The 110,144-nt window shown below is 40.4% G+C and overlaps 5 protein-coding genes across 5 annotated transcripts; 2 read left to right on the top strand and 3 right to left on the bottom strand.

The window, feature by feature from the left end:
* The first annotated feature begins 1,067 nt into the window (after positions 1–1,067).
* sash3 (SAM and SH3 domain containing 3) lies at positions 1,068–23,106 on the top strand. Its single transcript, XM_062999844.1, has 8 exons — positions 1,068–1,175; positions 9,409–9,501; positions 14,943–15,077; positions 15,258–15,402; positions 16,880–17,022; positions 17,102–17,314; positions 19,186–19,330; positions 22,892–23,106. Exons 1-8 carry the CDS (start codon positions 1,113–1,115, stop codon positions 23,104–23,106), a joined length of 1,152 nt encoding a protein of 383 aa, XP_062855914.1. The 5' UTR covers positions 1,068–1,112.
* Positions 23,107–27,497: 4,391 nt separating this feature from the next.
* Positions 27,498–66,856, bottom strand: zdhhc9 (zinc finger DHHC-type palmitoyltransferase 9). Its single transcript, XM_063000509.1, has 9 exons — positions 66,690–66,856; positions 51,381–51,541; positions 48,508–48,666; positions 42,716–42,853; positions 41,009–41,057; positions 38,577–38,679; positions 34,802–34,905; positions 34,558–34,645; positions 27,498–32,545 (listed from the first exon to the last, which is right to left on the bottom strand). The coding sequence occupies exons 1-9, from the start codon at positions 66,854–66,856 to the stop codon at positions 32,372–32,374; spliced, it is 1,143 nt and encodes a 380-aa protein (XP_062856579.1). The 3' UTR covers positions 27,498–32,371.
* A 5,378-nt stretch (positions 66,857–72,234) lies between these two features.
* Positions 72,235–74,666, top strand: c1galt1c1 (C1GALT1-specific chaperone 1). Its single transcript, XM_062999843.1, has one exon. The coding sequence runs from the start codon at positions 72,250–72,252 to the stop codon at positions 73,198–73,200; it is 951 nt and encodes a 316-aa protein (XP_062855913.1). The 5' UTR covers positions 72,235–72,249; the 3' UTR covers positions 73,201–74,666.
* Positions 74,667–74,915: 249 nt separating this feature from the next.
* On the bottom strand, positions 74,916–82,639 carry mcts1 (MCTS1 re-initiation and release factor). Its single transcript, XM_062999842.1, has 6 exons — positions 82,467–82,639; positions 79,626–79,778; positions 79,436–79,533; positions 78,520–78,653; positions 76,847–76,914; positions 74,916–75,126 (listed from the first exon to the last, which is right to left on the bottom strand). The coding sequence occupies exons 1-6, from the start codon at positions 82,475–82,477 to the stop codon at positions 75,045–75,047; spliced, it is 546 nt and encodes a 181-aa protein (XP_062855912.1). The 5' UTR covers positions 82,478–82,639; the 3' UTR covers positions 74,916–75,044.
* A 2,398-nt stretch (positions 82,640–85,037) lies between these two features.
* cul4b (cullin 4B) lies at positions 85,038–106,305 on the bottom strand. Its single transcript, XM_063000507.1, has 20 exons — positions 105,442–106,305; positions 102,702–102,817; positions 102,443–102,546; positions 101,396–101,465; positions 100,021–100,094; positions 99,752–99,914; positions 98,393–98,482; positions 97,229–97,311; positions 97,064–97,131; positions 94,366–94,484; positions 92,889–93,081; positions 92,477–92,581; positions 92,273–92,383; positions 91,020–91,105; positions 90,601–90,708; positions 90,397–90,510; positions 89,670–89,775; positions 88,190–88,362; positions 87,944–88,096; positions 85,038–86,320 (listed from the first exon to the last, which is right to left on the bottom strand). The coding sequence occupies exons 1-20, from the start codon at positions 105,872–105,874 to the stop codon at positions 86,225–86,227; spliced, it is 2,565 nt and encodes an 854-aa protein (XP_062856577.1). The 5' UTR covers positions 105,875–106,305; the 3' UTR covers positions 85,038–86,224.
* Between the last annotated feature and the right edge of the window lie 3,839 nt (positions 106,306–110,144).

Here is a 110,144-nt window from a genome sequence, read left to right as displayed (position 1 = left end):
GCAGAATTAATAATAATACATTAATGCAGAAAAGTACATTTAGATCTTAGAGCAAGTGTGTACATTCTGACCAGAATAAACCTATGCAACAAGTTTTTTGTCAGTCAGTCACACACAAGGCTGTTGCCATGAACTGAACATTGGAGGAGACCAAATCTTACTTGTGAAGGGGGGTTCCTGTCAATCGAAAATATTCCTGTCATATCAACAACTAATGGGAACACTGGGGGATCCTAATGTTGATTTATAATCTTTACATCAGTATATAAGGGGACAAGCTGAGCATTTCTAATTTTTTGGGGTGGGATGTCAATTTTTAGTAGCTTCAATTGGCCTGACTGTATGTCTTTTGACTTGTTTGGTGGAAACTGGAGCACCTGGAGGAAGAACATGTCCAATCAGGGTGTTGAACCCAGGCCCTATTTGCTGTGTGAATAATGGGAACACTGAGGGATCCTAATATTACACAAAGCTAGTGAGTGGAGTACGTTGATTTATAATTGTTACATCAGTATATAGGGGGTCAAATTAAGCATTTCTGAATTGTTGGGGTGGGATGTCAATTTTTAGTAGCTTCAATTGGCCTGACTGAAGCACCTGGAGGAAGAACATGTCCAATCAGGGTGTTGAACCCAGGCCCTTCTTGCTGTTAGATGACAGTGCTACCCACTGTGCTGCATGCCACCCCTGAATTTAGTATAAAATGTCTAAATCTACCCTTATGGTCAAGTTAACAAAAAAAGAGACTCTAGAATATCACTAGAAGATTCAAATTTTTGTTAAATGGACTTGATAGGTTCAGCCCAAACACTGTGTTGGACGTTTTGGTGTTCAGTTTAAGTACAGTAAAATCTATTTATTAAATGACAAAGATAAACAACTTGTGCAACCAAATCAAACCTGTGAAAAAAGAAGTTCCTGTCAAGTCATGTGACTTCCTCTCATTCAGACCTCTCTACTGAGCAGAGCAGAAAGAAACAGGACCTTTTTTTTAAACCTTCTTCCTCCTCGGTGTGCTGTTGTGAACTCGTGTGGCACACTGCGGCAATAAGTTGAACAAAGTTTTATACCGGCGCATAGAATTTGTGTCAAGATAGTCCTTCGGAGGAACCATGTTACGGCGAAAACCTTCAAATGCCTCGGACAAGGAGCAGGGCCAGGTGCAGAAAAAGAAGGTATGATTTTGAATCTTTAAGCTATTTTGGGTGGAAGTTGTGATGTTGATGAACATTAATGTAACTGAGTGTTTCATAACTATAAATTATGTTTTATTCTTAATAGCAAATTCTTTAAAGTTGAAGTTTCTACAACATAAGCATTTTATTCAGGTCAGCATCATTTGGCTTCGGTTACGCCAAGAAACACCGGGTGCAGGGCAGAAATACACTTTAAACTTGATGACAAACCATCCCAGGGTGACACACAATCACGTTCTCACACTTTGGCCAATTTAGTGCTGCCAGTTCACTCTTAGCATGTCTTTTGAGGTGTAAGAAAACCAAACTACCCAGCAGATGCTTTTATCCAAAGCGACTTACAGAACTGTGACAGTATATTGTCTAAGCAATTGAGGGTTAAGAGCTTTGCTCAAGGGCCCAACAGTGACAACCTGGCAGTGCTGAGGCTTGAACCAGCAACCTTTTAATTACTAGTCCAGTACCTTAACCACTAGGCTACAACTGCCCAGATGTAAAGGTTAAACTCTGGACACTTTGTCACAAAAACTGGACCTCCTTGCAGTGGACCGAATTAACAGATTTGGTCCACTGCTCTTCTATATCTGAATAGATTTATTTTTGAGGAAAGCCAAAGGATGCCTTCAAACCCACAGTGTCAAAGCACAGTGGGGGAGCTGATGCAACCTCAGTAGCAGACACATCTTCCTGATTTCCATATTCCAGGGTATTAATTCCTCTATACATATGGCTAAAACTATTTGAGTGGTTTGATATACATTATGATATAGCCAAGTGCTGGTAATAATCGGCACTTGTCACCCAAAGACCGGGCTCAAAGCTTATTGAACCTTTGCAGTGGACCAAAATGTATAAAAGCTGGCAAACTAACTGATTTCCAATATCTAAATAGGTTAATTTTTGAAGAAGGCCAAAGGATGCCTTCAAACCTAGAATGTTAAAGCACAGTCGGGGAGCTGATGTTAAATCGTTAAATAATAAGACAGGTTTTTGTTGAAGAATGGACTAACATTACCCTACCAACTATTTAGAACTTGTACACCGACCAGGCATAACATCATGACCACTGACAGGTGAAGTGAATAACACTGATTATCTTTTTATCACGGCACCTGTTAGTAGGTGGGATATATTAGGCAGCAAGTGAACATTTTATCCTCAAAGTTGATGTGTTAGGATTTGAGCGAGTTTGACATGGGCCAAATTGGCTAAAATGGCTAGACGACTGGGTCAGAACATCTCCAAAACTGCAGCTCTTGTGGGGTGTTCCCAGTCTGCAGTGGTCAGTATCTATCAAAAGTGGTCCAAGGAAGGAACAGTGGTAAACCAGCGACAGGGTCATGGGCGGCCAAGGCTCATTGATGCATGTGGGGAGCGAAGGCTGGGCTGTGTTGTCCGATCCAATAGACGAGCTACTGTAGCTCAAATTGCTGAATGCTGGTTCTGATAGAAAGGTGTCAGACTCCAGGCCTCGACGGGTCAGGGCTGTTTTGGCAGCAAAAAGGGGACCAACACAATATTAGCTGGTCATAATGTTATGCCTGATCGGTGTATGTGAGCATTTTATGAATAATTGAGGGTGTTCTTGGGTAAATGATGGCATTACTCATCATGGGCTTTTCTTATTAACGTTTTGTTACAGGTTTCTGTAGATTAGTCCATCCTTTATGTAAGAGCACTTTAAACATTCTGATCAAACCCTGAGAGAGATAGAGATTTTAAAATGCATGTATTAACCTTTATGCATTAATGCACTGTACTAACAATCTAGCGAGTCTCATTGTCTCGTTGTTCAGGTTGTAATGCATGGCTGTGCAGCACTTCCTGTAGAGACAGAAGCAGTCATTGCACATCCTGAATTTATTCTTATCTTCTGAGCGTCAGTCAGAGGTTTTCGAAAATGACTCAAAGCCATATATCTGTGCGCAGAACTCGTTCTGTTCTGATCTGTTTCATTTACAGGGAATCTGCACCTCCTACACTGAGCACTACTAACCCCGTTTGTTACAGGATTCTCGTTTTGTGTTCATAACCACAAGTTTCAGGCAGTAACATTAAAGGCCAACTGACAAAGCTTTGTGGCTGTTTTGTTTTTTATCTTGACTAACAGCACAAGCTAAGAAAAAAACCTCTCAGTTTTGGAGTTCTTTATTTGAGCTGAAAACATATTGCTTCACAAATCATTCACAGCTTGAGAAATGTCATGCGTCAAATGTGCTTTTTAATGGGATTATCACACACTGTGTGTTACGCATTACCACAATAATACTGTAGTTAATGTATCCAGGTACAAGCGATTGTACCTTTACCTCTGTTTAAAAAGCTATGCACTACAGTACTGTTGGCAGGAAGTATAATTATACTTACCACCAGGCTAGAGAAAGAGGAAGTCCTCTGACATGCTACTTTCTGTGGTTTTGTTTTGAATATTCTTAAAATTGTGTCTTAATTATTATTCACTCATCCCTACCTGAGTTGTCAGATTAGTCTAAAGATTATTTAAAATAAAACAGAAATGCTTTCTTGTTATATTTGCGTAGGTTTTATGATTTTGAGATATTTTGATTTAAAAATAATAATTAAGGCCACTCAGGTGGCGCAGCGATAAAATACGCTAGCACACCAGAGCTGGGATTTCGAATACATCGTATAGAATCTCAGCTCTGCCACCTGGCTGGGCTGGGCGGCTACATGAACAACGATTGGCTGTTGTTCATAGGGTGGGATGAGCCGGACCAGGGTTCCTCATAACTGGTGCAGTTACGACCTCTGCTGGCTAATTGATGGCGCCTGTGCAGGGTGTGGCTCTCGGTGCACCAGGCTGATCCGCATATTCTCTCTCCTCGTGCATGTGAAAAGATGCAGTCGGTACTGCACACGTGTCGGAGGGGGCGTGTGTCAGTTGCGAAACTCCTCAGTCAGCAGTGGAGGGTTGTATCAGTAGAGGTGAAGCGTAACGCAATCAAAGTAATTGGATACGACTAGATTAGGGGAGAAAATTGAGGGGAAAATTGGAGATAAAAAGAAAAAAAAATCATTAACAAAATAATAATAATGGAAGTGTATTAAAGTGCTGTTTGCTGTCATTTGTTCTTAATGGTCTCCTGGTAAGAGTTACCAGTGGAGCACGTCACATGACTTCTTCCCCCTTATACAGAGTAGAGTTGTAGCTATTTTTATTTTTATGTGCATGTTCCATCTTCTTGCTTCTTATTTAGTCTCTAGGATGTATTTAAAATGAAATATGTGCTAACAATAGCAATAACAGTAGCTGACATACAGCTACTGTGGCATGGTCAGACATATTTGATTTGAGATCTTATATGCTGTAGTGATTATTGGATTAGTGAGTCATCCGAGGTATGAGGGATCTTCGAAAAGTTTCCACACTTTTATAGGGAGCTTATAGTCTGGATTCAGCGCCATCTGATTTCCACCTTTTTGGACCGCTCAAAGAAGCTTTAAGGGGAAGGGGATTTTCATGTGATGACGATGTGAGAGCAGCGGCGCCTAAGTGGCTATGCACTCAGTCAAAAAACATTCTTTGCTGATGGCATTAAAACGTTGGTACGACGCTGGGAAAAATGCATCGGAAAGTGACTGTGTAGAAAAGTGATGTCATTTGTTTGTTTTTTTAAAGTGTGGAAACTTTTTGAAGAACCCTTGTATTGATCAAGCAGCTGTTTAATCTGATCCAACTGGATACAAGACCATCCCAAGGGCAACAAACCTTGGAGCTCAGCTCAGTTCAGTTCATCATTAAGAAATGTTTATCTGCTTACCAGACAAAACTGGCTGGGTCAGGGGGAGCAGTGGCTTAATGGAGCTTTGCCTCTTGTTGAGTGGTGGAGGAGGGCAAAAAGCATAGCTTGATCCTCTGTATGTATTAGGGCAGCGGTCCACAGCGGTCCCCAGCGGTGCCGGTCCATGGCCCTGTGGTTGGGGACTACTGTATTAGGGCACTTGAATCAAAGAAGCAACCACATGCTTCAGCAGTGTCTGAGGAGGCTTGTATTCTTGCAGTAAGGGTATTCTGCAAATGGCAGAGCTGAATATACTCAAACTGGAACAATGCAAAAGGAAAATGCCTCCCTCCAAATAAGAAGTGTTAAAATATAAAACTAAAAATGAAACACTTGCATAAGGAACTAGAAGGAACTAGTGAACAAAAAAATCCAAAATGTCGTTTAAAAGTATCCCCAATATAGTGCAAGAATTCTGTGTGGTCTGATGTGACGCTTTGACTTGAATTTTTAGAGAAATGTGTGGTATAAATTCAGCAATGCTCATTAAATGAGTAACACCATCCCCACTGCAAAATACACCAATCAGGCATAACATTAAAATCAACTCCTTGTTTCTACACTCACCGTCCATTTTATCAGCTCCACTTACCATATAGAAGCACTTTGTAGTTCTACAATTACTGACTGTAGTCCATCTGTTTCTCTGCATACTTTTTTAGCCTGCTTTCGCGCTGTTCTTCAATGGTCAGGACCCCCACAGGACCACTACAGAGCAGGTATTATTTGGGTGGTGGATCATTCTCAGCACTGCAGTGACACTGGTGTGTTAGTGTGTGTTGTGCTGGTATGAGTGGATAAAACACAGCAATGCTGATGAAGTTTATAAACACCTCACTGTCACTGCTGGACTGAGAATAGTTCACCAACCAAAAATAATCCATCCAACAGCGCCCCGAGGGCAGCGTCCTATGACCACTGATGAAGGTCTAGAAGATGACCAACTCAAACAGCAGCAATAGATGATCGATTGTCTCTGACTTTACATCTACGAGGTGGACCAACTAGTGAGTGGACACAGTGTTTAAATACTCCAGCAGCGCTGCTGTGTCTGATCCACTCATACCAGCACAACACATACTAACACACCACCACCATGGCATTGTCACTGCAGTGCTGAGAATGATCCACCACCTAAATAATACCTGCTCTGTAGTGGTCCTGGGAGAGTCCTGACCATTGAAGAACAGCATGAAAGGGGGCTAACAAAGCATGCAGAGAAACAGATGGACAACAGTCAGTAATTGTAGAACTACAAAGTGCTTCTATATGGTAAGTGGAGCTAATAAAATGGACAGTGAGTGTAGAAAAGAGGTGGTTTTAATGTTATGGCTGATCGGTCATAACTAGTGCCTCCCTCCAAATAAGAAGTGTTAAAATATAAAACTAAAAATGAAACACTTGCATAAGGAACTAGAAGGAACTAGTGAACAAAAAAATCCAAAATGTTGTTTAAAAGTATCCCCAATATAGTGCAAGAATTCTGTGTGTACACAGTACACATAACTAGTACAGTGACAGTAGCACGTAGGTTCATGTTATAGTGTTGTTGTGACAAAACAGTCTGGTCTGAATCCATTCTGAAGGTTAAATCTTAACCACAATAAACATCTCTGGTAATAGTAATCTGGTACACTTTAAATAATAAACCAGAATTGCATCAACTTGTTATACACAACCAAAACTCAACCAACACTCTAAATGGTTGGTTGTAAGCTGCCGAAGACTTAAAATCGAGCACCCAGCCACGGGTAGTTCTCAGTGAGAGCTCAGTGAATTCAAGCATTGTTCTGTAATAGGATGCTACAGAGTCACTGACTTGCAACAAGTCAGTTTGTGAAATTTCTTCCATATTACTCAGAAGTGGAAGCGTTTAGGAACCACAGCGACTCGTGCTGACCACATGACTTTACAAAGCGGGGTCGAGGCGCAAAGTCATAAACGCTCTGCTGACTCAGTAAATGTGTTTCCATGGTCGAGCAGCTGCATATAAGTCTTACATCACCAAGCGCGATGCCAAGTGAGTGGTGGAGTGGTGTAAAGCACACCACCACTGGACTCTGAAGTAATGGAATTATGTACTGTGATTTGACAAATCACACTGCTCTATCACATGAGAGAACGTTACCTGTCTGAATGCATTGTGCCAGCTGTGAAGTGTAGTGGAGGAGGGATAATGTTATGGGGTTGATTTTCAGTAGTTGGCATAGGCCCCTCAATCTTAATGCTTGGACAAATGTATGCTTTCAACTTTTGTTGACAAAAAAGCAATGTTTATAGGCAGTAGGCAGTTGTAGCCTAGCGGTTAAGGTACTGGACTAGTAACTGAAAGGTCACTGGTTCAAGCTTCACCACTGCCAGGTTGTCACTGTTGGACCCTTGAGCAAGGCCCTTAACCCTCAAATGCTTGGACTGTATACTGTATACAGTATGTAAGTAGCTTTGGATAAAGCATCTGCTAAATGCCATGAAACAGAGCCTTGATCTCAGTCCATTTAAATAGCTTTGGAACAAACTCCAACATCAATTAAGGCTTTCTTGACCAACATCAGTGTCCAGCTATACAAACACTTTTTTGACTGAATGGACATACACCGATCAGCCATTACATTAAAACCACCTTCATGTTTCTACACTCACTGTCTATTTTATCAGCTTCACTTACCATATAGAAACACTGTGTATTTCTTCAATTACTGACTGTAGTCCATCTGTTTCTCTACATACCTTTTTAGCCTGCTTTTACCCAGTTCTGCAATTGTCAGGACCCCCACCACAGAGCCGGTATTATTTGGGTGGTGGATCATTCTCAGCACTGCAGTGACACTGACATGGTGGTGGTGTGTTAGTGTGTGTTGTGCTGGTATGAGTGGATCAGACACAGCAGCGCTGCTGGAGTTTTTAAACACCTCACTGTCACTGCTGGACTGAGAATAGTCCACCAACCAAAAATATCTAGCCAACAGCGCTGGCAGCGTCCTGTGACCACTGATGAAGGTCTAGAAGATGACCAACTCAAACAGCAGCAATAGATGAGCGATCGTCTCTGACTTTACATCTACAAGGTGGACCAACTAGGTAGGAGTGTCTAATAGAGTGGACAGTGAGTGGACACGGTATTTAAAAACTCCAGCAGCATTGCTGTGTCTGATCCACTCATACCAGCACAACACACACTAACACACCACCACCATGTCAGTGTCACTGCAGTGCTGAGAATGATCCACCATCCAAATAATACCTGCCCTGTGGTGGTCCTGGGGAGTCCTGACCACTGAAGAACAGTGGTAAGTGGAGCTGATAAATTGGACAGTGAGTGTAGAAACAAGGAGGTGGTTTTAATGTTATGGCTGATCGGTGTATTCCAACAGTCATACTTCAAAGTCTTGTGACAAGCTTTCTCAGAAGGCTGGCTGTTGTTATAGCTGAAACGATCACATGGACATCACACTATTTTAATGCCATTTGGTTTTTTAAATCGGATGTCCAACAAGCTCATGATCAGGTGTGTGAATACTTTTGGCCATATACTGTAACCAAAAAAGTATTGTATGGGTAAAACTTGCTCTTGGTACCATACAGTTTACTGTACTTTTGCAATAGCTGTGTAGCTTTAATTTCCTTGGTACTCTGTGACTGTCGCTTGTATCCGCCCTATATGTTGCCACTTTTTCAAAGCACAGGAAGTGATTCACTGCTTTTGCAGAACTTTTGCAAACTAGTCCCACCAAAACATAACACAGCCTTAAGGGAAGACTTTTAATTTCAAGTTACATTGGCATCAGACATGCACAATAAGCACATACTCTTTCTACAAGTGTACTTGTGCTGGTATGAGTGAATCAGACACAGCAGCGCTGCTGGAGTTTTTAAATACCGTGTCCACTCACTGTCCACTCTATTAGACACTCCTACCTAGTTGGTGCACCTTGTAGATGTACTGTAGAGTCAGAGACGATTGCTCATCTATTGCTGCTGTTTGAGTTGGTCGCTGGACAGGACGCTGTCCACGGGGTGCTGTTGGCTGGATATATTTTTGGTTGGTGGACTATTCTCAGTCCAGCAGTGACAGTGAGGTGTTTAAAAACACACCACCACCATGTCAGTGTCACTGCAGTGCTGAGAATGATCCACCACCCAAATAATACCTGCTCTGTGGTGGTCCTGTGGGGGTCCTGACCATTGAAGAACAGCATGAAAAGGGATTAAGAAAGCATGCAGTAAAATAAATGGACTACAGTCAGTAATTGTAGAACTACAAAGTGCTTCTATATGGTAAGTGGAGCTGATAAAATGGACAGTGAGTGTAGGAACAATGAGCTGGTTTTAATGTTATGGCTGATTGGTGTATAATTAAGAATTTTTCTAAGGTATACAACTACCAACAGAATTTGTCTGTGTGTCCACAGCTGACCCTTCAGAGATCCAGTAGTTTCAAAGACTTCATGAAGCCCAAACCAGCTTCACCTGTGGTAAATCCTGACGTTCCGTTTGATTATCCGGTAAGATTTTTGTATCTTTCAACACTAGGCTGGGTTTTCTAAGTATAAATTTAAATTAAACCTAGGTGGCCATCGGTATATTCTGCTAGCACACCAGCTCTGAGATTCTGAACTCCTCGGTTTAAAACTCAGCATTGCCACCGGTCGGCTGGGCACCATCTAGCAGGCACTAATTGGCCACAGTGTCTGCTAGGGCGGGATGACCGGACTATGTGAATGGGGTGTTTAATCGCTGTGCAAGGACCCTAATTAGCAGATAGAGACGCCTGTGCAGAGTGCATGGGCAAAAAGAAGGGGTTTGCTAGGGCTGTGCACGAGCCCTCCTCAAATGCAATCAGGTATCCCCAGCAGCGGAAGACCAATTGACTACATTACAATCAGGAGAAAAAGGGAAGAAAATGCATAAATAAATAGAAAGAAATAATAAATTAATTACAAATAAATTTTTAAAAATTAATTAATTAATAATTTACATAAATAAATACATAAGTTCTAAACATTTATGCAGTTAATAATTTAAAATTAATTCTGATTTCATTATAAAATATGTTGTCAAGATTCCACACAATGAGTAGCAAGAATCTATTTCTTAGCAAGCTAATGTTATCAGGGTCAACATTATAAAATGACGCAAAAAAATAAAAAAAATAAAAAAGCTGAGCCGTAGCAAACACATTAAACAACCTTGCCAGTACAATTGTGTTAATAATTTGTGGAAAGTTAATAGAATTACAAATCATACAGTCATCAAAGCACCAACCAGTCACAAGAACAGCATACCCACAGTGAAGTGTGATGGTGGGAGCATCATGATATAAAGCTGCTTTCCTGCAAATACTTGTAAGGCTGGAACATGACTAGAACAGTGTACCAGGGCAACACTGGAGATAATTAATTCTCATATGCCAAAAATTTAAGACATCAACTGGTGAATTAAGGAATGTGAAAGTGCTTACATGGCCTAGCCTACGTCTTCTGTTTTAAGTCATATTGAAAGTTTCTAAAGGGATGTGAAATTATGCATCCATTAAAGTCATATCACTCCTTCATACCTTGGGAAAATAAATGTCAAGAGAAGAAAAAAAAAAACACAATAAAAAATAATCTTAATAAAAAATTCTTAATAAAAAATAATCCTAATCTTAAAAAAAATCTTAATAAAACAATCTTAATAAAAAATAATCTTAATAAAAATAATCTTAATAAAAAATAATCTTAATAAAAAATAATCTTAATAAAAAATAATCCCAATAAAAAATAATCTTAATAAAAATAATCTTAATAAAAAATAATCCTAAAAAAAAATAATCCTAATAAAATATAATCTTAATAAAAAATCTTAATAAAAAAGAATCTTAATAAAAAAGAATCTTAATAAAAAATCTTAATAAAAAAGAATCTTAGTAAAAAATCTTAATAAAAATAATCTTAATAAAAAATAATCTTAATAAAAATAATCTTAATAAAAAAAATCTTAATAAAAAATAATCTGAAAAAAAATCTTAATAAAAAGTCTTAATAAAAAAGAATCTTAGTAAAAAATCTTAATAAAAATAATCTTAATAAAAAATTATTTTAATAAAAATATTCTTAATAAAAAAAATCTTAATAAAAAATCATAATAAAAAATAACCTGAAAAAAATAATCTTAATAAAAAATAATTTTAATAAAAAACTCTTAAAATTTTTTAATAAAAAATAAATTTGATAAAAAAATTAATGAATTAATTAATAAAAATTTGACAGTGGTAGCCTAGTGGTAGAGCTTTGGGCTATCAGTCGAAAGGTTGAGAATTCAAATTCTATCTCTGCCATGCAGCCACTGTTGGGCCCTTGAGCAAGGCTCTTAACCCTTTCGGCTCCTGACCCTGCACTCTGTCCCCAGCCTTCAAACAAGCTGGGATATGTGAAGAAAGAATTTCATTGTACTGTACTGCATATGTATATATGATAAATAAAGGCTTTCTTCTTTATTGCAGTTCAAGTGGATTATTTACATCCAGTACAATCAAGGGTAACTCTAGAGGGTGTTTTTGCTATCTGTGTGGCAAAACAAACAAAATGATGTTTGATTGTAATCAGTGATGTGTAAACCACAGATTTATTTAAAGTACCCAGTCTAGAAACCATCCGTTTTTAATCTAGTCAAGCATAGAGCCTGATCCAGCTTCCGAGAAAAAGTAGCAAACCTAACAACACATAAATAACTACACTTACTGAGCACTTTATTATGTACAAATACAGTAAATGGTATGCACAAACATTGATTATTTTATAAGCTACACCTACTATACAGATACATTTTGTGGGTATACAATTACTAACTGCAGGCAACTCCATGGAGGCCCCACCTCGCAACTTACAGGTGTTAAAGGATCTGCTGCTAACATCTTTGTGCCAGATACCACAGCACACCTTCAGGGGTCTAGTGGAGTCCATGGCTTGACGAGTCAGGACTGTTTTGGCAGCAAAAGGGAACACAATATTAGGAAGGTGGTCATAATGTAATGCCTAATCGGTGTATGACCATTCAGCACTGTAATGATATTAACATGGTAGTGTGTGCTGTTCTGGAATCTGTCAGGTGCAACAGTGTTGTTGGAACATCTTAAAACTCCTCAGTGCCAATGCTATTGAAGAAACTGTACACCTACAATGAGTGCTAACAAGCTACATGTCCCAATAAAGAGGCCAATAAGTTTATACATTTTATACAAAAATCCCAACAACACTGCTGTACCTGATAATTTTGCATCTTAACAACATACACTACCATATCATTACTATGTCAGTGGTATTGCAGTGCTGAGAATACCACCCAAACATTATCTGGGCAGTGGGGGTCCTATGGTGGTCCTATTCATTTGATAAATAGGGTACAGGAGGGTGACATGTGTACACAGCTACAGATGGTGTAGGTTTTAAAACTAGCAATTAATGTACATACCAGATAAGTATGAGTATGAGTATGAGTATGAGTGCATTTTGTCTCTTTGGGGTTTTCATAGTCAATGAAAAAAATGTGCTTCTCTACACACGTGATCATTGTTTTCGAAAAACAAGGTCTGCGAAACTAAGCAAATTTCCTGTGAATTTAGTAGGGCCCTACAGATAAGTGAACTTAATGATATGCTTGATAAGTGCATATATGCGTAACAATCAGTACAGATTGTTAATATGCGCCTAAATATAATTATGTTTTGTAATATAGGCAGCTTGACTAAGCAGGATTGATCGAGTCCCACAAGTCAGTGCTCTTCAAACAAAAAAACGTCCTTCTGTGCACTCTCGGTGGCCTTGTGCATGGTGCAGCTCTTGGTGGCAGAAAAGAAGCATGGTTGCCTTTGTGGTGACACCCTAACCACTGACTAACTGGAAATGTAGTCACTTGTAAACTACAGCATAGATCTTATGGCTCGTCTCATTTACAACAATCACTAACTGATTAAACTTTTGACGTCAGTCCTGATGAGGGTTTGGAGGGTTGATTATTAGCTTAATAACTTGTGAAGTGTGTTGAAACAGAAAAAATTCAAACTTTGCCCCTTTGTGGACCTACAGGGGTGAATATGAGAAAGCCTAAAATACAGGACCATGATATTAACTACAACAACTGTTCACAATAAGGATTAAACCAAATATGGAGACTAAGAGTTAATGAGAAATGACACAGGTTGTTAAGTAGAAGTTAAAATCACAAAAGCAAACAGCAATTCATTTGTTTAGGTTAATAGTGAATGTAAGGAAAAGCACTAGGATCTTTAACAATCAATCCATGTTTCTTTTTTGTAGAACTGAGCAACACCTCAGGTGCAACAGTGTTGTTGGAACACCTTAAAACTCCTCAGTGCCAATGCTATTGAAGAAATTGGCTAACTGTACACCTACAATGAGTGCTAACAAGCTACATGTCCCAATAAAGAGGCCAATAAGTTTATACATTTTATACAAAAATCCCAACAACACTGCTGTACCTGATAATTTTGCACCTTAACAACATACACTACCATATCATTACTATGTCAGTGGTATTGCAGTGCTGAGAATACCACCCAAACATTACCCACCCACCCAAACACCTCCTGTAATCTCAAAACAACACCTTTTTAAACTTTAAACTAATATAATAGCATTTTATTATTTTAAAATGTGTTTCACAAATGACAGCAGCCAGTCCATCCTCTGGATTTTTAGGAAGTGAAATGCACAAAGTGAGGCCCATTAAGACATGGTTTGAGGAATTTCAGTGGCTTACACAAAACCCTGACCTCAACCTCATTAACCACCTCAAAATAAGTTGGAAAAATACTGAAATGTAGGTTGCAAGCCAGCATCGGTTAACAGTCTTTAACAGTCCTCTGCTCTAAAGCCACTGTTGAGCCCATGAGCAAGGCCCTAAATCCTAACTGCTTCAGGGTTGTCAAACAATAGCTGACCCTGCGCTTTGACCCCCGCTTCCAAACAAGCATCCGTTACATCAGTTAGGTAGGTTATATGAACAATGCACACACATATTGGTATATATATACACACACACACACCATGTAGGTACACACACACATCTATCTATCTATCTATCTATCTATCTATCATCTATCTATCTATCTATCTATATATACAGTATATACTGTATATACATATACAGTATATCATGTAAGTACACACACACACATATCTATCTATCTATCTATCTATCTATCTATATATATATATATATATATATATATATATATATATATATATATATACAGTATATACAGTATATACAGTATATACACACTATATTTATATATAAAACATGTAAGTACACACACACATATATATATTTATGTATTTAAATACACACTATATATATATATATATAGTATATACTATATATATATATACACACACACACACACATGTATATATATATTTAAATACACACTATATATATACTATGTAAGTACACACACATATACATGTATGTGTATAACACAAAATATATTTATAGACGATATATAATGTCAGTAATATATACATGTTAAAAAATAATATATATTTAAATATTTAAATGCACACTACATATATATATAATCACTTTTCTAAATAGTCACCTTCATTTTTCCCATCGTCGTACCAACTTTTTAATGCCATCAGCAAAAAATGTTTTTGGTTGAGCGTGTAGCCACTGATGCACCACTGCTTTCACATCATCATCACATAAAAATTGTCTTCCCCTTAAAGCTTTTTTGAGCATTTAAAAAGGTAGAAATCAGATGGTGCTAAATCCGGACTATAAGCTCTCTCTCTGTTTTTAAGGCACAACTTCTCCTCCCGCCCTCACTGTTTCCAACCAAAATACAAAAGTGCAGAAACTTTTTGAAGATCCCTTGTATATACATCTGTGTGTGTGTGTGAAGCAATACAACTTTAATCAAGTTTTGCTCCATTTCCTTTAGCTGCCTGAGGGTGAAGTTGAGGAGCAAACTGTAAAAAACAGTGGGAAACTGGGAAAGAAATGGAGGAACGTCATTAGTCGCACCATGACTCGGAAGACTTCTAAGATGGTACAGAAAGCTCTTGCAGAGGAGGGGGTAAGTTATTTAAAATCCAGCATTCAACCAACTAGCACATTCATATAAATAAGAGAAGCCATGAGTTCATAATGCAACTCACAATATATTGATTCTGTCTCCCTCTTGTGGACAATCGTGAGAATCTTTTTTTTATTTTTTTAACCAAATTTGACGTTGTGTTTTAACATATATTTCCAGATTGAAAGTGGAGAGGATTGCTCTATGTCTCCCATCTCTCCTAATGACTGGACTCCAGACCTGAGCGCTGGGAACAGGACATCTGTGTGTTCAAACAGTTCAGAGGATACCACACATTCCCCTTTCAGCCGTCAACTCTCAGGATGTGAGATCTTACATCATCTATACTTTACATTTATGAAATATTCTGATCTCCTCTTTGATTAATCCGCACACCCTCCTCACCCCAATGAAACTAAATAAAACTTGGTGTTCCAGTTAATTTTTCACCAACTTAAAATACAGCAAAATGGTTGTACAATTATACCCCAATGACACTGTAATGACATTGTAAATTCCCCTTATCTGACAAGCTTTTGGTTATCCACTTCATATGTTTAATTTCTAATGGCTCATTATGGAACAGGAATTATTTAGGTGGTGGATCATTCTCAGCACTGCAGTGACACTGACATGGTGGTGGTGTGTTAGTGTGTGTTGTGCTGGTATGAGCGGATCAGACACAGCAGCCCTGCTGGAGCTTTTAAATATCGTGTCCACTCACTGTCCACTCTATTAGACACTCCTACCTTGTAGATGTAAAGTCAGAGACGATCGCTCATCTATTGCTGCTGTTTGAACTGGTCGTCTTCTAGACTTTTATCAGTGGTCACAGGATGCTGCTCACAGGTTGCTGTTGGCTGGATGTTTTTGGTTGGTGGACTATTCTCAGTCCAGCAGTGACAGTGAGTGATCAGCAGTGATCAGCGCTGCTGTGTCTTATCCACTCATACCAGCACAACACACACTAACACACCACCACCATGTCAGTGTCACTGCAGTGCTGAGAATGATCCATCACCTTATAATAATACCTGCTCTGTGGTGGTCCAGGGAGGGTCCTGACCATTGAAGAACAGCGTGAAAGGCATGTTCTAGTGTCTGTGTGGGTTTTCTCTGGGACTTCTGGTTTCCTCCCACAGTCCAAAATGTGTGTGTGTGTGTGTGTGTGTGTGTGTGTGTGTGTGTGTGTGTGTGTGTGTGTGTGTGTTTTACCTGTGATAGACTGGCACCCTGTCCTGGGTGTTTCCTACCTTTCGCCAAGTGAATCGGACACACTGTGAATAGGATAATAATAATAATAATAATAATAATGTTAAGAATAATAATAACATTTATATTATTCTGAAAACTTAAATAACCTGAACAGCTAAAAACAAGATATTTTGTGTCTCTGTGCTACAGTGCTATAGTGTTTCAAATCAGCTGTAATAAAACAGTAGAATTAAATTTGGACTCTGTCAGATCCACAAATGACAAATCAGCAATAAAGCTTAGTTTTTTTTTTATTTCCTTTAGGATTAATAATGTATCTATCAATCCATCTATTCATCCATCCATCCATCCATCCATCCATCTATCTATCTATCTAGTGCTAGCCTGTCTCTCAGGTACCATTATGTCCTGATGGTTCCAAAACTAAACAGGTGCTCAAACAGAAACTGGTTTTATAGCTAAAAAAGAACAGTTCAAAGTAATCAAACCAAGTAATCAGCTTTGTTTTGTAAATTTGATTTATGATTTTTGACTGGTTTCTTCTTACCATTTTAAAGTAAAAATGACAGACCGTACTGCGTTTACAGGTGGGGACAGACAAAGTCTGGACAGTGGCTTCAGTCAGAGGGACAGCATGGACAGCCCTTACACTGGACCGTTTTGCGGCAGGGCCCGCGTCCACACCGATTTCACTCCCAGTCCATATGACGTCGATTGCCTTAAACTCCAGGTTGACGTCCCACTTTCTAAATAAGTTCTTGCTGCAAGTGTTTTGAAACAAACACTAACACCAAGTGTCTGTCTCACAGAAAGGTGATATTATCCAGATCATTGAGAAGCCACCAGTAGGCACTTGGACTGGAAAGCTCAACAACAGAGTGGGTTCCTTCAAGTTTATCTACGTTACTGTGCTCCCAGATGAGGACACACCGCCAAAAAGAAAGAGGTGCCATAGCCACGGACAGCGAAGACACCCAAAACCACAAACTCTGGGGGAAGTCCTGGAGAGGATTGATCTAATTGTAAGTATTAACTCTGTGCATTTTAATTGTATTTAATTGTATGTAGTGCTTTCTTAATCAATTTCTAAAGATATGATGCCAATTGTGTTTCACCGAGGGCCACATCTGCATTATGGTGGCCCTCAAAGAGCCGATTGTAACGTATCCTGCTGTGATTACAGTCTGTCTTGGACAATTTGTTGTTTTTCTTGGAGGCAAAATTCTGTATTTGGTGTCAAAATGCCAAATTTATCCTGTATATTTATAATGTATATCTACATTTATATAGAACTCCTTTACCACAGACACGGCCTCATAACACAAGAGATGTACCGGTTTCTCTTCTTGAAGCACAAACATGTATCCCATCTTTCATTCAATTTCCTTCCTTCTGCTTCAATTTATTTGTAAATATTTCTCAACATCACTTGTTGGAAAACTGGCTCAGTTAAACACTGATGTGGAAACACTGTCATCTAGTGGCGGGATGCGGTCACTTTGCGGGTCACAAAATCGGCATGCATTGTGGGAGATGCAGTTTATGTACAATTTTAGAGTGTATTTTAAGACAATCATACATCTTTTAAGCTCTCGCTGAGTTTGACACGTGCTGTAGATGTAAGAGTTAAATTTTCTCCCACGTTTGCTGTACTCTTTAGCTGTTGTTGATATATGGCTTCCACTTTGCAGATTAGAATCTAACCTTCATTTATATATGCAGCCACAAACTGTGTTTACGAACAAGTTTGCAGTCTGACATAACAAGGATCACGGGCATTCAATACTGAGTTTCACCATTGTCCTTAAAACAAAGAGATTTCTTAGGGTTTCTGAATCTTTTAATATGTTTTGAACTGTAGATGGTGAAATTTCTTGCATACTTACAAAATGCAGTTATTACATGTTATTACAATATTTGCTTAAGCTAATCTTAAATCACATTTGCTTGTAATCAACTTTGGTTAATGTTTTTTTTTATGCACAATCATGATTGCATCATCTGTTGACCTGCAGAAAGCTCCGGATCAGGCGTTTTTGATCACTTCACAACCTTCCTAGGCTTACATTGCCCAGCTTTTTTGAAATGTGTTGCAGGCACCAAAATAGAAATTAGTATTTATATTATGTAATTATTATAAATATCTTATAATATTAATTAGCATTTATATTATATAATTAATTAATAAAATAATTCATAATTAATAAATACCAAATCATGGCTTTTTGTCTACTTTACTTATTTATTTATTTTATTTTTTATTTTATTTTTATTATTTTTATGCATTTTCTCCTCTTTTTCTCCTTTATAGCGCGATCCAGTAGCCCAATTGCGTCATGCTTCCTCTCCACCAATGCCGGTCCCTGCTCTGATTGAGGAGAACGAAGCTAACCCATGCCCCCTCCGACACGTGGGCAGCATGCCATATGCATCTTATCACCTACACTTTGACGAGTGCAGTGCAGCTCAGTGTTGTGTACGGAGAGACACACCCTGAGAGCACTCTTTTCTAATCTCTGTGCAGGCACCATCAATCAGCCAGCAGAGGTCGTAATTGCGCCAGTCATGGAAGAGAGACACCATCCGGCTTAGTCCCACCCATATCTGAACAACAGGCCAATCGTTGTTCATGTGGCCGCTCAGCCTTAGCCGGCAGTCAGAGCTGAGATTCGATACGACGTATTTGAGATCCCAGCTCTGGTTCCAGCGTGTGTCTTTACCGCTGCGCCACCTGAGCGGCATTTTATTTTATTTTTATTTATTTATTTATTTTTGCATTTAACCTACTGTCTACCTACTTAATGTTGGATTTTTGGAATTGGACTAGCATATGAATGGCATCATAACAGTAATATAGTACACTAATAACAGCCTGATTTCTTTGTCTATCCAGGAACTTGAGTCTCTTTTGTCCATGCATGGTTTCCAAAGTTTGGAGGACTTCAGAGGGCTGAAGGAATCCCATCTGAATGAGCTGAATATCACAGACCCTGAGCAGAGAACCAAGATACTGACAGAGACAGAGCTACTCCATGACTGTAAGTCATCTGTGTTCTTCAGTGTAAGACCTGTTATAAATGAACAACATCACAATGTTATTGGCAGAATTATTGGCATCCTTGGTAAAGATGCATTTAAAAAAAAGATAATAGCATTAAGTGAAATAAAATCATACGCATAAAATAAATATATGATGTTATAAATCAATTATAACTAAGAATGTGTTATGTGTTAAGCCATCTGTTTGTAGGTTTACATAAGTGTAAAAGAATACACAATTATACAGGTGTATAGTTTTACTAAAACAGATGATTGATAAATTTAATAAACACATTTTATACATTCTTGTTTTTACTTTTTTTTTAGAAATAGGGTTTGTACTATTACAGTGCCTTGCAAAAGTATTCAGCCCCCTTGAACTTTTCAACCTTTTGCCACATTTCAGGCTTTAAACATAAAGATATGAAATTGTAATTTTTTGTGAAGAATCAATAACAAGTGCGACACAATTGTGAAGTGGAACGAAATTTATTGGATATTTTAAACTTTTTTTAGAAATAAAAACCTGAAAATTGGGGCGTGCAATATTATTCAGCCCCTTTACTTTCAGTGCAGCAAACTCACTCCAGAAGTTCAGTGAAGATCTCTGAATGATCCAATGTTGACCTAAATGACTGATGGTGATAAATAGAATCCACCTGTGTGTAATCAAGTCTCCGTATAAATGCACCTGCTCTGTGATAGTCTCAGAGTTCTGTTTAAAGCGCAGAGAGCATCATGAAGACCAAGAAACACACCAGGCAAGTCCGAGATACTGTTGTGGAGAAGTTTAAAGCCGAATTTGGATACAAAAAGATTTCCCAAGCTTTAAACATCTCAAGGAGCACTGTGCAAGCGATCATATTGAAATGAAGGGAGTATCAGACCACTGCAAATCTACCAAGACCCGGCCGTCCCTCTAAACTTTCAGCTCAAACAAAGAGAAGACTGATCAGAGATGCAGCCAAGAGGCCCATGATCACTCTGAATGAACTGCAGAGATCTACAGCTGAGGTGGGAGACTCTGTCCATAGGACAACAATCAGTCGTACACTGCACAAATCTGGCCTTTATGAAAGAGTGGCAAGAAGAAAGCCATTTCTCAAAGATATCCATAAGAAGTCACCTGGGAGACACACCAAACATGTGGAAGAAGGTGCTCTGGTCAGATGAAACCAAAATCGAACTTTTTGGCCACAATGCAAAACGTTATGTTTGGCGTAAAAGCAACACAGCTCATCACCCTGAACACACCATCCCCACTGTCAAACATGGTGGTGGCAGCATCATGGTTTGGGCCTGCTTTTCTTCAGCAGGGACAGGGAAGATGGTTAAAATTGATGGGAAGATGGATGCAGCCAAATACAGGACCATTCTGGAAGAAAACCTGTTGCAGTCTGCAAAAGACCTGAGACTGGGACGGTGATTTATCTTCCAACAAGACAATGATCCAAAACATAAAGCAAAATCTACAATGGAATGGTTCACAAATAAACTTATCCAGGTGTTAAAATGGCCAAGTCAAAGTCCAGACCTGAATCCCATCGAGAATCTGTGGAAAGAGCTGAAAACTGCTGTTCACAAACGCTCTCCATCCAACCTCACTGAGCTCGAACTGTTTTGCAAGGAAGAATGGGCAAAAATGTCAGTATCTCGATGTGCAAAACTAATAGAGACATACCCCAAGCGACTTGCAGCTGTAATCGCAGCAAAAGGTGGCGCTACAAAGTATTAACGCAAGGGGGCTGAATAATATTGCACGCCCCACTTTTCAGTTTTTTATTTCTAAAAAAAGTTTAAAATATCCAATAAATTTCGTTCCACTTCACGATTGTGTCCCGCTTGTTGTTGATTCTTCACAAAAAATTACAATTTCATATCTTTATGTTTAAAGCCTGAAATGTGGCAAAAGGTTGAAAAGTTCAAGGGGGCTGAATACTTTTGCAAGGCACTGTATATATTATTATATGTAATTACAATAGCACCTTAACTTGATTTCACATAAATCAACAGAATATTTAATGTGGACGCATTACAAGCTATATTGTACTAAGAATTTTGTCAAATTAGAACACTAAGAAATATTAACAGGTTAGCTGCCCAGAAATACACTCGTCTACTGTTGTTATTGTATTATTATGTATGGTACAATATTATGCTATTATGCTATAGTATTAGTTATTATTATATTATTATATACAGTATATATTGCTGCATAAAAATGTAATAAGCGTACCAAGGGGATCTCCAAGTTTAAATCTCAGCTCTGCTACCGGACGAATGGGCGCTTCCTAGCGGGAACAATTGGCAGTGCCTCCAGCAGACAAAATTGGCCACTAGCCTGCTGGTTGGGAAAAGACCGGACTTAAAAGGGGGTGGGGTCTTCGATGCTGTGTAAGGACACTGGTTAGTAGCCTGAGGTGCTTGTACTGAAATCGAGGGACGTGGAGATCACTGTGTGACTCTTCACGCGTGAGACTGGTGTTACGTGCGAATCCACCCAAATATCGGCAAATAAGAAGGGGTTGGTGGGCTGTACAAGAGCCAGAGGGAGCGTGTATCAGGCAGATATACCGTCCTCTAGCAGTGGACGACTAACTGGCTACAGTAAATTGGGAGAAAAAAGGAATAAATGTGTAAATAGAATATTAAAAAAGTAAATGTATGAAGGCAACGTGTATCCATTTCTGCTCATGTTTAAAGAGGAACAAAAGTGGGGGTTTGTGTACCCAAGATACAAAATATATATAATCACAAATGGGATTTCAGTTGAAACATTGTCATTTTTTATAAATTTTTTTATAATTTTTTTTTCTCTTTTTCTCCCAAATGTTCTCCCCTAATCTAGTCGTATCCAATTACCCTGATTTCATTACACTACCCCTCTACCGATACAACCCTCCGCTGCTGAGGAGCTTCGCAACTGGCACACGCCCCCTCCGACACGTGCGCAGTACCGACTGCATCTTTTCACCTGCACGAGTCGAGTTCATATGCGGATCAGCTTTGTGTACGGAGAGCCACACCCTGATCAATGCATTATTCCCCAACTCTGCACAGGCACCATTAATCAACCAGCAGAGGTTGTAATTGCACCAGTTATGAGGAACCCTGGTCCGGCTTATCCCACCCTAAGAACAACAGCCAATCATTCATGTAGCCGCCCAGCCCAGCCGGATGGCAGAGCTGAGATTTGATACGATGTATTCGTAATCCCAGCTCTGGTGTGCTAGCGTATGTTACCGCTGTGCCACCTGAGTGGCCTTTTTTTTATCAATTTTTATCAGATTTATCAATGCTGGGGCAAGATTATGAGATCAGATTTAAGTATCTGCACTGTGCTCACCTCATTTATCACACAGCAGCATGTCACGCCTGATCTACATGAGTCATGCACAGATTTCTGGTTTGCTAAGTGCAAAAACACTGCTGTTCACCATGCCACCGTTACAGAAATATTATTGTATAACATGATATAACTGTTCTAGTCAAGCTGCTTCGGAAAAATGATGGGCAAAGTGTAAACATTCTTGTGGTTAAATGCCTGTTTGTTTTTACAGCTGATGAAGAGTCTGGTGAAGAGGAGGATAAAGCTGAGGAGAAATCTGACATGCCACGGGACTCGGGCTGCTACGAGAGCACCGAAAACCTGGTGAATGGGCGCGAAGAGGCCGAGACGGAGCCCAGCACTGAAGGAAATGTAAAGACAGATGTAGAAGCAGTAGAAGCAGTTCAGGAGCAGCTCCAGGAGCTAACTGTGGAGGAGGAGTCCTGAGAGAAATAAATAATAGGTGAAAAAATGGGACAAGATGGATCAGATCTGATGGATCAGAGGTGTTTGTCATGAACCTGTAGCAGCCCAACTTCCATGACAAACCTACTTCAGATACAAAGTCATGAATGCTAAACTGCAGTGAACATGATTATAATGATTGTAAATTGTATATAATGGTCTGAGCAGGTCTTTGAGATCACTGAGCGGATGGCTGGTAGTTTTTCCAGTCATTATTATTGGCTGTATTGATATATCGGAGTATTTAAAAGATTTAAAAATCACCTCGTCTCCCATTTAATGGGAAAAAACAGATCGTTGCCCCTCCCCCAATATTATTGTAATAACTATAGTGTGCCATCTACGGGCTATTCTCTTTTTTATGTATTTTCTCCCCATCCCCTAATTTAGCGTGGTCAATTTGTCTTCCACTGCTGAGGGATACCCGATTGCATCCGAGGAGAGCATGACGCTGCCCACGCCTCTTCCGACACATGCACACCCCTCCTCTTATCGCCCCTGCATTCTGCACAGGCGTCTCTTCCGCAAATCAGGGTCCTTACACAGCGTATAAAGAGCCCACCCACATAGTCTGGTCATCCCACCCTAGCAGAACAGTGTCTGCTGCAGGCACTGCCAATTATGCTAGCGGAACATCCCACTGAGCCACCTGGGTGCCGATATATGACTATTTAAAAGATTTACAAATGTTTGTCTTCTGCTGCTAAGGGATACCCAATTGCATCCGAGGAGAGCATGCCCACGCCTCTTCCGACCCACGCGCAGCCCTTAGCAAAACCCTTTTTCACCTATGCACAGGCGCCTCTCTATCTGCCAATCAGGGTCCTTACACAGCGTATGAAGATCACACCCACACATAGTCCGGTTGTCCGGCCCTAGCAGATACGGTGGCCAGTTAGTATCTGCTGCAGGCACTGTCAATTATGCCCGCCAGATGGTGCCCAGCCGACCGGTGGCAATGCCGAGTTTCGAATCGGGGAGTTCAGAATCTCAGCGCTGGTGTGCTAGTGGAATATCCCACTGCGCCACCTGGGTGCCTATCTACAGGCTGTTCTTGGTATTTAAAACAACAGTACTTTCAGTAGCATATTTGGCGCCCCCCCAGGAATCGCGCTTGATTTACTATTTATTGTCCCTCCACAACATTAAAACTAAATTTACACCCTATATAATAAAAACAGTGACTCTGGTACTTTGAGATTGAGGTGATCATTTATTAGTTCTTGTTTTATGGACATTTTATTTCATATAAATACAGTTATTTACATTATTATTTACATCTATTATAACATTGTAATAAATTGTACTTTATTTGTATTCTTTATGAATGTATGATTTGTTCTGTCAGGTGGTAAGTTTTTCTTATTTTTGTGAACTAGGACAAGACAACCTGCAATGCTTTAAGTCTAAAGTTGTGCTGATTGTAGTTTTGCTTGTATGACTGTTCTATACATGTTTAAGTACCATCATGCATTGCTGTATATATTCCTTGACATTCTGTGTTCTCCACTGTTGTTTTGCATTGCTTAACCATGACTTGTCATTTGTTTTAGATGTTATACATTATACTTTTAATAAATATTACAAAAAATGCAGTTTTGTTTAAGGGCTTATCAACGAATCAACTTCATTGATCATTAAATGAACACATTTAGAATTTGATGTCTGCAACATACAGTACACAACAAAAGTAGGCAAACAGGCATATTTACTCCTGTGTTCCATCACCTTTCCTATAAATGAGACTTTTTAATCATTTGAAAACTGAGGACACTAATTCTTGCACTTTTACAAGTGCCTATTCAAGCATTGCCCATTCTTGCTTGATACAAGACTTCAACTGCTCAACGTTCTGTGTTCAACACGATCAAAATGATTATTTAAAAAGACAGCTGTACTGCTTCCCCATAAATCACTCATGTTTAAATATGGCAACCATTCAGAAATGTACTAAATGTATCATCTGCTTTCTTAGCAGTCTGCAAATTATGCACTGAAATCATTTAAGCTCTAATTTAATCTCCAGTTGCATATGGTTAAAGTGCCTCTGAACTCTGAATTCTGATTGTAAATGATTAAAACCTTAAAATATATATATATACAGTGTATCACAAAAGTGAGTACACCCCTCACATTTCTGCAGATATTTAAGTATATCTTTTCATGGGACAACACTGACAAAATGACACTTTGACACAATGAAAAGTAGTCTGTGTGCAGCTTATATAACAGTGTAAATTTATTCTTCCCTCAAAATAACTCAATATACAGCCATTAATGTCTAAACCACCGGCAACAAAAGTGAGTACACCCCTTAGTAAAAAGTCCTGAAGTGTCAATATTTTGTGTGGCCACCATTATTTCCCAGAACTGCCTTAACTCTCCTGGGCATGGAGTTTACCAGAGCTTCACAGGTTGCCACTGGAATGCTTTTCCACTCCTCCATGACGACATCACGGAGCTGGCAGATATTCGAGACTTTGCGCTCCTCCACCTTCCGCTTGAGGATGCCCCAAAGATGTTCTATTGGGTTTAGGTCTGGAAACATGCTTGGCCAGTCCATCACCTTTACCCTCAGCCTCTTCAATAAAGCAGTGGTCGTCTTAGAGGTGTGTTTGGGGTCATTATCATGCTGGAACACTGCCCTGCGACCCAGTTTCCGGAGGGAGGGGATCATGCTCTGCTTCAGTATTTCACAGTACATATTGGAGTTCATGTGTCCCTCAATGAAATGTAACTCCCCAACACCTGCTGCACTCATGCAGCCCCAGACCATGGCATTCCCACCACCATGCTTGACTGTAGGCATGACACACTTATCTTTGTACTCCTCACCTGATTGCCGCCACTCATGCTTGAGACCATCTGAACCAAACAAATTAATCTTGGTCTCATCAGACCATAGGACATGGTTCCAGTAATCCATGTCCTTTGTTGACATGTCTTCAGCAAACTGTTTGCGGGCTTTCTTGTGTAGAGACTTCAGAAAAGGCTTCCTTCTGGGGTGACAGCAATGCAGACCAATTTGATGTAGTGTGCGGCGTATGGTCTGAGCACTGCCAGGCTGACCCCCCACCTTTTCAATCTCTGCAGCAATGCTGACAGCACTCCTGCGCCTATCTTTCAAAGACAGCAGTTGGATGTGACGCTGAGCACGTGCACTCAGCTTCTTTGGACGACCAACGCGAGGTCTGTTCTGAGTGGACCCTGCTCTTTTAAAACGCTGGATGATCTTGGCCACTGTGCTGCAGCTCAGTTTCAGGGTGTTGGCAATCTTCTTGTAGCCTTGGCCATCTTCATGTAGCGCAACAATTCGTCTTTTAAGATCCTCAGAGAGTTCTTTGCCATGAGGTGCCATGTTGGAACTTTCAGTGACCAGTATGAGAGAGTGTGAGAGCTGTACTACTAAATTAAACACACCTGCTCCCTATGCACACCTGAGACCTAGTAACACTAACAAATCACATGACATTTTGGAGGGAAAATGACAAGCAGTGCTCAATTTGGACATTTAGGGGTGTAGTCTCTTAGGGGTGTACTCACTTTTGTTGCCGGTGGTTTAGACATTAATGGCTGTATATTGAGTTATTTTGAGGGAAGAATAAATTTACACTCTTATATAAGCTGCACACAGACTACTTTTCATTGTGTCAAAGTGTCATTTTGTCAGTGTTGTCCCATGAAAAGATATACTTAAATATCTGCAGAAATGTGAGGGGTGTACTCACTTTTGTGATACACTGTATATATACAGTATATATATATATATATATATATATATATATATATATATATATATATATATATATATTATCATATATGCGTATATTAGCATTAATCTGTGAGAGAGTACAACGAGGCGCAGCAGGATATTCCGCTAGCAAACCGGAGCTGGGGTTCTAAACTCTCTACCGGTCGTGTGGGCGCCCCCTAGCAGGCACAATTTGCAGTGCCTACAGCAGACGGAATTGGACACTAAAAGTCTGCTGGGTGGGAAAAGATCGGACTAAAAAAAGGGGTGGGGTTTTAATGCTGTTCAAGAATCCTGGTTAGTAGCCCGAAGCACCAGTACAAAAGTGGAGGATTAGTGAACGAACCTAGCCTCACGTGCAAATTCACCAAAGTTTGGCCGAACAAGAAGGGGTTGTTGGACTGCACATGTCGGAGGGAGGGTAAATACACCCTCCTCTGATGTGATCAGAGTCCCCAGCAGCAGAAGAATAATTGGCTAGGCTAAATTGGGAGAAAAAGGGAGAAAATGCACACAAAAAAATAGCAAAACACTACCTACATGAAATATTTGCAGCATGAGTCGTAAGAACAGTGGAAAATTGCACATGACTGGACCAATGTAGTAATAAGACATTGTATAATTTATTGGATGTACATTCATACACACCAATCCAGCATGGAAAATAATTCAAAGTATGAAATAATCACAAAGCTATTAACACAAAGTAAACATGAACATAATTCACATGTGATGCTTTATATTGTATACACATTACAATGTAAACGTATATATTCAATACATCCCTGACAATGACTTTATTTCCTACAATGACATTAGGATTATTTATAGATTGAATCAGATTGTATTTTGTAAGGTTGATTATTTTTGCACTGTAGGTCTAATCATTAAACAACCAGAATCCTTCATACAACAGTTCACAGCATCATACTCACCATAAAACATGCTAATCTGATAGGAATATCTATTTTTACAGCATATCTGTAAACAAAGCTAAAAAAAAAATTTGCACAACCACATCAAATATCTCTAAGTTTGCCAATTCAGTTCTGTGGGTGCTATTTTCTATTGCTAGTCAAATTTGTTAACTAAAATACAACCAAATTTTGCCTGTTGTGGCAAATACTCCTAAAGCTACAGATAAACTCTTCATTTAATGCCTACCAACCAGATATGGTGTATTACTATTAAAAAGTACTCACACAACCATAAGCATTTCCTACAAGCAGTCCATACACCACTCACTACACATCGACTATGAATAACATTATGACCACTGACAGGTGAAGTGAATAACACTGATTATCTCTTAATCACGGTACCTGGAATATATTAGGCAGCAAAAGAACATTTTATCCTCAAAGCTGATGTGTTAGAAGCAGGAAAATGGACAAACATAAGGATCTGAGTGAGTTTGACAAGGGCCAAATTGTGATGGCTAGACAACTGGGTCTGAGCATCTCCAAAACTGTGGCTCTTCTGCAGTGGTCAGTATCTATCAAAAGTGGTCCAAGAAAGGAACAGTGGTAAACCGGCGACAGGGTCATGGGCGGCCAAGGCTCATTGATGCTCATGGGGACGAGCTACTGTAGCTCAAATTGCTGAAGAAGTTAATGCTGGTTCTGATAGAAAGGTGTCAGAATACACAGTGCATCACAGTTTGTTGTGTATAGGGCAGCAACACAATATTAGGAAGGTGGTCATAATGTTATGCCTGTTCGGTGTATGTGTCTGTACGTTCAGAATAAAGATAAAGCTAAAATTATTATTATTATATTATTTCACATTTTACAACCGAATTATTCCACTAAATACACAAATACTGTACTGATTGAACACGTTCTCCTTTTTAATTCAACACTTCATCATAGTGGTCAGAAGAACAATGAGTGGAATTACATATAAATTACACTTCTTCCCTATAAAAAATGAATAATGATTTAATAAAACATATTGCACAGATTTGGAGACACTAAATGCAGTAAATGTCATTCCTCACTCTACACTGTACATCCTTTTACTTAGCATTTGCTTAAGCATACGCAGAGGTGCCTAGTCTACCTGACAACAAGGAAAATGCACCAAAAAACAAAAGACACCCTCACAGACTACAGAAAGCATGGACTAAATATGATCATCAAATATTATTTTGCATATTATTTTCCTTCAGTTTATCTGTCGAAATCAGTGTAAACACACCATATTGATCCTGAATTATCTAGTTGTGATTTAAAAATGTTTGGAACCTTTAAAATGACCTTTTTTCTGGATTAGTTACTTATACATGTTTTTATCTTTATCCAAGTCATAATAATAGACATCCATTCTGCATATAATAATATTTATTAAATAGTTATTAATAGTTATTTATTGAGTAATAATCTAGTCAGAAATATGACTGGTGTTTTAAATATTGGGATTAGACAGAAAGCGTAGCTTGTAGAGGTGCCCTACCCTAAAAAGAGCATTCTCTTTCAAGCAAAGATATGTTTACGTAACCCTAGTGTTAGTTTGAATCAGTTTTTAAGACCTTTATATAACCTGGGTGTTGGTGGTATAATCTGCAGTATAACAGGAACAAAATCAGGACTGCAGTGACTCCAGTATGTAGACAAGATGGATAAAACCACTGATTTTCTTTAAATTTGCAAAACATATAATAATAATAATAATAATAATAATAATAATAATGGTGGAGGGCGCATTAAAATTTGGAGATGCTTTGTTATTAAAGGGGCAGTGGTAGCCTAGTGGACAGAGCTGTGGGTTACCAACTCAAATGACCCAAAATAGTAAAAAAAGTAAAAAAGTAAAATCAATGGACAGACTGGTTACCAAATGTTTACCATGCAAAAAAATCACAAATTGTCTAAAATTCATCCACACTGTTGCCTGCAAGACAAAAATTTTGATTGTAGTGATTGTAATGGTACTAAAATGTATACAGAAAGAGCACAATGTTGTTTGGGGGGGGGGGGGGGGGGGCGGGCACCAACACCAAAATCCCAACTGTGAAGCATGGTGGAGGGCGCATTATAATTTGGGGGTGCTTTGTTATTAAAGGGACAGTGGTAGCCTATTGGACAGAGCTATGGGTTACCAAATCGAATCCTGGCTCTGCCATGCAGCCACTGTTTGGCTTGAGCAATGGCTACTTCTGCACTCTGACCACAGCTTCCAAATAAGCGAGATAAGAGATATGTGAATAAAGCATGTGTCTATGTATATATAATAAATAAAGGTCTGCCCCCTAGATTATTATTATCTCAGGACATGACCTGCTGACACTTTTTGAAGAAACATGTTCTGAACAGTCAATGACAAGGCAATGACTCAAAACAACTAAAATCAAAGACAGAATGGTTACTAAATGGTTACCATGCAAAAAATCCCAAATTGGTCCAAATTCATCCACACTGTTGCCTACGAGAAATAAAATCAGGATTGTAGTGACTCTTTCTAGAAGTAAGAGTATTAAAATGAGTACAGAAAGAGCACAACATGGAATAATGATGCAGGAATGTCTAAAACTTGGTCATGTTTATAAATTTGAATACAGACAAGATGGATAAAACCACTGATTCGCTTGTTCTGAGTTGGCAGAATACCATAAGATAGATCTACCATGTTCTGGATCAATGTTCTGTGGTATGTGGACATGTGAAATAAAAGTTAAACTTTTTTATGAGAGGAAGCACCAACACCAAAGTATCATCCTAACTGTGAAGCATGGTGGAGGGCACATTATCATTTGGAGGTGCTTTGTTATTAAAGGGACAGTGGTAGCTTATTGGACAGGGCTGTGGGTTACCAAATTGATTCCTGGCTCTGCCATGCACCCACTGTTTGCTTTGAGCAATGGCTGCCCTGCGCTCTGACCCCAGCTTCCAAATAAGCTGAGATATGCGGTGAAGACATATACAGACAAGACGGATAAACCACTGATTTGCAGAACATCATATGATAGATCCACCACTATGGTATGTTGACACGTGAAGTAAAAGCTAAACTTGTCTGAGGGAAAAAAGCACCAACACCAAACTTTTGAAGTATTATAGGTTTGTGGTGCTTTGTTATCTTAGGATCACAATGACAATGCAATGACCCAAAAATCAATGACAGAATGGTTTAAAAATACATAAAATATGCTACAGCATGGACCTAAAAAAGGCTGTTAACAGCAGAAATCACGTAATGGTCCAAAATTCATCCACACTGGTGTGTAGTCTGATCAGCAGCTGGATTTCCAGTCTATTATTTTGACTTGGATGACTTTTTTTACTTGACTTGGTTGAATCCAGATGTATACACTGTCTTCACAATAGCTAAAGATTATAAGAGTAAATTCTTAACCTTATAAACATTACAGACGTTTGGTGCAGCCCAGACGTCTATACCATGGGCCAATCTTTCCAATATATGCATACACATATTGGTGTACTGTTGCCTGCTGTTATGCTCCAGCTGTTAAAGGGTTAAGAAGTACTGCTTTATACCCTACTTTCCTGCAGTCACCCAAAAAACGATTCTACTGACAATGTGGCGGTTCCAGGACCGGCCCTGTGTGGTCTGTTGAAGCAGGACGGAGCATGCTCACCAAGCAATGGAGGCTAATTCTTCCACACATATTTTGAACAGTTTTACACTATGTACACGTACACCATGGCTTGTTTTCTCAACGTTATGATTTTTGCTTAGCGTCCTATTTAAAAACACATTTAATACCCATATATGATGTGGATGTTGTAATGAAACTGAGATTGAGATTGAAATGGCCTCGTCTGAGAGTGCAGCTTTCAGATAAGGCACTGTTACTAGTGTCTGTCAACAACGGGCCCTTCGTACACTACGCTGATCCTTACAAACACACAAGCACCACTCTTCTTTCTCTTTTAGCACAGATTCACCTGATACATTTGTATATACTTCATGCTGATCGTAATTCTTGGTGAAGCGCCACTCATTGAACAACATTTTGGAAAACCAAAGCAGTACAAAGGCTCACAGACCTTAGAATCTAATACGAATGACCATGATGGGTTGCTATGTTGGCATGATCTAGGCCAAAGCGCAGTTTAGTTCATTCTTTTGGTGTCCAGGTTGTTGATTTCTGTAGGACTTCAATACTCTGTATTGTGTTTTGTGTTGCATAGGACCTGTTGAACAATTGTATGCATCAGTTGTTTACAGATGAAACATAGACGAGCCATTCAGAAACGCCACTTAAAGGAAATTAGTGCAGGAAGCATCAACATAGTTCAACATAGTTCGTGTTGATGTTTTTCCTTATAGGTGTTTTTCTCATGCAGTGTTTTGAAGAAAGAGCAAGCGCCATGGTGGGTGCCTTCAAAATCCTTAGTTCTGAAGTCAGGCAGCACTTTAATTAGACCTTCAATTCCACATGGACGCTGATTAGTCTTAGAGTCTTACAGCATGTGGTCCATCATACTGTTAAAATGTTCACTTCTCCTAAAAATAGTGATCTGCAGGAGAACCCTAGTGGGCTGATTCTTTGATGACAGTAGGACTGGCTTTAGAGGGAGGCTTTTCCGGGCTGGATGGTTTCTCGTCTTTGGTCGAGCTGGACGTGGTCTTCTGAGCGGCAGCTGCAATACCGGGCTTGGCCTCATCAGGAGTGTGTTCGTTAGGGATCAGAGGAGATGTGGTTTTCTGTCAGGTAGAGAGTATTATAGTTAGAGCAGGAAGAAATGAATTCAGGTGAGGACCATCTTGCCATGTTATTGTGGAAAACATCACAATAAAACATCTTACAACACAGATGCTGACAGAACTGATTTTTTCATTGTTTTTTAAAGCCAAAAAAATAGAAATAGATAAAAGAATGTTAATTTAATTAGTTAATTATTAGTGTTTAAGTATCACTAAATAACAAAATTGGATTGGTGCCCAGGTGGCGCAGCGGGATATTCCACTAGCACACCAGTACCGAGATTCTGAACTCCTCGGCTCGAATCTCGGCTCTGTCACCGGTCGGCTGGACACCATCTAGCAGGCATAATTGGCCACAAAAATTGGCCACTGTGTCTGCTGGGTGGGATAAAGCAGACTAAGTAAGTTAGCAGATTGAGGCGCCTGTGCAGAAAGCATGGGCGAAAAGAAAGGATCCGGAGGGGTCCTGCGCACGGGTCGGAGGAAGCGTGAGCAGCAGTATACCCCCCTCGAATGCAATCATGGGATCCCAAGCAGCGGAAGACAAATTGACTACGCTAAATCGGGAGAAAAAGGGAGAAAATTAATAAATAAATAGAAATAAATAAATAAAAAATTAGATTGGACTAGCTGAAAATGATGGCAGGCAAAATATCCAGCAAAAATGTTGCTGCAATCTGCACTTAAATGCATCTGAGATCCACATTTAATTAACTAAAACAGTAGCTAATCATGCAAACTGCCTATCAACTGCCTATTAATTACAGCTTTAATGAAGGCACAGAGGGTGAAAATATCCAAAATATCCAGCAAAAACACTCAAACCATAAAAGAAAATTAAAAAGCCAAATTATTTGTTGTGTTTTTCTCTTTTAAATGGTTTTGTATAAAATGTTTGAAAGCTATTTTAACACCTTATTTTGCTTAATATTTATTACTGGCAGCAATTAGTCTGGGTGATGGCAAGACTAAACTGGTATGCACATATTGGAGAAGTTGGGAGATAAGCATGACTCTCCATACACAAACACATACTAATATTGACTGATGTATTGACTGTATGTGTTTGGGCTTTCTGTAATAATCGCTGCTGGCTGGTGTAAAATACAAGCGGCAGGGGTTGCCAAAGTGTATAAGGCAATTGGTTATATCTAGGGCCCTAATAAATTTACGGGAAAATGAGCATAATTTCACAGAAATGTTGTGTGTCTATGCTAGCATTTGATCCAGAATACCAGTGTGTAATAGGCGACTGTACTGTATTTTGTGTGCTGTACTGAATTTTTGTGTGCACTTTTTAACAGGCAATCCTACGGCAATTAAGTTAGCAATCGGTTAGTCCAATGTTAGTCCAAGATGTCGAAGTGTAAAGCATCTAAAAACACGACTCGGTTAACTGAGTTTGGACAGAGGGGCGTGTCAAACACGGATGAGAATTTTTAAACCTGAAGCCTCACACCATCGCTGTATGTTCTAGGTTTACATTTAGCCGTTAAGGTAGGCTGTGCTGAGTATTGTAGCTTCCATTTAATCAGTCATTGAATTTATGAGTGTAATTTAATGACTGCTGTGAAATGTGGCACTCCGTGACATTTTAACTAACCGATTGCTAACTGAATTGCCGTAGGATTGCTAGGACCACCTCGTATTGCAAATTAACCAGTAAACGTGAGGCACTTGAACTTTACATGAATAAAAAATGTAAAATCGCTAAACACAAACCTCAAATTTTGAATTTCACAGCATGTCTATATTACACAGGAAAAGGCTCATTTCACAGTCCACGATACGATTTTTATGGCAGTGAATTACGTAGGGCTTTAGTTATATCCAAATTGGGACAATGTGAAGAGGAAATGCAAAAAAAAAATCACATTATGGTATGTTTACAGTAGCAACAAGATCAAGAGAGCCAACAAAATACAGTACAGTCGCCTAATACACACTGGTGTTCTGGACCAAAAGCTAGCACAGACACACAAACACAACACACAACATACTTATTTTCTTACTGTTTTGGGTAGAACTGGGTTATTTGTGGTGGCAGCAGCATTAGAAGAAGCAGGTTCTTCAGATAGCAACCCCCTTCTGTCCAATACACTGTAATTGAAGAAAGAACAGAACATGAATTAATAACTCCAAATAAATATTAGACACATGGAACTACAGTAGATGTAACAAAAATTACAGCGCTACGGCAGACGGTAATAGATCTTACCAATATTGTGATTTAGATATACAGTATAATGTTCGCACCTTGGGTAAGTGGGGCCGCAGAGCACCTCACAGCAGTTCTTAATGAGGTTCTTGTGACTGTAAGGATTCTGGAGGCGGTTCTTCCCAGACCATGAGCCTTTAATCTGGACAGCACAGAAATCAGAAAAAACAGAACCTACAATCACTAAAGATGATTTTGCATAATCAGATTTGTGTAACTTTGGCCTGCAAATTCACAACAACCTACAATATCTTCACGGATCTGCTGTGTTAACCTAAAGAGGGCAGTGCTATTGCAAATTACTTAATAAACATAAGAACTTTTTTTTTGTATTTTTGGTTAGTCAGAAGGCTGAATTATATTGTAATTACATTGTAATATAGCTGAATAATGAAGTGCTGTAGATGAAGATGCAGTAAATGTATTGATTGTATGGTTCTTGTTTTTCATTCTTTATAGGGTTTAAGTTAGCTTATCTTAATAAAAGCAATTTATGAATTAAAATTGGACAAAACATTTGTGTGCTCACAGGACCTGCTTTGATCGCACCAAATCTAAATGTTAAATTGTATGGATAAAGCTACATTTCATGTTAAGAACAGCTAGATTACTAGCTGAACCACAATAGCAGGTAATTTCTGAGTAAAATCTTTAGCCTGACCCCTGTCCACTTTACAAAGCAAGAGAAACAGTGGTGGTGTTACTGAGGCTCTATTATTATAGGAACAGTTACTGGTAAACCTTAATGCACAACATATTTTTGTGCAGTTCTTTAATTAACTCATCATTCTTGTAGAAAAAAAAAGTATTCACCTTTTCTCTGTTAAAAAATTATGTATAATTATAAGAACTAGATACCAAGATGGAGCCTTATTTAATATTAATACATAATTCTTCACAGCCATGGTTAAATATGGCTCAGACTCTTTCACACATTGATAAATCTCGTCATTTTCTATAACTGGAACGAAATTATTTAACCCTTTAATGGTCCCACCAAGAAAATAATGCATTTATTTCTTTCTTGGGACCATACCAACTGTAACGATTTGGGCTAGGATAAGTCAAGAGGGGGCGGACACACACGCATAGATGTTTTACAAAGTTTAATGATAACAAAAAACTACACAAGGTTACAAAGGATTTGAAGGTTTGAACAAGACACACACACACATAAACTAAGCTAAATGCTAATCTAACTGCAAACGCTAATCACTAAATACATGAAACCTATGCTAATGCAAAATGCTAAAGCTAATCTAAACACCAGAAACAAACCTAAAGCCTATGCTAAGCTAACACAAAATATGAACAAGACTACTTCCAAACAAGACTTCTAAACCTGGACAATAGCTTGAGGCAAACAGGAGCAAACAAACCAAGTTCAAAAGCAAATTAGTCTCCACTGACTGATCCACAGCTGCACCCTTATATGCCATGAACAATCTAACTGGGATGAGGTGCAGCTGTGGTTAATTAACAGACGACCAATCATAAGTAAGGGGGACGTTGGCTTGCCACTGAATACAAACATTACAAACATGTGCTCCTGGAGAGAGGGGTGTGGCACTTAAGAGCACTCCAGCAGCACATGGATGATTTTCACTTAAGTTCACATAAAGGTTAAAAAAAACTGTTTTCTTAAAACCACAGGGTCATCTACTCAATATTTTTAAGTTTAACACACGTCAACCAAACAGTAGATATGACACAATCTAATTGAAATTTAAATACAGATTATTTTTACCCAAGTATTTAGTATTAAGGAACCATTAAAAGGTTAAACTAGAAGATCTCTTTGAGAAAGACACCATGTATGTTCTATAAGATACTGTATATGTACACCATTTCTAATTACTGAGTTAAGTTACTCCAACACGTAGTGAATAGTTAAAAATGCCCACAGGTTTATAATGGAATAACTCAATAACTCAAGCTCATGGTCAGGTTTCCACATACTTTTGACCACAGAGTGTATGTTCATGTATAAAGGCGCCCTTCCTATCAACCCATCTCACACAGTGTGTGATCTATTCCAATGCCAGCAAAAATAATGTTTCTATAATTAGCACAATGTAATCCACACAAATGCGACTGGCATGAGACTGGCATGAGTCAATGTGCCAGCCAGGGCTGAAAAATGAGCACTAACCTTGTTTTTAAAGCTTAGTAACAGCTGGTATGACAGGACTGTTGGAGCATAACACATTTGCATTAGCTGGATGTAGTGCCATATTGAAATGTTTGGAAATAGATCTAAACAAAGCATTGCATTCTGGGATGGATTCACCATTTTGCATATATGAGTGGTTTTATTTACATAAGTCTGTACATTGAGAGCTGAGCTATAGTGGAACCTCGGTTTTCGAATGTCTCCCCTATCAGACAAGTCGGGTCTCGGTTGTCGACTTATTTCCCCAGAGAGAAGATCAAAGAATACAGACTTAAAAGTCAATAGAAATAACAATACGATCATCATAGAGTGTGCAGGTGTTGAAAACAACTGAACACAATACAACACAATAAAGTGAACTTGTTGCAAGGTGGCCAACAAAGTCATTATTTAATGATCCCTCCCAGCTGCAGTGTACTAACACTGATGAGGTGCAGAGACTGCCTAATTAAAGCAAACGCCAGTCAGTCATCTGCACTTCCATGCCCCCTGCTGGTCTTAATGGCATGGCAGATGGGCATCTCTTTTTTTCTAATAAATTTTTTTTTTTTTTAAAGAATATAGTTTTTTACAAGCACAAGTTCATTAAAAGTGAACCTGTTGCAAGGTGGCCAACATAGCCATTATTTAATGATCCCTCCCAGGTGCAGCGAACTAGTACTGATGAGGGGCAGAGACTGCCTTTTTTAAGCAAATGCCAGTCAGTCATCTGCACTTCCATGACCTCTGCTGGTCATGATGGCATGGCAGGTGGGCATAATTCTGTAATACGTGTCCCCTGCCAATCTCTATTTTTTATAAATCAGTAGAGTATAGAACCAGAAGCTCCAATTTTTTTTTTGCTTGAAATATGAAGTCACAAGCACAAGTTAATTAAAGTGAACATGTTTAAAGGTGGCCAACAAAGTCATTATTTAATGATCCCTGCAGCGAACTAACACTGATGAGGGGCAGAGACTGCCTTTTTTAAGCAAACGCCAGTCAGTCATCTGCACTTCCATGACCTCTGCTGGTCATAATGGCATGACAAGTGGGCATGATTTGGTAATACACGTCCCCTGCCAATCTCTATTTTTCATAAATCAGTAGAATAGAGTACAAGAAGCACCTAGTTTTTTTGCTTGAGATATGAAGTCACAAGCACAAGTCACAAGTTCATTAAAGTGAACCTGTTGCAAGGTCTCCAACATAGCCATTATTTAATGATCCCTCCCAGCTGCAGCGAACTAGTACTGATGAGGCACAGAGACACTTCCTTGTCCCCTGATGGCCATACTGGCATGGCAGGTGGGCATGATTCTGTAATATGCACCCCCTGCCAATCTCTAGTAGAATATAGTATCAGAAGCATTCAGGTGGTAATTTGCTTGGTAAAGCACTTGTTTATCATAAACAAGTTCTAAAGATTTATGTACTTGTTTTGTTCTCCTTTACTTAGTTTTGACCTCATTTGCCTCATATTTGAAAGATGAACAAGCAGAGTTCTTGCCATTGTGAATTGAACACATTCACTCCCCTCAATCCTTTCCTTCCTTCAGAACTAAGAAGCACATAAATCGTTCTTTCCGGTCATGTGACAGGAATCAAGAGTCAGGAAGTTACACAAACGCAGTGATACAGGTACAGTATTGAGCACTTACGTCTTCGTTGGTGGTTTGGTTCAGGGAGATCAGGTAGGTATGGAAGCCGGTCAGTCCCACCACAGACCAGAGTGTGAAGAAACAAATTAAAACTTCAATAACAGTACAGCAGAGTTAAGGAAACACCAGGCTGATCATTATGATCCTGCTTTTACTGCCTAGTTAATGTGGTTTTATATTTACTACTGACACACACACACACTGTACACTGATTGGCCATAACATAAAAACCACCTTCTTGTTTCAACACTCACTGTTTATTTTATCAGCTCAACTTACCATACAGAAGCACTTTGTAGTTCTACGATTACTGACTGTAGTCCATCTTTCTTTCCGCATGCTTTTTTTGCCTGCTTTCACCCTGTTCTTCAATGGTCAGGACCCCACAGAGCATTATTATTTGGGTGGTGGATCATTCTCAGCACTGCAATGACAATGACATAGTGGTGGTGTGTTAGTGTGTGTAGAAACAGCAGCACTGCTGGAGTTTTTAATACCGTGTCCACTCTATTAGACACTCCTACCTAGTTGGGCCACCTTGTAGATGTAAAGTCAGAGACAATCGCTCATCTATTGCTGCTGTTTGAGTTGGTCATCTTCTAGACCTTCATCAGTGGTCACAGGACGCTGCCCACGGGGCGCTGTTGGCTGGATATTTTTGGTTGGTGGATTATTCTCGGTCCAGCAGTGACAGTGAGGTGTTTAAAAACTACAGCAGCACTGCTGTGTCTTATCCGCTCATACCAGCACAACACACACTAACACACCACCACCGTGTCATTGTCACTGCAGTGCTGAGAATGACCCACCACCCAAATAATACCTGCTCTGTGGTGGTCCTGTGGGGGTCCTGACCATTGAAGAACAGGGTGAAAGCAGGCTAAAAAAAGCATGCGGAGAAACAGATAGACTACAGTCAGTAATCGTAGAACTACAAAGTGCTTCTATATGGTAAGTGGAGCTGATAAAATGGACAATGAGTGTAAAAACAAGGAGGTGGTTTTAATGTTATGGCTGATCGGTGTATTTACACTGTATAAAGTACTGCACACTTATCACTGTACCTAGCAGCCATAAACAGAGCTTATCAGTCAGTAATTTCCATTCTGAGCTATAACACATCTACCAACCTCCCTGTTCAGCGATCTGACTACTGAACACTGATATTTTACAGCCGTCATATCCGAGGCTCGTGTCGGCTGTATAAAAACTTTTACGACCTTAAATGTGCTGATGTTCAGATATTAACACAAACAGTGGTCTGCAAAACAACGCCATAAATCAACTCATGATGAAAGATAACCAAAAGAGTTCAGCAGAATAATACAGTTATATTAGTGTGTGCCTTAGTGTATTGACGCAGCCTTGTGCAATACTCATAACCTTGACATTGGAATGGAAGGGAATTGAAACCTAATCTTTCAATTTTATTAAGTCAAAATAACTATGATATAATTATAATTATAATATACAAGTTAATTCAGTTGTCATTAAAACAAATTGTACCTGAGATTTGTGTCCTTACACCTGTACAGTGGAACCTCGATTTAACGGACCTCTATTTAATGCAGTGGTTCCCAACTACCGGGCCATTTATCACCAGGCCGCACAGAAAGAATAAATAATTAGAGATTGCTACATAAGCAAGTGTTATTGTCTCAAATCACCACTAGGTGGGAGCAGTGTCTCGATGCAGCCAAAAAAGCTCAGGATTTTCCATTCTACAGTTCTTCTATTTTAAATCCTCCCGCCACTGCCGGTCCGTGAAATTATTTCTTACATGAAACCGGTCCATGATCGGGGACCACTGATTTAATGGATTTCCAGAAAATCTGGAAAACCAAATGTCCGGCCCAATTGTTTAACATTCTAGTTAGAAGCGTACCAAATCCAGCAGTTCAGTAATTGTCCACTAGCCAGTGCACATATCTCTGTTTACATGAGTGATAGACTTTGTTTTGTCAGGAGGCTCGCTTTGTTCTCGCCTTTTTCTCTGTGTTTTATGCTTAATTTTTGCAAGTTCTAGTGCTTAGTGCTTAGCACCAGCACTGCTCCAGTAGCCACCAGCAGTGCTTCAGACTCTAGGTAAATGAAATTTCTCCCCATTAGTACAGTACACAAATTTTAATATTTATCTACAGGTTTTACATTACATATTTACATATCTATTTAAGTTTAAGTTAAATGTATTTTACTGTTTATCATATGCACATGTTTAACACTTTTGTGGACCTTAGTGCTGTGTTTTTGTACATTTTCACACCCCTGAAAAAATACCCTGTTTCCGACAATCGCATTTTACGGACCAGTGCTCCACCCTTTTAGTCTGTTAAATCGAGGAATCAGAGCAATCACGAAGTAACAGAGCAATCCATGTAAAGACACCCTAAGGCTGGTTGGTCTGCCACTACAGAGCGCAGATAAAAGGATATGTTCCGGGAGTTTCTTTAAGAGTGTTCACGAATCCAGAGTCCACCGATCCTGTAAGGTAAAAAAAATACATTCATAAATTAATCATTATAATATTGGTGACAAAGATTTACATGCTTAATTTATTCTATATCCTATTTGATCAAATATCTGTTTCAATCACAAAGCCCAAATTCCCCTACCTAGCGCAGTCTAATTATTTCATCACTGCTTTTCACACTCCTACTATTATGCTTAAACCGCAATAATGTGCCAAACCAATCAGTCGGCTACAGTTCACTATGAAAATTCCCTCAGTGCTACTTGCTCCTTCTCTTTACTACTTCCCATCCCTTTCTTCCAGCTTACATCCCTCCTCCACTCTCTGTGCATACTTTTATCTTTGCATGAAAGCAGTCTGATGCAGAGGAATATGAAAGATGAGCTGGTAAATCACTCGTTAACTGTAGCTCATTACACCGAGGGTTTAAGAAGATTCTCCTGCTTTAATACTCTGGAGAGGAAGATGAACTACAAGTTTGTGAATACAATTAACATTTTATGTACCCTGATTCCCAAAAAGTTGGACCAGTAGAAAATAAAATAAATAAATAAATAAATAAAATAACAATAATAACAATAATAATATTACAAATAATTATTATTATAAATAACAAATAATTTATTTTATGAATTTTATAAAGAATATAATAAGTTATGAATAACAAAATAATTAATAAATATATACATAATATATTTTTATAAATAAATTATTATTTTATAATTAATTACTATCTAAATGTATAATACTATTAGAAAATCATTAATTGCTAATTATTATTAAAATTATTATTATTGTTGTTATTATAAATTATTGTAAACTTGTTCCTATGAGAAGATGTTCCTATGAGTTCTCTGTTGTCTTAAATTTTGCAATTTATAATGCTCACACAGTTTTCTGTGGGGTACAGGTTTGGACTGCAGACAGTTCAGTATAGCACCTGTACTCTCAAACTTGTACACAAGCAGACAGGTGCCTTGCTAAAACAAGCATGGACATCCAAATGCATTAGGATATGTTGACGTTTTCCTATCCTTTGGCCTGGAAAAATAACTTGAATGGTGGACTTCAAGGTGGATTTGAAAGGTGGCAGACCACAGCACAGGTTTTCACTCTGCGTCAATCCATCTAAGATGAATCTGAGCCAGAAGAAGTCTGGCATTTCTGGATGTTTTACTTTCACTTTGCGAAGTCTTCTTTATTCTATTTTAAGCATTTTGCTTTTTCTCCCAATCTAGTTGTATCCAATTACCCAGTTTTATCAGTCCTCCACTGCTGCAGACCCCTTCTCTGACCGAGAAGTGCCGTACCTAACACACACCTCCTGCCAACCGCTTCTTTTCACTTGTCATTTACACAATGAACAGTATCACATACGAGTCACACAGCGCGCTATATTATTGCTGCCACAATTCGTGTGATGAGCTACCGCTTTAGCAAATTAAACGCTAACGTCAGGAGCAGCGTGAGCACAGAATATCGCTGCATTAGCTGTATTCTGAACCTGTAACTTCACGGTAGTTTTGTAAACGCTAATAACCTGTTGCGGCCAATTTGCTGCATATAAATTTCATTGAGATTTGACTTAATCGAAGGATATTTGCATGATACTTATCTATACAATTCAAGCAAACACTTATAAAAAGGTTCCTTTAGGTCATTTACTCACGTAGTACAACATGGACGATGTCAAAAGTAAAGATGTAGATGGTAAGGAGAGAGAGAGACAGCGTGAACAGGTAGAAGTACCGGTAGTTCCTTTTCCCTACACAGTTTCCAACCCATGGGCAGTGATGGTCAAAGCGATCTGCAAATAAAAAATGGAAACACAATTGAATCGAATGTTGTCAGCAGATATGCAAACATAGCAACTATCAATTCAACCACAGTTCAAGAAGAGAGTGTCCTGAACTGCATTCTACAGTAACAATAGTATCAGTATACAATCAGTATACACAATGTAGCACATAGGATGTATTTCGGGACGCGGCCAGGAAATCAACAAACAATGTATACCTGTCATAGTCACGGATGTACGTTTATATATACACTATATTGCCAAAAGTATTCGCTTGTCTACCTTCACACACATATGAACTTAAGTGACATCCCATTCTTAATCCATAGGGTTTAATATGATGTCGGCCCACCCTTTGCAGCTATAACAGCTTCAACTCTTCTGGGAAGGCTTTCCATTTGACCATTCTTCCAGAAGCGCATTTGTGAGGTCAGACACTGATGTTAGACGAGAAGGCCTGGCTCACAGTCTCCGCTCTAATTCATTCCAAAAGTGTTCTATCGGGTTGAGGTGCAGGCCAGTCAAGTTCTTCTACACCAAACTCGCTCATCCATGTCTTTATGGACCTTGCTTTGTGCACTGGTGCGCAGTCATGTTGGAACAGGAAGGGGCCATCCCCAACCTGTTCCCACAAAGTTGTTCCCACAAAATCTCTTGGTATACTGAAGCTTTAAGAGTTCCTTTCACAGGAACTAAGGGGCCGAGCCCAACTCCTGAAAAACAACCCCACACCATAAACCCCCCTCCACCAAACTTTACACTTGGCACAATGCAGTCAGACCGTTCTCCTGGCAACCGCCAAACCCAGACAGAGAAGCGTGATTCGTCACTCCAGAGAACACGACTCCACTGCTCTAGAGTCCAGTGGCGGAGTGCTTTACACCACTGCATCTGACGCTTTGCATTGCGCTTGGATGCAGCTGCTCGGCCATGGAAACCCATTCCATGAAGCTCTCTACGCACTGTTCTTGAGCTAATCTGAAGGCCACATGAAGCAAGCAGCCCAGACAGACGGCCCTGTGTTCACCATGACGGTGCAAAGAGAAAGACAACCTGTTCTCTAAAAATGTTCATACACTCCAAAAAACTCATCACTCAGCAACTCAGCATGATTATGCTGTATTTGAATATCAAAAATACCCATGTTCTGAATATCTTTTAAGGATTATTATAATAAGCATTTGGGCAACGGATACCCAAGGTGGGTTTGGAACCTGATACCTGCAGTAAGTAATGGTGGCTGGTCTGTGACAGAGATGCGAGTCCGAGTCGCACGTAAGTCGCACACACAGCGACTTCAGACTCGACTCGGACTCGTTTCAAATAACTCTGACTTGACTCGTGACTCGCAAAAAATGACTTGTGGACAGCAAAAATCAGCAACATTAGTTCCGTGTGACAATTATATATATATATATATATATATATATATATGATCCGACATCATTCTGATCGTGACATTTTCTGCTCTCTAATAACGCTCCGGCCGCTTAACCCGCAACGCACGCAATGGGTAAATGTTCCAGCCAGCTTCCGGTGTAGTGATGATGTGTCGCTCACTACTTAAAATGGTGGAATACCCTACATGCAGTGCACGTCACAGTAACAGATAATGTGAAGGAAACGCTCCTACAGAATTGGCGCTAATGATTGTAAGAACTGCTTTCTGAACTTATCAGACATTCTGATTGTAATTTTTAGTAAGAAATGCTGTTATTTGCATGTATTTAGTTTGCAGCGTCACACTGATGATGTGTCAATGAAACGCTTGATTGGCTTTCTAACGAGTTCGTGTTTTACTTCACAACCGGGAAAAGTTTGGAGGTTTTTAATTATAAGCACATTTACAAAATAACGGATTATATTCCTAATGGGACACACGGTTATAAATTTAATATCATCTGGAAGAACATAAGCTAAGGTAAGCAGTATTATGGATTTTTTGTTGTGTTTGGGATTTTGGGCCGCTGTGCCGTGATTTGCAATGAAAACAAAACGTCAGTTTAAGCTTTTAACTGGTACCTAGGAAAGTAAAGGCACGAAGTAAAACGGCCAAATACAGTCGCTAATCTGTTGTTTTTTATCTGAACTTCACTCGTGACTTGACTTGGACTCTAGCCTAAAGACTCGTGACTTGATTCGGACTCTAGCCTAAAGACTCGTGACTTGACTCGGACTCTAGCCTAAAGATTCGTGACTTGACTTGGACTCAAGCCTAAAGACTCGTGACTTGACTCGGACTCTAGCCTAAAGACTCGTGACTTGACTCGGACTCTAGCCTAAAGACTCGTGACTTGATTCGGACTCTAGCCTAAAGACTCGTGACTTGACTCGGACTCTAGCCTAAAGATTCGTGACTTGACTCGGACTCAAGCCTAAAGACTCATGACTTGACTCGGACTCTAGCCTAAAGACTCGTGACTTGACTCGGACTCTAGCCTAAAGACTCGTGACTTGATTCGGACTCTAGCCTAAAGACTCGTGACTTGACTCGGACTCTAGCCTAAAGACTCGTGACTTGATTCGGACTCTAGCCTAAAGACTCGTGACTTGACTCGGACTCTAGCCTAAAGACTAAAAACTCCTGACTTGACTCTGACTCTAGCCTAAAGACTCGTGACTCGACTCGGACTCGTATTTTGTGACTTGTGAACATCTCTGGTCTGTGATGCTGAGGAGCTCTTTTTATCCAAAGTCACTGGGAGCCTCATTAGAGTACATAATATCATAGACTCCATAAAAATACCAGGACAATTTTTATCAAAATCTTTCTGCCTCTGCTTAGAATCTAAAAATAGCTCATTTTTGATCCTGCAACAGAACAACGATCCAAAAAATACGTCCAGATCAACACAAAGATTATTTACTCATCACAAAAGCAGGCTTCTACCATGGTCATCTCATTCACCTGGGCTAAGCCCCACAGAAACCTTGTGGTGTGAGTAAACCCTGGATGATCTGGAGAGATTCTGTAAACAGGAAAGGTCTCAAATTCAATACAATAACTGTATAATGATTTTAAATTAAAGACAGGCAGGGCGCCCGGGAGGAGCAGTGGGATTTTCCGGTAGCACACCAGTGCTTGGATTGGAATTCTCTGAGTTCAGTTGGGCACCACCTAGCAGGCACAACTGGCAACTAGTCTGTGGGTGGGAAAAGATCGGACTAAAAAAGGGGGTGGGGTAAAAAAGGGGGTGTCTGCTTGGCGTAATATGCAAGTCTTCAGAGTAGGGGTGGGGCGACATGTCGACGTAATCGATTATATACGTTATAGATATGTTATATATTAGGGTTATTAACACATGTAGCTGAGATGCTTGTTAGTAGTAGTCGCTCTTAAGTTGATTTATGTTTCTATCGCCCCATGTTAGTAAAATAAATTTAACAGTTAAGAAAGTAATTTCTGCACCGTTGCTGTTGCAGTAACGTAACATAGTACCAATTGTTTTATATGTTTCTGTTTACTTTAATGTCGCGTTGGAGGATGAGAAAAGTTTAAACTAACATTACAGCCTGTCGCTACAGCCTGTAAATCGTTTTACTTATTTTCTTTGCATTTCATTGACGTAAAAATACATTTACCAGTAATTACCTTAACTACATATTACACCAGAATGAAGTAATTCCCAGTTAGGGCTGGGCAATATGGATCAAAAATAATATCTCAATATTTTTTGCTGAACGGCGATATACGATATATATCTCGATATTTTTTTATCCCATAAGGTATTAACAAAAAGACACTTCTGAGACAAAGCTACATGTTCCAATTTTTTTACAGGCACTTTTATTAATATTCATGCTGGGGAAGCTTTACACAAGAACTATTTTTCCTTAAAAAAAAAAAACAGAGCTATTCTAAGAAAAAAAAAAAGTTGTTTTCTAAGGCATCTCCTGTTGTGTAATGTGAATTACAAATATATTTTTTGGCCCTTTAAGAATGTTAAGTGCACTATAGGGCGCAGGGAGCGAGTGGAAGATGTCGGAATGACACGGTTTCCGGCTGAGCTTGTGTGACATTAAAAGTAAAACCCCGTTAAAGTAAACCCCTCGTTAACCCCCCACCCCACCCCCACGTTTGGACTTTATACATTATTTTATGTATATGTCGCCATAACATTTACATTAATTTTTTTTTTAACATATAGAACTCAGTTCTGTAATACAGGCAGAACTAATCGTTCATGTTACTGTGTAACTATTACAACATTTAATGCATTTTAATCAGCGTTCTGCTTCATGCACTTTATTATTATTTAACAGATTTATTTGTTGTTTAATTGCTGTTTGCTCCTTGTTTACTGCAGAGTTAGTTCATGCAATTTAATAATGTTTGGTTGTTTATTGGCCGACAACAAGAAATAATATAATGGAAGATAAATAAATAAATGACGTGTCGGACGTCGGGCGATCGTCCAGTATAAACTAACACAACCACGTACAACATCCAGTCCAGAAATCCCCATAATGTTTGTATTTACAGATAGAGCAAATATATGCACATCACATATACAAACACAAGAGTCAGAACAACAGGAGACGCACCGCTACGTTATTATTACTTTCTCAACACTTAATGTGAAGTAAATACGTGCATGTCAGCGCGTGCATGCCCTTGTATTGGTTTTTGAAACGAATAACGACTCGTTTTCTTGTTTTTTAACTTTGGGATTTGAAGTGAAAACGAATGACCAAAGGTACACGGAGCTGGAACCTTTTATCTGGACTTGTTTTCGGCATTCTCTACAGAATACATTATTCTGCTGCTCATCTGACACTTTGAATTCGAACCATCTCCAAATAATTCCAAAAAGAGTCATTATTTTTCTTTTTAGTAAGCAGCTCCTCTTCGATAGCTTCTCTTTATCCGTCTCCACGCTATCGCTGCCTGCAGGAATTACTGGTGAAGCGGTGGGGAGGGGCGAGTTGTGTTCAGTGAGGGAGAGGGGCGGGGCAGGTGAACATGTGCAGAGACAAACTGGGAGAAGAGAAAGACGAACTGTCTGATCTAACTGGAACGCAACATCTATATCGATATATGCGATATTGTCTTATATCGCATATGAAAATATATCGATATATTATAAAATCTCGATATATCGCCCAGCCCTATTCCCAGTTATAACCTTTTTAAGTAGAATGTTGAGACTATATTTCAGGTAAAGAGTTGATGTGGTATACAATAATAAAATAAAACTGTCACAGTGATTTAAATTTGAGGTCTAGTGTTTTTTGATAGGACATCTGATAACACAGTAGTGATTATGTCACTATCGTTGTAATTCTTTTATGCTATGTTTCTCTCTTTAAGGGTCAAGCAAAGAAGTGTGGAGGACTTTTCAAACAAGCTGGAATATGCAAAGAAAGAATTCCTGTTGTACTGCACATCTGTATATGTATATATGACAAATAAAGGCATTCTATATTCCTTTACTTGAATTTTACAAGCTCTTGCTTTAATTTTAGGGAGATTTTATGTTTGACATTACAATAAATAAGTTTAGACTAATCGATTAATCGAGAAAATAATCGTTAGATTAATCGATAATAAAATAATCGTTAGGTGCAGCCCTACTTCAGAGTACAATCATGTAGTGTGTTGAAAGAACAACACTTTTTAAGTTAAACACACACACACACACACACACACACACAGCACTCACCCACACAGTTGTCACAGATGCTGCAGTGAGAAGCACGAGGAGGCCGGAAGATCTTGCAGGTGTAGCAGTACTTCAGCTTGACGATCTGGTTGTTGATCTGCACGTTCTTGATGCGGGGAGGAGGGCGCTGCCCAGCTGGCACGTTGCCATTGGCTGCCTCTGCAAAACACAACGGCCGTTTTTAATAATGTAACATCGTGGAGGTCATGCCCTTTTGCATAACCTGCATAATAAGTGAAAATTATAAGCAACAATGGTGACAAACACAAGTAACGGGGTCGCCTTGTACATCTTCTTATCCCCAATTGTTGATTGATGCTTTTTGCATAGAAACAAACATCTGTAACAACAGCACAAATGCTCGCTGGTACCGATTTAGCATAATCAATTCGTCTTCTGCTGCTGTGGATCCCTGATTGCGTTCAAGCAGGGTATATTGTTGCTCACGTGCCCTCCGACAAGTTCGCAGTCCTAACCGACCCCTACTTTACCCCTACTGTACCGCTAACCAGGGTCCTCGCACAGCGTTTGAAGACCCCACCCACTTGGTCCGATCATTTCCCCACCCGGCAGGCACGATGGCCATTTGTGTCTGCTGCAGGCACTGCCAATTGTGCCCGCTAGATGGCGCCCAGCAAACCAGCAGCAGAGCCGAGATTCCAACCGGGGTGGTCAGATTCTCGGCGCTGGTGTGCTAGCGGAATATCCCGCTGTGCCACCTGGGCAAACACCTTGTTACTACTCTTTACTTCCCAAAGTTGATGATGCATCCTTGATTCCTTTAAACTGGTGGAAACGCGGTCCGGTTCTCTAAAAAAGCACCAAGGTTCTAAGAAGCCTGACTGGAACTGGTTCAAGAACCAGAGTTCAACTAACAGAATGTTCAAAAGGCAGGAATCACCCAACAGGTTGCCAGTCAATCACAGGGTAAACACACACACTCACACTTTGTGTAATTTAAGTAGCTCCAAATAACCTGACTGCATGTGTTTGGACTTGTTGAAGGAAATTGGAACACCTGGAGGAAAACCACACAGACATGGGGAGAACATGCAAACTCTTTACAGAAAGGATTCTGGCTGCTCGGCTAAAGGATCAAACCCCGGCCCTTCTTGCTATAGGCGACAATGCTAACCACTGCACCTCTGATCACCTTTATGATTAGGCCAGTAGTAGCTTAGTGGTTAATCAGGTCACTTGAAGGTTGTTGGTTCAAGCCCCACTCTCAAGTTGCCAATGTTCCCCCCCTGTGCAAAGCCCTTATCCCTCAAACAGTAAAGAACCGATATTAATCGATACAGGACGACGGCTACACTGCTACTAAACATAGCTGACCATTAACGGCTCATGTATCAGCTCTGGGCTTGCGGTCACTAGCCATCGCCCTGTCTCTGTATTACACCCACTCTTCCTCTGGTGCTGAGAGGAGATAGAGAGCAGATGAGAGGAAGGTGAGGGTGGGGAATAAAGGGCTGAGAGGAGCATGCTATATCTCTGTCTGTAAAAAAACAGCAGGGTAGGGGTGGGGATGATGAAGAGTCGTCTGCAGGCAGCCTCACTCCTGAGAAAAAGGGCGAGGCAGGACATACCAGCGGATCACAGGGGTCTGACCTGGATTAATCTCTAAATCCTAATACGAAGACTCGTAATATTCTAATATTGTGTTGGTCCCCCTTTTGCTGCCCCAAACACAACCTGTGATGCACTGTGTATTCTGACACCTTTCTATCAGAACCAGCATTAACTTCTTCAGCAATTTGAGCTACAGTAGCTCATCTGTTGGATCGGACCACACGGGCCAGCCTTCGCTCCCCACGTGCATCAATGAGCCTTGGCCGCCCATGACCCTGTTGCTGGTTTACCACTGTTCCTTTCTTGGACCGCTTTTGATAGATACTGACCACTGCAGACCGGGAACACCCCACCCCCCTGCGGTTTTGGAGATGCTCTGACCCAGTCATCTAGCCATCACAATTTGGCCCTTGTCAAACTCGCTCAAATCCTTACGCTTGTCCATTTTTCCTGCTTCTAACATCAACTTTGAGGTTAAAATGTTCACTTGCTGGCTAATATATCCCACCCACTAACAGGTGCCGTGATGAAGAGATTCACTTCACCTGTCAGTGGTCATAATGTTATGCCTGATCGATGTATAAGCATTCATCTTACATTGGTCATTGATTTTTCACCAAATTTTGTAACCTTTACTAATGAAGGTGTTTGATAGGGTCAAGACAAGAATATATTTAGCTATTTCTTTGAGTGATATTAATGTGTGCCATCACCATTATAATTAAGGCCCTACCTTATTCACAGCATGAAAATCGTGACAAAGACCGCTTCCCATTAAATAAGCAATTTAATATTTTTCATTCGTGTAGCATATGAAATTTGAAACGCAATATTAATATGAGACGGCATCATATTTAAATTAGTGTACCAGGCTTTTCTGTGGTGTAGCGTGCTGATAATGTTTAATGTGTGTGTTTATGTGTGTATTGAGTGCATTTTGTCTTTTTTGAGGACTCCATAATGAATGGAAAAGTGAGCTTCTCTACACACATGATCATCTCTGTGTAGTCTGTGCTGCGCCTCAAAAGGACAAGCCCAGTAAAGTATTAAGCCCCCGATATTTTGTCTATGTACAGTTTATTTCTTTCTTTATAAACTTAGCAAACTCTAAAGACTTGGTTACATTAGCAATAAGTTAGACAAAATGTTCAAAATCTAAAGCAGCTAAAAACACACTTGTTCCTCAATGTGTGAGTGCATCTGTCATCTTCACATACTGGTATATACAATACAAATAAAATTAGTACCATCCTACCATCACACTCACAAGACAGAAATCACACACACACACTCTTACTCACCAATCTCCATCTCGATGAAGTTGGCCTCCTCAGGCAGGGCACGAGGCAGCACCCCGGGGTCACTGAAGCTCGTCCTCAGCAGCATGGCTATGACGAAGAGGAAGAGAATCGCGGCGAAGACCGGGATGGCTGCAGAGAGGTGAACAGCCAGGTATGGACACCTGCAATGGGTCGAAATACAAACACTATTAATGGAGAGATTAAAGACATGAGTTCATATTAGGGAAGCAAAATCGAGCCTTGTCCCGTATAATATGCAATTTGCTGTAAGGTTTGTGTTCAGTAATTTAACATTTTTCATTCGTAGCATTCAAGTGCCTCATGTTTACTGGTTAATTTGCACTATGAGGCGGTCCTAGAAATCCTACGGCAATTCAGTTAGCAATCGCTTATGATTGCTAAATGTCCAAGATGTCAAAGACTAAAGCAGCTAAAAACACTAAACAGGTAAGTTTGGGATTGGATTAGAACGGCAGCACTTTTTAAAATAAGTTTGTACACCTAGCTGACACATGAGCACTGAGGATGGGTGAGGGCAGGTCTTAAATCAGCAGTCTCAACTGTCACACTAGCTCAGTTCTCAGTTCAAATCAACCAACAGCTGTTGGATTTAAATTTAGATGACCTTTTGAATTGAATTGACTGCATTAATTAAACAATGACGTCTTCATCAGTAATTGGTTAACCGGTTAATAATTCACAATCCTCATACCTCAACAGATTAGATGTTGAACATGCTAGTGAAGCTGATGTTACAGATGCCCAATGTTAAGCTAAACACAAAACAGGATGCCCTCTAGGCTTAACAAAGCAGCGGAAATAAACAGAGGAAATAGCTGGTGCATTCTCATCAGATAAAAGCCTGAATTTCTGTCCAATCCATGAACCCATTTTTAAGTGTTTATGCTACTAAAACTTGGGGGAAATACAGCTTGGACCACCTAGAGCACTCTGAAGTAACAAAGAAGAACCGTTTTATTGGAATCTTGGGCAAAATCTTGGGTACTGTAAAACATGGTCGGGAAATTTAAATCAATGGGGTGAACAGAATACAGTAGACCCTTGACTTACGAATTTAATTGCTTCCAACGGGCTGTTCTTAAGTCAAAATGTTCGTTAGTTAAAGCTATTTTTAACATAAGAAATAATGTAAATAGAATTAATCAGTGCCAGACCTCCCAACCCCCCCCCCCCCACCCCCCCCTTACCTAACCTTTCTAATGTCTTAAATGGTCTTTTTCGTTATAAATACAAGTATATTTTCCCTTAATCTTAAATTATAGAATAGATAATACTGTAAAAAACAATAATAAACAACAATACACAGTAGTACTATATATGAAACACACACCACATTTCAGAACAGTACGTGTGCTGTACCATACATTTCCATCTTTTTATTATAAAATGTATCTACCAGAAACAACAATAACTCTCATATTTCTCTATTATTTCCCTCTTTATTTCAATAGTATTGTATTTTGTAGGTGTAATTGCACGAAAGAAAGAATACTTTACTGAGCCAAATTCCTTCTTCTCTCTCACTCACTGTCACCTCTGTCTGATACACAGTGACAGCTACTGGCAGGAGTAATTATACAACACAACAAATAGTATCATTTTCTCACCACTACGCTTTCTCTGCACTTTCTTTGGGGACATTTCAATGTAGAATTTGACAAAATATAAAGAAAACACCGGAAAAACACCGTCCACTGTTCGAATGTTCGCTGACTTATATATATATATATATATATATATATATATATATAGAGAGAGAGAGAGAGAGAGAGAGAGAGAGAGAGAGACGATCGGAGTCGTTCGTGACGTCACATGTTTCGCATATTTCGGTTCGTAATCCGAAATTTGTTAGGTTGAAAAAAATCGTTCGTAACCCAAAATGTTCGTATGGTAAACCGTTCGTAACTCAAGAATCTATTGTATTGTAACCATTACAATATGTTATCTTGTGAGCTGACAAGGATTTTTTTAAATGTTTGAAGGGGAACACTTCCCCCCCCTTCCCCCCAGGGTCACTGGCCTAGCTTTTAAGAACCACCAATCTAATTCACTTTAAACGTTGGCACCCTTGGATCCAACTCTTGTCCCGGAAGTGTTGTGGAACATGAATCAGGAACTCATCATAGAAACCTGAAGCTCTTGCTCTACTCGATTTTCAAACAATGGTGAAAGCGTGTATACAGTGATGGTCTAATTCTTCTTCATTCAGCCACACATGAAGCACTGTGCCGTGATATTATTGCGTCCACCACATCAAATTCACTCTGACATAAGAGGACCAACAAACTGCATCGATCCACCATAGATCTATATCGTTGTAACAGCATAAACAATCAATAGGAAAATGATTCGGTCACGCCACGCTGTAAAACTCTACATCACTTTGCGTCAGTCCAATCCAGACGCTGGCATCCACTTCCTCACTGTGACGTTATGTTGCCGGGCAGGGTGAAGCAAGTTTTTTTCCCCAGCTTTCTGTCACGGTTCCAGGTCCAGCAGATCAATTCTGTTGGATTTCAGGACAGCAGCGGTGGGGGAATGGCGATCCCATTATGGTAATTTCCCCACGGACAGAGAAGTGAAACTGAGTCTGGTGTAAAGTTGTCTGGCAAGTGTGTGAAAGAGTGAGGCGAGTCAGCATACATGATCTAGAACAACAACAATGCAACAGTGCTAAACCAGTGAGACAGGATTTGTCAGTGCACCTAGTTTACTACCATGAACAACAACAAACCAAGAGAGCAGACTCAAATTCAGTCAAAACTTTCCACTGTCTCAAGCCAGCACTGTATAGAAAGGTGCTTTATCATCCCTGACATGATGAGTAGTATGTATCTCCACCCGGCTCCAACCATCACTTCCCGTCAGAGCTCTACGCCTTCTGCACCAGTCATCCTGCAGTGCTCATGCTCTCTACTCCAAAAATCAATACACTATTGACTATCAAATTACATTTCAGTTTTTTTCTCCTCTCAAAGCATTGTGAATCACAGTCAAAACCTTACTGTGTCTATCCCCTTACCACCTCTGTACACACACTATATTCCCAAAAGTATGTGGACATCCTTTTCTATTGGTTTTGTTTAGGTTTGTTTAGGAGTTTGGTGTGGAGAAAGTTACGGCATTGTTAAACGAAAGGTGATGTTGCATTGGGGTAAACATACTTGTGCCCTTGGTATATTTTAGGCATGTTACAGGCATCAAAGTAAGAATAACTACAAAATTATAAAACAATGAAGTTATAAAGATAAAACATGCAGTAAAAAGTACGCTAGCACACCAGAGTTGGGGTTTTGAATACATCGTATCGAATCTCAGCTCTGCCTTCCGACTGGGCTGAGCGGCTGCATGAACAACGATTGGCTGTTGTTCATAGGGGTAAAAAGTCGGACCATAGGTCCTCATAACTGGTGCGACTGCGGCCCCTGCTGGCTGACTGAGGGCGCCTGCACAAGGCTGAGGAATAATGCTGATAGGGGTGTGGCCCTCCGTACACAGTGCCCGTCGGTGTATGAACTCGACTCGTGCAGGTGAAAAATGCAGTCTGTACTGACTGTACGTGCCGGAGGCGTCCTCAGTCAGCGGTGAAGGGTCGAATCAGTATAGAGGACTGTTTGAAGGTATTAGAATTCCAAAGACATATTGACCTTGGCACATACACACACGCACACACAGTTTCTGTTACACACACATTCATATATGCATGTACACTACTTTCCTAACAAGTTGACCATTGTTGTAGAACATTTAATGATAAACAAGTTTGGTGTGGGAAGTTGGCCTTGAGCTGGGTTGCAGAGCAGAGTTAGTCTTGGGGGGGGCAGTAAAGCGGGGTATAAATAATGCGATAGGGCAGATGGTATCCACCCTGCTCTTCTGTAAAGGCCTGTGTGTGTTTGCTTTATGAGATGGGTCCTCAGCTGAGTAATAAATTGATTTTTTGCTTTTACTATTACTTTGGTTGTCTGTGCCGATCTTTAAGGGTTATTTTCAATTCCCACAACAACACCAACCCCTGAGTTCCTCCACTTCTGTACAGGCACCTCAGGCTATTTTTTTTTTTTGTCCGGTCCTTTCCCACCCAACAGACTTTATGGGTTAATTTTGTCTGCTGCAGGCACTGCAAATTGTGCCCGATAGGGAGCGACCAGCCAACCGGTAGCAGAGCTGAGATTCAAATTTGGGAACTCCAGAATCCCAGTGCTGGTGTACTACCAAAATATCCCATCATAAAGGTTCACTAAAACAAAAAAGAGTAAAAATGGCCAGTGACTGAAGGTTGTCACCATGGTTACCTGATGAATCCTCAGTACAGCCCATAATTAACCCATACACTCCTATATCACTTACAGTCAGGCCATTTGAGACCTCCTCTCTGCTACAGATTTTTTATAAACTTATTGATTTTTACTTAGTACATAAATGACAGCATACGAGTCAAATCAATTTTTAATGTCAGCCCATTTATAGACATAAAATATCCATCACCATGGTGAAATGTAAGTATTAATACATATATGTAATAACACTTCAATAAAAGTGCAAATCAAGTAAGTAGAGTAAATAGGAAGAGAGAAGATAAGGTGGAAATGAGGATTGGTAAGTAAACGATCAATACTACTGCATCAGTCAGGCTAGCCTCTGGATGGATCACGACTGATGGCTGGGGGTAGGGGTACTTAGGTTTCGCTACTAATGGCCAGCTAAAAGAGCATCCACCGTTGCAACAGGGAGCAGCCACAGAACAGTAATGATTGTTTGATTAAAAGGGAACAAGTGGGATTTTTAAGCATGGAACACATATGGGGCACTAAAAGGGAAGGGTGACATCTCGTACCTCCTAGATTATTAAGGCGGAAATTATATTGGTGTAGTTTGCTATGGAACATCTCGGTGTATCTGATATTGGTGTAATTTTAGACAGATGCCACCATCCTTAACCAGCATCAAGCCCCCTGCTGTAAAACTAACCAGGCAACAAACCAGTAAGCATTTAGGGTAATGGCATAATCCCATTCAGAAAGATATGGCCAGATACTGGGAAGTCAAAAATACAAAAATATATGATAGCAGATTCTAGTATGTTCTATTACGTTCTCATTAGAGTGAAAGTGTCTATGAGACTGTTTGCTGCTTTGCTTTTCCATCTGTCCCACTGGGCTGCTTTGCTATGGAACATTTCAGGTAGGTAATGTTGTCTGATGGGAAATAACCAAGTTAGGTACAAGAAAAGAAAAACAAAACAACAGCACACATGTATTTCTCAAAAAAGTCAATATACTAAGCTATACAGCAAGGACCCGTGGCCTTATAATCAGCTATACACTGATCAGCCATAACATTAAAACCACCTCCTTGTTTCTACATTAACTGTCCATTTTATCAGCTCCACTTACCATATAGAAGCACTTTGTAATTCTACAATTACGGACTATAGTCCATCTGTTTCTCTACATACCTTTTAAACCTGCTTTCACCCTGTTCTTCAATGGTCAGGACCACCACAGGACCACCACAGAGCAGGTATTATTTAGGTGATGGATCATTCTCAGCACTGCAGTTACACTGACATGGTGGTGATGTGTTAGTGTGTGTTGTGCTGGTATGAGTGGATCAGAGACAGTAGTACTGCTGAAGTCTTTAAATACCGTGTCCACTCACTGTCCACTCTATTAGACACTCCTACCTAGTTGCTTCACCTTGTAGATGTAAAGTCAGAGACGATCGCTCATCTATTGCTGCTGTTTGAGTTGGTCATCTTCTAGACCTTCATCAGTGGTCACAGGATGCTGCCCACGGGGCGCTGTTGGCTGGATATATTTTTGGTTGGTGGACTATTCTCAGTCCAGCAGTGACAGTGAGGTGTTTAAAAACTCCATCAGCGCTGCTGTGTCTGATCCACTCATACCAGCACAACACACACTAACACACCACCACCATGTCAGTGTCACTGCAGTGCTGAGAATGATCCACCACTCAAATAAAATGATGAAAAAAAATGGTCCTGGGAGAGTCCTGACCATTGAAGAACAGCATGAAAGGGGACTAACAATGCATGCAAAGAAACAGATGGACTACAGTCAGTAATTGTAGAACTACAAAGTGCTTATGGTAAGTGGAACTGATAAAATGGACAATGTGTGTAGAAACAAGGAGGTGGTTTTAATGTTATGGCTGATTGGTGTATAATTCTGACCAATGTCCAGTTATGTCCATTAATATGAAATCATCTACAACAATGGTTCTCAGACTTGTTAGACTAGGTACCACGACTGCTATATTGGCCTAGATGTCCAATCTAACTGTAAGAAGGTTCAAGGTTCAAGCAAATGGGATTCACCTGACCACATGTTTAAATCTCAGCAGTGCTAGTGGCAGACCAAACATTTGTACAGACATGATTTGCTATATGTGTTGGTCCTGGAGGGGTGGCCAAAGCCATGCAATGGATTTGGCACCCTGTTCAGAGTATTCCCACTTGTTTCACCCTGTGTTTCTCAGTTGAACTGGACCTGACCCTGACCAGGACCAAGTGGTGTTGCAAAATACAAAGAATAAAATTATATTCAAAAATCTATATTAATAATAATAATAATAAATTTTATTTATATAGCGCTTTTCAAGATACTCAAAGACGCTTTGTTTAATTTGTCATGATTGTGATTTAATGTAGACTGATGGGTAAAACTGGATATTACACCGATCAGGCATAACATTATGACCACCGTCCTAATAATGTGTTGGTCCCCCTTTTGCTGCCAAAACAGCCCTGACCCGTTGAAGCATGGAGTGTGACACCTTTCTATCAGAACCAGCATTCAGCAAATTGAGCTACAGTAGCTCGTCTGTTGGATCGGACCACACGGGCCAGCCTGCGCTCCCCACGTGCATCAATGAGCCTTGGCCGACCATGACACTGTTCCTTCCTTGGACCACTTTTGTTAGATACTGACCACTGCAGACCGGGAACACCTCACAAGAGCTGCTGACCACCCACCCACACTAACAGGTGCCGTGATGAAGAGATAATCAGTGTTATTCACTTCACCTGTCTGTGGTCATAATGTCACAAGGTCAAAAGAGGTCTGAATACTCTATGAATCCACTCTATTTATTTACATTAGGCTTTACGCAATTCATATGTCTTGCACCACACATGGCTTTCTCCTCTGCACTCATATTCCAAGATGGCAATCCCTCCCTGATTAAAATCCATCAACATTGTGACTCTAGTCAGCTGATTAAAGCAGCGGGAAGCAGTTTGTTTGTGTACTTTTCCAGCACATGTTTTATCCTAATGAAAAAAAGCTTTTATAATATACTTTTAGGTGGGTGTCAATACATTTTAGCCCTGCTAATGGGTAATGATGTCCACTTAGCATTTCTTTCATGGACATTATCCAACCTACTCACAAGGACACTGGTTCTCTGTTCTCAGCTCTTTTACTGTGGTAATTCAAGATGAAGACTACATAAAAAAGGACAAGCAAAGATGAGTCAAACTTAGAGCCAAACTTAATTTAAGGGTGTTAAACAGAATAATGTCAAACCTCTAATGTCACTGGAGTGTTCATGTAAATTAGACCATCAACCCTGCAACTGGGGTTTCTTTATACAACCGAATATTAAATATAAATTAGCTACAAATTATCAGCATAACTAGTATTCCTCAAAACTTGAATTTATCATAATAAAAAACATCTACATAGAGTGAAGAAAACTGTATTTACCCTATTCTCATTTCTTCTTTTTTATATATTAGTCTTAATAGTTTTATTGACCTGAGTAAACACAAAATACAGTTTTAAAATTTTATTCTGTTTATTAAAGAGGGGAAGGTTATCCTTCAACCCACCCGAACAATAAAAAAGTTTCATTCACAACGTACACAAACCTTCAGTAAACAAATCATAAAAGTTAATGTTTTTTTTTTCTCCCTCTTTAGCGCATCCAATGCTGGTCCCCTGCTCCTGATTGGGGAGGACGAGGCTGCTCCACGCCCCCTCCGACACGTGCACAGCAATCGAACATCTTATCACCTACACTTGACGAGTGCAGTGCAGTACAGCGCTGTGTACGGAGAGCCACACCTTCTACCGCACTCCTTCCCCATCTCCGTGCAGGCGCCACCAACCAGCCAGCAGAGGTCGTAATCGCACTAGTCTGAGAGAGAGTCCCCATCCGGCTTAATCCCGCACCTATCTGAACAACAGGCCAATCGTTGCTCATGTGGCCGATACGATGTATTCGAGATCTCAGCTCTGGTTTTTTTGCTTGTTTTTTTACCGCTGCGCCACCTGAGCAGCCCAAAGTTCATGTTTTAGAAATAGTCTTTTAGCATTTTCATATTGTATTAAGTTCTCTTAAATGTTTTACGAGTTGTTGTAATCTTTTGATTACATCCTTTTTATGAGTAACAGCACACATTTAGCTCCAATGCAGTTATTTACTTTTACCCCTTTATAGAACAACAGGGTGCAATTTGTGACACTGCCACTTTGAACGTCATTGTATCTTTCAGCTCCACCTTTAGGAGACATAGAAAGGTCATTCATTTATTTATTGTCTAATATGGTGTGTCCAATTCACTAGGCGAATGGTAGGAAACACCCTGTACTGGTCACCAGTCCATCACAGTGCCAATACACACACACACACACACACATTCACACCTAGTGCAATTTTAGTAGCTCCCATTAACCTGTCTGCATGTCTTTGGACTGTGGGAGATAACCAGAGCTCCTGGAGGAAACCCACACCAAAAAGGACCCAGATCCACTGGGATTCAAACACAGGACCTTCTTGCTGTGAGGTGACAGTGCTACCCACCCTGGCTTAAAAATGTCAACTTTTTAAACAGCTCTAATGTGTCCTTATTTTCATATACATTTAAGCCAAATCACAAGTCGGATACTCTAGACTTCAGAGATTAAAGTCTAGTGTTTGGATTGTGAGACTTATTAATACCATGATTAAATACCTTTTCTTTATGGATTATGGGTTTCATTACAATTCAGTACTTTTTTACGACATTGGTACTCACTGTAACAAATAACTTAATCTAGTGTATCAAAATTAATGGATTTATTTTGATCTTTTATTAACGTTGACCACAAATATTGCTGTTTTGTTGGCAATTTTCAGCAAAACCTTGGCAGTACTGATGTAATATTACCAGCCAAATCATATTTTCAAATCCTTTAAAAATCCCTAAAGGACGTATTTATTATATTTACAATATCTTAAACTTTTTCATCTCTGGATATTCTCATTAGCCTGCCTTGGGAACTATGAAATCGACAAAAATAGCTTCATAATAGAGCAGTTTAAGGTTACACTTCTCCTCTAGAGTGTACCTTTACTGGTATCTCCCCACGTCATGTTCATATTGTGTACAATAAACAGTCCCAAGCAATCAAAAAATATCACCTGGGGCCTTATTGTAGGCTATACCAGCTTTATTAGTATCATAGGACCTGCAGCATTTCCTGTAAACTGTAGAATAATCCAGTGGAGGCTGAATTTCATTACTTGGAAGTGAAAATCCCAGTTTAGTTTGAGCACTGGGCAGCAAATTTAAATGTTTTAGTCTCTAAAGCACTAGCTGTGAGCAGTCCTGGATCGCCACAAATGATATTTATGTTATAAGTGCTTTCAGCTTCTCAGGAGCAACTAGAATTCCGATCATTCCAGTAAGCCAATATGTGGTACAGGTATAGACACAAGAATGATACGGCTAATGGATGTGATCCATTACTACTGCACAAAATACAGTACTTGAAGATCCTCAGGAGGACTAAAATTGCATTTCATCAAAAATATATGCTGTGGATGTTTGAGCATCTGAACAACCAAGAGTCCTGTAACCCTTGATTGTCTTGTCCAGTCTAAGAAGCAAGGATTATTCATTCATTCATTGTCTGTTTTACCACCGCTTTATCCTATTCAGGGTGGTGGTGGGTACAATTCACTGGGTGAAAGGTAGGAAACACCCCAGAAAGGTTGCCAGTCCATGACAGGGTGCACACTCAAACATTTACACACCTAGGGCAATTTTAGTAGTACCCGGAGGAAACCCACGCAGACACAGGGGGAACATCCAAATAACCTGAACCGCTCCACCTGGGAATCAAACCTGTGAGGCTACAGTGCTCCCCACCGAGTTCAATAGAAGGTTTAAATAGCCATATACTGTACGAATGAAAACATTTGTTTTTTTAAGTAAAAAAGGTAAACTGGCAGTGAATGTCATGTGCTCAGGAGTACTTCAGAAAACTGTTGTCATTTAGCACAGTCTACCACTGCATCAAAAATGCAACTTGAAACTTTATGACATAAATAGACAGCTATACGATCAGCTTTGTGTACGGAGAGACACAGTGCAGGTGCCATCCATCAGCCAGCAGAGGTCGTAATTTAATCAGTTATGAGGAATCCCTTCCTGCAACCTCCCTTGAACAACAAGCTAATTATTGTTTGTGTAGGCGCTCAGCCTGCCAGTAGCTAGCGTGTTTTACTGTTGCGCCACCTGAGCGCCTCAACAGTGTGGGTTTTTAGATACAGTGTGTGTGTGTGCTTGCCTGACCTGCCTGCAGTCCAGATTTGTCTTTTATTTAAAATGTATGGTGCATCATGAAGTGGTGAATCAGACAATAGTGACCACGGAGCGCTGAGTAGCTAAAGCCTAGCGTCAAGCAAGAATGAGCAAAAAGTCCACTTGTAAATTTGCATTAATTAGTATCTTCAGTTTTCAGACAATTACGAGGTGTAATTAATAGGCAATGTGGTGTAATGTGGTAAAAAACATGCCCTGTCCCAAATGTTTCTTAGTGGTTACAGGAATCAAACTCTAAATTTGTTTCTGTATAAAAATGAAAAGACAGTCAGTGAAAACATCAGAAATTGTTTCTTTGTACTTCTGTCCGATAAATAAAGCTTCATGAGAATCAGCAAATCCCATATTCTTGTTGTTGTTATTGAATTTTACACATCAGCCAACCCTGCTGAAAATATTATACCCCTCAAACATCCACACCATAGATTGGGCCTCTGACCAGTGTAGGTACCACACATCAACACAGTACTTAAAATTCTAGGTTTAATCTGGTCTAACTGGTCTAAATTGCACCCCTGCTGTGAGTAAGTGAATGTGATAAATTGTGAATATAGAATGCCTTTATTTGTCATATATACATATACAGATGTACAGTACAACGAAATTCTGTCTTTGCATATCCCAGCTTGTTTGGAAGCTGGGGTCAGAGCTCAGGGTCAGCCATTGTACGACGCCCCTGGAGCTGAGAGTGTTAAGGGCCTTGCTCCAGGACCCAAGGACTTTCAGTTGATAGCCCAAAGCCCTACCCATTAAGCTACCACTGTCCACTGTGAATATGTAGAATTTACATTTTCGGCATTTAGCAGACGCTTTTATCCAAAGCGACTTACAGTATAAAGTCTAAGCAACTGAGGGTTAAGGGCCTTGCTCAAGGGCCCAACAGTGGCAACCTGGCAGTAGTGGGGCTTTGGATTACTAGTCCAGTACCTTAACCACTAGGCCACAACTGTCCCCTGAAATAAATAGTTACATTTTGGTACTAGTCCAGTACCTTAACCACTGAGCTACCAATTAATTGGTGACCTGTACTGGGTGTGTTCCTTTCCTTGTGTCTAGTGTTTCCAAGCCCCCAACAACCCTAACCAGGGCTAGTTTAGTAATAAATAAATACCCCACAGTAAATACTGTAGGCCTTAATGGTGTGTTCATTTGCAGTGTGAACAGAAGGATCTATTTACAATGTAGGGCTGGGTATCGCCACTAATTTCCTGGATCGATTCGATTCCGATTCACAAGGTCCCGATTCGATTAGATCTTCGATTTTCGATTTTCGATTCGATTTTCGATTCAATTTCGATTCAACACATTTAGGCATATTTGAGTTACATTAACAGGTTTTGTTTAAATATGTACAGATGTTCAGAGAACGAATGTGATAATTGTACAAAGAACACTCATTATTAAAAATATTTGTGTATTTTGTTTACATAAATAATTAATCCAAAACAGAAAACAGTAACATTCATTTTTTATTGTTATTTTATATGTCTGACACGCTACAACATTGTAAATGTAATGTAAACATACACCTGGCTGTTGAACAGCTTATGCCAAGTTTACACTACACGACACTCTGATTAACACCTGGTCGCTGTAATGTTCACACTACACGACTGATCGGCGATGGGGGGTTTTACACTACACCATCTATCACCAGGGAGAATCACAGGCGAGCTTCTCTGGTCTCCAAAACTATGTTTTGTCACGAAAACACACATGAGAAGTGATGAAAGGTTTAATGATATCACGTCCAAACATGCATATCAACAAGTAGCGAGCGATCAAAGTTTTGGCAACACGAGCAGCATGGCTTGTTCTATAGTGAGTTGGAGGTTAATAAATATTTTGTTTTGTAGAGAACGATCAGGTCAGAAATACTGTAAAACTCGCGTGTGCTGATGTATTCTGATAGAAACTATATTACCACCTGTACCACCTGTTTACAACCTCCCCCCTGTGTTTCCCCTCGCTGTTTCTCACATTGATTGAGAGCCGAGTTTTGATCGCAGAGCGAACACCGAGTTCCTCCCGAACCTAGCGCTGACCCGTCGCCGAGTGAAAATCAGTGCAAAAAGTTGTGTAGTGGTCATAACTTGAGCTTCTGCCATGCTAAACTGATGTGCAGGTCATATCTCGTTGCATGAAAAAACACTGGCTGGTCACGCGAAATTAAAGGGGGTAACAGATTTCCGTGTGCACCGTAAAAAGGGGCGTATTTAAAAGATCGATCTCCCGTTTATATGAATCGATATCGGATCGTTCAAATAAAGATCGATTCGAATCGAAAAATCGATTTTATAAACCCACCCCTATTACAATGTGTTCATTATAAGCCATATTATTGTAAATAACATGTAAACTGGTTATTAAAAGAGTTAATATGTATTTATCATGACAACTTACTCAAAGCAAAGAAAGCAAAGAAGAGGGAGCAGGTGATTTTACACATCAGCCAACAGATCGAGCCACTGGCAGAGTAGGTACCACACATCAACACAGTACTAAAAGTCCTAGGTTTAAACCTCACAGGATTGTTGTTCCTTCCAAGTACTTAGTAATAGCCAGTGTGTCAACTGGTCCATATTGCCCCTGTTGTGAATAAGTAAATGTGATAAAATGTGAATATGTAGAATGGATTTTGTACTGGGTGTGTTCCTTTCCTTGTGTTTAGTGTTTCCAAGCCCCCAACAACGCTAACCAGGAAGAGTTAGTAATAAATAAATATCCCAAAGCAAATGATGTAGGCCTTAATGTTGTGTTCATTTGCAGAAGAGAGTAAACAGCAGAATTGCTGTACAATATGTACTGTACATTATAAGCCATGTTATTGTAAATAACATGTAAACTCATTATTAAAAGAGTTAATGTGTATTTTTCATGAAAACTTACTCAAAGCAAAGAAAGCAAAGAAGAGGGAGCAGGTGATTTTACACATTAGCCAACCCACTAAAAAAATACTATACCCCTCACACATCCACAGAATAGACTGGGCCACTGGCAGGGTAGGTACCACACATCAACACAGTACTTAAGTAAATGTGATAAAATGTGAATATGTAGAATGGATTGGTGACCTGTCCAGGGTGTGTTCCTTTCATTGCGTCTAGTGTTTCCAAGCCCCCCAACAACCCTAACCAGGGCTAGTTTAGTAATCAATTAAAACACCATAGTAAATACTGTAGGCCTTAATGTTGTGTGTTCACTTGCAGAACAGTGTGAACAGAAGGATCTATTTACAATGTGTTCATTATAAGCCATATTATTGTAAATAACATGTAAACTCGTTATTAAAAGAGTTAATATGTATTTATCATGACAACTTACTTAAAAGCAAAGAAGAGGGAGCAGGTGATTTTACAATACTACACCCCTCACACATCCACAGAATAGACTGGGCCACTGACAGGGTAGGTACCACACATCAACACAGTACTTAAGGTCCTAGGTTTAAAACTCACAGGATTTTTGTTCTTTCCAAGTACTTAGTAGCCAGTGTGTCAACTGGTCCAAATCGCACCTGTTGTGAGTAAGTGAATGTGATAAAATGTGAATATGTAGAATGGATTTTGTGACCCATCCAGGGTGTGTTCCCTTTAGTAATAAATAAATACCCCATAGTAAATACTGTAGGCCTTAATGGTGTGCTCATTTGCAGAAGAGTGTAAACAGCAGAATTGCTTTACAATATGTTCATTATAAGCCATATTACTGTAAATAACATGTAAACTCATTAATAAAAAACAACTTGCTTGAAGCAAAAAAGAGGGATCAGGTGATTTTACACTAAAAAACTAACTAAAAAATACTATACCCATCACACATCTACAGATGGCCACTGGCAGAGTAAGTAGCACACATCAACACAGTACTTAAGGTCCTAGGTTTAAACCTCACAGAATTTTTGTGTGTCATCTGGTCCAAATGACCCCTGTTGTGAGTAAATGAATGTAAATATGTAGAATGAATTGGTGACCTGTCCAAGGTGTGTTCCTTTCCTTGTGTCTAGTGTTTCCAAGCCTCCAACAACCCTAACAAGGGCTAGTTTAGTAATCAATTAAAACACCATAGTAAATACTGTAGGCCTTAATGTTGTGTGTATACTTGCAGAGCAGTGTGAACAGAAGGATCTATTTACAATGTGTTCATTATAAGCCATATTATTGTAAATAACATGTAAACTCGTTATTAAATAACAACTTATTTGAAAGCAAAGAAGAGGGAGCAGGTGATTTTACAATAATATACCCCTCACACATCCACATCATAGACTGGGCCACTGGCAGGGTAGGTACCACACATCAACACAGTACTTAAGGTCCTAGAGTTAAACCTCACAGGATTTTTGTTCCTTCCAAGTACTTAGTAGTAGCCAGTGTGTCAACTGGTCCAGATTGCCCCTGTTGTGAGTAAGTGAATGTGATAAAATGTGAATATGTAGAATGGATTTTGTGACCTGTCCAGGGTGTGTTCCCCCAACAACCCTAACCAGGACTAGTTTAGTAGTAAATAAACACCCCATAGCAAATACTGTAGGCCTTAATGGTGTGCTCATTTGCAGAAGAGTGTAAACAGCAGAATTGCTTTACAATATGTTCATTCTAAGCCATATTACTGTAAATAACATGTAAACTCATTATTAAAAGAGTTAATATGTATTTATCATGACAACTTACTCAAAAGCAAAGAAGAGGGAGCAGGTGCCGACGATGAGGAACAGGGTGAGGTAAAAAACTCCCTTCTGGCGGGCCATCATTACTCGTCCATCACAGCAGAAAGTGTTCTTTCCAGGTAGCTTCTCCCATTTTCGGGTCACCTTTTTGGTAATCATTACCGCCGACATGGTGGTGTTTTGATTTCAGAACAACACCCTAGGGTTTATTACTGACTGAGGGTAAACAGCAGATATTAAATAACAGATTGATTAAATCTGGAACACTAGAGAGAAGCCATTTCCATTAGAAGATGCAAATCAGAGCACATTTTTGCACATCCAGAAAGTTCGTGGATTTACATGGTTAGTCTAGTCAGTATAATAAAGAAATCCTCAAGGTAGCAAAACATCCTGATGTGATTTTATATACCAAGCGTAATGTTATGATCAGATGAATTGTATTATATCATCCTTATCCAGCGAAGAGAATTATCCCATGCAGAAGCCAAAAAAAACAGTTTTCTTAAAAACGAACCGAGTGCGCACTGGAATCAGAACGGCCGCAGCTGGAGACGCAGACTGGACCTTGACCGACTGACATTCCTGTCAATTAAAAGCGCAACGAACAGCATGTTATTCCACACAGAGATACACCGAATTCCTTGTTATTCTCTCATCTGGAATTAAAACATCTGCAGCAGCTGTGAAATCAAGTCTTATTGTTGTAAATAATAATAAATCACTGATAGATCGGGGAATTTTCTGCGCCAGGATCGGAGCTGGATTGTGAATGGGAGCAGGAAACACGCCTAGATTGCGATGTCTCTTCTTAAAGGGCCAGTACTTTACACCCAGAACAAAGAACATTCCATGTCAGTATCAATCCTGCAGCACAGGTCATATTCAAAACACTAACTGCCCCTTTTCCACTTGCAAATACTAGTAACAGTAACAGCTGGTCATCTGCGTGTGGTGCAAGCATAATGATTCCAGAGGTACTTGGTTCGATTAATGCTTATGTTTTCTGTCTCCCTGCATCTGCATGGGTTATCACCAGGTACCCAGAGTGACCTACAGGTACAGTAGACCCTTGACTTACGAATGTAATTGGTTCCGAAAGGCTGTTCTTAAGTCAAAATGTTTGTTAGTTAAACCAAATTTTCCCATAAGAAATAATGTAAATAGAATTAATCCGTGCTTGTCTTTTTTGTTATAAAGTGTATTTTCCCTTAAATCTTAAATTATAGAATAGATAATACTGTAATAAACAATAATAAACAACAATACACAGTAGTACTGTACATAAAAAAAACACAAATCACATTTCAGTACAGTACGTGTGCTGTACTACACACCATAATAAATTTCCTTCTTTTTTTATAAAATGTATCTACCAGAAACAACAATAACTCTCATATTTCTCTATTATTTCCCTTTTTATTTCAATAGTATTGTATTTTGTAGGTGTAATTGCACAAAAGAAAGAATACTTTACTGAGCCGAATTCCTTCTTCTCTCTCATTCACTGTCCCCTCAGTCTGATACACAGTGACAGCAATTGGCAGGAGTAATTATACAACAACAAATGTAATAGATTTTTTTCATTTTCTTGACACTGCGCTTTCTCTGCACCTTCTTTGGGGACATTTTAATATAGAATTTTACAAAATATAAAGAAAACACCGGAAAAACACCGTCCGCTGTCCGAATGTTCGCTGGATATATATTTAGAGAGAGACGGTTGGAGTCAACTTGTTCGCGACGTCACGTGTTTCGCGAATTTCTGTTCGTAATCCGAAATTTGCTCATACATTAAGTTGAAAAAGATCGTTCGTAACCCGAAATGTTCGTATGGTAAACCGTTCGTAACTCAAGAGTCTACTGTATTCTATTTTAAATCCTCCTGCCCTCGTCAGTACGTGGAATTATATTTTATATGAAATTACAGTATATCTTATATTTTTACAAGTTACATTGACTAAGTTTCAAGCTATTTTAAAGCGTTTGAAATGAATAATGAAAAAAGAAACAAACAGCAGTTCATTTGTCATATTCTTAGCAGAATTATACAATACCAACTGTGTGGGTCAAATTTATATATAATATATTAGCTAACTACCTGTCAGGAAGGGCATCCGGCGTAAAAATTGTGCCAAATCAATGAGTGATCATGAGGATGACTCGCTGTGGTGACCCCTGAAAAAGGGAAAAAAGCCGAAAGAAGAAGAAGAAGATATTAGCTAACTACCGATCCCTCTAACTAACGATTTGGGGGTAGGGCGGGTCCAAGTATTAATTAGGAGGGATTCAAGTATTAATTAGAATGCCAGACCCCTCCAATACCCCCGTAATTCGAAATTCGCACATTGAAAAAAAAAAATTTCAAGACAGAGCAACACAAATTTAAAATAAAGCAGAAGATTATGTAAGAATGTCATTTGTTGGCTTTGTCAACACCAACCAATTCATACATTAAATATTTTGGTTGGTGTACAGTGGCGTAACTAGGAGCTCATGGGCCACAGTGCAAAAAAAATAAAAAAATATAGCTGATCAGAATGAATGAATTAATATAATTAATATTTTACTTAACGATTTTACTTAACGAAAATATTGTAATATAATAATAAGTGCAGCCAATGGGGGGCAGTGCGGTAGGGGGTTTAAGTTCATTTCGTGGAGGGCCCTCCCGGTGCACCTGCCTTATAAACTTCATTTCCCATAGTTCCTGATGACGCCACGAAATGTCGTCCAATCGTAACGCATGATTTTGCTAACTTCCTGTATGTTAGTGTAAGCGTGTAATGTTTAACTTGGTTTTAACGCTGATCTAGGAGCAGTTGTTTGCTCACCGTTGTGGCGTGTTAGTAATGTAAATGCTCTAATAACTGATCCAGGAGCAGAACAGGAGCAAAGCTTTTAAATTCATGTTTGCCCGTCTGGCTAGATCCGTGTGTAGCTGAACGGAGGAAGGGTGAGTTAATTGTTTTGTATTGTGCATTAGTGTGCAGGTTGTATGTGGTATTTTGTTGTTATTGTTTATTTAATAATGTCTACTGTATTGTAAATAAGGGAAATACTTCGAATTAAACACTTAAATGACGTATATACTGTATTCTTCCTTAACACCTTTTGATTACTTCCTCAAATACCAAAACACTAAAATACAGATCTACAGCCTATGAACAGCCATTTGTATTCAGTGCTTGTAACTGTTTGTTTGTTAATTAGGATTTTAACATGTTTACACTTGCTAACATTCATGACAGGACAGGTAGTTACATAGTTTTGTTTCTCCAATTCACCTCATTTACATGTGTTCGAACTGTGTGAGGAAACCGGAGCCCGGAGTAAACCCACGCAGACACAGGGAGAACATGCAAACACAGGGAGAACATGCAAACTCCACACAAAAAGGACCCAGACCACTCAACCTGAGAATCGAACCCAGGACCTTGTTGCTATGAGGCGACAGTGCTACCCACTGAGCCACCGCGCCTCCCCCTCACTTGCATGTCTTTGGCGAGAAGGTCCTGGGTTCGATCCCCAGGTGAAGCGGTCCGGGTCCTTTCTGTGTGGAGTTTGCATGTTCTCCCCGTGTCTGCGTGGGTTTACTGCGGGAGCTCCGGTTTCGTCCCACAGTCCAAAGACGAAAATTGTCCCTAATTGTGTTTGATATAACCTTGTGAACTGATGAATCTTGTGTAACGAGTAACTACGGTTTCTTTCGTGGATGTAACCGAAGGGTGTAAAACATGGTGTTAAAATCCAAATGAACAAACGCTACACGACTTTCAAGGTGTTCAAATCGCTATACAGTTCACACTACACAATTTGATCTCTTGTAATCCAGAATCTTTTAAGTCGTTGTGGTTTTGACACTACACGACTGATCGATAGGGATGTAACGATGCACCACAAGACAGTTAAAAATTGGTGCACATGTGCCACGATTCGAATCGGTTATTCATTTAAGATGAATCAATATTCACTTTAAACATTTTTCTTTTGGTTTAAGAAAACTGGGAAAAAAATCATATTGTGAACCCAGTATTGTGAATCATATCGCATCGTGGGTAGAGTGTATCGTTACATCCCTACTGATCGGTGATAAGGTCACACACTACACGATCTACCATCAGCAGTAATCTCAGCGACGAGTCTGTCTGGTCTCCCAAACTACATTTTTTCACGAAAACACAGATGAGAAGTGACGAGGGGTTAAGTGATACCATGTCCAAAAAAAAAAAAGCAAGCGATCAAAGTTGTTTGTGCACTGATATGCAGCGTAAAAGCAAGTAGGAAAAATAGATAAATCTGGGTGAAGGAGTGGGTTTGATGTGGCTGGCAGGGATCGTCTGTTCTGTTGTGCAGAGAGAGTTGGAGGTTAATAAATATTTTTTTGCAATGCACCATTGGTATTATGGTTTGCGTTGATGATAAGTCACTAATACTGTACATCGTCTGTGTGTGTTGATGTATTCTGATAGAAACTATGTTATGCCCCTGTCCCACACAATTACAACTCACCCCCCTGTTGGCAAGCGAAAATCAGGGCCATATACTGTATATATATGGACTATATACACACCGATCAGCCATAACATTAAAACCACCTCCTTGTTTCTACACTCACTGTCCATTTTATCAGCTCCACTTACCATATAGAAGCACTTTGTAGTTCTACAATTACTGACTGTAGTCCATCTGTTTCTCTACATACTTTTTTAGCCTGCTTTCACCCTGTTCTCCAATGATCAGGACTCTCCCAGGACCACTACAGAGCAGGTATTATTTAGGTGGTGGATCATTCTCAGCACTGCAGTGACACTGACATGGTGGTGGTGTGTTAGTGTGTGTTGTGCTGGTATGAGTGGATCAGACACAGCAGTGCTGCTGGAGTTTTTAAACACCTTACTGTCACTGCTGGACCGAGAATAGTCCACCAACCAAAAATATCCAGCCAACAGCGCCCCATGGGCAGCGTCCTGTGACCACTGATGAAGGTCTAGAAGATGACCAACTCAAACAGCAGCAATAGATGAGCGATCGTCTCTGACTTTACATCTACAAGGTGGACCAACTAGGTAGGAGTGTCTAATAGAGTAGACAGTGAGTGGACACGGTATTTAAAAACTCCAGGAGCGCTTCTGTGTCTGATCCACTCATACCAGCACAACACACACTAACACACCACCACCATGTCAGTGTCAATGCAGTGCTGAGAATGATCCACCACCTAAATAATACCTGCTCTGTGGTGGTCCTGACCATTGAAGAACAGGGTGAAAGCCAGCTAAAAAAGCATGCAGGGAAACAGATGGACTACAGTCAGTAATTGTAGAGCTACAAAGTGCTTCTATATGGTTTTAATGTTATGGCTGATCAGTGTTTGTTTAACTTGTAGAAGGTGTGCACACTCATAAATACTTGTTTTATCTTACTAGTTTGCAGCATTGTGTCAAAACGTCTTTTTAGGACTTAATCCCAACTACTGTAATGAAAGCCGTGCGCATCATTTGATCTGAGTCGCCATAATTAAATTCTGTTTTCGTTTTTTTGTTCTAGTAGAATCCAGCAAAATGGTGTCGGAAGGCAGCTCATTCTTCAAGGGCATGATCCTGGGAGGTGCCTTCTGCCTGTTACTGGCTCTTATTGGAACCTTGAGTCCGGTTTTATTTCAGACAGAACATCATGACCACCACCATCTCCAACCCCTCAGCAAAGATGAGCTACAAAAGTTAAACAAAGCTGAAATGTCCGTGCTCACCAATGAGGTGCGGGTGTATTGCGTCATCATGGTCACACCCAAAGCCCTGCTGCATTGGGCTGCCACCAACGAAACATGGAGCAAACACTGTGACAAGGCGGTCTTTTATAGTTCCGAATCTGCTAAAGTATTGGAGTCTGTCGACCAGCAGGAGACGGATGAGTGGGTCAGGCTGCATAAAGCCATCCAGCACGCCTTCGAGAACGCAGAGGGCCTCCGCTGGTTCTTTATCGCTCGGCCTACGACTTTCGCCATCATTGAGAACCTCAAATATCTGGTCCTGGATAAAACATCCAGTCAACCGTTCTACATCGGGAACGTGGTGAAATCTGGTGAACTGGAGTATGTGGAGTATGACAGTGGCATCGTGCTCAGCCATGAGGCTGTTAGTAGACTCATGGAAGTGTTCAAAGATGAAAACAAGTGTCCTGAGCAAGGCTACTCCCTGTGGAAGCTGAGTGAAGAGAAGCAGCTCGCGACTTGCCTAAAGTACAGCGGTGTGTTCGCCGAGAATGGAGAGGACGCTCAAGGCAAGGGGCTTTTTAATAAAAAGAGTGTGAGCACGCTCATTTCGGACAGCATTTCACAGAACCCTAATGATGTTGTAGAAGCATGTTGTTCTGACATGGCTATCACGTACGGTGGCATGACACCCAGTCAGATGCAGGTCATGATGTATGGAGTTTATAGACTGAGGGCGTACGGACACAACTTTCAAGACTCGTTGGAGTTTTTACCTCCGAAAAACTCGGACAATGACTAATCCTGACTAAACCACATGATGCAATAAGAATATCGTACATCGCTCACTCTTGATGAGCATTATTAAACTGTTATGGACCAAGGTGGTGCTGGATATACGGGGCTAACATTCAGAATTTTATCGTAACTTGGTGAAGTGTTTCTCTCTTAATCTGCTTTCAATACCAAAAAGAAAATACAAAGTGTGAGCCAACATTTCTTTGTTAATATAAATACAGATGGACGATTTTTGTATCACTTTGTTATGATAAACTATGTCAGATGGCGTAATCGTCATCGAGTTCACTTGATTACACAATTCAAACCCAACTGTATCAGAAATGCCTTTAGGGGGAGCTTAGATGACATCGCGAGTTCGTATCCCAGCTCTGCTACAGGCAGGCCGGACTCCTGTACAGACAGCGATCGGCTCGTCTGAGGGTGGGAATGCCGGAAGGAAGTTCCTGCAATTATGACCTCTGGTGACTGGTCGATGGCACCTGCACTGGGGCGAGGACAATGGAGATCGGTGCATGACTCGTGCATGACACTTATGTGCGTGATACGGATCTCCATATACACTGATCAGCCATAACATTAAAACCACCTCCTTGTTTCTACACTCACTGTCCATTTTATCAGCTCCACTTACCATACAGAAGCACTATGTAGTTCTGCAATTACTGACTGTAGTCCATCTGTTTCTCTACATACTGTGTTAGCCTCCTTTCACCCTGTTCTTAAATGGTCAGGACACCCCGCAGAGCAGGTATTATTCAGGTGGTGGATCGTTCTCAGCACTGCAGTGACAATGAAATGTTGGTGGTGTGTTAGTGTGTGTTGTGCTGGTATGAGTGGATCAGACACAGCAGCGCTGCTGGAGTTTTTAAATACCGTGTCCACTCACTGTCCACTCTATTAGACACTCCTACCTAGTTGGTCCACCTTGTAGATGTAAAGTCAGAGACAATCGCTCATCTATTGCTGCGGTTTGAGTTGGTCATCTTCTAGATGGAGCTGTTGCCTGGATATATTTTTGGTTGGTGGACTATTCTCAGTCCAGCAGTGACAGTAAGTTATTTAAAAACTCCAGCAGCACTGCTGTGCCTTATCCACTCATACCAGCACAACACACACTAACACCACCACCATGTCAGTGTCACTGCAGTACTGAGAATGACCCACCACCTAAATTATACCTGCTCTGTAGTGGTCCTGGGAGAGTCCTGACCATTGAAGAACAGCATGAAAGGGGGCTAACAAAGCATGCAGAGAAACAGATGGACTACAGACAGTAATTGTACAACTTATATATATAGTTTGCAGAGGCATTGGTGTATGTTGGAGATTGGATTCAGTGGATCAGTGCTACCTTGATTTACAGAATCATAATTAATCTTATCCATCATTTTGTTTTATTGCTGGGAATTGAGTGTTAATATGGAATTCAAATGATTCAGTTATTATAAATAAATAAAACTTTTAGAATTCTACTTTATCTATCATTTCTTATTTAAACCAGAGGTGGTGCTTGTTTTCTATCTATTTACAGCTTCTTGAACTGAGCACCTGTTGTAAGTAGTTGGTGCTCCACTGAGAACTGGGGTTCGAACTGCAACATACCTGGCAACCGGTCACTGAGAGGAAGAGTTGCTAAATTGTGTTGAAGCTTTATTAATACAGCCCATCCACATCATTACATTCTGACATCCTTAAAAGAAAAGCTCAAGCTCAAACTGACTTGAATGCAGGTTTTATTAGTGCACGACGAGACAGAGGTGGTTCATAGTAAAGTCCATGATGTACAGTAGACAGGTTGGTCGCAGACTGGCATTTCAAAAGATTTCATTACACACAGATGTTTGGCTACTTGTACGTCTTCATGTGCCACAGTCCATCATTCAGATAGTGAACGTTTTCGATGCCAATCCCCTTGTTAACCTTCTCTCTGTGTAGCAGAAATAAATTCAAACATCAGGATGAAATAAAATCAGAACAAATCACAATATACACCACCTGGATTTAACTAAGCAAATAGGTAAGAGCCTCCCATTGGATAATTACTGCATGGGTGATTATGTTTCAGCTGGCAACAAGTTATTTAACCCTAACTGATGCAGTGAGTAGCTTCTCATTTGTTACACAACCATGTCGAAAGACACATCCTGTGGTCGTGGAAAAGATGTTAATCTGTTTCAGAAGGGTCAAATTATTGGCATGCATCAAACAGAGAAAACATCTAAGGAGAAGCTGAAACTACTAAAATCGGGTTAAGAACTGTCCAACGCATTATTAAAAAGTGGAAGGGCAGTGGGGAAACATCATCTTCGAGGAAGGAATGTGGTCGGAAAAAAATCTTGAATGATCGTGATCGGCGATCACTTAAACGTTTGGTGAAATCAAATGGTAGAAAAACTACAGTAGAACTCAGGGATATGATTAATAGTGAAAGTAAGAGCATTTCCAAACGCACAATGCGAAGGGAACTCAAGGGATTGGGACTAAACAGCTGTGTAGCCTTAAGAAAACCACTTGTCAGTGAGGCTAACCGGCAAAAACGGCTTCAATTCGCTAGGGAGCATAAAGATTGGACTCTGGAGCAATGGAAGAAGGTCATGTGGTCTGATGAGTCCAGATTTACCCTGTTCCAGAGTGATGGGCGCATCAGGGTAAGAAGAGAGGCGGCTGAAGTGATGCACCCATCATGCCTAGTGCCTACCGTACAAGCCTGTGGGGGCAGTGCTATGATCTGGGGTTGTTGCAGTTGGTCAGGTCTAGGTTTAGCAACGTTATGTGCCCAAAGAATGAGGTCAGCTGACTACCTGAATATACTGAACGACCAGGTTATTCCATCAATGGATTTTTTTCTTCCCTGATGGCACGGGCATATTCCAAGATGACAATGCCAGGATTCATCGGGCTCAAATTGTGAAAGAGTGGTTCAGGGAGCATGAGACATCATTTTCACACATGGATTGGCCACCACAGAGTCCAGACCTGAACCCCATTGAGGATCTTTGGGATGTGCTGGAGAAGACTTTGCCCAGTGGTCCAAATCTCCCATCATCAATACAAGATCTTGGGGGAAAATTAATGCAACTCTGGACAGAAATAAATGTTGTGACATTGCAGAAGCTTGTGGAAACGATGCCACAGCGAATGCGTGCCGTAATCAAAGCTAAAGGCGGTCCAACCAAATATTAGAGTGTGTGACCTTTTTTTTGGCCAGGCAGTGTATATAACTATATCCAAAACTTATGACAGGTATCAATAATATATAAGGCCCTACCTAATTCACGCAGCTAAAAACACAACTCTGGATGCAGAGGGGGCTGTGTCAAAACATGGAAGGGAATTTTCCAACATGAAGCCTTGCACCATCGCTGGATGTTCTAGGTTTACCTTCAACCATTAAGGTGGGCTGTGCTGTGTATTGTAGATTTCATTTATTCTATCATTTAATTTGAGTCGTGGAATGCTCTGCCAGTACATATATTTTTAGCATGCCAGCATGGGGGTGGTACAAAAGTGGATGATAGCAACATATTAGTGAAACACAATCCAACCAATAATTAATAATAATCACTGGATTTTAAATATTGATGTCCAGGGTGTGTTTCAGGCTGGATTTACTAGTTAACGTCTTTGAACTATGTCTGGCCACTTACATATTTTCAGCAGTCATCTTCATGACTCCCACAGACAGTGCATGCTGTTTACCCTCCGCCATTATAGCCTAGCACAACGAGTCAAGGATAAAGAGTCTTGATAGGTTTAAATCAATACAAAGAAAAATGCAATATTTACAAGTACATTATGAAATGTGCAATATGTTAAATCATTGTATTTATGGGTGCATACGTGTCTCATTCTGGGGTGCTTGGAAGGCACAGCTGCCTAATGTGCTAGCCAACCATACATCTCGGCTGTGCTGGTGCCCAACATACAATTGCTGTGTCTGAAGGAGGCTCTGAGGAGAGGACTCTTGTCAAAAGAAGACCTTGGGAAACCGATTTATGTCTTGACCTCTAATAGACTTTATTACTATAGTGGTCTGCTGACAAGAAAACTTAGAAAGACAAACAACTTGAGCTGATTTAAAAAGCAGAAATCAGGGTTTTGACTGGTAGAAGAATGATCCACTTCATCGCCGTTCTTAAATCTCTACATTGGCTCCCAGTTTGTATCAGAATTTACTCTTAGGGTTCTATTACTTGTTTACAAATCACTATATAGAATGCCTCTGTTTGTCATATATACATATACAAGTGTACAGTAAAAGAAATGTTTCTTACTTGGAAGCGGGGGTCATTGTGCAACACCCCTTTAGCCGAGAGGGTTAAGTGCCTTGCTCAAGGGCCCAACAGTGGCTGCATTGGCGAGCTGAGATTAGAATCCACAATCTTTCGATTAACAGCCCAAAGCTCTACACACTAGGCTACCACTGTCCCAATATAAGCCGAGCAGGATAATTAGGAACTTTACATGCTATGCTTTTATATTACTCTAAGATGGATTCAATGATGGATGTCAGCCAATCTTAGAAATGTGGACCAAAATCAAGCCAAATCGAGTCTTCAGTTACGTTCATGACCACTTTTTAGCTCTCTGGAATGCAACTGCACACCTGACTTTTAAAGAAACGTTAAACATTAACCATTCAGAACTTCATTTGCAACAGCTGATGCTTGATTTCCATTGAGAGCGAAGTTACAGATCTCTCCAGAGAAAGAGCATCTTTTTGAAACTCACTGACCCACCCTCTGTGCGCATGAGCCAGCTCTGCTTACAGACACATTTGAAGATTTTAATCTGAACGGGAACACTTTTTTTAATGCAGTTATACCATTGAAGTAGTGAACACTGGAACTGTCAGGCATGAAAATAAGAAATGGAAAGTATTGTGTGTCAGAATGGAGTCTGACTGCGTGTTAATCTTTGCGTAAACAAATCTTTGTGTTGAACGTTATGAATCATGACCCAGTGTAAACGTAAAACACTTTATCGTCTTATAAACAAGAACTTTAATATACCGACCGCAGCTTAGTTTGCAGTTAGCATGTTAAGCGATTGTAATAAACCATTCACTACAAACTTGCTGAAGTGGTTTGGCTCACAATATTTATGTTCATATCACTGCTCTACATACTGGCACATTTGCTTCACTACATAATTAAATAAATTACCTAAAATGATTGTTTCAAGTACCTTAATTAAATACCTCATTACATTAATTTCATTCTTGTGAAGCACCTTAAATTGGTCTGTGTATACAATGTGCTGCATAAATAAACTTGCCATAATTAACAAAAAACAATAATAATAATAACACAAAGGATACGACTACTGTGTCCACATCAGCGGGGTACAGTTTAGCTCCTGGTGATGTCAATCCTGGGCACATGATATTTGCTCCACTTAGAACAAATTTGATGGCTCCTTTATCGACTTGTTGATGTGGAAGAATGAACGGATCTGTAAAATAAAGTATCAGTCATTTTTAAGTACTCTAAAATACAGAGAGGTCTAAAAATGTATTAAAAACACTGAATCCTGGTCTATGAAATGCTCCCAGAATGTTCTGATTGGCACACTGCTCTCCTCTAATCACTTCTTAGACTAGAAGTCTAGCATTCAGTTCTGAAAAGAGAAGTAAGCTCATGTTCCACCAGAGACTCATTTCACATGATGGTGGTGCAGATATTCCTTCTAAAGGTTATTCATTTGAGGTTGATGCACTCCTACAGGTGTGATGTGTTGATTAATTTTGTCCCTTAAATATAATTTTGGTTCATAAAATTATATTCAATTATATTCCGTTTCAGTTGTATCTACCTATGAGGATTCGGATACTGCCCCAGTTATCTAATTAGCAAGAAAGCTGTTTAGTCTTTGGACTGTGGGAGGAAACCGGAGCATCCAGAGGAAACCCACGCAGACACGGGGAGAACATGCAAACTCCACACAGAAAGGACCCGGACTGCCCCACCCGGGGATCAAACCCAGGACCTTCTTGCTGTGAGGCGACAGTGCTACCCACTTAGGATGATGTAAAATGCTGTTTATGTAGACAGCTCACTAGGTTTTCGCACAGACCCATAGTGTAGATCCAGTGTTTAAAATCTAGATAGAATTCCATGATGTAATAAAACCATTCACTGAACTTTTCCTTAGACTATGAATGAATTTAGAACATGTAGAGGATACAGGTAAAAAATGCTAAAACCAGTTGGTTATTTTGATGACTCATGACTCACATTTGTGCAGGAGGCGGAGGGTCGGGAAGAAAGGTCCTTCTCTCTGTCTGAAGAAAAGCAGCTCTCCATTTACTGTCAGAATTTCAATGTGCTCATGACTGCAAACACAAACAAACAGACTCCCAATCATATATAATACATACTACTTAAAGCAAGTCAGAAATAAATGCAGAACTTCATTCACTCGTACCATCTCACGATTTTGACAGGATCCTTTTTGGGCATGATCTGATTGAGCCATGGGTCGATGTCAGGGAACTGATCGACGAGCTGATTCTTAATGCCTTTGATTACTGACGTCTTCAGCTGAATGCAGTTTGAGACATTCTCTTTTTCATCGAATCTGTAAGAAAGCAGGAGTAAAAACGTGAAGACAAAATACTCAATACTGATTAGGCGCATGGTGGGTCCTGTGATATTTGGAAAACCTCGGGCGCAGATGTGTGTGTATGTATGTCTGCCCTGCGATGGACTGGCACTCTGTCCAGGGTGTTACTGTGTGCCTTGCGCCCATTGAAAAGCTGGGATAGGCTCCAGCAAACCCCCCCCCTCCCAAACTCATTCACTTACACCTAAGGATACTATACATATATATTTGTCCAGGTCTGGTTCCACCGAGTAACACTGGTCATAAAACAGGAACACCCTGTTAGATAGGGCACCAATCCATCCTGTAGTATAGCCAATCATGTCTGTGCAGGCACCCAGCCGGCCGATAGCATGGATGTGTGTATGTGTGTGTGTGTGTGTGTGTGTGTGTGTGTGTGTGTGTGTGTGTGTGTGTGTGTGTGTGTGTGTCTGCCCTGCGATGGACTGGCACTCCATCCAGGGTGTTACTGTGTGCCTTGCGCCCATTGAAAAGCTGGGATAGCCCCCCCAAACTCATTCACTTACACCTAGGGATACTATACAGTGTATCACAAAAGTGAGTACACCCCTCACATTTCTGCAAATATTTCATTATATCTTTTCATGGGACAACACTATAGACATGAAACTTGGATATAACTTAGAGTAGTCAGTGTACAACTTGTATAGCAGTGTAGATGTACTGTCTTCTGAAAATAACTCAACACACAGCCATTAATGTCTAAATAGCTGGCAACATAAGTGAGTACACCCCACAGTGAACATGTCCAAATTGTACCCAAATGTGTCGTTGTCCCTCCCTGGTGTCATGTGTCAAGGTCCCAGGTGTAAATGGGGAGCCAGGCTGTTAAATTTGGTGTTTTGGGTACAATTCTCTCATACTGGCCACTGGATATTCAACATGGCACCTCATGGCAAAGAACTCTCTGAGGATGTGAGAAATAGAATTGTTGCTCTCCACAAAGATGGCCTGGGCTATAAGAAGATTGCTAACACCCTGAAACTGAGCTACAGCATGATGGCCAAGGTCATACAGCGGTTTTCCAGGACAGGTTCCACTCGGAACAGGCTTCGCCAGGGTCGACCAAAGAAGTTGAGTCCACGTGTTCGGCGTCATATCCAGAGGTTGGCTTTAAAAAATAGACAAATGAGTGCTGCCAGCATTGCTGCAGAGGTTGAAGACGTGGGAGGTCAGCCTGTCAGTGCTCAGACCATACACCGCACACTGCATCAACTCGGTCTGCATGGTTGTCATCCCAGAAGGAAGCTGACGCACAAGAAAGCCCGCAAACAGTTTGCTGAAGACAAGCAGTCCAAGAACATGGATTACTGGAATGCCCTGTGGTCTGACGAGACCAAGATAAACTTGTTTGGCTCAGATGGTGTCCAGCATGTGTGGCGGCGCCCTGGTGAGAAGTACCAAGACAACTGTATCTTGCCTACAGTCAAGCATGGTGGTGGTAGCATCATGGTCTTGGGCTGCATGAGTGTTGCTGGCACTGGGGAGCTGCAGTTCATTGAGGGAAACATCAATTCCAACATGTACTGTGACATTCTGAAACAGAGCATGATCCCCTCCCTTCGAAAACTGGGCCTCATGGCAGTTTTCCAACAGGATAACGACCCCAAACACAACCTCCAAGATGACAACTGCCTTGCTGAGGAAGCTGAAGGTAAAGGTGATGGACTAAACCCAATTGAGCACCTGTGGCGCATCCTCAAGTGGAAGGTGGAGGAGTTCAAGGTGTCTAACATCCACCAGCTCCGTGATGTCATCATGGAGGAGTGGAAGAGGATTCCAGTAGCAACCTGTGCAGCTCTGGTGAATTCCATGCCCAGGAGGGTTAAGGCAGTGCTGAATAATAATGGTGGTCACACAAAATATTGACACTTTGGGCACAATTTGGACATGTTCACTGTGGGGTGTACTCACTTATGTTGCCAGCCATTTAGACATTAATGGCTGTGTGTTGAGTTATTTTCAGAAGACAGTAAATCTACACTGCTATACAAGTTGTACACTGACTACTCTAAGTTATATCCAAGTTTTATTTCTATAGTGTTGTCCCATGAAAAGATATAATGAAATATTTGCAGAAATGTGAGGGGTGTACTCACTTTTGTGATACACTGTACATATATATTTGTCCAGGTCTGGTTCCACCGAGTAACACTGGTCATAAAACAGGAACACCCTGGATAGGGCACCAATCCATCCTGTAGTATAGCCAATCGTCTGTGCAGGCACCCAGCCGGCCGATAGCATGGATGAAATTCAAACCCTGACCTCAGTGGTGGTAAAAAAGTGAAAGACTTGACACTAGGACACAGGAAACATCTTATTCTTGTCAGCACATGGATCAGTAAACAGTGTAATATAACTGCAGATGCAAACATCTGTATGTGTACTCGATACTTGGTGTAGAACAATTGTGGCTGCTTTATTAGTATTGCTTGTGATTAGCCGTGTTATTTGAAGATAAATCAAATGGTTGACATTTTTAAAGTCTAGTTTATCAGTAGCACAAGAATTAAAGCATAAAATCCGTAAATATAAACAAACACACACACACACACATTGTATTACTACATTACTACAGGATTCAGGTACAAGTCCTGCTAGCTAACAGTTTAGCTCACACGTTCAGTTCTCAATTCTTACTTTTTAAACATTGTTGAGGGTCGGAACTCTCTCTTCTATCTGCTTTTCTGGTGTCCACGTTAACAAAAATGAAATAAAACGTAAACATACAACATAAAACGATATATTATATAAATTAATGGAATATCCACGTTGTGCCTCAGAGCGCAGAAGGACCGACACCCGACGACGCTTGTTTGCGACAGCTATCAACGCTTTACGGCAAATTCAAAAAGGAACGGCATTTCCAGTCATGAGAGCACGAGGGCAGCAACACTGATACTGGCCGTCACTGGCTCTAACAACCACCTCGACCCTGACCAGAATAACAGAACGGAGTCCACAACTCTTGCACTATATAAACAGTGTTGTTTACAGGAAACAAAATAAAATTACATTTAGGGTGCGGCACAGTGGGTTAGTGGATAGCACTGTCGCCTCACAGCAAGAAGGTCCTGGGTTCGATCCCCAGGCCGGGCGGTCCGGGTCCTTTCTGTGCAGAGTTTGCATGTTCTCCCGCAGGTGCTCCGGTTTTCTCCTGCAGTCCAAAAACATACAGTCAGGTTAATTGGAGACACTGAATCGCCTTATAAGTGAATGGATGTGTGTGTGTATGTGCCCTGCGATGGACTGGTGCCACGTCCAGGGTGTTACTGTGTGCCTTGCGCCCACTGAAAAGCTGGGATAGGCTCCAGCACCCCCGTGACCCTAATTGGATAAGTAGATAGAAAATGAATAAATGGACAAATTACATTTAGGGGGCGGCACAGTGGGTTAGTGTGTAGCACTGTCGCCTCACAGCAAGAAGGTCCTGGGTTCGATCCCCAGGCCGGGCGGTCCGGGTCCTTTTTGTGCGGTTTGCATGTTCTCCTCCCCTACCCCACGTGCTCCGGTTTCCAAGACCTTAATTGGAGACACTGAATTTCCCTATAAGTGAATGGATGTGTGCGTGTATGTGTTTGCCCTGCGATGGACTGGCGCTCCGTCCAGGGTGTTACTGTGTGCCTTGCACCCATTGAAAAGCTGGGATAGGCTCTAATTGGATAAGCGGATAAAAAAATGAATGAGTGAATGATTTAGGGGCGGTACAGTGGCTTAGTGGCTTAGTGGGTAGCACTGTCGCCTCACAGCAAGAAGGTCCTGGGTTTGATCCCCAGGCGGGGCAGTCCGGGTGCGGAGTTTGCATGTTCTCCCCTTGCCTTGCACCCATTAAAAAGCTGGGATAGGCTCTCCCCATGTCTCTCCCCGTGGGTTTCCCACAGTCCAAAACCATGCGGTCAGGTTAATTGGAGACATTGAATTGCTCTATAGGTGATTGGGTGTGTGTGTGTGTATGTGTGTCTGCCCTGCAATGGACTGGCGTCCCATCCAGGGTGTTACTGTGTGCCTTTCGCCCATAAAAAAGCTGGCATAGGCTCCCCCCCCTCCAAAATAGAAAAGAGGACACTTCTATTTTAACTAACCTATTTAGTTAAAATAGGGTTTAAATATTTGACAAATGCATTAATAATGCAACCATGTTACTGAATTTTAATAAACAGCAATCCTTTAACAAGACAACAAACAAATGCCACAAAATAGTTCATTTACCTGAACCAGCACCTTCATTGGACACTTTGCAGAATCCCGGACATTTCTGGTGATTTAGAAATCCATGCCGGACGCATTTCTTAGGTCCAAAAAAGAGGACGTACGGTTACCCTAATTACATCCAAACATCACATGGATATCTTTATTTGAAATGTCTTAATAAACATGAATTTTAAAGTCAAAGTAGACACTGCACACTGACACCAAAGTCATATGCCAGCCATGAAGTATGGTGGAGGGAGCATTGTGGTATGGAAGTGCTAAAATGTATGTCAGTAGTATCGTGTAAATTATTCATTTATTGTCTGTTTTTTATGGGGGGGGGTGGCGGCACGGTGGTACATGGGTAGCACTGTCGCTTTACAGTAAGAACGTCCTGGGTTCGATCCCCAGGTGGAGCGGTCCGGGTCCTTTCTGTGTGGAGTTTGCAAGTGGCTTTCCTCTGGAAGCTCCGGTTTCCTCCCACAGTCCAAAGACATGCATATGAGATGAATTAGAGATACAAAATTGTCCATGACTGTGTTTGACAGTACACTTGTGAACTGATGTATCTTGTGTAACCTATCCTGTCATAATTGTAACCAGTGTGTAGAACATGACGTTAAAATCCAAACAAACTGGTTTACTTGAGTAAAATATTTATTAAACCTTTTCCCAGACCCTTTGTCTTCCTTAGGTCTTCTGGAACGTTTTCAGATACGGCATACAACCATGCAGTTTTGGTGACTATCTAAAAAGCTAAATCACCTTACCAGCAAATGAGTTGGTCGAATTTCTGCCCTGTTAGCATTGTCAGAGTCAACAGTGAAAACACAATAGAAATAGCTCAGGAATGGATTTCCATGACAGCAGTATACAATGTGTATCTAATGAAACAGTATGCCTTTCGTTTGTGTTGTTTTTTTGTATTTGTATCCTGTAACTTACCGCATCATTTTACCTTCCAGCCAACATTTCATGCTGGAAAAACAAGACAGCAAGCAATAGAAACAGGACAAATGATAATGGAAACATACAGCCGTTTAATTTGAAGCAATAAAAACAAGCAAACGTATTCATACAAGGGATAACTGTCCACTTATGCATGATTTATCCAAACACCAGTCATACAAATCTAATCATCCCATACAGTCATGCCATACAGGAGCTTCTTAGTGTATTAATTCAAGAATATACAAGTCTTGGAGATGTTGGAGAAATAGATATAAGTTTGACACTTCTGTGCTTCTTGTATTGTTTTGGGGGGTGAGTGGGTTACTGGAGAGATTTTTTAAAGTCTGTTTGCAATGCAGCGAAACTGTACGGGAACATTTAGACACAGCTTAACCCTTATTTCAAACTATCAATAGAAAACCACTCTTTACACATCTGTATTATTTTCACAGCTTGGCTCAATCTGAGATTTGGTTTGGTTGCAAAATGTGCATGAATTATATACAAAACAAACAAAGAGCAGAAAGAAAGATTTTAATAGAACAGAACAGAATGACTGCATGAAACAAAAGGCATCCTATTGACAGACGTTTAGTGTTTAGCAGCATAAATTAATCCCATACTTAAAAGAGTGCTCGATTTGACCGATTTTGGCACATCATTTAACATTTCCAATTCGGCTCTGTGTTTCTCTCTTTCCTTTAACAATCAGTGAGCTATAATACTGAAGATTTTCTCAACAGCAACTTTGCTTCTGTTTATAGAGAATTTAAATGGATTTAAATTCAATTGAAATCCTATTTTTAACGTTACACTCTCATGCACTCGACACGTCTCGTTTTATTAGTATTTTTGTCTTTTTTCGTCCACTTGGTGTGTGTACATAGTGAATTAAAAGGAAACCTGGCTTAAAACAGAGACGGGCATCCAAAAGAAAATGGACTGTGAGCCAGCACTGAAATGAAATACACTTTTCCACTCAGTAAATAAAAAGAGAAAGCAAGGTGTCCGAGACTGTCCGATTCTTAGAGAGAGAAAAGCTCTGATCGCTGTCAAACAGGCTTGCGATCCCATGGAAAACGTTCCCATAACCAGATCTTTCAGAGCCATATCCGTTCTGTTGTCAAACGCTGGGGAAAAATACTGAAGATACCATAAGCTAAAGGATTTTCTTCATTAGGCTCCGTTAGTCGCTAGCTTTTTCTTTCTTTCTTTCTTTCTTTCTTTCTTTCTTTCCGTTTGTCGATCACGCCCCTTTAAGCCACATAGTTGTACTGATTGGAGATTTCCTTGTCTCTTTCCATGTAGTCTCTATCAATGAGTGACTCTATTCTCTTCTTTAAATCAGCAGGCTGCAAGCAGAGACAGAATCATTTCACAACGAGAGCACATCCATGCACAAGTCAACCAGAGAAATAACACTGTGGAACTTTTTATATGCACACCAATATATTTATTTGCAAGAATTCATGGAGGAGATCCCAACAGTTCATTCACTTGGAGACACTTGTTTCATCTCCTTGTTTCTACACTCACTGTCCATTTTATCAGCTCCACTTACCAAATAGAAGCACTTTGTAGTTCTACAATTACTGACTGTAGTCCATCTATTTCTCTACATACTTTTTTAGCCTGCTTTCACCCTGTTCTTCAATGGTCAGGACCCCCACAGGACCACTACAGAGCAGGTATTATTTAAGTGGTGGATCATTCTCAGCACTGCAGTGACACTGACATGGTGGTGGTGTGTTAGTGTGTGTTGTGCTGGTATGAGTGGATCAGACACAGCAGCGCTGCTGGAGTTTTTAAATACTGTGTCCACTCACTGTCCACTCTATTAGACACTCCTACCTAGTTGGTCCACCTTGTAGATGTAAAATCAGAGACGATCGCTCATCTATTGCTGCTGTTCGAGTTGGTCATCTTCTAGACCTTCATCAGTGGTCACAGGACGCTGCCCACGGGGTGCTGTTGGCTGGATATTTTTGGTTGGTGGACTATTGTCAGTTCAGCAGGGACAGTGAGGTGTTTAAAAACTCCAGCAGCACTGCTGTGTCTGATCCATTCATACCAGCACAACACACACTAACACACTAACACACCACCACCGTGTCAGTGCCACTGCCGTGCTGAGAATGATCCACCACCCAAATAATACCTGCTTTGTAGTGGTCCTGTGGTGGTCCTGACCATTGAAGAACAGAGTAAAAGCTGGTTAAAAAGTATGTAGAGAAACAGATGGACTACAGTCAGTAATTGTAGAACTATAAAGTGCTTTTATATGGTAAGTGGAGCTGATAAAATGGACAGTGAGTATAGAAACAAGGAGGTGGTTTTAATGTTTAATAATTATGGCTGATCAGTGTACATACATACATCAAGGGCAACTTTAGAGCAGCCAGTTCATTTTCCATTCATGGTCTTGGCAGGTGGAAGTCAACCAAAATAGAACAATGCAGACACAGGGAGGGTGTGTCAATGATTTTAAGCTTTTTACCACTGCTTTATACTAATCGGGGTCAATGTGGGCTCCACTATCATGGAATAACTGGGCGCAATGCAGAAACACACCCCAGACAGGCTGCCAATACATTGTGGGGCTTCAGCCATTGACATAGCCAGTAATGTTTGTGTATAGATAGCCACCTCATGGGCCAATAGCACCGCTGGGAATTCGAACCCTGTATTCCAGAAGTAGTAGGCTAGTGCAATTTACTACCTTGTCACCCAACAACCATCTTATTATTTTTTAATTTAAAAGGACCCAGACCGCTCCACCTGGAAATCGAACCCAGGACCTTCTTTCTGTGAGACGACAGTGCCACCCATCAACCCACCACCCTCCGAGTCGCAACTCACCAGTCTAAATCGTCAATGTGCAGGTCAAATCACCCATCCAAGCTCAACAAAAATATGAAACCTCTGGATATATCAAGTTGTTGGTATTTGAAATATTAGCAGCCACATGGACTCACCTTGACTGGAAATTTGAGTTGGTTGTAAACCTCAGACACCAGAAGGTTATGACTCAAAGTCTTCCTCATTTTCATAATGCGGACAATGGCAGCATCGATCTGGTACTGTCGGTCCTGGAAGACTCTCTCTGTAGTGCTAGCTTGCTCCTCCACCTGTAACCGAGCATGAATAAAAATACTATGTGGCTAACCTTCAATATTTAAGCCTCCGTCAGTACAGATGAGAATGTTAACGTAGCTACGTACCGTTTCTTTCATCTGGATCTGGTTGATTTTAATTCGAAAGAGTTTGTGCTTGAAATCGTTATTGCAGGAGAACTTGTCTCCGTCTTCTATGTCTTTGCTTTTGGGGGTCTTGGAGAGGACTCGTGCTTTCCCACAGGCCAGAGACTGCAGGGTACGTCTGAGCTCACCGTCCTCTGTACACAGTCACAGCATTTTTTATTAATGCCCTGACATTGATACATAATAACAAATACATATTACTGTTTATTTGCCAAGTTTAACATAGTGGAGGGGGCATAAAATATACCATAATCAGTCCACCTCCTTTGAAGTTTTTTCTGCCCAGTGTGTTAAAGTTAGCAAACTAACATAATTTAAAGTTTGTTTGCTTATAGATCTTGAAAATTATGGAACCATAATTTACACTTTGGTTACATTCATGTCAAGACAATTTTGCATCTCCAGTTCACCTAACTTATACGTGGGGAGTGGCACGATGGGTAGCACTGTCACCTCACAGCAAGGAGGTCCTGGATTCGATTTCCAGGTGGAGCGGTCCAGGTCCTTTCTGTGTGGAGTTTGCATGTTCTCCCCGTGTCTGTGTGAGCTCCGGTTTCCTCCCACAGTCCAAAAACATGCAAGTGAGGTGAATTGGAGACACTAAATTGTCCATGACTGTGTTTGACGTTAAACTTGACCTGATGAATCTTGTGTAATGTAACCAAAGTGTGTAAAACATGACATTAAAATCCTAATAAAATCTATTTCTATTATCTATTATATTCTATTATTATTTTCTATTATCTATTTCCTCGGCTGCTCCCGTTAGGGGTCGCCGGCGGCTCAAGATCCGCATTATTGATTTGGCACACGCCGGATGCCCTTACTGATACAACCCTCCCTATTTATCCGGGCTTGGGACCGGCACTACAACGCACTGGTTTATGCATCCTAGTGGCCAGGTACCTATAGGACAATTCAGTGTCTCAAATTAGCCTGGCTGCATGTTTTTGGACTGTGGGAGGAAACCGGAGCACCCGGAGGAAACCCAGGCAGACACGGTGACACATGCAAACTCCGCACGGAAAGGATCCGGACCGCCCCACCTGGGGATCGAACCCAGGACCTTCTTGCTGTGAGGCAACTGCGCTACCCAACAAGCCACAGTTGAAAATGAACACACTTGGAGCCTTCTGCAAAGGGCCACTTTTTGTTCAAAGTAATCACGAGCTACATTTGATCCCACTTGTCTATGTAATAAGTCTGTGTCTTCAAAAGTTAAAGCTTTAATCTTTTGTCTAACGCCAGACCAACATTACCTAATTCTACTCGTTTAATCAGGTAAAGCTCCTGCTTAGTTGGTACAAAAACCAGCAGTCAGTGGCCCTAAGCAGACCCAAAAAAAGAACCTGCTATAGAGCTTCATATACGTTTGGATGATAGTGCAACACATTCAGTCATTTTAGAGACAAACAAAGATGCATCTGAACATTAAACCTACCTATTCCAGTAGCTAGTTTGATCTCCTCCAAAGAAAATTCTTCCCCTTCATTGAACATTAGCAGAACTAATGTCTGAAACAGTGACACCTGAAGCTCTTTCTTTCCCTTGAAGAAATGACATGAAAATAAATATCACAAACCAGTAGCACTTTGTATTACTATCTTACAAAACCTATATCCTCTACCAGTTATGTTAACTTGATTACAATTTCTAATAGCAAAATGGTAAATGGACTTTACATTTACGGCCTTTAGCAGACGCCAGTTTAAGTAAGTTCAGGGCATTGCTCAGGGGCCCAATAGTGGCATTGGGCCAACTCTGATTACTTGTCCAATAAAATAACTGCCCTAAGTAAACACTGAAGCTGGTGCTCGAGTGGAAAAACCCACACCTAGGCAGTGTGTTCGAATCTGAAAAGTGCTACCGACCTGACCAGGCGTCAAACAGACACAACTATCTGTGTTTAAGGAAAGGGAAGGTCGGACTGGGTTCTTTCTTGCTGCTGCAGCAACAGGAAATGTCTGGAACTGGTCTGTGTATAGACGAATAATTTGATGAATTGGCTGGGGACATGGCTCACATTGAGCACAGCAGCCAGGGGGACGATATGTGTTTTTGAGGGGGCATGAGAGCCTGTGGCTTTCCTTGACCAGAATGGGGGTGATGTACTGTAAATGCCAGTGGGAATACAATGGGGAATACAAAGGATCCTTTTAACCAGTTACCTCTTTAAATTCTGCTTTTAATACACAATGTCCTAACGTTGACTGCCACTGTAATTTCCTTCCACTGTGCTTCCCAAGATAAAATGTCTTGAAGATTTCCTGTAGTTTCACCATCTAGATGGATAAAAACAGAGGCAAGTTTAACACCAAATATTTTATAGAAATGTATAGTAAAAAGCACTTTTTAAAAAATAGCAAACAAACCTCTGGAGGCAGGTGGACTTCCATGGGAACATACGTAGGCCAATAACCCATAGTGAGAATGTTCACGGTCAGCTCAATGTTACCTGGGATGTTTTGGCATTGCATGTACTGAGGTGAGGGATTAAATAGGGGGAAACGGGTGTTAAAATATACATTTTTCGACCAGTCGAGATGTTAGTCAAAGGCATTCATTGACTATTTGTTACAAAATGTATTATAGAACCAAAAGAATTCTGCATTTATTAATACTAAGGCATTCAAATTCTCACTGTATAGGCATTATTCTACTACAGTTGTCCTTGTTAGTGCTGTAAAGACAGCAGACTGTTAACACAACAATTAAGAATCGGCCAAAATGTCATAATCTTAAGAACTTAATTGCTGTCTATTCTTGTAGACTTAAAATTCCAAATAATTACCTGTTTGAATTGCACCATGATGTCTTTAGAGAGCTCCATGTCCTTAAACATTCCTTCCAATTTACTAGTGAATGCTGCTCCACATTCTAAATGAACAACACAAACACAATCAGAGCTCCATGACCACGGCACCATGCAATCAGAGTATATTTTACCTCTCAAAAAGCATCTAAAGAAATTTAGGTAAAAGGCAAAGAGCCATACTATTAATCTAAATGTAATGTCTAAACATTTTCAATAGCTTTATACGACTGTGAATGATAAAGATTTAAGAGACTGGTTTTAAAACAACCTTCACAGTTACTCAGCACTCTTACTAGCATAACTCTAGTGTCAAAGTTAGAAAAGTCTAAGACAGTGGTGCCGGTCTGTGATCTATTTATTACCGAGCCGCACAGAAAGAATGAATAATTAGAGGTCGCTAGAAAAGCAGTTTTCACTGCTTCTATTTCGGCTGTTATTGTCTTATTTGTCACCCCTAAGTGGGAGCAGCAGCTCGTTGCAGTGAAAAAAGCTCATTTCACATTGTTTGTGAGCAATATTATTAAATCTTCCTTCCCCCGTCGGTCTGTGAAATTATATCTTATATGAAATTTGTCTGTAGTGCAAAAAAGGTTGGGTCTAATAGACTTTGTATGAATCTCAGAAAGTGAATCTGAATTGTTTACAAGTCAAGAACGTCACTCTGAGACCCTTTGAGCAACTTCAGGTCCTAAAGTTATCTGTTAGCAGATACACTGGGCTTCCAATAAAACATAATTCAGACTACAAACTGTGTTTGCTTGACTGGCCTGATCTGTCTCCTATTGAAAATGTGTGGTGCATCATGAGGAGAATCAGACAACAGTGACCACAGACTGTTGAGCAGCTGAAGTTTCGTATAAAGCAAGAATTGACAATAAATCAACAAGCACCAACAAGCGTTTTGCAGGCATCAAATTTCTTTTGTTTACGTTTACAAAATACATTTATGTTGGTCGGTAAAAACATTGGAAATATCTTCTTTGTACTTTTGCGAGTTCAATATAACTGGCAAATAAGGTCAAGAGAATTAACATTCCAGATTCTAGTATTTATTTCAATTTAATGTCCCAACCTGACCCAACTTTCTACTAGTATCTTATACATGTTGGGTTTATATTACATGAATTTACTACATCTTGAAAAGTCTTTACTCTCATTACAACATATGGTTCTGTTATACTAATAGAATAGTTAAATGATGACAAATCTTCTAGTTCTAAAGTACTAACCATGTTTCAGTTTGGACAGCATCGACTTCTCAGCATCTACAGAAGCACTTTTTCCAACCAGCAACCTCTTCGCCAGGTCTTTTTTATAAAAGGCCTCAAAGACATCTTTGCCTGATTATTAAAAAAAACCAAAACATTAAAATAAATGACAACTACAGTGAAAGTATCAGATTAAAAACCTCTAATTATTTTAGCCGACCTTACCATAAATGAACCTGAATATGATCATAATCTTGTCCAGCATCTTTTCAAGCTCTTCATCAGTGGCTTCCTTGTTTCCTGCCCTCAGTTTGGAATCCACGTATTTGGCTAAAAGGAAAGAAAAAATTTTTTACAGTAACCTTGCTTCTGACATTCAGCCACAATGCCCCAAAATATTGGTGGAGAATGAAAGGTCAGACATTCAAACACAACAACGCAGTACCTGTCAAGTACTGCAATGGTAATATTTTCTGGTGCTGTTAGCTGCTAGTGGAACTCTTACCAGACAGCGTTAATCAAACAGTGACTTCACTAGGTAAGTCGACTTAATCATTAGCGTGCCTAGTGCCAGTCTTTTAGGAGTCATATATACTTACAAGCAGTATAAAGGTGAAAGAACTGAAAGTGCACTTACCTATAAGCTCGGCAGGTTTGTTCGGCCGCTTGTTGATGAACGTCTCGAATGCTTCCTTCATAGCATTTACAAATTTTTCATTCTTCATGAAGCATATATCAATGATGGAATCCACCTTATCCTTGAAGTCCAGTAGCTCCTGGACCATTGTTTTGTCTTTCTCAGGGTTAATAACTATTGTGCTACCAAATGACTGCAAGAAGAAAAGAAACAAACAAAAATATATATTTTAAAGATTAAGCTTTAAGCATGTGGGTTGGTTCCTTTAGAATTATATTTTATTACTTTTCACAGCACACATTGTCTCATAGTCTCACATTGTGAAGCGTTCTAGACCCAAGTTCCTAAGTCCGCAAGGAAAATGTCAAGTGCAACTGCAGCAAGGGAAAAAAGTGCAATAACAACAAAATAACCCAAGACCAAGAAGAGGGAGAATGTTATCTTATGTGTTCGAACCTCAGCAGATCCATCAACCTGCCAGTGCAATATGGAATTTCCAGAAGTAGTCCAGGGAGACACATGGAGCTTAGTGTGGCTCTTTATATTAAATGCGGCTCTGTATGGGAACCCAACACTGGCAGGTAATAAGAAACGGCCTCAGATTGGACGTGTGTCGGAGGGCGCTTGAGGTGAATCGTTTTTGATCAGATTGTGGGTTGTCCAAGCGGTAACGAATTCCTAATCAGGAGTTGGAAATGACTAGATGGGAGATAAATTGGGAACAATTCCAGAAAAACTTGCCTGTGTAACTACAGTTATATTTACACAATTGCATATATAGTTACTGATGGTGACATGATTAACATCTGATTGAATAATATTATTTTTGCAGCTGTTTTTAAAAAAGACGAAAAAAAGAAACATGTGCGTGCATTAGGTACAGTACAGTTAGTTCTGATTTGGATGCATTCCAGATAATACCATATCCTGACGTGATCCACTTTAACACATAAGATCATGTTTGTCATTTCTAACTCATAAAAAACGAAACAATAGGTCACAGTATCCCGTACACTGTCGTACAGACATGATTTACTCCACTGTGACCAAACGTCAGTGTGGCTACAAAGCTACTGGACTGACTCAAAAGCTGGCAGTTTGTACCCATTTAGTCAAAAGAGCATTTGTATGGCTGGGCACTGATGTTGGTCAAGAAAGCCTCAATTGATGTTCCACTTTATTCCAAATCTGTCCATGATGTTAGGACTCTACGCAGGTCACTGGAGTTACTTTAAACCAAGCTTTCCTTTATGTCTTTAGAGACTTTGCATTGTGGACAGGGTCACTGTCATGCTGGAACTGGAAACGGCCTACCCTAAAGTGCAAGTAATAAAATCATTACACCTGTTAGAATGGTTGTGGCTAAAACACATAAATTCCCAAATTAAAAGCGGTGTCCCAATACCTTTGTCCATATAGTGCATACAAACTATTTTAAAAGAAATGTAGGTATGAGAGACAAGTTTTAAATATTCACCTTTATATATTCAATCCACTGCTGAAGGAGAGCCTGCACTCCACCTCGGACACGACTGAACAGCTGATACAGCAAGGACAAGTCCTGGATACGGTTCTCATCCAGCAAGTGATTTAAGCCTAGCCATGAATAAGCAAGTATGCATATTAGACAACAAAACTCAATTTAAATATAAATAAATAAATAAAAGTATGTTAAATTATGTTTTCTGGGCCCGAAAAAGAAAAGTTACCCTAGTAACACGTATATCTATACATCCAGTTGCAACATAATACCAGGATTAGAAAAAAAACAAAACTATAATATATTAGTATACAGATCCAAAATACAAAAGAGCTGGTTATTGATTTTAGGAAGGTGAGGAACGTCATTCAACCCATAACCATAAATGGGGTCTGTGTGGAAAGGGTTACATACTTTCGCTTCCTGGGCATTAATATCGAGGAGGACCTAACCTGGGGTGTGAACATCACAGAACTGATGAAGAAGGCACAGCAGAGACTCTACTTTCTGAGGACACTCAGGAGAAATAACATCAATCAGAGACTGCTGGTGTCCTTCTACCGTTCTACTATAGAGAGCGTCCTCACTCACGGCCTCTGTGTGTGGTTCTCCAGCTGCACTGCAGCACACAAGAAGGGACTACAGAGGATCGTGAGGGCTGCAGAAAAAATCATTGGGTGCTCTCTACCCACCCTGGAGGACCTACACAAGTCTCGTTGCCTTCAGAGAGCTCAAAAAATTGTTATGGACAAATCTCACCCCGGCCACCATCTGTTTCAATTGTTACCGTCAGGCAGACGGTATAGGACTTTTAAGACAAGGACGAACCGGCTCAGGAATAGCTTCTACCCCACCGCAGTACGAACCTTGAATATTTCTTTGTAGGGTTGTTTTTGGAACACATGGGACTGTGCAATTTTTCAGACAATGTTTACAGGGGTAATGTGCAATTTTCTGGCAATTTCATTATGTTTACAAGGGTAATGTAAAATTTTTGGAATATTCACAAATGTTTATGTGCAATTTTTCACCAGCTTGCTACCGAACAGAAAGTCTATTATTCTATTGTCTATTCTATTGTATGTCATTGTAAATTCTGTAAATTTCTAAATTTTTGATATTTTGTATATTCTAGCTTTTCTTCTTTGGTTATTGTTTGTAAACACTTGAGAGTATGGCACCTTAATTTGTTATACCTGGTATAATGACAATAAATATATTCTGATTCTGATTATGTGTAGAGCCAGTCACAGCTCATTATACAAAATTCAGACATCTACAGAAATTAGCATGCAGATCAAACACTGTCCTTGAATTTGTTGGGCCAGCAAGAGGGAGAGGGGAAAAGAACAATCTGAGGCAGAGAGAGATGCAGAAGCCTAGGAGGGTGGAGGGAAGTGCTGAAACTTTAAATGTGGGCACTATGCAGGAGAATGGTGCTAAAGATGAGGAAGGCCAAAAAGGAGGTTTATTGTGGTACGTTTGTTTTTGTAATGCCATGTTTTGTTTTCATGTGTAATATTTACAGCAGGAACCAGTATTTTGAGCTTGTTTTATTGGTCTCATACCATATGTACGCTTTCAGTCTTATTTTATTAAGGAGTTTGGGGGTTATTTTTGTATTATTCTCTTGGGTGAGGGTTTCTTTAAAGTTTTTTGGGCACATACAGTTCAATATATAGACTATATATAGTTTAAAACATGCTAGCACACCAGAGCTGATATCTCAACCTCGTCGGTTTGAATCTCAGCTCTGCTACCAGCTGCTGCTACCTACACAAACAACGATTAGCTGTTGTTCAAAGGAGGACGCTAGAGAGGATTCCTCATAACTCAGTGGTCCCCAACCACCGGGCCGCAGACCGGTATTCGTCCGTGGGTCATTTATTACCGGGCCGCACAGAAAGAATAAATAATCAGCAATGAAAACACTACTTTTTATGGGTGTTATTGTTTCTAATCACCCCTAGGTGGGAGCAGCGTCTCATTGCAGCGAAAAAAGCTAATTTGTGAGTAGTACAGATTTTCAATCACCCCCACCCCCACCCACCCCCGTCGGTCCGTGAAATTATATCTTATATGAAACCGGTCAGTGGTGCAAAAAAGGTTGGTGACCACGGTCATAACTGATACAATTACAACCTCTGCTGGCTGATTAATGATGCCTGGACAGAGACAAGGGATAATGAGGATTAGGGTGTGACCGGCAGATGAAAAGATACAGTCAACTACTAAACACATGTCTGAGGGGGCATGCGTTAGTCATGGCTCTCCTCAGTCAGAGTGGAGGTCAACATCATTAGAGAGGAAGCGTAATGCAATCGGGTAATTTGATACGACCAGATTGGGAAAAAAATTGGGGGGTAACATGCAAAAAAAATTGTTGTACTTTGGGGCATTTATTCAGGGATGTTTTATGGTGATGGGTACCTGACCATCTTGTATTAGATGTTAGTTTGTTAGTCTGAAATGGCCTATTCTATATGATCTGTACGTTTTCTATAGTGTATTTTAGGTTGGTTGGTTTATGATGTTGTAAAGGAGGGCATGCAGGTGGTTGTACAGGACAGGGCAATATGGAGACGAATGATCTGCCATGGCCATCCCTAACTGGAGCAGCCAATAATAAAAAATTTGCACCTTTCAGTTTCATCTAAATGATGAATGAATTAATACAATCTGAACATTCTGGTACCTTTCTGAAGTGTTGTAGTCAAGTGTTCACCAAGTAGTTGCTTTTCCACTGTTGCAATAAGAGGTTTTCTACAAGAAAAAGCACAGAAATTACATCACCTTTGTAATAACAAGAGGAAAACAATTTTCACTGTGTTAAAAATAGACTAGGAAGAGGAATGCTTACTGTGTGCTCTGGTCCAAGTATGTGATGACTCGGTCTGCTTCCTCTTCCAAACGTTTGTTGACATGATGAAGATACTCAGGCACCTTCAGAGGAAATCATGTCTCATTTATATCAATTTTTATGCATATTATAAAATAGTCATTCATTGGCAACAATGTATTATTCTATTAATGCATTTTCCCTCTTTCTTCAAATCTAGTCGTCTCCAAATCACTGCTCCAGACCCCGAATCTAACCGGGGAGGGCCGTAACTAACACACTCCCATCTCAAACGTGTGCAGTGGCCGGCCACTTCTTTTCACCTGAACGAGGCGGCTCACACAGGGATCCATATCGCGTATGAAGAGTCTGGCACTGCTCTCTATTATTCGCCATCTTTGTGGAGGCACCATCGACCAGCCAGCAGTGATGAGGAATCCCGTCAATCCTCCCACCCAGCAGACGTTAGCCGATCATGTCTGTGTGTAGGCGCTCGACCAGCCAGTAGCAGAGCTGAGATCTAACTGACGAACTCTAGATCTCAGCAATGTGCAAAGCATTTGACTACATAGATTCTGTTGAGCCTTGAGCCAAATTCCAAATGAATGGATGTGTGTATGAATACAGTCACCAAAATGCTCCTGAACATCTATGCGTACATGGATTTCCACAGACATTATATGGATTTGCAGTACGAGTACTATTATTATAGGATCAAGAAACTATGGCTGCGTCCGAAATCGCATACTTAAACAGTACGTACAAGATTCGAGGCGGTGCTCACTGCTCGGCCGGTAAAGCAGTAAGCTATTTCAGTACACAGGTGTGCAGTATGCACATAATCTTACCAACGTCACATGATGGATGATGTCACATCAGCACAGTTATAACAATTTACTCATAACGTTATTCAGGGTTGTACCTAATCATAACATCTTCTTCTGCTCCAAACACCTTTGCAGCTCCAGTTGAATTATGGGATAGATTATCGGACCGCAGTGGGCTATATTTGCATACTCAAAAACAGCTGCCAATGCATTAAGTCATCCGGGTACTTTTCGCATACTGTTTGATGAATACTACGTATTCGGACACACTACCCGCTCTTGCGTACTGCTTTCGCGTACTGTTCAGTATGACACAGCCTATTTCTATAAATCCAGATGTTACTAATGCAAAGATCACCTCTCTTTCCTGCATCAGCCTCTGGCCCTCTGCAGCGTAGAGTCGATTTGTCTCCTCCAGAAAGCGCTGCTCAAAGGAGTCTTGATAAATCTGTCCAAAACATAAGATTGTAGAATTGCTTCTTTTTCACATAATTAGCAAAGATTCCAAGAAAAAGTCTTGATGGCCTGTAGGATCCATCATTCTAATCAAGATGAACAAATGCTAATGATGTTGGGTTTAGGGTACAAAGGGTTAAAACAAAAACGAAGATGATAAAAGTATGCAGAGGATTGGTTATAATGATTCAATTCAATTAGGCATACAAATATGATAGTGGGATGGGTTATAAATATTAATAAAGCAGGTTATGAACATAAAGAATATATATATATATAGTTTATGCATTTACTCCCCCTTTTTCTACCTTTTAGCGCACCCAATTATGTCATGCTTCCTCTCCACCAATGCCGATCCCCGCTCTGATTGAGGTGAACAAAGCTAACCCACACCCCCTCCGACACGTGGGCAGCAGCCGTATGCATTTTGTCACCTACACTCTGACGAGTGCAATGCGAATCATCACTGTGCACGGAGAGACACACCCTGACAGCATTCTTTTCCTGTCTCTGTGCAGGCAACATCAATCAGCCAGCAGAGGTTATAACTGCATTAGATATGAGAGAGTCCCTATCCGGCTTTAATATCCCACCCCTGTCTGAACGACAGGCCAATTGTTGTTCATGTGGCTGTACACGATGTATTCAAGATACCAGCTCTGGTGTTCCAGCGTGTATTTTTAACCACTGTGCCACCTGAGCGGCCAATTTGAATAGTATTTTGACTGAATACTGAGGGAGCCATCCCAGCATTCAGTGTGGCCCAACTTTTCTCATAAAAAAAAAGACAAATATGGCAGATGGATGCAAAGCAACGAACCGAGTTATTTTCAAACGTAAATAAATACAATCATATATTTGCAAATTCGAGCTTGTCAGCGACAATTTAACTGTGTTCGGTACACGGAGGGAGACGTTATTTGACATGCTAGCGCATTGTGCCACCTCATCCCATTGGTTTGAATGGCACAAGGCTAACTGTGTTAGCTTAGTAAGCGAAAACTGATGGAATCGTTGTCTAAGTAGCATGGTCAATGACTTATTAGAATCCTCTCTACTTAGGCAGCTGCCTATGTAGGCAGGAGACACCAAGGTAGCTCACTAGGTTTTTGAACAGACCCTATATTAAGAATTTAACAGTGAGCTTGACCTCACGACTTTGCCCCAGGTACACCTGCACACACTGGACCGTGACGCATGACCTGAAAGTAAGTCGGAGCATATTGTGTAGATTAAAATATGTTATGGGTTTCAGTACTACCTGTAAGTCAGAGAGCATGCTGAGAAGGCTTCTGAGAAGAGAACGGTCGATGGCCTCGCCGCTACGTTCCCTCTCTATGAGCAACAGGATCCCGTCAATTGTTTTGCTCTGTACTTTCAAATCACTGATGATGTAGAAACGAAATAATTCCAGTCCCATGTCCCTGAAGAATAGAAGGTTTGTTACAAAAAGGATATAAAATAGAAAATCTAAGATGATCAGTTGCGATTCTTTTAAGTTAAAAAAATAATAAATAATAAAATACATACCAGATTGATGGCAGCATTGAATTTTGTAAAACATATGTGCGGTCCAAAAACAAAAATATACTCCTAATCATGATCTGAAATAAACAAAGCCAAATTAGAGACAGGAGACAAAGAAACTGCATACATTGAAGTCAGGGGTAGAACTTACGATCGGCCGTGTTTAGTTGCGAGTAAAGACTGGTGGTCTTGTATTAGGTATAACATGTTTTTGTGACTATTTATTTATTAGGATTTTAACGTCATGTTTTTATACTTTGGTTACATTCATGACAGACACGGTAGTTACTTATTACACAAGGTTCATCAGTTCACAAGGTTATATCAAACACAGTCATGGACAATTTTGCATCTCCAATTCACCTCACTTGCATGTCTTTAGACTGTGGAAGGAAACCGGAGCTCTCAGAGGAAACCCACGCAGACACGGGGAGAACATGCAAACTCCACACAGAAAGGACCCGGACCGCCGAACCTGGGGATCGAACCCAGGACCTTCTTGCTGTGAGGCGATAGTGCTATCGCCCTGACGTCTTAGTCTACATCGTTATGTCAGTATAATGTGTTTTTCGATAAATATGTTTACACACATACACACAGTGGGCATTCAGTTGGTGCAGTGGTCTAACACACTAACACACCACTGTGGAGTGTTCGAACTCACTAGTTTGAATCTCGGCGGAGCTACCAACCTAGCCAGGCATCCACACAAACACAATTGGCTGTGTTTAAGAAAAGCATGGTCAGATGGGGTCTCCTCCCGCTGCAATATGCCACCTCTGGGATTGGGGTGCCACTCGCACTCCCATTCAAAATGAATACAGATTAGGTAAGTACTTTAAAGATCAAGAGATGATAAGCAGAGTTCTATTTTTATACTGGGACGACCATGCAGCCACTGATGGGTCCTTGAGCAAGGCCCTTCACCCTCTCAGCTATAGAAGCACCGTACAATGGCTGACCATGCGCTCTGACCCTAGTTTCTAAACAAGCTTGAATATCCAACATAGGAACTTCAATGTAGAGTGCTCAGGTGGCACAGTTGTCTATTATGCCAGCCCATCACCATTCAAATACAGGTTTAAATCTCAGGAGTGCTATCAGCCAGTCGGGCATCTATACAAACATGATTGGCTATGTCTGAGAGGGGGTGGCCAAAGCACTGTGATGGATTGGCGCACTGTTTAGGGTTTTCACACCTCACACCTACCCTACTCTTGTGCATTGTTTCTTAAATTATAAGCTGGATGAACATGGGCGTTTTAATTTTATCTTGGCATTACAGGATTAATCAGGTCATGTGGCATTACTATGCAAAGCCGTGTTAAGCACTCAGTGACAAAGTCCAATCAAGACTAAATTTACCAGAAAAACTTACCATTTGCCTGCAGTGGTCTTGCCAACATTTGTCTATTTTCTTCAAGAAGAGCACACTATCCAGGGAGTCCGTAGCACCAGGGTTAAGAAAACAACTTTTCAATCATAGAATAATATTCTAGGTCTACAGGTTTAACAATATTCCACATTATATTTCATGACATATGACGTTCACTAATTTCTACTCCTCCCTCTTTTTCTATGTGGTTTGTTTAAATTCCACAAGGCGTTTGAGACCTTTATCACATACACAACGCCTACTGGCCGAGAAGGTCGCAGACAAGTACATAAGTGCTGGCCAAGCTCTTAGTAGTTGTAGCTCAGCAGATGGTCGTTGGTTCAAGCCTTACATTTGTCAGGTAGTCCCTGTTGGACTCTTGAGCGAGGCCCTTAGGCCTCAATGGCTTGAATTGTATATATTTATAACTGTATATAATGTCACTTTGTGGCCACCTGTCAGACAGTAGTCTAGTAGCGGCAAGGAAGTGACTTACATTCTGGCTTTTTTTCTTTAAGACATAGCCAATGGTGTCTTTAGGGCACAATATTTAAGACCTTAAATCCAGGTTTTAGCAAATCATCACACAAGCACCCTTCATGCCCTCATAAAATTGTCCTTAAGTTACACAGAAATTCCTCAGATCAGCAGCAACCTAAAAATCCTCAAGCTCCCGAGTTCGAATCTCAGCTCTGCTATCGGCCAGCCAGGCACATACACAGATATGATATGTGTTGTCTATGTCTAGGGGAGGGAGGGAGGGCAGAAAGGGTTCTTTATTGCTGCGGCAATTGCAGCCACTTTGGCTGGACGATGGTGCCTGCACAGAGATGAGATCAATTGAGATAAGTGATCTCTTTGTGATGCCGCCTCGTGCAGGTGAAAATAAGCAGTGTGTATGCATGTTAGCTATAGCCCTAGTCGGTCAGGGTAGGAGTCTGCAACAGTAGATTAGACACAACTGGATACTACTAGATAGGGAGAGAGAGAGAAAAAACTGTGTACATAGACTATTTAAAAAAAAAAAAAGCTTAAAATCGCAAAGGATATTCCCGAAACTGTTCAATCTGGGCCTTGATGTGGTCTTCACATACAGCTCTCAGTTGGTTATACAGCTTTGCAGATATCTTATGGGAACACAAATTCTCAACAGCCTAAAAATAAATAAAGGACTTTAATTCAGTAAAACAACCCAAAGTAGAGGTACAATTCTACTACATAGCAACATTATCAGCAAAGTATTAACACATTATGACTGATAGAAAAATCATTATAAGTTGTTATAGTAGGCACAGTATTTCTTTCCCACCTGATAAAGTTCCTCCAGGTTGTATTTTATAGAAGTGCTATTTTGTATGGCCTCCACGGCTTCCTTTAACTTCTGCCATGTCTCATGTGTGTAGTTTTCAGGCAGTTTCGGCTTTTCTGTCAAAACATAATAAAACACAGCCGAGTTATACTGGAATTCAGCTTTACAGAAAGCGAAAGCATAAAGCAATAAAGCATAAAACAAATATCTGTTTATTTAATATTTTTGAAACCCTGTGACTTACAGGTGTATTATTTATAATACTTGCCACAAATAGTCTGCAAACTTGATAGTGCCACTGTGGTCAAAATGATCTACATAAACAACTTAATATCAAATCAGAAAATAAATAAAATCCAACCCACCAATGCAAAAACCAAAGAGCTCCTAACAAATCTATAGGTAGTTGCTGTAATTATATATACATACACACCAATCAGCCTTAACATCAGCCTCCTTGTTTCTACACTCACTGTCCATTTTATCATCTTCACTTACCATATGGAAGCACTTTGTAGTTCTACAATTACTGACTGTAGTCCATCTGTTTCTCTACATACTTTTTTAACCTGCTTTCACCCTGTTCTTCAATGGTCAGGACCCCCACAGGACCACCACAGAGCAGGTATTATCATTCTCAGCACTGCAGTGACACTGACATGGTGGTGGTGTGTTAGTGTGTGTTGTGCTGGTATGAGTGGATCAGACACAGCAGCGCTGATGGAGTTTTTAAACACCTCACTGTCACTGCTGGACTGAGAATAGTCCAACAACCAAAAATATATCCAGCCAACAGCGCCCAGTGGGCAGCGTCCTGTGACCACTGATGAAGGTCTAGAAGATGACCAACTCAAACAGCAGCAATAGATGAGCGATCGTCTCTGACTCTACATCTACAAGGTGGACCAACTAGGTAGGAGTGTCTAAGAATGGACAGTGAGTGGACACGGTATTTAAAAACTCCAGCAGTGCTGCTGTGTCTGATCCACTCATACCAGCACAACACACACTAACACAACAATCATGTCATTGTCACTGCAGTGCTGAGAATCATCCACCCCCAAATAATACCTACTCTGTAGTGGTCCTGACAATTAAAGAACAGGGTGAAAGCAGGCTAAAAAGGTATGTAGAGAAATAAATGGACTACAGTCAGTAATTGTAGAACTACAAAGTGCTCCTATATGATAAGTGGAGCTGATAAAATGAACAGTGAGTGTAGAAACAAGAAGGTGGGAAGGTAAGATGGTAAAAAGTCAAAGATCAGAGTTTTAGAATGGCTGTTTTGTGATGGTTGCATCCCCCATATTTGGAAACCAGTTCTGAGTTTGTTTGGTTTTATGATCTAGTCTAGTTAAAGCCTCAATCAACCCAGCCTCATTTCATACTTTTGGGTGAGTAAGGAAACACTTCTTTTTGCAAACATTAGTTAATGAATATTGTCAAAAAGGTTTATTTTCGCTTTACAATGGACTAATATGATGGATGAGATATAAAAATTAACCACAGTACCTAGAGGGGAACCACATGACCTGTGGAGAATTTGGCAAACTCCTCTCAGACAAAGACATGAAACAAACCAAACCCAACAGAAGGTTTCACAACACGGTCCTGGACTAATAAGGAAGGTAGGAGAGTCACCAGTCATTGAGAAAATAACTGTTCTCCTCTGCTTAGAAACAGTTTTTCCTCAGTTGATTTAAATGTACTGTACTGTGTTTCAGCTGTTAGTGTATTTGCCCATAAAATAATCAAAATATAAGCCAAATGTCAAATATTATTATGAGGGCATTTAAGGCAATGAAATACTAATATGAGGACTGTTGTATTCTTACTTGAATTACTATTTGTCTGTCTGACAGCTCCTATGGGTGATGCATATGGATTTGACTCCAGGAATGTGGTGCCTATTTTTGGTGCTGGGGGGGGGCAGAACCGGGGCTGCATGTCAGTGTGAAGATGGATTATGTAAAAATGTTGTTTGCACTATTGGGAAAAAATGTTACATGATGCTATTTATCCATGTTGTTTTGCCTAAAATATGGTTCTGATGTATTATTATAAAGAATGAAAATAAACAGCCTAAATAAAACATTTTGATAATGTTCCCATGACGGTGTTGTTTGTTTGTTTGTTTATTAGGATTTTAACGTCATGTTTTACACTTTGGTTACATTCATGACATGAACGGTAGTTACTCATTACACAACATTTATCAGTTCACAAGGTTATATCGAACCCAGTCTTGCATGTCTTTGGACTGTGGGAGGAAACCGGAGCCTCCGGAGGAAACCCTCGCGGACACGGGGAGAACACGCAAACTCCACGCAGAAAGGACCCGGACCGCCCCACCTGGGGATCGAACCCAGGACCTCCTTGCTGTGAGGCGACAGTGCTACCCGCTTAGCCACCGTGCCGCCCTCCCATGGCGGTGTAAGACCCGTTATATATTTTTTTATAGGTGCAACCCTAATCGCCTACCCCGAGGGTGTTCCTTATTTCCAGTTCTGAAAGTTGGCAACACTATGTCCTATTACACCGGGCCTTGGGATCATCCCAACCTTCAACCTTCAACCTTCAACCTTGCAGACACCACCACTGACTGTGTGTCAATGGATCAATCAGTATACTAACAATCTGTACCCAAGTTGAGTGATCATGAGGAATGTCATGTGCATGAATGGTATCAAATATGCAAAACAAATAAAGATAAACCCAGATGTCACCTGTCCACTCTTACCCTTAAAGTTCTTGATGACAAGTTTCTTGGCAGCTCCTGGTTTGCTGTTGGCGAATGTGGCTGATCCTGCGGATTTTGTGAGTCCGTTAGCGTGGCCGGAGAAATACGCGCTTTTACTTTTGGAGCACGATGCTGTTGGAGACTCCTCTGCCATCTTCACCTCCAGCCCTGCACTCTCCACGTCAAACCTGAGCTTCTTCTGGATGTGCTGCTGGCCGCTGGAGGTGGAGGAGCAGGAGGCGGACGAGTTACAGGCGGCTTTAGGGGATCTGGGAGAGACAGACAGAGAATCGGTGTCCTCCCTGTCCGAGCTGAGGATCTTCCTCTTTCGAGAAGAAGCTAAAGTACTGTCGCTGTTCACATCCGAAACTGCAGCTCTGGCCTCTTGGCTTGATGCTGAGAGGTTAGGGGAAGCTAAACCTGTTGGAAACATGAAAGAAGAAATGATAATAAAAATAAGCAAAGAGCTGATGCGCGATGCGGCCGGCGGAGGGATACAGCACAGAGTCTCTTGGTCTTCCTCAGCTAGGAGCGCCCGGTTAATACTGGGTTCTGTGTGAAACACAATAAATGAAGAAGTACAGCTGGACTTGCAGCCTCTCTCTTCTTGTTATTGCTGGCAGAAGAAAGATGGTTGATTATTGCTTCCTCTCGGACACTTGTGCCGTTCTTTAAGTTCATAAATCTCCCCTTTCTCTCCACGAACCGCAAATCTTGTGCACTGTTTGAGCCTCGTTGCTCCGTATTTCGGTTCTAAAATCTGTCTTGGTGTGGAATTGTTGGAGCAAATTCGAGACGATATACTTGTAAGAAACTTTGCAGCTCGATACATTGACCTACCGGAAGTACTTTCCCACGCTGTTGTGGTTAGCCTGTTAGCTTAGCATAGTTGCCGCTGAGGCGTGCGCGCGTGTGTGAGAGAGCATGTTTTACTCAGACTGGATTGGTTTGGGTGCTGGGAAATGAACCTACCGACAGATGGCGCTCCAACTGAGTCTGACCGTATATACACTGCAACACATGGACGAATGACTTCCATAACTCATAAAAGGGGGACATTTGACCCAAAATGGATTGTGTCTACAGCAGAGGTGGAAAGAGTACTAAAATATTGCACTCAAGTAAAAGTACTATTACTTTAATGAATTTTTACTTAAGTACGAGTAAAGTTACTACTCTAAAAATCTACTCAAGTAAAAAGTAACTCATTTAAAATGTACTCAGAGTAAACGTTACTTAGTTACTTTTTTTTAACAGGAGAGGGTGACAGGTGGATATAAATCTCACAATAGTTGTTTTTTATTAAAATATCATAGAAAAAACATGTTGATACAACATTTAAAACATTTAGGGATGTGTAATGTGTCATTTTAGTACAGACCATTCCATAAAACTTTTTTAAACTGTATAACCACTAGTGATGGGTCGTTCGTGAACGACTCGATTCTATTGAACGGCTCTTTAAAATGAACGAAAGGAACCGAGTCGTGCTTTTGGGAGTCGTTGCCTCGCTGCCTGAAAAAAAGAATGAAGAGCCATTTTTTTGAACGGCTCTTTAAAAGGAACCGAGCCAAAAGATCCGAATCCCCATCGCAGAATTTACTGCAGCAGTTTCCCAGACGCGATTTTTTTTTTAGCGTTTATTTTACTCAGTAACGGATGTTATTTAAAATGTAGCGAATTACAATTCTAAATACAAAACATACTTAAGTAAAAGTAAAATTACTGGTTGTAAAATCTACTTTAAAAAGTACAAGTACACCAATAAACTACTCAATTACAGTAACGCGAGTAAATGTAATTCGTTACTTTCCACCTCTGGTCTACAGCACACAGAATTAAAACCTTAATTAATATAATTATGATGCAACCAAATGAACTAGAAAATTCTTTAGAGTACAAAAGCATGAACTTCTGAACTTTCATCTTTAAAATGAAAATGCCATAAAATTAAAACCGCCTCCTTGTTTCTACAATTACTGACCGTAGTCCATCTACAGGGGTTGGACAAAATAACTGAAACACCTGTCATTTTAGTGTGGGAGGTTTCATGGCTAAATTGGACCAGTCTGGTGGCCAATCTTCATTAATTGCACATTGCACCAGTAAGAGCAGAGTGTGAAGGTTCAATTAGCAGGGTAAGAGCACAGTTTTGCTCAAAATATTGAAATGCACACAACATTATGGGTAATATACCAGAGTTCAAAAGAGGACAAATTGTTGGTGCACGTCTTGCTGGCGCATCTGTGACCAAGACAGCAAGTCTTTGTGATGTATCAAGAGCCACGGTATCCAGGGTAATGTCAGCATACCACCAAGAAGGACAAACCACATCCAACAGGATTAACTGTGGACGCAAGAGGAAGCTGTCTGAAAGGGATGTTCGGGTGCTAACCCGGATTGTATCCAAAAAACATAAAACCACGGCTGCCCAAATGACGGCAGAATTAAATGTGCACCTCAACTCTCCTGTTTCCACCAGAACTGTCCGTCGGGAGCTCCACAGGGTCAATATACACGGCCGGGCTGCTATAGCCAAACCTTTGGTCACTCGTGCCAATGCCAAACGTCGGTTTCAATGGTGCAAGGAGCGCAAATCTTGGGCTGTGGACAATGTGAAACATGTATTGTTCTCTGATGAGTTCACCTTTACTGTTTTCCCCACATCCGGGAGAGTTACGGTGTGGAGAAGCCCCAAAGAAGCGTACCACCCAGACTTGCATGCCCAGAGTGAAGCATGGGGGTGGATCAGTGATGGTTTGGGCTGCCATATCATGGCATTCCCTTGGCCCAATACTTGTGCTAGATGGGCGCGTCACTGCCAAGGACTACCGAACCATTCTGGAGGACCATGTGCATCCAATGGCGGTGCCGTGTATCAGGATGACAATGCACCAATACACACAGCAAGACTGGTGAAAGATTGGTTTGATGAACATGAAAGTGAAGTTGAACATCTCCCATGGCCTGCACTGTCACCAGATCTAAATATTATTGAGCCACTTTGGGGTGTTTTGGAGAAGCGAGTAAGGAAACGTTTTCCTCCACCAGCATCACGTAGTGACCTGGCCACTATCCTGCAAGAAGAATGGCTTAAAATCCCTCTGACCACTGTGCAGGACTTGTATATGTCATTTCCAAGACGAATTGACGCTGTATTGGCCGCAAAAGGAGGCCCTACACCATACTAATAAATTATTGTGGTCTAAAACCAGGTGTTTCAGTTATTTTGTCCAACCCCTGTATTTCTCTACATACCTTTTTAGCCTGTTTTCACCCTATTCTTCAGCACTGTCGCCTCAAAGCAAGAAGGTCCTGGGTTCGATCCCCAGGTGGGGCGGTCCGGGTCCTTTCTGTGTGGAGTTTGCATGTTCTCCCCGTGTCCGCGTGGGTTTCCTCCGGGTGCTCCGGTTTCCTCCCACAGTCCAAAGACATGCAAGTGAGGTGAATTGGAGACACTAAATTGTCCATGACTGTGTTCGATATAACCTTGTGAACTGATGAACCTTGTGTAACGAGTAACTACCGTTCCTGTCATGAATAACCAAAGTGTAAAACATGACGTTAAAATCCAAATAAACAAACAAACAAACCCTGTTCTTCAATGGTCAGGACCCCCCACAGGACTACCACAGAGCAGGTATCATTTAGGTAGTGAATCATTCTCAGCACTGTAATGACACTGACATGGTGGTGGTGTGTTACTGTGTGTTGTGCTGGTATGAGTGGATCAGACACAGCAGCGCTGCTGGAGTTTTTTCTCTATTATAACATGCTTTGTTAACTGCAGTTTAGTCAAGTGTTTTTTAACACTGCATGTACTGTATGTACAGTGTAGTGCATATTACTCCAATATACAGTATACTGATATTACACTCTAGTTGGGTTATTTTAATTAGTATGTAAAAGTTTGCATTCAGATTAGTGAACAGTCATGTAAATACTTGCCAATCAAATTTATAAGTAGACAAGTGGTACTTGTCTGACTGCATTGTGCCAAGGGGGGGATTATAGTGTGGGGTTGTTTTTCAGGAGTTGGGCTCGGCCCCTTAGTTCCAGTGAAAGGAACTCTTAATGCTTCAGCATACCAAGAGATTTTGGACAATTTTATGCTTCCAACTTTGTGGGAACAGTTTGGGGATGGCCCCTTCCTGTTCCAACATGACTGCGCACCAGTGCACAAAGCAAGGTCCATAAAGACACGGATGAGTGAGTTTGGTGTGGAAGAACTTGACTGGCCTGCACAGAGTCCTGACCTCAACTGGATAGAACACCTTTGGGATGAATTAGAGCAGAGATTGTGAGCCGGGCCTTCTCGTCCAACATCAGTGTCTGACCTCACGAATGCGCTTCTGGACGAATGGTCAAAAATTCCCATAATCACACTCCTAAACCTTGTGGAAAGCCTTCCCAGAAGAGTTGAAGCTGTTATAGCTGCAAACTGTGGGCCGACATCATATTAAACCCTATGGATTAAGAATAGGATGTCATAAGTTCATATGCGTGTGAAGGCAGACGAGCGAATACTTTTGGCAGTATAGTGTATGTGCAGAATTCTTGTGTTATCTTCCAGTGGCTAAAGCCAAAAAATGAGATTTGAAATGATCTAGGTAGTATAAAACGTATATGCATAGCTTCCATAAATAGCCATTGTACTGTAATTCCCATGTCAAAGTATGTTAAGAATCAGAAAGTGTACTAAG

The sequence above is a fragment of the Trichomycterus rosablanca genome, chromosome 8 (assembly GCF_030014385.1).
Source record: "Trichomycterus rosablanca isolate fTriRos1 chromosome 8, fTriRos1.hap1, whole genome shotgun sequence".
Lineage (NCBI taxonomy): Eukaryota > Metazoa > Chordata > Actinopteri > Siluriformes > Trichomycteridae > Trichomycterus > Trichomycterus rosablanca.
The sequence above is the reverse complement of the archived record's forward strand: the minus strand, read 5'-3'. Positions and strand labels throughout refer to the sequence as shown.

Bases quoted from the DNA above. Each gene is read 5' to 3' on its own strand.
- mcts1 (XM_062999842.1), bottom strand. The intron at 78,654-79,435 runs GTGAGTCATGAG...TTTATTTTACAG, and splicing joins CCTCCGCCTCCTGCACAAAT to ATCCGTTCATTCTTCCACAT. The intron at 75,127-76,846 runs GTAAGTGGCCAG...TCTGCTACACAG, and splicing joins AAGATGACTGCTGAAAATAT to AGAGAAGGTTAACAAGGGGA.
- cul4b (XM_063000507.1), bottom strand. From the start codon at position 105,874: ATGTTTCCAACAGGTTTAGCTTCCCCTAACCTCTCAGCATCAAGCCAA. The intron at 102,547-102,701 runs GTGGGAAAGAAA...ATTTATTTTTAG, and splicing joins ACCTGGAGGAACTTTATCAG to GCTGTTGAGAATTTGTGTTC. The intron at 93,082-94,365 runs GTGAATATTTAA...TTCTTCTTGCAG, and splicing joins AGTGGATTGAATATATAAAG to TCATTTGGTAGCACAATAGT.
- c1galt1c1 (XM_062999843.1), top strand. From the start codon at position 72,250: ATGGTGTCGGAAGGCAGCTCATTCTTCAAGGGCATGATCCTGGGAGGT.
- zdhhc9 (XM_063000509.1), bottom strand. From the start codon at position 66,856: ATGTCGGCGGTAATGATTACCAAAAAGGTGACCCGAAAATGGGAGAAG. The intron at 51,542-66,689 runs GTAAGTTGTCAT...GACCCATTGCAG, and splicing joins TCCCTCTTCTTTGCTTTTGA to GTGTCCATACCTGGCTGTTC. The intron at 41,058-42,715 runs GTGAGTAAATGA...TTTACCTTACAG, and splicing joins CATCGTCCATGTTGTACTAC to GATCGGTGGACTCTGGATTC.
- sash3 (XM_062999844.1), top strand. From the start codon at position 1,113: ATGTTACGGCGAAAACCTTCAAATGCCTCGGACAAGGAGCAGGGCCAG. The intron at 15,078-15,257 runs GTAAGTTATTTA...ATATATTTCCAG, and splicing joins AAGCTCTTGCAGAGGAGGGG to ATTGAAAGTGGAGAGGATTG. The intron at 19,331-22,891 runs GTAAGTCATCTG...TTGTTTTTACAG, and splicing joins GACAGAGCTACTCCATGACT to CTGATGAAGAGTCTGGTGAA.